The sequence below is a fragment of the Carex rostrata genome, chromosome 7 (genome assembly GCF_964058835.1).
Source record: "Carex rostrata chromosome 7, lpCarRost1.2, whole genome shotgun sequence".
Lineage (NCBI taxonomy): Eukaryota > Viridiplantae > Streptophyta > Magnoliopsida > Poales > Cyperaceae > Carex > Carex rostrata.
In genome coordinates, this window is record NC_135924.1 from 4589509 (window position 1) to 4733687 (window position 144179).

At 34.7% G+C, this 144179-nt stretch overlaps 10 protein-coding genes, 1 non-coding gene and 3 pseudogenes across 18 annotated transcripts in view; 5 read left to right on the top strand and 9 right to left on the bottom strand.

Moving 5' to 3' along the window:
- The window catches only part of LOC144557527 (prohibitin-2, mitochondrial-like), a 3718-nt gene extending 1352 nt beyond the window's left edge, over nucleotides 1-2366 (bottom strand). For both annotated transcript variants that reach the window (XR_013512690.1, XM_078306106.1), the window contains exons 1-4: nucleotides 2146-2366; nucleotides 1662-1778; nucleotides 786-956; nucleotides 82-294 (exon numbers count right to left, since the gene is read on the bottom strand). Coding sequence is in view for 1 of the 2 variants with exons in the window: in XM_078306106.1 (XP_078162232.1) it covers nucleotides 82-294; nucleotides 786-956; nucleotides 1662-1778; nucleotides 2146-2319 (675 nt within the window). In the remaining variant the exon portion in view is untranslated. The remainder of the gene's footprint in view (nucleotides 1-81; nucleotides 295-785; nucleotides 957-1661; nucleotides 1779-2145) is intronic.
- Nucleotides 2367-7618: 5252 nt separating this feature from the next.
- LOC144557355 (uncharacterized) lies at nucleotides 7619-9579 on the bottom strand. Its single transcript, XM_078305924.1, has one exon. It carries the CDS (start codon nucleotides 9520-9522, stop codon nucleotides 7981-7983), a length of 1542 nt encoding a protein of 513 aa, XP_078162050.1. The 5' UTR covers nucleotides 9523-9579; the 3' UTR covers nucleotides 7619-7980.
- A 193-nt stretch (nucleotides 9580-9772) lies between these two features.
- LOC144557070 (uncharacterized) lies at nucleotides 9773-10563 on the bottom strand. Its single transcript, XM_078305622.1, has 2 exons — nucleotides 10211-10563; nucleotides 9773-10091 (listed from the first exon to the last, which is right to left on the bottom strand). Exons 1-2 carry the CDS (start codon nucleotides 10561-10563, stop codon nucleotides 9773-9775), a joined length of 672 nt encoding a protein of 223 aa, XP_078161748.1.
- On the top strand, nucleotides 10014-10120 carry LOC144557672 (small nucleolar RNA R71). Its single transcript, XR_013512751.1, has one exon. It is a non-coding gene; the product is annotated as a small nucleolar RNA R71 (small nucleolar RNA).
- A 14603-nt stretch (nucleotides 10564-25166) lies between the features above and the next one.
- On the bottom strand, nucleotides 25167-34507 carry LOC144557629 (aquaporin NIP3-1-like). Its single transcript, XM_078306226.1, has 4 exons — nucleotides 33653-34507; nucleotides 26192-26611; nucleotides 25660-25721; nucleotides 25167-25545 (listed from the first exon to the last, which is right to left on the bottom strand). Exons 1-4 carry the CDS (start codon nucleotides 33872-33874, stop codon nucleotides 25350-25352), a joined length of 900 nt encoding a protein of 299 aa, XP_078162352.1. The 5' UTR covers nucleotides 33875-34507; the 3' UTR covers nucleotides 25167-25349.
- A 1631-nt stretch (nucleotides 34508-36138) lies between these two features.
- On the top strand, nucleotides 36139-42299 carry LOC144556489 (transmembrane and coiled-coil domain-containing protein STS1-like). 6 transcript variants are annotated; one of them, XR_013512466.1, is made up of 15 exons: nucleotides 36139-36494; nucleotides 36563-36644; nucleotides 37301-37804; nucleotides 38435-38600; nucleotides 38817-38969; nucleotides 39609-39706; nucleotides 39921-40012; nucleotides 40267-40337; nucleotides 40438-40573; nucleotides 40877-40969; nucleotides 41057-41161; nucleotides 41348-41424; nucleotides 41592-41662; nucleotides 41737-41794; nucleotides 41984-42299. XR_013512466.1 is itself a non-coding variant. In XM_078304850.1 (15 exons), exons 1-15 carry the CDS (start codon nucleotides 36253-36255, stop codon nucleotides 42134-42136), a joined length of 2046 nt encoding a protein of 681 aa, XP_078160976.1. In that variant the 5' UTR covers nucleotides 36189-36252; the 3' UTR covers nucleotides 42137-42299. The 6 variants fall into 6 exon arrangements, 5 of the variants coding, with proteins under 5 accessions (XP_078160979.1, XP_078160976.1, XP_078160975.1 ...); XM_078304850.1 differs by having other exon boundaries at nucleotides 36189-36494; nucleotides 40910-40969; nucleotides 41057-41139; XM_078304849.1 differs by having other exon boundaries at nucleotides 36196-36494; nucleotides 41057-41139.
- Nucleotides 42300-43216: 917 nt separating this feature from the next.
- On the bottom strand, nucleotides 43217-52058 carry LOC144556491 (uncharacterized). 2 transcript variants are annotated; one of them, XM_078304855.1, is made up of 11 exons: nucleotides 51425-52058; nucleotides 51131-51210; nucleotides 50435-50616; nucleotides 49368-50331; nucleotides 49075-49202; nucleotides 48020-48079; nucleotides 47880-47930; nucleotides 46657-46727; nucleotides 46388-46539; nucleotides 44602-46299; nucleotides 43217-44307 (listed from the first exon to the last, which is right to left on the bottom strand). In XM_078304855.1, the coding sequence occupies exons 1-11, from the start codon at nucleotides 51820-51822 to the stop codon at nucleotides 43463-43465; spliced, it is 4629 nt and encodes a 1542-aa protein (XP_078160981.1). In that variant the 5' UTR covers nucleotides 51823-52058; the 3' UTR covers nucleotides 43217-43462. The 2 variants fall into 2 exon arrangements, with proteins under 2 accessions (XP_078160981.1, XP_078160980.1); XM_078304854.1 differs by having other exon boundaries at nucleotides 43217-44316.
- A 13798-nt stretch (nucleotides 52059-65856) lies between these two features.
- Nucleotides 65857-67764, top strand: LOC144557509 (uncharacterized). The gene is made up of 2 exons (XM_078306095.1): nucleotides 65857-65953; nucleotides 66426-67764. Exon 2 carries the CDS (start codon nucleotides 66500-66502, stop codon nucleotides 67586-67588), a length of 1089 nt encoding a protein of 362 aa, XP_078162221.1. The 5' UTR covers nucleotides 65857-65953; nucleotides 66426-66499; the 3' UTR covers nucleotides 67589-67764.
- A 3856-nt stretch (nucleotides 67765-71620) lies between these two features.
- LOC144556493 (fructose-bisphosphate aldolase 1, chloroplastic-like) lies at nucleotides 71621-74846 on the top strand. The gene is made up of 6 exons (XM_078304858.1): nucleotides 71621-71880; nucleotides 72393-72662; nucleotides 72748-72857; nucleotides 72948-73038; nucleotides 73457-73726; nucleotides 74329-74846. The coding sequence occupies exons 1-6, from the start codon at nucleotides 71749-71751 to the stop codon at nucleotides 74605-74607; spliced, it is 1152 nt and encodes a 383-aa protein (XP_078160984.1). The 5' UTR covers nucleotides 71621-71748; the 3' UTR covers nucleotides 74608-74846.
- A 350-nt stretch (nucleotides 74847-75196) lies between these two features.
- On the bottom strand, nucleotides 75197-80780 carry LOC144556492 (putative serine protease EDA2). Its single transcript, XM_078304856.1, has 14 exons — nucleotides 80400-80780; nucleotides 80187-80309; nucleotides 79869-80024; nucleotides 79307-79489; nucleotides 78897-79013; nucleotides 78485-78538; nucleotides 78325-78396; nucleotides 77730-77835; nucleotides 77535-77631; nucleotides 77321-77415; nucleotides 77156-77230; nucleotides 76600-76683; nucleotides 76412-76510; nucleotides 75197-75388 (listed from the first exon to the last, which is right to left on the bottom strand). The coding sequence occupies exons 1-14, from the start codon at nucleotides 80568-80570 to the stop codon at nucleotides 75327-75329; spliced, it is 1494 nt and encodes a 497-aa protein (XP_078160982.1). The 5' UTR covers nucleotides 80571-80780; the 3' UTR covers nucleotides 75197-75326.
- Nucleotides 80781-98004: 17224 nt separating this feature from the next.
- On the bottom strand, nucleotides 98005-99140 carry LOC144557071 (putative cysteine protease RD21C pseudogene; annotated as a pseudogene).
- Nucleotides 99141-102833: 3693 nt separating this feature from the next.
- On the top strand, nucleotides 102834-104403 carry LOC144557297 (uncharacterized). The gene is made up of 2 exons (XM_078305857.1): nucleotides 102834-103968; nucleotides 104286-104403. Exons 1-2 carry the CDS (start codon nucleotides 102834-102836, stop codon nucleotides 104321-104323), a joined length of 1173 nt encoding a protein of 390 aa, XP_078161983.1. The 3' UTR covers nucleotides 104324-104403.
- A 9380-nt stretch (nucleotides 104404-113783) lies between these two features.
- On the bottom strand, nucleotides 113784-114919 carry LOC144557072 (putative cysteine protease RD21C pseudogene; annotated as a pseudogene).
- A 13199-nt stretch (nucleotides 114920-128118) lies between these two features.
- Nucleotides 128119-131632, bottom strand: LOC144557073 (putative cysteine protease RD21C; annotated as a pseudogene).
- Nucleotides 131633-144179: the final 12547 nt, after the last annotated feature.

Below are 144179 nucleotides of genomic sequence, written 5' to 3' on the forward strand. Positions count from 1 at the left end.
ATCAATCTGTGCTATGCATAGTACCATAGACTCATCAACAACAAAAACAATAAATAAGAATAAAGGAAAAAGAAATCGCACCTGAGCTCTAATAATAGCACTCTTCTTGTCCTGCTCAGCCTTTTCAACTATGAACTTAGCACGCTCCACCTCCTGTGCAGCTACCTGCTTGGCCTCAATGGCATGAGTGAACTCCTTGCCAAAACTCAGGCTGGTGATTGACACGTCATCAAGGGCCATGTTGAAGTTGCGGGCCCGCTCTGTCAGAATCTTTCGTATCTCCCTGCTCACTGTCTATTTATAAAATAATAACATAAAACTTAGACCCCACTTGATCCGTGGAATATACAACAACAACAACAACCAAGCCTTTAGTCCCAAACGAGTTGGGGTAGGCTAGAAATGAAACCCAATCACAATCATACAAAGATCCGTGGAATATAAAAAAAAAAAAAAAAAAAATTTGTAGTATGTAATTTATCAAATACTGAGAATTGTGAATCCCCTAGAGAGGAACAACTCTCAATCATTTAATCTGATACAAGTTCAATAACAATTTGAGCCCAAAATCATTTACCAGCTCCATTTCAGATCATGTTACAAAAGGCAAATTGTCCCCAAGTTTTAACTTGCAAGCAGAGATGAATTCATGTTTACAGATATGCAATATTTTATAGGAATGAATAAACATTTTTCTGTTTATTATAAAATTAGGTGTCTCCAGAAGCTAAACATTGAAAAAGTTCAAAACAATGTTAAAAATGGAAAAAGGGAACAAAGGCAACCTCTCTTTGAGTGATGAGCTGGCTAGCATTGTACTGAGCAACGACAGCCTTGAGAGTCTCATGAATAATAGAAGGAAGCACTCTCTCATTGAAGTTCTCTCCTAGGGTTCTATATATTGTTGGCAGTTTCTCTGGCAATGGTCTCGTCAAAACCCTCAGCCCAATTTTCACCTTTCAAAATTCAAAGAAATGCACACAATTAAATGCATTGCAGAAAATTTTCACCTATTGCCTTTTGCATTTGAAAACAAAAATGAACAATAACTTTTAAATAAATTGGTTTAGATTGTACAATGGCAAAACAAAGTCACTTGTTCATTCTAATGTCAAGCTTAATTTACTTACTGTTCATTATTAGAAACCACATAGGAAAAGTGATTTGAGTAAACTGTTTCTGAAAAGAGAGCTTGATAAAAATTATAGCCAAAAAAGTAAATTGTAAGCAACAGTTTGCAACTACTATTAATTAATCCAATTTGACACTTGTATTGTATTGCAAAAGGGCTGGCCAAATAAAACATTTCTCAGAAAGAGCCTAATTGACAAACAATTATAACTAAATAGACCCTTCTATACAGAGTCTCCATAATAGTATGCAATGGATTGACAACAAATTTAGTGTAACAAGGCACTTGAGACTATAAATATGAAGATCGCTTCATAAAAAGAAAATTAAGTAAATTAGAAAGAGTAAATACAGGTCCATAACTGCTGTCATTCTTGACTCAAACCCTGTTTTCCCAGACTAATCTGTCTGATATAAAACAAATGGATCAGATTCACGCCACTAGTGGGTTATTGGGGCTTTTTTTAATTTAAGATCCACTATAAATTGCTTTTGCTAAAATAACCGAAGAAATAAATTTGAGAAAATACCATCTGCAGATCACGGCTACCAGAAGTGCTCTCAACAAGATGGGGTCGGGCCCGTACGTCATAGATTATTGGTCTCTCAAACCATGGGATCATAAAGTGGGTTCCTTCAGGGTATACCTGCATACACAAACTTCAACTTTTAGTATTAAACTAAAAATGTAGTTTCCAATTTTTAGGTTTCCACTTCAACTCAAATTCCTTAAGAGACGCGCCTCACAATCCTTAGAAAAAATTTGCAACTACAAAACTCAACATGAAAAGGCACAAATTAAAAAGAAAAAAACTGAACAATCACAGGTTCTGACACCATCTCCCTTCTACAACCAGGATTACAAAATCAAATCAATGAATAACAAGAACAAATAACAACATTTTGAGGTTGATTAATCAAAAACCTAACACCTCTTAAGGGTTCATTCGCTATTTTGACTCTACCCAGACCAATTCCGTAACAAAAATTGAAGCAAGAGAAGAGATAAGAGACCTTGTCTTTAATACCGTCGATCCGATTGAAGACAATGGCACGATGACCACCATCGACGTTGTAGAGGCTGTTCGAGGCGGCGTAGACGGCGGCGCCGCCAAACAACGCCACCTTAAGCATCGTGGTAGCTCCTCTTGTCGGCACATTAGGTATTTTAGGGTTTTTGAAATTCATTCTCGCTAGTGAAGAGAGAGAATTTAGAGAGATGTAGATGTGGTGGCGTTTGGATAAAGAGGCGACTTAGGGTTTTTAATTGAAAAAGAGAGCATGAGAATTTTGTGGAAATGAGAATTTTTAATATGAAAAAGAAAATTTTAATTTGTCAAAATCAAAGTTATTTAATTAACGGGAAATTTTAGAATATAGGTGTTCGGCAAATGTACAGGAAATTTGTTAGGATGTTGGTTTGTTTTTCTTTTATAGAAGATGTAATACTACAATTAAACTATATTAAGCGTATTAATACTAATCACTGATTATGATCAATATAATTGTACATATCAAATTCTAAAAAAGAGATGAAATTGCTAAGTTTATGTGAGATGATTATGTTAGACGTCAGAATAGAAACTTAACTTAAAATTAGCTTAATATATTAAAATTAAGTGTTGTTAGTTAATTATGCTTGTTTAATAATTTCTTTGTATTATTAATTATGCTTGTTAATAATTTCTTGTATTATCAAATGTAATTTGAATTATTGCTAGTCTTGTATTTCAACTTTTGTATCTATGTATTTTAAACTATTTTAGCTTAATCACAATTTAAATACTTATTATTTTCTTCTTTTCATTAGTGTTTTTTTTTATCGTTCAAATTAAATATAAAAAAGGAACACTGGACCACACTATTCTTTTTTTTTCCATTTAATAGATTACACATGATAAAATAGAGAGCTAGTAGTATATGTCAAAAATTTATAAAAAATCATTGAAGCATTTGCCAAAATATTATTTTGGAGCGATCTGTCAAAATTATTGAAGCATCTCTCTAACCAAGATGCAGCTCCGCCAAATGGGAAAAAAAACGGAGCTCTGATCAAATTTTTTTTTACCATGCATACATACAGTCAAAACAGTAAAGGGTCTGATCAAATTGTTGATGTTATTTTCTTGTAATTTTGTAGTTCTTGGGGGTGTTTTTATAATTGTTGCACTTCTAATTTTGAGGCTGTATAGGTACTGGTAAAGGCGGACTGGTATGGTACCGGTACCAGTTGTCAGTTGTATATACCCTGATAGCTTCTGTCGGGTTTTCAAAAAAAAACAAAACAGTAAAGGGTAGCAATTTGGGAATTTAATTGGGTAGAATATCCTTGTGCCGAACGCTTCCAAAGTAAAAATACCAATATATTACTTTTACCTTAAAAAACCCATGGGAAGCGTTCTACCGAACATGCCCTTAGGGTTTTAATAATGGAACCAAATCGTCTGCCCCCTGTGGGCAGGATTTTCTTGCCCCCAAGTGTAAGATAGAATATGAGCTGTTGGATTTTATCAAAATTCGTGTTGAGAGATGTCCTGATCAGCGACTCCGTTAATTAATCAATAAGGGACTCCGTTAATTTTCCTCCTCTTTGCTTTCTCCGTCTCTCTTCGCTTGAGTCTCTCCTGATTCTCAGAAAACCCAAGCATTTCAACAGTTTCGCTTTTCTCCCGGCAACCCATGGATAAGCTCCATGTCTGGATCGATTTTCACCAAGACGAAAAGGTATCTCTCCTCTCTCTCTTTTATCCTACTCCCCTCTCTCTCTTTGGTACATGATTTGTATATCAATGTTTCTGTAATAAAACAGGCGCAAAGCCTTTTATCCAAAACATAAGCTATAGTAGGTCAAAAATTTTGAACCCCCACTGGTATTCATTTATTACCAAAAGGTACATGTAAGTAACTGTACCAGTATACAATATATTTTCTGTACCAGTAACTGGTATGCATTGAATTTAACTTTATTGATCTCAAAAAATGACAGTATATCATTTTCGATAGAAGATTTATCAAGTTCATTGCTTGAGATTAGTTCATCAGATGTGGAGGTACCACAACTTCGTAGGCGAAACTCAGAATTCAACTTTCTTATGCAAAATATGGATTAAATAAGAGTTTGCTCGATTGAAGACCTAGTTTATGCAAAATTGAAGCAAAATGTATGTAAATTTGAAATTGTTAATTTTGTTATTATTTTTTGTGAAGACATGGCCGCATAGGCCAAGTGTGCTTGAAAGGTTCAAAGGTCTTGTGATATGTTGCCCAATTATGATGATATAGTTAAAAGCTTGATCATTTTGTTCGATAATTATATGGGTTTGATGTGAATCAAATATTATCTAGACCATCTGATATGCTATGATCAGCCTCAGTCAAACACAATTAACAGAGAGAGAGAAAACGAATAGGAGAAAAATTAACGGAGTCACTAATTAACAGAGTTGTTGATCCAGAGGATCTCTCAGCACGAATTTTGATAGAATTCAACAGATCAGATTCCATCTTACACTTAGGGGCAGGAAAATCCTGCCCACTGGGGGGCAGAGGATTTGGTTCCTTTAATAATAGACCGTAAGTGTAAGAGAGAAGATAACTTCTTCCACCAGGTAGACTCGTTGTATAATAGACCGGAAAGATATCTATTTCGGGCCCATGAATCTGTATGATATAGCATTTAAAGTAGGTCCAGACTTCATTTCTTCTCCCAAGCCGATTAAAGACAATTCATATCACCTTAACAAAATGTTTCTGTTTAGATCCGGACGGTCCATCAGAATCCGCACGAATATTAATCTAAACAGAAATACTATGTTACTTCAGAGAAAATGGACACGTTAAAGGGTTCGAGTCTTAACACTTAACATAGGGATGTGACTTGAGTTTTTAATTAAAAGTTTTGGGTGAATTTCACCTATACCCCTCAAAAACTTCAAAATTACATAGAAATTATGTATTTTCCCCTCTAAATTTCAAAATCTCACATATTTACCTATTTTATTGTCTTTTATATTAAAAAACATTCTAAATTCATAAAATATCAATTTTAGCCATTTATTAAAAAGCATAAAACATCCCTCCGACTCCAATTTAAATCCGAAAGGTTCCTCTACCGTCCGAATTGTTTTAAGATCTGTGTGCTAGGTCAGCACGAATCTTGAAGTGAACACGCACATATATTGAAGCAACATGCACATATCTTAATGCAATGCACACAACTCAAAATTGCTTTAAGATCCGTGCATCTTAGATCAACATGAATCTTGAAGCGAACATGCACAGATCTTATTGCGATGCGCGCGAATCGGACAGTAGAGGAACCTTTCATATTCAAATTTGAGTTCGATGGGGGGTGTTTTATACTTTTAATAAAGGGTAAAATGAGTATTTTATAAATTTAGAATGAGTTTTAATACAAAAGACGCTAAAATAGATCAATGTGAGTTTTCAAGTTTAGATATGTAATTTTAAAATTTAGACGGAGAAATACGTAATTTTGAAGTTTTTGAGGGTATACGTGAAATTCCCCGAATGTTTTAATATAAGACACATAATTCGTCTCGCTAGAAAAAAAAACTGAAAAATATTTTGACAAATGCGATTTGAAGTGTCAAAGACATATAGCAATTGCTTGCTAAATCAGCCGTATTTTATAAAAATAACACATCACACTTTGTAATTGTCTTCAAGAGTCAATTTAAGATATATAAAATAATAAATTGTAAAGGTTTAAAAAATATCAACGTGTCACAAAAAAAAAAAGATTAGACTTCATTACAAGAATGAGATAATTTAAAATATTTTTTTATTATTTAAAAATTTAAATAATTAAAAAAAGTTATGCAAAATTTAGAAAATGTTTAATGATTTTAGTATAAAAAATCAAGCGGTGAAAATTTATAAGTTCATTTTAATACATCTATTTTTTATTAATTTTTGATCAATTAACTTAGGAAAATTTGTGAGATTGCCACTACAAAACCTTGAAATTGTGAGATTGCCACTACAAACTTCAAAATTGTGAAAATGCCACTATAAAACTTCATTAATTGTGAAAATACCATTTATGCTGTATTCTTATACTATTAATCTGGTTAAAAAATAAAAATAAAAGTATTGACTAAAATACCCTTACTCGAGCAACATGAACCATCGAAAATCCATCTGCCTCCTCTGTTCGCTTTCACACGAGAAAGGGGTCTTACAATCGCACCTTACACAAGTTTACTGATTCGACGAATAACCAACTCACTCCACCGTATCGATTAGATCAGTATTTCATTCTATGAATAAGCGCCTAAGACGAATCAATAACGGAGGAGCCCAGATTCTTTTACAATACAACGAAAACGCAAGCAATAGAAGTATAAAACTCTATAACAAAAAAAAATTAATTAGGGGAAAAAGAACCACCTGTATCTCCGATAATGATATATTTGAACAGATAAGCGTACTACATATCTTCGTATGAAATCTAATCAAACTTCTCCGATTCAATTTTTCCCAAATTCAAAAAGAACAGAGCGCTTCGCTTGGATTTGGATCTTTCGAGAAAGAGAGAGATATATAGCTGTTAATTTGATTAATTAATTGAGATCTTAGATTTCAATAGCTGTCCGCAGAAGTAAAACGGAACGTGGATGGCGAGTCAGTGACGAAATCGAATATTAGAGAGGTAAGAGATGGATTGGCGAGTCGGTGACGAAATCGGAAGTAAAAGGGAAGAGATGGATTAAGAGGCAGAGAGGAAAGAGATGGATTGGCGAGAGAGGCAACAGAGATTTTCGATGGAAGACCCTTTTCTCGCGTGAAAAAGATGGATTGGCGAGGAGGCAGATGGATTTCGAATGGTTCGTGTTGCTTGAGTAAGGGTATTTTAGTCAATACTTTTATTTTTATTTTTTAATCAGATTAATAGTATAAGAATACAGTATAAATGATATTTTCACAATTAATGAAGTTTTATAGTGGCATTCTCACAATTTTGAAGTTTGTAGTGGCAATCTCACAATTTCAATGTTTTGTAGTAGCAATCTCACAATTTTCCCATTAACTTAATACTAATTAGTTTGAGAATTTATAAATTTTGTATGTAAACATATAAAGTAGCAATTTCAACACTAAATTATTACTTTAAAACTAATTTCTAGAAGTATGAGATTAATGGAGTTAACGTTCTAGAGCAAATGTTATTTGCTAGTTTTGTTCATATATTGGTTGATTTATTAATCAAGCGGAAAGATACATGATTAATAATTGCCACATGTCGTTTAGTTTTTATATTTCTTTTCCATAATTCTATATTGATACATTGAGCAGGCATGGTAGTGTCCTAGTTACTAACCATGTCTGCCATGATCGTTTGTGAAAACTCTTTTGCTTATGAAATAAATGTGGTTTTATTTATATTGTTATTGATAATGTATGTGATGTGAGTACGCCTTACGTAGAAATACGTGGCGGGTTGTCTCGGGGTGTGACACTTGTCAACTTCGATGCCTTTGGAGGTCACAACATGTCCCAGAACAACACCTTCTTGGACCATGAAGTGACACTTCTCCCAATTTAAAATCAGATTAACTTCTTCACACTTCTGCAAAATCTTACAAAGGTTAGTCAAACAAGAATCAAAACAAGCACCATATACAGAAAAATCATCCATAAAGATCTCAACCTCATTCTTGATAAAATCAGAAAAGATAGATATCATGGCTCTCTGAAAGGTTGCTGATGCATTACAAAGACCAAAGGGCATCCTACGATATGCATATGTACCATATGGACAAGTAAAAGTGGTCTTTTCTTGGTCTTGTGGGTGAATGAGTATTTGGAAGAAACCAGAATAACCATCTAGATAACAAAAATAAGAGTGATTAACAAGTTTTTCGAGGAGTTGGTCAACAAATGCAATAAAAAGTGATCCTTGTGTGTGGCTGCATTGAGCTTCCTGTAGTCAATGCACATCCTATAGCCATTCACCACACGTGTTTGGATCAGCTCTTTCTTCTCATTCTTTACCATTGTTGCTCCTCCCTTCTTTGGCACCACATGGACAGGGCTCACCCATTTGCTGTCAGAAATCGAGTAGTTAATACATGCATCAAGAAGTTTTAAGATTTCCTTTTTTACTACCTCTTTCAGATTTGGGTTGAGCCGTCGCTGGTGTTCAACAGATGGCTTGTGATCATCTTCCAGTAAGATCCTGTGTGAGCAGATAGATGGGTTGATCCCTTTCAGGTCCTTGATTGAATACCCGATTGCGCCTTTGTGAATTTTCAGCTTCTCCAAGAGTTTCGCAGTCTGATCGGGGTTTAAACCTGCATTTACAATCACGGGAAAAGAATTATCTGGACCTAGGAACTCATACCTGAGGTTGGCTGGAAGAGGCTTGAGCTCAGGAGTTGGCGGCTCTATTTGGTCTTTTACGCGGTCCGCGTCAGGTCCACTCGGCCAGAGTCCAAGTTCTTCCAGGTTGTTAGTTTTTGCATCTGCTGCACAAATTGATTTCAACTCGCTTGTTTCAACCTGCAACTCAGATAAATAATTAGAATGATACCTTAGCGTGCTGTTGACTTGCTCAAGAAAGTAATCATCGCCCAAATTTGTTAGGCATTCTTTGATCACATCGATTCTAAAGCAAGATTTGGCTGGTGAAGGGTACTTCATGGCACGGTCAATCTGGAATCGCACTTTCTCCTCTCCAATGTTCAAGGTCAATGTTCCGTTAAACACATCAATTATTGCACCTGCAGTTCTTAGAAAAGGTCGTCCCAAAATAATGGGGACTTCCTTATCTTCTTCCATTTCCATTACAACAAAATCAGCAGGTACATAGAATTTACCAACCTGAACCGGTACATCCTCCACTATGCCAAGTGGTAGTCTTACCGAAGAGTCTGCTAGCTGTAAGGTCATTTGCGTAGGGCTGAGCTCACCTACTCCCATTCGATCAAAGATAGTGCATGGCATGAGACTCACGCTAGCTCCCAAGTCGCACAGAGCTTTCTTGATCGTGGTTTTCCCTATTGTGTATGGAATAGAAAACTTACCAGGGTCTTCCAGTTTAGGTGGTAGCTCACTTCTCAGAATGGCACTGCACTGTTCCGTCAGTTTCACCATCTCGTGCCCCTCAAGCTTTTTCTTGTTGGATAGGATGTCCTTCAATAACTTGGCATAGGTGGGCATTTGGGTCAAGGCTTCGGTGAATGGAATGGTGATGTGTAGTTGCTTGAGAACTTCAATGAACTTGGAGAATTGTTCATTGATCCTAGACTCAGCTAGTCTCTGAGGAAAAGGAACAGGTGGCCTGTAGGGTGGTGGCTTTTGGGCCACCTTTCTGCCCTGGCTGTTATGCTCTTTTGAAGGAGTTGTTGAAGGAGGGGTTGGGAGCATTAATGAATGGCGCAGGGTTGTTTTGTTTCCACCTCCAGTTTTGTTGCTCAACCGGGTCTTTGGAGTAGGATCGGTTGAAATGAGGTTTCAGAAAATAGGATGGTTCATTGTTGAGAGAGTTGACTTGTTCGATCTCTCCATCAACTTGCGCCAGTGGGCATTGCTCATAAACATGCCCCTCATCTCCGCACATGACACAAGTTTGTGGCTGCTGGTTGACTACCTTCACACTCATCTTATCAAAAGCCTTCTACATAGCGTCCAGCTTGGCGGTTAGAGCAGTGATTTGATCAACCTCGAATCGGCCACCTCCACCAGCTCGGGTGTTGTCGCGGCCAGACCACTGTTGGTTCTGCACCATGTTGTCGATCAAATTCATAGCTTCGTGAGGTTCTCTTTCCATCAAAGCCCCACCTGCAACAACATCAATAGATGTGCGAGTGCTTTCAGTTAAACCATCATAGAAAGTTTGAATCAATAACCAGTCAGGAATACCATGGTGGGGACAAGAGTACTGCAATTTCCTAAACCTTTCCCATGCCTCATTTAGGGGTTCATCAGACCTTTGCCTAAAACTGGTTAGTTGGATTCTTACCTTGGTAGTTTTTTATGAGGTAAAAATCTGGTCAGAAACATTTTGGACAACTCTCTCCAGTTTGTAATAAAATCCCTTGGTAGTGACCCTAACCATTTCTTGGCCTTATCCCTAAGTGTGAAAGGAAACAAAGCAAGTCTAATGTAATCAACTGTTGCCCCATTGGTCTTAATGGTGGTACAACACTCTAGAAAAGTTTGGAGATGGGCATGCGGATCCTCATGATCCAACCTATGGAAAGTGTTTTGCTGCACAATGTTAACAACACCCGGATTTAAGTTCGGTTGTTGTCCCACAATTCTTGGCAGCCTGATTGCGCCTCTCACATCTCCTTCTCTTGGCACATTAAACTCGCGCAAGGTCCTTGGCACGAAGTCGCCCATGTCATCATCAGAATGGTCGGTCAGGTTCTCTTCTGCCTTCTCTTCATCCCCGTCGTTGTTCATCCTTGCTCTACTCGGGTGTTCTGAGTGTTCGGACTCTGTCTCTTCTACGCGGGCCGAGTCAGTTGTGACGCGGGGCGTGTCGAGAGGTGGTTGTGCAGGAACAGTGGCGTCTGGAGGAGTTTTTGTGTCAGAAAGTGGTCATTTGCTCCTCAGTTAGTAGTCACCTGTGGGAGGCGGTACGAATGCCAGCTTTCCTAAGAGAGAGAGAAAAATAAAGAAAAGATACAAGTTAAAATCTAGATTAAATAATGTAAGAAAAAATCTAAAAAATATATGATGCCGTCCCCGGTAATGGCGCCAAAAACTTGTTCACTCAAAAGTATAGAACAAATTTCAGTATAGCAAGCTATACCTTTTAACTTGGACCACACGGTTCAAGCATTAACTAGATTTTACCTAAATTAATTAAAAACTAGAAGTTTGAAAAGGTTGGTTTTGGTGTTTCTATTTCCTAACTAATTCAATAACAGAGATTAAAAAATAAGAGAGTAAATAAATTTGGTTTAATTCAAAAATAAAAAGTTGTTTCCATGGTTTCTGATTTCATCTTCAATTCTACCTCTCGGTACCTAACGCGGTCCGTGTGGCCCTTGAGTTAATACAGTAGCTGTATGTTTCTGTGTCGAAAGTTATGTGTAGGGTTCTATTGACCTTACCTGATGTTCCTAAACCTCAACTCTCGTTTGTTGGCTTAATAAACTCGATATCGGAATTGCAATTTTTGCCCTCTTAGGTTTCTAAACCTCAACTCTCGTTTATTGATATTCTACCTAAGTTACTTGTCTGGTTTACTAAAGGCATCCACCATCTCTCGACGCATGGAAAGTTCACCTCTCGACTACTAATTGGTTTCGCCTCTCAGCTCACAAACCTACCTCATTGTCACACCCCAGATTTTTATCATCCGGAGCGTGATTATATAAGCATCTTCACATCTTTCCTTGGCCTATCAACCTACGTCGCCAACAAAAATGAAAACAAAATAACAAAACTAAGTCAGCTACAAAGCTCATTAACCGGTTATTTAACGATGCGCTTCTCTATAATTAGCTTAATTTAACAATCATTCAAATAGGCCGGATTAATCCACACAAATTCACATCAAATTATGCACGCATATTTAATCAGCAATAGCACATCAGTCTAGGTTATCCATAAAACAAGTCACATCATATTCACACATGTGTAATCCCTGTCACAGGCGATTCCCACATTCTCATAACACAATTCCTTAAACCGCCAATCCAATGAGAAATCCATCCAACATTGGAAGGCCGCCAACCCACTGGGAAATCCATCCGACAGTGAGAGGCTACAATCACATATCAAATTCCAACCTCAGATCCGCTATCCCGTTAAATATGCCATCATAATTCAATATGCAATACCAATATTCAAAACAACCGCACAAAACGAAAACACAGTTATAGAGAAGTCTGATTACCTGATAGCGAGATATTCAGAAATTCATATCGGTTTGCAACAACAATTCAAAATCACTGCGACGTAGTCAGGATTCAAATCAGATATTGATAATTGATGGCCAAACTTGAATAAAATATATCTTCTATTTTTTTTCTTTTCTAGGATATCAAACTGAGAGAAGGGAAATATCTCGGATATAAAACAGAGAGAGAAACTAGGGAAGTCTATCAATTCTATTGCTTTAATATGTATATATAATGAAAGTGTAAATCGAAATGGTGCGTTAGTAGAAGAGGTGCATTTATCAGGACTTCAAATGACAAATACAAAACTGATCTGAAAACCGTAACTTATAATTATTAAATAAAAATTGTTATGCGATAAAAACTTCTTTGAAACCGTGCCTTTCTGGCGCCTCTTCAATTTTTATGTTTTTTTTTTATGAACGGTTATACTAAGTAATTTGCTCAAATGATTTAATTAGATATTAAATTTTCATATTATTATTTTTTTACTTCATAAAATATTAAAAAGAATTAAATGTCTAATTCGGTTTAATATATTTAAATACTTTATATATATATATATATAGAGAGAGAGAGAGAGAGAGAGATGGGCTACGGTGAGTTGCGAAGTAAAGCGACTATTTTACTTCACGCTCATATTTTGCAATTTTTAAGTTCAAAACGTCGATCCGAACCGTTCATATTGTTCTCCATATTGAAATATGCTTGGAGACCAAATTTTACATTTTTTGGAATTTTTTTACTATTTATTAAGCAATTTTGAAAGTCGCTGATCTGATGGTCCAGAAAATTTTACTGTTTTTTACTGTTCACAGCAAAACAGCAATTTTCAAAAATAATTAATAAATAGTAAAAAAATTCCAAAAAATATCAAATTTGGTCTCCAAGCACATTTCAATATGGATTAAACATCTAACGGTTCGGATCGGTCGTTTGGACTTTCAAAATAAAAATACGGCGTGAAGTAGAAACGCGTTTTACTTCGCAACTCACCGTAGCCCACCTCTATATATATTTATGAAATGTTACCAAAGATTTATAATTTTTATTATCTTATGAAACAGTTTTGTAAGTATAAATAATGTAATAATGACTCAAATTTTCAGAATATTATATTCTTCCCTTTTTCAAAAAGAATTTTGTCCTCAAAATTCAAATTAATAAATGATACTCGAATTGAATAAGACAAAATTAACAATAATCAAACCGAATTTATCTGATACAAATTAATCGGAGGAGCGGATAATCACTTAATAACCAAATCATTTTACAGGAAAATCGAATTATTTAAATTAATGATTTTATAAAATCAAATCAGATAAATAAATAAAATAATAAGCAAATGATATGACTAATTATATAAGTATTATTGGATAGATTTTTCGTATGAAATTCGAAATTGATATAATCACATATCAGACAATCATAACTTCCTATGTCAAATTGATATAATCAGATAGATATATTTCTTTTTCGCATATCAAATTTCAACTTGGAATCTACAGATCCATTTAGATTTGTTCAAAATAGTCAAGACGCTTAATCAAATTAATTACAACGAATCAGATTTCAAATAGAACACTCATAGCAAACGAAACAAGGACCCAAACACAGTCCGAGAAACGAATGCTCTGATACCATATGTCACACTCCAGATTTTTATCATCTGGAGCGTGATTATATAAGCATATTCACATCTTTCCTTGGCCTATCAACCTACGTCGCCAACAAAAATGAAAACAAAATAACAAAACTAAGTCAGCTACAAAGCTCAGTAACCGGTTATTTAACGACGCGCTTCTCTATAATTGGCTTAATTTAACAACCATTCAAATAGGCCGGATTAATCCACACAAATTCACATCAAATTATGCACGCATATTTAATCAGCAATAGCACATCAGTCTAGGTTATCCATAAAATAAGTCACATCATATTCACACATGTGTAATGTTGGGTTTTGACGGTTCAAACTCATTGATTAAGTCTGTTGGGGTTTTGACGGTTCAAACCCATTTATTTGCTTAAGCTGCGGAAAGAGTAAAACAAAATTTTTTACAGATCCATTTAATCCTATTTACAGATCTACTCCATAATTGATTTCTAAAACATTAAATCTATTTACCAATTAAATAGATTAATATAACATGTTTATACCTCGTTTCCAAATTCAAATTGGAAAGCAGACCGAGCGAGTAGAACGATCAGGAATGGTTGCCTCGGAGTATCAAACGAAGGATACCTCTATCGGTTATCCACCAGGACTAACCGGAGAGCGGTTTATTTCTTTTGCCAGAAATACCGTAAACTGCGGTTTTCTGCAAAAACACTATTCACTGATCTCATGAAAACTGAAACCGTAAAATAGAGAAAATAGAAACTCGAATCGATCAGACAGATCAGATACAATATATGTGAATTAGTGAATTTCTATCTCCATGTACCCCTCTATTTATAGACTTTTGAGGAGGTTCGCAAAAAACCGAAATACCCCTCAAGTTCGGCTTATTTACCAAAATGCCATGCCACCTTGCATGACACCTTAGGGTGTAGAAGCATGGAGAAGAGTGTGGAAGGTGGTGTGTCATGATTAGTAAAAGGCTTTATAAATTGGGCTTTGACTTTGGACTTTTAATTTTAATTAAGGCTTTGATTATTTTTGGACTTTAAACCCATAATTCAAATCCATAATTAACAATTAAAATCCAAATCAAATATATATATAATTGTCATGTACAATTATATTTCTTTTCGGTTGTTGTTCGGTAACTTTTATACAACGTAACGTGTACGTTTATAAATTAACCGTTGTTTCTGCTTGTCATTTTTATATGACATTTATAATTTAATTATAACACGTATAATTAATTATAACCATCTTAATATTAATTATAATCAATTTATAATTAATCAGTAAGATTCTCCGAATAGCTCCTATATGGTGTGACCCAATAGGATCTATGTTATGTTGGTAAATAGAATTAAAACTGTTTTAACTTCTATAATCATAGGAGGCATCTGGCAGTATACACTATGACCATCCAATTACACAGATAATGCTGTACTATGCAATATCACAATCCAGTAAATAATTTACTTGTGTCAGTTCTTTTGTCGCATAGCTATCAGATCAGTTTCAAGGTAGATGTGTGTCATCCTTGCTAACTTAATATTTTCTTGATCTTGAGTAGATTATCAAATATAATTACTCTTGTAATTATACCGCATGCAGATAATCTAACTCTACCAAGGGGCCCAGTGATGCTATTGCTCGTACAAAAATACGACGGACAATAGTACTTTTGGTAAACCATCACTTCCTTAGCTAAGCTATACATATGGAAGTGCTACCGTTATGACTGTTTTTTACGGACAGCGTTAGATAACACTCACACATACACATCTCTTAGCTAGAACGATGAATACCTCATACTGTAGAACTTTACACTGAATGAAAACATTAATGACACAAACACAATTCTATTCAATGTTTCATTCGAGGTCTGTCAAATATCATGTTCCTAGAACATGTATCTATGTGATTAAAATGACATCTCGTGTCAATGGTTTGTAAAACTTAACCATCTTTTAATCCACATACTAACCTAGTAACGGTTAATTAGTGTTCCTGCTAATTACCTCTGTTAGTGACTTCTTAAGAATATATATCATCTTTATTATGGAGTTTCACAATTCCAATTATGAACTCGAAATGATCCATAATACAATAATATTCAAGGCAACAAAATGATATATAATTAAACATTCAATTTATGAACAAAGCTTTATATGATAATTTATCTCATTATTGACTTCTAGATTATTACTAACTAACAATCTCCCACTTTAGCTAGGAGCCAATCATCGTAGGCCCTACTTTATACAAGTCTCTTTATTCTCAAAGATCTCGTAGATCCTGAGAAAATCTCACAGCCAATCTTCTATGTGTTCTAGACCCATAGAAGCCGTATGCAACTGGTGCTTGGCTTGAGGAAGAGGTTTTGTGAGTGGATTAGCTGTGTTGCTGACTGTGTCAACTCTACATATCTTTACATCACCTCTATATTAATTATATCTTTTATAATTAACTATAAACATCTTAATATGTTGACGATCTTAGGTGATAATGTCGTAAACAAGAAACATATCCTTAGTTCTCCTCAAGAACTTAAGGATATTCTTTGCAGCATTCCAGGGCTTCATGCCTGGATTAGCCTAATATCTATTTGTCACACTGAAAGCGTACGAGACATCAGGGCGAGTGCACAACATGACGTACATGATAGAGCTAATAGCCGAAGCGTATGGTACTCTACTCATATTGCTTTACTCATCAGTTGTCGAAGGACACTGAGTCTTGCTAAGCTGTGCACCATGATTCATTGGCAGAAATCCTTTCTTAGAATCCTGCATGCTGAACTGATTCAGCACTTTGTCAATGTACGTGCTTTGACTTAATCCTATAAGTCTCTTTGATCTACCTCGGTAGATCTTTATACCTAGTATATAGACATCCTCGCCCAAGTCCTTCATCGATAAAACTTTTCTTTAATGAAGACTTGGCTAATTGCAATAGAGGAATATCGTTTCCTATTAAGAGTATGTCATCTACATATAAGATTAAGAAAGGCGACGGCACTCCCACTAGTTTTTCTGTACACATAAGATTTTCTTCGCATATGACGAAGTCAAGCTTTTTGACTTCCTCGTCAAATCGAAGATTCCAACTCCGTGATGCTTGCTTCAGTCCATAAATAGACTTAAGAAGTTTGCATACCTTCCCAGCTTCTTTTGGATCCTCAAAACTCGCAGGCTGTGTCATGTACACATCCTCTTCTAAATTTCCATTTAAGAAGGCGGTTTTGATATCCATTTGCCATATTTCATAATCATGAAACGCAGCAATTGCTAGGAGTATCCGAATTGACTTAAACATAGCCACGGGCGAAAAAGTTTCATCATAATCTACACCGAGAATCGGTTTGAAACCTTTCGCTACTAGCCGTGCTTTGTATATAGTCATCTTACCATCCATGTCTGTTTTTATTTTGAAAACCCACTTGTTAGCTATGGGTTTTACCCCATCAGGTGGTACAACTAGGTTCCAGACCGTGTTGTCATACATGGACTGTATTTCGGATCTCATGACCTCTAGCCATTTATCAGAGTCGGGTCTATCCATTGCTTCCGCATAGGTCAAAGGATCTTCAGTATCATAGACTGAGATCTCGTGTAGTCCCAAGTACCTCTCGGGTGCATGGACTGTTCTTGTTGACCTACGTAACACTTGTTCTTCGGACTGTTGAACTTGATCCACAGCTGTCTGCGGATCCAGTTCCACTTCAACTTGCGTCGAAGTACTTGAGCTCGAGACTAGAACCTCATCCACAGCTACTTGTGGATTTGGTACTTCCAGATGCTCATCAGCCGAAGTATCAAGAGGTGGGTTAATTTGATCTGGTTCAGATATTGTATTGTGTGATGTATCTTGAATTTCTTCAAGTATTACATTACTCCCACTATTTCCTTTTGCGAGAAACTCGTTCTCCAAAAATATACCATGACGTGCAACAACTATTTTGTCCTCGGATTGGTAATAGAAGTAATATCCTTTCATTTCCTTAGGATATCCTACGAAAAAGCATTTGTCAGCTTTGAGATCAAGTTTGCCAGATGTCGGGCGTTTGACAAATACTTCGCAATCCCATATTTTAAGATAAGACATATTTGGGAGTTTCCCAAACCATAACTCGTATGGAGTCTTTTCTACTTACTTGGATGAAACCATATTTATTGTTCGTGCAGCAGTTTCTAGTGCGTGCCCCCATAAGGATTTCGGAAGAGTGGCTTCACTCATCATGGAACGAACCATGTCCAGCAAAGTTCGATTCCGTCTCTCAGAAACACCATTCCATTGTGGTGTCCCCGGAGGTGTGAGCTGTGAGACTATCCCACATTCCCTTAAGTATTCTTTAAACTCAAAACTCAAGTATTCGCCTCCATGGTCAGAACGTAGAGCCTTAATACTTTTGTTCAATTGATTTTCTACTTCAGTCTTGAATTCTTTGAATTTGTCAAAGGATTCAGACTTATGTCTCATCAAGTAGACATAACCGTATCTACTGTAATCATCAGTAAACGTGATAAAGTAAGAAAAACCATTTCTTGTACAAGTACTCATAGGCCCACATACATCCGTGTGTATAAGACTTAACAAGTCACTTGCCCTTTCGCCCTTTTTGGAGAAAGGCGCTTTGGTCATTTTACCTCGTAAACAAGATTCGCACGTGTTAATTGATTCCAGATCAAATTTACCAAGAAGTCCATTTTTTATGTAACTTCTTGATGCGTTTCTCGTTTATATGACCAAGGCGACAATGCCACATGTAAGTCGTGCTTTCATGTGATGCTTTGAGTCGTTTGTTATTTATGTTAAATACGGGTTTATTCATTACTAGAAGAAAGAAGTAAAACCAATAAAAGGTTAATCGAACCATTGTATGAGATTTAAAATTATTGTCACTTCACCCATGGGAACAGCTCAGGTTCCTTTTTTTTGGGGGGGGGGGTTATCATCGTGACATGACCCGTGTAGGTGTCTTGCACCGATTATAGGTCGAATAAAATTAAACGACAAGAAAACAATAAAAAGGAGATAAAATAAGAAATCAAAATCAAACCAAGCCGTATAGATGTCATGCATCGTTTATGCGTTGGATTTTCCTTTTTGTGTGAAGATGAATAAAATAAAATAAATGATAAAGTGAATAGCGTTACTGGTTATTGATCTAACTAGTATAACTAAAAAAAAAGAATAATAAAGTGAATAATAATATCACAGAGGCGTTACTGGTTATTGATATAACTAGTATAAATAATAAAAAGGAGAGTTCGGTACTGTACCTTGGTACGTAGCGGGAAAATAAAGAAAAAGAGATGGCTGTCGGCTGGGGGGGTGATGGGGGTTTAAATAATGGTTAATTAGGTTTAGTAATTTAATTTGGGTGTTGGGCTTTGATTCGTGGACTAGGTTAATTTATTTTTGTTTGGGCCTCTAAATTAATTTAATTATATTTTGATTAGTCTAATGGATTAAATTATGTTTGGATTTCTTAACTAATTAAAAATTTTAATTAAATGAGTCTATTACCTAAATATCGTGGCATTACATCGCCCCTCTCGTCGGTACATTAGGAATCTTGCGATTTTTAAAGTTCATCTTCGCTACGGTGTTCGACGGAGAGAGATGTGGTGGGTTTAATGAAAGAAAGGTGCGACTAGGGATTTAGCTGTTAGTGCAAGGTCAGTGACAGAGAAGAGAACACTAGATAGACTTGTTCTATGAAAGACCAGCAAGAAATGCCTACTTCAGGCCCATGAATCAGCGTCTTGTTGGTGTTTAATGTTATCCGGTTCAGGAAATTGGCATCTCTGAAGAAGAGAGGTGATGAATTATGACCATTTCTATATTTCTTCCTCCTCAAGCAGGTTAAATGCCGAGTTTTTTTAAAAATAACTAAATTAATAAATATTTTATTAGAAAGAACCACGCTTTGGCCAAATTTTTAAAAATACCCAGCCCGTGGAATTTTTTCACGCTCCGGAATTTTTAATCTCGGCCGTGGAAAAATTTCACGCCCCGATATTTTTTTTTGCTAACTGAATATAAAAAACCAATCTGAATATAAATGTAAAAGCTTGTGTGAAATTTTAATTAATGAAAGGTTCACTGAATAGTGAATATACAGTTTCAATGTGTTGAGAACTCAATTTTTAATCGAAGCAATTTGTGCGAACTATTTCAATGTGTTGATAACTTATCTAACTAGATGAACTTTATTTTGAATAATTTTTAATCCGACACCAACTCCCTTCTACAACCAGGATTATGAAATCAAATCAATGAATAAAAATAATAGATAACAACATTTCGAGGTTGATCAATAAAAAACCTAACACCTCATAAGGGTTGAATCGCTAATTTGATTCTACCGACACTAATTTCGTAACAAAAATTGAAGGAAAAGAAGAGACCAGAGACCCTGTCTTTAATACCGTTGATCCGAGTGAAGACAATGGCGCAATGAACCACCATCGACGTTGTAGAGGCTGTTCAAGGCGGTGAAGATGGCGGTGTCGCCGAACAACGCCACCTTTAACATAGTAGTCGCCACTCTCGTCGGTAGATTAGGAATCTTGCGATTTTTAAAGTTCATCTTCGCTACGATGTTCGACGGAGAGAAATGTGGTGGGTTTAATGAAAGAAAGGGGCGATTAGGGTTTTAGCTGTTAGTGCAAGGTCAGTGACAGAGAAGGGAACACTAGATAGACTTGTTCTATGAAAGACCAGCAAGAAATGCCTACTTCGGGCCCATAAATCAGCGTCTTGTTGGCATTTAATGTTATCTGGTTCAGGAAATTGGCATCTCTGAAGAAGAGAGGTGATGAATTATGACCATTTTAATATTTCTTCCTCCCCAAGTAGGTTAAAGGCCGAGTATTTTTTTAAAATAATCAAATTAATAAATATTTTATTAAAAATAACCATACTTTGGCCGAATTTTTGAAAATACCCAGCCCGTGGAATTTTTTGACGCTCCATAATTTTTAATCCGGGCCGTGAAAAAATTTCAAGCCACGTTTTTTTTTTGCTACTCAAATAACAGGTGCGGGTTTCCTGGACTTTTTGTAAAATTATTTATTTATTCCTTTGTGTGCATTATATTTTTACTTATGAAATTGTGCATGTTGATTCGAACAACCCTTTTGGCTTTGTTTAAAGAATAAAGAATAAGATTATTTCATTTGAAACATATGACATGAATAGAATATATCGATTGAGATTAACATTAGCATAAGAAAACGAACGATCGCTGTGAGATGAATGAATGGAAAGGCCGATACGCGGGGGTTGCTAGTCGCGGTCGGAACCGATATGCGGGGAATGCTAGTCGCAGTCGGGTTCGATTTTGGAAAGGCCGATACACGGGGATTGCTAGTCGTGGTCGGGACCGATATGCAGAGAATGCTAGTAGCAGTCGGGTTCGATATTTGGAAGGCCGATACGTGGGGATTGCTAGTCACGGTCGAGACCGATATGCGGGGATTGCTAGTCGCAGTCTGTTCGATATTTGAAAGGACGATACGCGGGGATTGCTAGTCATGATCGGGGTCGATATGTGGAGAATCCTAATCAAGGTCGGGTTTGAGATATAACGTCACAAGCAAAGTAATGGCCAGTGATGAATAAGATTTTAAAGTAACAAGTGCTTAAATGAATGATAGTCATTGCATGATAGGTTAATATAGATTACATTTTGGTTATTGATTAAATAAAGTTGTTTAGTATATTAAAAAGGAAGATTTTACAAATATCTGGGCTGGAACTAAATCTCGCACTGAGATAATGTCCGATCTCTCACCCATTCCATTTTTATGTGGGTTCCAGGTAAGAAGGAAGATGCGCCATAACAAGGATGTGAGTAAAGGCAAGCGGAAGGATCCATGTTTAACTTAAATGTCACTTATGTTTTATTTTGTTTCGTGTGTTTATTTTCCAATAAAACAGTACGCTTAAACAAGCATGGTTTTTGCCGTACTCCTAACCATGTCGGTCGTGACTGTTGTTGAACCACTTTATTTATTATTTTAAGACTATTATTTGTAAAATTAATGTGGCAATTGTGTATGTTATTGATAATGTATGTGATGTGTTTACGCCTTACGTATAAATACGTTGCGGGTTGTCTTGGGGAGTGACACAAAAATTGAAGGAAAAGAAGAGATTAGAGACCTTGTCTATAATACCATTGATCCGATTGAAGACAATGGCGCGATGACCACCAACGACGTTGTAGAGGCTGTTCAAGGTGGCGAAAACGGCGGCACCGCCGAACAACGCCACCTTTAACATAGTAGTCGCCCCTCTTGTCGGTACATTAGGAATCTTGCGGTTTTTAAAGTTCATCTTCGCTATGGTGTTCAACGAAGAGAGATTTGGTGGGCTCAATTTAAGAAAGGGGCAACTAGGGTTTCAGCTGTTAGTGTAAGGTAAGTTAGAGAGAAAAGAACACTAGATAGACTTGTTCTATGAAAGACCGGCAAGAAATACCAACTTCGGGCCCATGAATCAGCGTCTTGTTGGCATTTAATGTTATCCGGTTCAGGAAATTGGCATCTATTGAGAAGAGAGGTGATGAATTATGACTATTTTTATATTTCTTCCTCCCCAAGCAGGTTAAAGGCCGAGTTTTTTAAAAATAATCAAATTAATAAATATTTTATTAAAAATAATCATACTTTGGCCGGATTTTTAAAAATACACAGCCCGTGGAATTTTTCACGCTCCGGAATTTTTAATCCGGGCCGTGGAAAAATATCACGCCCCGGTTTTTTTTTTGCTAACTGAATATAAAAAACCAATCTGAATATAAATGTAAATAGTGAATATACAGTTTCAATGTGTTGAGAGCTCAATTTTTAATCGAAGCAATTTGTGTGAACTATTTCAATGTGTTGATAACTTATCTAATTAGATGAACTTTATTTTGTGAATAATTTTTAATCTGACACCAACTCCCTTCTACAACCAGGATTATGAAATCAAATCAATGAATAAAAATAATAAATAACAACATTTCGAGGTTGATCAATAAAAAACCTAACACCTCTTAAGGGTTCATTCGCTAATTCGATTCTACCGACACTAATTCTGTAACAAAAATTGAAGGAAAAGAAGAGATCAGAGACCTTGTCTTTAATACCGTTGATCCAATTGAAGACAATGGCGCGATGACCACCAACGACGTTGTAGAGGCTGTTCAAGGCGATGAAGACGGCGGTGCCGCCGAACAACGCCATCTTTAATATAGTAGTCGCCCCTCTCGTCGGTACATTAGGAATCTTGCGGTTTTTAAAGTTCATCTTCGCTACGGTGTTCGACGGAGAGAGATGTGGTGGGTTCAATGAAAGAAAGGGGCGACTAGGGTTTTAGCTGTTAGTGCAAGGCAAGTGAGAGAGAAGAGAAAACTAGATTGACTTGTTCTATGAAAGACCGGCAAGAAATGCCTATTTCAGGCCCATGAATCAGCGTCTTGTTGGTGTTTAATGTTATCCGGTTCAGGAAATTGGCATCACTGGAGAAGAGAGGTGATGAATTATGACCATTTCTATATTTCTTCCTTCGCAAGCAGGTTAAATGCCGAGTTTTTTAAAAATAACCAAATTAATAAAAATTTTATTAAAAATAACCATGCTTTGGCTGAATTTTTAAAAATACCCAGCCCGTGAAATTTTTAATCCGGGTCGTGGAAAAATTTCACGCCCCTGTTTTTTTTTTTTTTTACTAACTGAATATAAAAAACCTAACTGAATATAAAAGGAAAAGCTTGAGTGAAATTTTAATTAAGGAAAGTTTCACTGATAGTGAAGATAAAGTTTCACTGAATAGTGAAAATACAGTTTCAATGTGTTGAGAACTCAATTTTTAATCGAAGCCATTTGTGTGAACTATTTCAATGTGTTGAGAACTTATTTAATTAGATGAACATTATTTTGTGAATAATTTTTAATCTGACACCAACTCCCTTCTACACGCAGGATTATGAAATCAAATCAATGAATAAAAAGAAAAAATAACAACATTTCGAGGTGGATCAATCAAAAACCTAACACCTTTTAAGGGTTCATTCGCTAATTTGATTCTACCAACACTAATTCCGTATCAAAAATTAAAGGAAGAGAAGAGATCAGACACCTTATCTTTAATACTGTCGATCCGATTGAAGAAAATGGCGCGATGACCACCATTGACGTTGTAGAGTCTGTTCAAGGCGGCGTAGACGACGGCGCCGCCAAACAACGCCACCTTTAACATAGTAGTCGGCTCTCTCGTCGGTACATTAGGAATCTTGCTGTTTTCAAAGTTCATCTTCGCTACGGTGTTCGACGGAGAGAGATGTGGTGGGATTAATGAAAGAAAGGGGTGACTAGGATTTTAGCTGTTAATGCAAGGTAAGTGACAGAGAAGAGAACACTAGATAGACTTGTTCTATAAAAGACTGACAAGAAATGCCTACTTCGGGCCCATGAATCAGCGTCTTGTTGGCATTTAATGTTATCCGGTTCAAGAAATTGGAATCTCTGGATAAGAGAGGTGATGAATTATGACCATTTTTATATTTCTTCCTCCCCAAGCAGGTTAAAGGCTGACTTTTTTAAAAATAATCAAATTAATCTCTTTCTATATTTGTCACGCGTGTGCATATCATGCACATCTAGTTTGATTTCGAGTTGCACAATACTTAACTGATCCTAAACTTTGTTTTTGTTTCTAGGAATGGCGAGGACTCTAGCCAATCAAAGGATGACACGTGTGAGGAAAGGAACTCAAAAGTCAAGTGAATATTTGTTAGAGGACCTAGCAGATTTTTTTGAGCACCCGCCTGATGACCTTGTCGATTTTTTGGATTGCTCACCTGATATGGATCTTCCTTTTTATTTAAAGGAGAGAAGGATTGTTTAAGAGCAGGCGGCCCGCGCACAAAAGAAGAAAAGGAAGATGTTGAATAAATGGTTGGGTATGAGACTATGAGTATATGAAATATTAGTAGGTTTTAGGGGCAGTGATGGGATCTTTTTGTTTAGAAAGCTTACAAATAGTATGACAGTATTTTGTGCAGTAAAGTTAGCTCTTAGAACTGATCATGTCAGTCAACACAATAGTATTGTGTTTTTAAGGTAGCCAAGGCAAACTATCTGACCTAACTTGATTACTTGGCTATAGATGAAAAGCAGTATGATGTTTTACATTTTTGTTATGAAATGTTATATACTGGTATGTGGCTTGTGGTGTTAGTGCTTCCTGTGATCAAGTCCATCAGGTCGATACAAAGTTTAGCGGGACAAAATATATTTCATCTTTTGTTGATAAACATTTTTTTTCATAATAAAAGATGCATCCTAAATTTAGGGTAAGATGAAGTTTCAATTGCATGCATATGTTTGTATTTCTCTATCGATGAATATTTTAAGTTGTAAATATCAGGTACTGGTACCTACCCCAGGGACTCCTGCTGCAATGGCAATATCTTCATGTTGTACCTAACCCATTGGTACCATACCATAATAAAAAAAATGAAAGAGATAAACACTTAATAAAATTCACTTAACAAGTCACTGCTTATTGTTCGAACATATGCAATACAAACATAAACAAATAACAACTGATCTCTGTTTTTGCACACACAGATTGCAAAGCAAAGCAGGTATTATTACACACATAATTATTACTTGAAACCCTGAACAGGGCATATCATAAATAATGAGGTATTCCGTCTACCTGCGAAAGGTTCGGACTTGACGAGGCGTCTCTCCATTTACATCCGTAAGCTTCACAGTTGTGTAAATAGCTGCTCCAAACAGTGCACCTAGAGTAGGCGCCACGAGATATATCCATATTTGCCGGTAATTTCCTGCTGCAACAGCAGGACCAAGTGTACGCACTGGATTCATCGATCCTCCTGTTGATGGCCTGTATTAATGTAAAAAAAGTTTACCAGAAAAACCTTGTTATTATGTTAACCTAAAAGTTAAAACCAACATGTAAATTGGAAAAAGATTTAATTTATTTTTCTTTAGTACATACCCTGCTACCAGAATGTTAAGCATGACAGCAGCCCCAACTGCTATTCCAGCTAACTCTCCCACCTGTTTCAATGAAAACCATAATTTAAAAAAAAAAAAAAGGTATTGAGAAAAAAATGAAAAGGAAGTTATACATAAATTAGAGTGAACTACGGTACTATGCGTAGCGCATATTGGTCCGTACTATGGATCAATATTTCTATCTTTACTATTTTATACATGAAAAGGAAGTTATACATCAATCTGAACCGTTCAGCATGATTTTACATTTTATAGATTATTTTTTACTATTTTTTTAGATAGGTAACAAAGCACTTGATCTAAAGATTTAAACCAATCAAATGTAGTGATTTTCTATCTATCTAAAAAAAAATTCCTAAAAAAAGTAAAATATGTTGAATAAGTCAGATCGACTGTTTGAACTTTCAAAAACAAAAATATTAATCTGTAGTACGAACCAATGTGCCGTATGCATAGTACCATATATAGCCTCACTCCAGAAATCATCTTATCATAGGAGTATTAATACATACAGCTCTGGAATCAGTGGCAACAGCTGTAACAACAAATAGGAGGTTGAAGGTAATAATGAACTCGATGAAAAATGCTTGCACTGTGGTGACTGATGGCACGGTCACTCCGCCGGAGAGAAACGGGTGAAATACACCCTTCAGAGCAAATGATGCACAGATAGATGCTGACACCTGGGCAATGATATAGGCTGGCACGTGGGCCCACGGGAAATGTCGGAATGCAGCAAAGGCTAGGGTGAGAGATGGGTTGAGATGTGCACCAGAAATGTGGCCAGTGGAGAGGATTACAATCATCACTGCCAAACCGGCACAGCCGGCATTTCCAAGCAGGGTTTCGGCACCGTTGTACTTTTGATTCACAATTGGTGCAGCTGTTGCAAAGAAGATGAGGATAAATGTGCCGACGAACTCAGCTCCAAGCTGGTATTATTTTAAATTTGGAGATTATTAGCATTAATTTGTTAGGAGAATTTGTTAAATACAATCAAAGTTTTGTGCAATGAAGTAATCAATCAATTAAATTTTCTACCATTTGTTGCTATCAATTAAGTTTTGTTGCTATGGATTACATTTTTCTGGTTTTTCTATTTACATTTTTTTGGTTCACATTCCATTCCAAATTTTCTCTAAAGTTTTGTGCTGCAAGTTGAATAGAGTGGCAAATTCAGGATCTAAACTAAATAAGATTATTTTCTCAAATGAGAATATAGATTGCAGAAACTAATACATCTCAATTTACCCAAAAAAAAAGATTCAATTACTATATGCACTGAACTTCTTTCCTTTCCCCCTTTTTGTAGGTTTGGTTTTATATAGAAAGAGAGCTACTTATAACCAGACCAACAAGAAATTGCAAAAAAGCCACAACCAAACCATCCATTTGAAAAAGAGTATATTACTGCTAATAAATGAATTGTTTTTTAGTAAATAAAAAAATTGATTCTTCAGGAAAATAGTTGATGTTTTATTTTATTTATAAATTTAGCAAGTACCGAATTAAATTTTCAGTACACCCTGAGGTACCGAAAATTAAATTTTGTACACCCCTGTCACAACACGGATCCGTATCCTCCCAGGTACCTGACTCAACACAATTGAAACGGACGGCTCTGATTTACTCTCCGCCGGTCAGGATTCAGGATGACAGAGGGAGCAGGATTATTTGTGCTTTGAGATGCGTGCCAATTCATTTTTGGACCGTCCGATTCAATTCTACTCAGTCAGGTAACCTGAGGGGATACAAATTTGTCACAACACTACACCAATGGTTGCATAGCATGTGCGCTCCCACCCTGTACCGAATCAAATTTCCGGTACAGGAAAATAGACCCAGAAAAAAAAGAGTGTACCGGATATTATTTCGGTACACTCCTTTTTTTTCTCTTTTTTTGATCTCCGGTACTTGCTAAAATTGAAAGAAAAAAAAAATATCATCTTCTTTCATTAAAAAATCTATTTTGTATTTGCTAAATTGTTTTCCAAATGAATGCAGTGCAACTAAGTAAAAAGGCTACATCATTTAAAGATTGACTTGACTTGGTTTTGGATGCATTCTAACACCTTTCTTTCTCTGTTCAAGCATTCATTCATTTCTCTCATTTCACAGTACTATATCTAGGTTAGCACATAGCCATGCAGCCCTTTGTCCCCCTCCCCCTTTTACCTTTTTTTTTTTTTTTTTCTTCTAAAGATAATACCCGATTTAAGCGCTATCTGAGGCCAGTGGAAAAAAACGTTGTCGGATTTTGATCTCGTGTTGTATCGTGATGAAATCAATTTTTCACATGCTTTGTTATGTTGTGACCAAAATATTGAGGGGTGGACATGACACACAAATAGTCACATGTCACAATGTGCCCAAACGTGACTATTTGATTATAATTTATGTCAGTTCATTCAAAATTCACAATTTAATTAAGATCTAACAATCATAATTACACGTAACTCGCGTAACCACGTGCCGTGCTATGACCAGATCTTTTATGTGACATGCAGTGTCAAATTTTCAAAAGATAATCATACCATGCAAATAGTCACGGTACAAGATACGCGAGTCACAATACGTAACCAACACATGTGCCGTGATTCCATACTGTAACTGTATCGTTCCGTGACGAAGCTAGCTCCGTTGTGCCAATTTTCACACTCTATTTGAGAGGCTAATCAGACTAGAGCTATTACATATATGAATTCTTTTTTCATTTTTCATTGTCTATCACAATTCTAAAAATCTTCAATGTAAAATTGTTGATTAAATTTTTTTTTTTGAAATTATACATGTCATGCATTCATTTAGGTCTCCTATAAAACTAAGGCAACCATCAAAAGTGATCTTAATAAAAGATATGAAAGATGCTTTTTATTATACATGACAATTAATTGTAGAGATAATTCGTATAAAATCTATGCAAGAGAAAAATTGTACAATTAGGGTTTAGAGCATTTTTTTTAATGTTAACACAATTACGAATATTTATGCAGAAAACACAAGTAAACCTATAAATATTATACAGAAGGATCTAAAAAGATACTCTTTTATTTCGGCAACAGAAGTTCAATTAAAATTATGGTATTATCGATCGCATAGCAAAGTTCAAAAAGAAAAGTGAAATAAAAGAGTGATCTGAAACAAGTTTGATTAAATAAAAGTTTATAATATATGGAAGATTGAAGATAGATTGTTTGTTATACTCAAAGAATTGTAGTCCTTTTGGAGTACAATAGGTGAGATGTCCTTGTAATTCATGATTTTATAAGGTATTACAAATCCAAAAATGGTACTTAAATAATACTTATTTTTTGGTACCATGAGCAAGCATCTTGATCAATCAAGAAGCTATGATTAAAAAAATAAAAAAGCCATACCACATTGTTTGACTTTATATAATAAAAAAAACATATATACATTGCAATAATGATCGATGCATGCATTAATATTTATTCTTAGAAGCTTGTGAATACAAATATATATATGTCATTATTGGAAGAAGAAACAGATAGCTAGATACAAAAATATTAGAAACTTACCTGTAGGTGCAGAATGAGCCAAGACCTATAAGCTTTGAGATAATATATATGATAAGATAGGATATTATATCTTTTAATTGCCTAACAAAACAAAGCATGTTCCGATCGGTTTAGCCACCATAATTTTTTATTTGATTTCTTTAAACATACATAAGGTTCCTTGAGAGTTTTTTTTTTTTAAGAAATATCAAATTCCACCTTTCAAATTTTAATAATTATAAAAAAAATTTATTGAATTGCAAACGGTTTGCAATCTTTCACGTTGTCACATTTTGCTACTAAATCAAAGACTGATTGAATATTTTCTGTGACAAAAAAAAATGAAATTTACATAAAAATTTTAAGAAAAAAAGCGAAGCATCTATAACATGATTTTTTTGTCCATCTTTGGCATTTCCAACAAAAAATTTAACATATTTTGACAAAATAAAATCTGCTTAGCCGCTACTTTCATATACAAAATATTTAAAAATGAGCATGACATAGAGCCGAAATTTTTAAATATACCATGGTTCAAAAAAAGATAAACCCAAACATCTTTTTTTTGAAAAATTTTGAATTTTGACACGGCCGCATCCCGAGGGAGTGGCCACCTTATTTCGGGCCGCTTCTAGGCGATGCGGCCACCCTGTTTTCAGTTCAAAGTCACATGAAAAAAAAAAAAAAAATGGGCTGCTGCCCCTAGATGCGGCCCACAGAAAAGTGGCCGCATCTAGGCAATGCGGTCATGTCAAAATTCGAAAATTTTCAAAACCGGAGTGTTTGGATTTATCTTTTTTGGGATGATGGTATATTTAAAAATTTCGGGACAGAGAGAGAGAGTTGAAGAAGGATGAAAAAGATATTTGTGATGTCTAAGTTTGAGTAGGTTTCGATTATCAACGGGGTCCACATTTGCCGACCTAATCTCCCTATGCGCTCATTTTTTATTCTACTATTCTACTACTGACTATCAACTGGCCAACGTATGTGGGTCCCATTTATCAGGAAATTTCAGAAAAGAGAAGGTGATTAATTAATTAATTAGGTGGGTTAAAAATAATGTATCATAACTAATAGTTTAATTGTACACTCTTCTGCATTTTAATTATACAAGGGGAAACTAATGCCATGTGGTGTAGATAAACAGAATAAGGTTCTAACAAATATCTAATTACTAAGACTCCAATTTGGAATTCACCTCATAAATAAAAATACCTATCTAAAATAAAATAAAAAATAATTGAGAAAAATATTATCAAATAGAATGTAAATAGACATATAATATTTTTATGGATAATTTGTAATCATACAATTAAATTTGACATATGTTAAAAATTGATCTAATGATTAAAAATATTTGATGACTTAATTTTGTTTTAAGAATTTTTGAAAGTTTAACCACTTTATAAATATGAAATTGATCTAAATTATTGTATTGGGTAATTAATTAAGCAAGAAGCATCCATCTCTTATATCAATTGATTATTAAACACTAAACATACAAGTCTATTTGGAAATTCTTTAAAGAATAGTATTTAAAAAAAAATAACAAGCTTCTATCCAGTTTTTAATAACACAATATATGTATTTAGAATATGAAAAAAAATTATTCTATGTACTAAATAAGAATTATATATCTGCAGCCTGTCTAAACTCATGTATTCAGATCAAAAGTTTAAATAGCGTTTATCGCATCATAGCGGAACGGTTGAAAAAACGACGCTATTGCCATATTGCACCGTTATAGTGCCGATAGTACCATAGTTTTTATGGTCCGAAAATACTATGACTCGCTAGTTAGAACCATGACTTAGAACAATTGAATTCATGTTTTTAAAAACTGCACTATTTTTTTTAATCAAAATTTTAATAATAAAAAAACCTAGAAGAAAATATTAAATAGTAGGTAGGAGCAAAAAACGAAAGACCATTTAATAGAAACCGAATCGTCTGCCTCCGGGGGCAGGAAATTCCTGCCCCCAGAGTCTCTGCAGGGTGGGACCGGAGTGGGACCGGTTACTGTTTAAGAGTTTAAATATTGTTACTGTTTTTAAATGGGCCCCACCCGCAGAGACTCTGGGGGCAGGAATTTCCTGCCCCCGGAGGACAAACGATTCGGTCTCCATTTAATAACCCTTTCAGTTTGACTATCTTCGAGTTTAGCGATCTAATAACGAGATGATACTTTTATTAAGGAATTGTGCAATCAAGCCACAAAAAAAGAATAGTATTAAGTTTTGACTTTATTTCTTGGAGCAATCATTTTTATGATAAGATCATGTGCCCAAAATTCTTTGTTTCAATTGTTTTTATTTCTCTTATACAAGTAAACTTCTATTAATTAGTTAAATGATGAGAAGATTGCATACCAAGTGATGCTTAAGATCTCGGTGAAATTAATTAGAATTTGAGGGTGCATAATGCTATTAAAAATTAATAAAGAATATGTAACATGCGGTAATGAATAGCAGATATCATTTTTTAACACATAATATACCTCGTATTTTTTTCCCAAGAAAATATATTGTAGGATGATATTATTTAAAATGTACATATCAATATACAAAATCATATCACTATCAACTATCAAGTATGACAAATTTGCTATTCCAAAATGAATATTAAATTAACACAACCTGATAGTAATTATCTCATAGAATTTAAAAATCTTAAATCACCAATTTAAATGCATCACATTTTTTTTAACAAAGTTTTTTTTTTTAATTTATCATATTAAACTGGTTCTATGTCGTTAAGAATTAAAAAAAAATATATATTCCGCTAAATTAGGACTAGTCTGCTAATTCATAGACCGCTATAAAGAAAATAATAAATTTGTACAAATTTAATTAGGTTATTAGAATGTGAAAGTGCGATCTTTCAGTTTATGCTCAATGCAGGGCTTATTATATAGAGGGAATTCAGAGCGATCTGCTGTCAGGTTATAGGTATAGGTGTTCAATTTGTATCAAAATTCAAAAGGGTTATATAAATATTAATTTTATGGTCGTCATTAAATTAGGATAGCTTTTAAGTAAATTTTATGAGATCTTTTATATTTACAATCAAATATGTGTATTCAAAATGAATGTAAGCATATGGTTTACATCCATTTGAATGCCAAAAAAAAAAAAAAATCTTATGGATGTTTATAAAGTCCATTTGAATACAGTTATCGATTTATGAGATTAATTATTATAATTTAATAATATAAGTTCCACTGCAATGCGTAGGCACTTGACTAGTATATATATAGAAAAAGAAAAACAGTTTAGTTTCTGCGCAATGTAGGGCTTATTATACAGAGGGACTTCGGAGCGTCAGATTAGAGCTGTTTAATTCGTATTAAAATTCCTATAGACCGCTATAAAAAAAAAAGGTTCCGCTAAATTAGGACTAGTCTGCTATAAAGAAGAATAATAATTTGTATAAAATAAATTAGCTTTATATATAAAGGTTTCAAAAAAATTACTCTAAAACGGTCCCCAGAGCTGCAATTTTAAATATCTGATGAAACCTAGGCAAACCATCAAAGTTTGAAGCTAAATTCTAAAATAGTGTACCTGTTCCAAAAGTTAATATTTCATATTTCTTTACGAGAAAAGGTTAAATTTAATAACTGAATTTTGCTTAAAGGGCTAGATAGGGACAGACTGCAATCATGCTGACATATATGACTCAGCCACCGCATGAAAAGCTGCACCACACGCCGCACATAAAATCAATACTTAACTAAAGCATTGATTGAAAAATAGGAAAGCGTACCTAGCTTATAGCTATCTTGAATTTATAAAACAATAGTCTATAGGTAATATAATTAAACAAGAGCAATATATATATATATATGAGGAGGGTTCAAATGCCTCCATTATGTCTTCATTTATCTCCATCATTTTTAAAGTTCAAACAATCGATCCGAACCGCTCAACCTAACCTCCATACTAAAATATGTTTAGAGACCAAATTTTATATTTTTAGAAATTTTTTTACTATTTTTTTAGATAGATACAAAAATATTGTTTTTAGATGGTTCAGATTTACTGATTTTGTACCTATCTAAAAAAATAGTAAAAGAATTCCTAAAAATATAAAATTTGGTCTCCAAACATATTTTAGTATGGAGGTTAGGTTGAGCGGTTCGGATCGACTGTTTGAACTTTGAAAATAATGGAGAAAGATGGAGGCATGATGGAGGCACAAAAACATGAAGGCATTCTATATATATATATATAGTATAGTATTTGTTAACTTGTAAATTTCCTAGTGAGTGATAAAAAAAAATAGTAAATGAGCTGATGATGATTTTGCAATCCCAAAACATGTACACACCTCAAGTGGTGTGTTACAACTTGCAATTAACAAATTAAAGGGGGAAAAAAACACAAAACAAAAATTAGAAGCAGCAAATGAATACAAAAATGGGTGTGTGTGTGTGTGTGTATAAGATGTTACCTTGCGTGTGAGAGAGACATCAGGTAATTTGGGCATATGATCTCCAAAGCACTGAGGAGGAGATGCCCATGAATCCAACGGTATACATTTGTTGCACCTTGGCATTGATTTTCTATCATACGACAACGAGTCGACACGTGCCGCTGAATTGAACAGCGGTGCTCCGGGTGTGCCAGGTGTTGCCGGAGCCGACACATTCGGTGTAGCGCCACCTGTTTCCATGAGTGGTTTTTTATGGGTCTTTTTTTGGGGTTTTTTTTTTTTTGGAGGGAGGCAACTAGGGATTAAAGAAGGGAGACAATTACATGAATTTTTTGGTTTTTTTATAAAGGTATTGCTAGAAGAATTTATCCAGGACTAATAGGTATCTAGCTTTGAAGCTTTTAAAAGTTCAGATTTTGATTCAATTTACCTTCTTCTTTTTTTGTTTTTTTTGTTTTAAGTTGGGGATTGAATGGGCTAATGGGCTGAGATTACATAATTTGAAGATTTTTATAAATGTATTTTTAAGGAATAATGGTTGGAGAGAAATCCAGACTAACCAAACAAGAAGAGCACACTATATAAGAACCTTTTTCTTTAATCAAATTTTTTTTTGGGAATTTTTTGATTTAGATTTGGACAGAGAATGAGACTAACTTACATACTTGGTTGATTTTTTTGAAGGTTTTGTTAAGGAATAAGAAGAGAAGAGAGAAAATCCAGATTCAACAAAACTAAATTAAGTCTCAAAATATAAAAGAAAGAGGAGAGATAGGTATCATAAATAAGGAAATGGAAAACTAGAAATGAAGGAGAGAAATGCACATGAAACTATGAAAGAGAGAGAGAGAGAGAGATGCAAGGGGTTGGAGCAAGTAGAGAAGGAGAGTGTCTATTTATGGAGGAATTTTAAAAAGGTCAAAGAAAAAATATTGCTGGTTACCATGTGTACTAGGCTACTAGCCTTAAAAAAATATATTTATACAAATTGACAAATCAAATTAAGCGGTCCCTTATGTATATTTTTTTATCAAGCATTAATTATGTATATATTCCAAAAAGTTCACCAAAACAACACCTTTACAACAAATAGATGCTTAAATTTACTTGTAAAGTATTAAATTTATTTGTTGTAAAGGTGTTGTGTTGGAATTAAAAAAATGCTTAATTAGTGAATTTTTTTTTTGTGGATATTGAAAATTGAAATGCTTAATTAGTTATTTTTCTTAATCTAAAAATGTACAATAAATGCTTCTATCATGTCCAACTGCACTAATTTTCAAAAATTAATGAGAAGTTGGCATCAAATTTAATGCTTCCTTTTGTCATGGATAGTAAGAATGTGGGTTGTATGCGTCGTAATTCAACAAATTTAAGCTTGATGAATAAATAAATAGGTGCATGGGGAAACAAAGTCGACAGAGACTGATACATCTCCATTAAAACTCAAAATCTAGAGGGTACGGTTGCCCCCCCCCTCCCCCCCCCCCCCCGACCATGTGAGTCCGCCCCTATAATACATGTGTTTAGCAATTCAGAAACAAAATTTATTTATGCCAAAAATTTGTTGAATATTATTTTTTTAAGAGTTATTTTATTTAAAAAAAACCTATTTTTTCAATCATAAATTATAATCCCCAAGTGAGTGTTCAACAACTCCTCCTTAAGTCTCCTTAGACTTCCTTTAGACTCAGAAGCTTAATCCGTCCGAACAATCTCTCCTTAGTGAGGATTAATTTTTGCTCCTTTTGCCCAACTTTCCAAGTTTAAGCCCCACTTGTTCCAATTCTTAAGGCACCATTACTCTTTGATTAAGATTCCTTAGCACTTTTTTTTGTCTACTTATCACATTTTTCTTAATCCGATTTTACCGAACAAGTGCTCCTTAGCTCCACTTAAAATTTAATCCCTTGTGTGATGTCAAACACCTCCTAAATTCTAAGCTCTAATCTCACTTGAACTTGACCAAGTGAGATGACTGTAGACGCACGCTTCAGAGTTGAGATGCCTTCGCAACTAACTGCTTCATTCCTACTTCAAGTATTACCTTTTTTTCAACCTCATTTTAGCATCCATCCACTATCTCTAGAGGTGTCAATGACACTTTTTTAATCGTTTATATATATATATATATTTCCTATCTATGTTGTATCCGATCTGTATTGAACTAGGTCTGGTTCGGTTCAAAATTGGTTTAACTCGGTCTGAAACCTCCAACTTTTTTTTATTCTTCTCCGATTCGTCTTTTCCAAGTTCAAACTTGATTAAACCAGATACAACAATTGGACCGTTCAATTGCCGCCTGCGTTCCAAGAAGCATTCAGCGTTTTGAGTTCTCCGATTTCGGTTCATCCGGTTTGGGGTTACAAGTGAATCTGGTTCCTCTGAAGTAACTCAAATTTTGAGTTTAGATCTAAACCGTCCGACCAGAATTTGAGAATGCCCGTTTTCTTTAATATTCGTGCCAAAGAAGATCAACGGTCCATATCTAAAATCAAAATTTCAGTTAACTCAGGTGATATGAATTCATCACAAGTTACGCGCGTATTTTGCTCCAATTTCAATTCTTCTCCCAAGACTGAGAAAGGAATCGTTCGAACCCTCGCCCTCTTCTTACCATGGCGATAGCAACACTGAATTCGACTCAGCGGTACGCGGCGGCGGCTCTACTAGCGCTGGCGCTGCGCCAGGCGCAGATCCACCAGACCCGGCCGCTAGGATCCGAACCCCCGGAGCCCGATTCTCCCTCCCAGGAGCGGTCCAGCAACGCCAGCGGGTGTAGCGCCGAGGAGGAAGGTGGGGAATCATCGCCTCATCTCTGGACGCACGAATCTCAAGGCCTCCTCCGCCCCATTTTCAGGTCATATTACCATTGGGTGATTTATTCATTATGGTGAGAAATGGTTTAACCGATTTGTATGGAATTAGATTTTTAGATGTTGATCAGAAGGCATGGGTTGGATTAGAAGAGACTGCAGCCTCATCTGAAGCTAAGTTTCATGTCGGAGCTGTAAGTTCCCTTTTCTTGCTCAATCAATTGACCTGATTTAATTCTTATGTTGGTTTTAAGTTACACGTGCATTTATGATACAATTTGTTGAGATAGAGAAGTGTTGAAATTTGTGTCTAATTAGACTGAGTTCAGAAATTAGGGTACAAATGCTAATTTTTTATCAAATTTGATGCATTCAAGCTGGTGACAGTGTTCATGAAGATAGCTAAAAACAAACAACCACAAACTAATCTTGAATTTGTGACCCTAATCTTGAATTTGTGATAGTGTTCATGAAGATAGCTAAAAACAAACCACCACAAACTAATCTTGAATTTGTGACCTCATATTTTGAATACTTGTTTAGTTCGCTGTCAGTCTGAATGAGCAGATAATACAAAATCTTTTTTGAATTTTTAACCTAGGATTTTAATGCCTATTTGATCTTTTATGCCACATTATTTTTACTTTTTCCTTTGTAATTTTTTTTTAATATTGTTGTTTCTTGTGCTTCTCGCTATATGGTTGCGTAATTGAGGCTATTTGAGTGCTCAAATAAAGCTCCAGTGGCAAAATATTCAAAAAAATAAATCAATTGTTGGATGAAAGAAACAATAAACAAACTATCTTGGGGTCGATGCAAAAGTAACAACCTATATTGCAACTTATTATAGTGTTCCTCTTCTCGCTTTTGTTCTCGAGCTGCTTTGCAGTATCTAAGAATGATTTTTGAAGAAGACGGTGAAGAATCACAAGAAAGAGTGGATCTGGAGCTTGCTCTTGCAAAGGCAGTCGATGCAATGGAAATGAGTCTACAATCTGCCACAAACTCAAATGAAAACCAAAATCAACTCCCGGAGGCAAATCCAAATGCCGAATTAACAGTTGATGCACTAAAGTTGGATGAACCCACCACAAACTCAAACGACAACCAAAATAAACTCCTGGAGGCAAATCCAAATGCAGAATTAACAGTTGATGCACTAAAGTTGGCTGATTCTCCAGCCAATTATCAAAGGAAAATCTCTCTATTGTATGAATTGCTTTCTGCTTGTGTGGCTGATATTCCACCTGAGGATGAGGGTAAATCGACTCGGTTTAGAAAGGGGTATGATGCACGGCACCGTGCAGCTTTGCGGCTATTATCCACGTGGCTCAATGTGAAGTGGGTCAAAATGGTTTGTCTTTTCTTTCTCTTCTGTTATATTTTGCTCAGGTTTACTTGCCATCTTTAGGAATGCATGGACAAAGGTACCCAAATGTAAGCAGGCTTGCACTCATGAACCCTTTTTTTTTGGAAAAAGAAAGAACCAACATTTAGAGTGAGTCTATGGTACTATGCATAGCACGGATTGGTCTGTAATACGGATCAATATTTTCGTTTTCAAAATCCTAACGGTCAATCCGAACCGTTCAACATGATCGCACAGTATCCTGTCTTAATGGTTTAGAAAGCACATTGATGTTATTGATTTAAGATGACAGTGACCATGTTCTGTATGTTTGCTGATTCTCAGTCATGTTGTCATGTTAGCTATGGATGATTTTCAGATTAAACTATAAATTTGTTGGTTGATTATTTGTCTTAAAAAAAAGTAGTGGATTGTATTTTGGCAAAAGCTCCAAACATAGGGAAGACTTTTTTTTTATCTTGAAAAAAATATCGGAGCCTTTAAAGGTCATTACTTATTATTATTGACCAATACCTGTTGATGTTCATTATTTTTTGCCAATACCAAATATTTAGTAGTCCTTCAATTCTATTGGAGGCTGAGTTTTTTAAGCAGTTAATTTTTGTGGATTTGTAGGAGGCAATTGAGATAATAGTAGCTTCCTCTGCAATGGCTGCAGCAAAGGAGTTAAAGGAATCTCAAGGAAATGAATCGCCAAAAACCAAATGGCAGAAATGGAGGAAGGGTGGAATAATTGGCGCAGCTGCATTGACTGGAGGGGCCTTATTGGCTATCACTGGCGGTAGGTACCACTCAGTACCGTTTTATACTAACATTATGTTACAGTACCAGTTCATATTGGATTAGGATTACTTTATATTATGATAATGTACCAAGCAACACTACCAGTGATGCTAAATAGTACCTACTGGTACTGGTCAGGAGCTACTTTTACTTTTTAGAATACTTAATATTCACCAATTGGCAGTTATTATTTCTTTTTTTTATTGCATAACAGGATTGGCTGCCCCAGCAATTGCTGCTGGGTTTAGCGCTTTAGCTCCAACACTAGGGACCCTTGTGCCTGTTATTGGGGCAAGCGGCTTTGCTGCTTTTGCCAGTGCTGCTGGATCTGTGGCCGGATCTGTGGCTGTTGCTGCTTCATTTGGAGGTTTATCTTCTCTTATTTTTTTTTAGCAGGGTTGAAATGCATGTATTTCATGCCTCAATCGTACATAACATTTTTATCTCCGTTTTCAAAGTTCAAATAGTCAATCCGAACCGCTCAACATGATCTGCATATTAAAATGTGATTGGAGACCAAATTTTATATTTTTTGGAAAAATTTTACTATATTTTAGATAGGTACAAAATCAGAAGATTTTGGACCATCCTATAACAGTGATTTTGTACCTATCTAAAAAAATAGTAAAAATTATTAAAAATATAAAATTTGGTATCCAAGCATATTTTAATATAGAGATCATGTTGAACAGTTCGGATCGACTGCTTAAACTTTGAAAACGGAGATAGAAATGTGAGGCATGAAAGACATGAGGTATTTAAACCCTACTCTTTTTTTTTTGTGCTTTTGCTTAAATATTGACCTTTAAAGGATTTTCAGTGCAATCTATGACTTGAAAGTTATTTCCATTTATTGAAGTTTAGAATGTTGGATGATCTCCAGAAACATGGAAAATGAAAATATGAATTATTGTGAAGAAATCTTTTTGTTTTAAATTAAAATCTGAATCTCTTTTTTAAAATCAGTAACTAATTAGTAATTATCCACTTGTCATTTTTTTTACAGCTGCTGGAGCTGGACTTTCAGGAACTAAGATGGCCCGAAGAATTGGAGATGTGAAGGAATTTGAGTTTAAGCCGATTGGAGAAAATCATAATCAGGGTGTGAGTTTCTTTTTGTTCCATTCAATTTCTGGGAAAAATATATTTATGCAAATAATCTAAACACAGGTTCTGTGAACTCATAAACAATAGTAAAACTGTGTTTCTTTCTTCTTTTTTGAATCTATGGCTAAGTTGTGTTTTTCGGGAGTGAGTTGCTTACTAAGAGAATATATCTGAAAAATGAAAATAAATGTTTTTAAAATATTATGTACAGCGTCTTGCTGTTGGCATCTTGATTTCGGGCTTTGTTTTCGAGGAGGAAGATTTTTTGAGGCCTTGGGATGGGTACAAAGATAACCTGGAAAGGTGCCTTCTATTTTTATTTTTATGTTCTTTTGCTTTATTATTTGGTGCTACCTAGTCCAGATAAGTAATGGTTAGCACCATCACCAGCTGCATCAGAAGTGCCATTGTTATCTTTTTTTATTTTTCTTTGTTTATCTACAGAAGCTTCCTGAAATATAATATAGTACCACTCATGGTTCCTGAATGGTACAGTATATACAACTGGTACAGGTTTCTTTATATGTCTGTCTATTCTAATAGACTTTAAAATGCAGATATGCCCTCCAGTGGGAGTCGAAGAATCTAATTGCAGTAAGCACTGCTATTCAGGACTGGATCACATCAAGTAATTCTATTTCTTACTCACAATTATACATGTAGTTTTATTTTGTGATCTATGTGACGTAAATCTCGATGGTGTTAAAAGCTATAATCCCTTATGATAGGTCTGACACTTGAGCTGATGAAGAGAGGTGCAATGCTTACTGTGCTGAGTTCTCTTGTGACAGCTTTTGCATTCCCAGCTGCACTGCTCACTGCTACCAATTGGATTGATAGTAAATGGGCTATTGCTATTGACAGGTACAGTTTACTCTCTGCAGTTTTCTCTCTCTTGAACTTGGGAAATAATATGAGCTAGGCTGTGATGCTACATGTGGCATAGGACCCTCTGTGCTGTGGTCCATATATATTACAAATGAGACAATTCTTTATTATTAAAGGATATAAGTTGGCTATGCGTATGTGAGTCTTGGTTTTTCTTTTAGTAAATATTTTATATTCTATTCTATTTTTCTTCTTTTCCTTTTTGTTATTTTCATCGGAAATCTGAAAATCAAACTTGAGGATAATTAATATAAGAGATAATTAATGCAATTACTTCAGACTCCCTTGTAAAGTAATAGTCACACTTGACAGGTCAGATAAAGCAGGGAAACTACTTGCTGAAGTTCTGCTAAAGGGACTGCAAGGAAACAGGTCTTTTTTATGATTTTTAATGATTTGGTTGTTTTTCCTGTCAGAAGCTATGTCCTATTCAAGTAACTTCTTTGTTTCTTTTTGCAGGCCAGTGACGCTAGTTGGTTCTTCACTTGGAGCCCGAGTTATTTTCAAGTGTCTCCAGGAATTAGCTGTATCTGGACATAATGGTACCAATCTTGTGCCACCAATGTATTACCAGTATACATCAGTTATTATTTTACTTGATAGAAGTTCATGTTGGTGCTTTATGATATGGTACCTGTTGGATGCCATGCATGACCTGTACTGCTGGACCATACCAGTACCCCGGTGTACAACATCTTTACTATATTTTGAATTCTATTGCATGAGTTGAGTATAAATTTGGATTTCTAGAGGGATTGGTTGAGAGGGTCGTTCTGCTGGGTGCACCTGTTTCAGTACAAGGAGAACACTGGGAAGCTGCCCGAAAGGTAATTGAAACAATTACTCCTTGAAAACTTGGATTTAGAAATATTTTGGTTTGAAATGTGACTTGAGTTTTCTGTGAGAATCATATGACATGTTCAAGCTCAATTTAATTTTTTTTTTTTAATGAGGTCAACATTTCACTTATGACACTTTTTTCTTTTTACTGAAGATGGTAGCAGGGAGATTTATTAATGCATATTCGACCAATGATTGGATACTTGGTATCACATTCCGTGCAAGGTTGGTCTCTGCAAATATTTCCTTTTTACTGTTGATATGTAGGCTTTGTTATTTAATTTTTTTTTACTGTGCAGTCTCCTCACACAAGGTTTGGCTGGAATTCAGGCAGTTGACATTCCTGGAGTTGAAAATGTACTATTTCTAAATCCTTTTAATTGTTTAACCCAATTGTCTCCTGAAAATCTTATAATACATGTACACCACGGGTCCCGATTCCCTAAAGTACCCAAATTTTGAGTTTAGATCCGGACCGTCCAAGGTAGAATACATATCAAATGAGTTAGATTGCATGGGGCCCTAAAACTGACTTTGTATGAACAGGTTGATGTGACTGATCTCATCGAAGGCCACTCATCTTATCTAACTGCTGTTCAAGGTATTCTGCAACGGCTTGAGCTGGAGACGTACTATCCTGTCTTTGCAACTCCTACTGTCGATTCTAGTGAACTTATTGTGCAGCTTAAGGCAACATGAGCAAGTGCAAGATTTAGCTTTTAGATGTGTTGTGAAAACTAGTTCAAAATTTTCATTTCTTTTTGTAAATAACAAGAGCTGACCTTGGGACTTCGAAACTTTTAGTTCTTTTTTGTAAATGACAAGAGGTTACCCTCCCGAAAATAAAAATCGTATTGTAATAGATCGTTTTAATTTAATTACACAATAAATGTTTTCTTAAATTACACTATAACAAAGTAAACAAATCTATTATACAATTGCTACTTGTATTATTAGATCATTTTAATTTAATTAAATATTTATGTACTTGTAGTTGTAGCCAATGGGCCAAAACAGAAATAATATTTTCAAATGCATACATAAATTTTTTTTCATTTGTTTTGAAGTCAAAATATCTATAAAGGGTAGAAAAATGAAATATAATACAACTAACGAAATTTTTAGCATCCGATTCATTCCACGCACTAACGAATTAACAACAACACCCAGTCAGTCAGTCTGTCAGAATTAATGGGATCGATTCCATCAAAGGTAGAATAAATCTAAAACCTACATTCTTGTGCCTCCATTCCTTAAACTTTTTTATTTTAAAAGCTATAAAAGAATGGCCGAAATGCGAATTCCAAATTGCATAAACCTAAAACCCAAATAATAAACCAAAGCTGTGAAATACAATTTATAGCACTTATTTCAAGCTGTCTTCATGTCATGGAGAGGTCTGTAAGCATCAACATACATGTAAAGAAACTGATATAGAGGTATCATGCATGAAAAAATAGTAGAGAACTAAATCCTCATTTTGATATTAGGAACACTTTTTTATTTTAGTTTTCACAAGTTGCTCAAATTTTTTTAAAAAAATAGATCAATGGTGTTTTAAGCTGAGGGGACAATACATCAATTCGGTACCTATTTAGAATATAGGAGGGTTTGTTTTGAGATTCATGCAAAATTGAAATGGACGACTCAGATCTCATTGTTACACTGGATCTGATTTCTCCACCGCATGTACAATAATACTATTTTCTAAAGTACATGTTGCAACATATCTACCCAGCAAAAAGATTAACTATTCCTAAAAGATGAACAAAAAAAAAAAGAGAGATGCCACTACTAAATTACTAAATTGAATGCTCATATCCTACAATTGCCATAGCTACCAAATTAATACAAGGATTTAGCACCTGCATCCTACACAAACCTAATTTCCAAGAAAACCAGATGTTAGTCCCACCAGGCTGATAATATACATTGTTCTATACAAGAGAGGCAAAATGGGGGGTTTTCACCAAGTGGGGAAAACAAAAAATCACCACAACTTCTCCCACTGGTAAAACTAAAATCTCATGGATGCATGTAATTACAGCTGGCACCCTTCTTACAATGCCCACTCTCATAGAATTTACATATTACCCTCTGATACCCCTGGCCTCTAGAAGGCTGCAGTTGTGGCCTTGATTGGGACCCACCTCCATGCCAGTTAGACCTGTTCCATTGACTAGCCCAGTCAACACCACCACCAGTTTCCCAGTTTGACTGTGTTGTATTCCCGAGAGCAAGTGTTGTGCCCCAACTAGCATTTGGATCAGTAGCCACCTCCTTTCGTGCTTCAGGTATGGTAGTTGAATTTGGATTCGGATGAGCATGAGCATGCGGTGCTGGTGTAACTGGTGTTGGTGCAGGTGCAGGTGCAGGTGGGACCCAGCCTGACCTGATGTTCGCTGCCCATCCGATGTTATTTGAGTTGGCATGAAAGGCCTCTGCCCAACTATTGTATGGTTTCGGTTTAGACTGGGATGAAGATGGACTAGTGACTGAGCCTGAGAGTGTGCTCCATGTGACTCCAGTGTTTGCCTGAGTTGATTTAGGACTCATACTCCCATGCATTGTTATGCTGCTCCTAGTGATACCAGTACTAGGCAAAGCTGATGTGGCCTGACTTGTGTCAACAGGACCCACATTCCAGGAAATGCCAGTACTTGCAGCAGTAGTGTCAATGCCTCCTTTGAGTGTAGCATTACTCCAAGGAACCCCAGCATTGACTGACGATGGGGCCATATCACCGGTGCCTAAGCTTCCCTGTAATGTTGTGTTTAAGTCCATGTAGGTTGTTCTCTCCAGTACTACACTTGACTCAGGGTTTGTGGCAACTGCTCTTTGGTGAGCACCTGACATGAATATAGATTCAGCTACATGACCTGACAAAAAGTGTAGAATTTAGATGCATGTTTAACATATACATAGACACTTGTGTGTAGTATGAGACCCTGTATAGATCTCAAGATTAGCACAGTTTAATGCATTATGCATGTGGAATGCTATTGACCCGTCATATGAGTAAATAATAGAGTACCATACCGAAGTTCAATACAACATTTGTGGTAAAGCTTGAACTGTACCACAACATATTATAAGAGATTTTTTTAGGGTATGATGACATACCAAATATGAAAAAAGGCATTTTTAATAGATTCTAATGGTACCTGATGTGGAGATGACATCAACGCCCAGTCCGGAAGTTTTGGTGGCAAGTGGGGTAGGAGATGGGAGTGACCAATCTACCCCAATTGGGTCCCCCAATTTGTCCCAGCTGTTGGTTCGCATCGGATCAGTTTGTAGAAACAGCACTTCCCCTCCAGTGGTGGTTGGCTTTGTTTCTTTCTGAACTGCTAGAGCTGATTTTCTTTCCAGGGAACAGTCTGCTCTTTCCTGTAAAGCGACTCCATCAACAGGCGTAACACTCAAATCAAGTACCCCATGCTCAACCATGGGCCTCTCTTCTCTATCACTTAATCGGGATTTCTTTTTTACAGCTTCCATGCGTGCTATGAAATCACCATCTTCTAGATCTTCATCAGCTACTCTAGAGAGAGAAAGTAGGATGTCAGCAGGAGAGAGACAGTCTGATGGGTAGGATGTGCCTGTATCGAGGGAGGTTGTGGTAGGATCAGGTACCCAGGTCTCAACACCAGTACTCTCGTGCACTTGCACTTCTGGCCAAGACTCATCAGGTGCATCATCAGGTTCAGCCACCGGGCTGTCAGAGTTTGGTGGGGTAGGGCTGGGGTACTCATTCTCCGACTGTTGGTTTTTCTCCTTTTCTGGGCTATCATTATCTACCAAAGTTGGGGTCGTGGTTGTGGTTGCAGCTGTGATTGTGGCTGTGACCGGGGCTGTGGAGGTGGAGGTGGAGGTGGGCGTGGGAGTGTGTGTGGGTGTGAGTGTGGATGTGGGTGTTGAAATGGGATTGGCAGCAGGAGGAGTGGGAGTGGAGGTTGGAGCGGTGCTGGGAGCAATTGAATCAGCATTGTTCAAGGAAGCGACAACCTGATCAATTTGTTTTTCATCTACCTTTGGTTTCACTGTTTCTTCTACTTTATTGGTATTGGGACCTGATTCTGGTGCTGGTACAGATGCGGTAGAGGGACTAGGGCTGCTTTTTAACTCAGTCTTTCCAGCAGAGGAAGCTGGTGCACTACTATTTTGAGAACCATGGGTTGTAACAGAGCTGGGAGCGGGAACACTGACAGATGGGACCACTGGTTTGTCTTTCAAATTGTTTCGGGACTGTTGGCTTGAACTGCCCAAATTAGACTTTGTTGGGCTCCATATACTTCCATATTCCTTTATACTATTGGAGATATTGCTTGTTTGAGCCGCCTTACTAGAATCATGAACATTTGCACCACCCGAAGAGGTACAGACTTGGGCCTGTGCTTGGTTATTGCTCGACAATTTGGCACTATTTGCAGTTGAAGACCCTGCATTGCTTGCATTTGCACTACTACCACCAGGTACTGTTACAGGGTTGGTTGGATCAGTTTCAGCCGAGACCTTGAGGTTTTTCGGTAGAATGTCTGTTAATAGTAAAGAGTTTTCTTCACTATCTATCATTAACCAAACCTTCAGTGCAGGAGGGAAGTAACTTGACCACTTGCCTAACTGTTGTAAAGAAAACGGGCCCTGAATGTTTCCCGTGGGGTCCCTATAATGCCACACCTTTTCACCACCCACAGCTTCCGATGATGCTGCAGCTTCAGGTGGTACACCGAATTGTGGTCCAGAATTTGAACCTGTACCTATTTCACCGTTATTTTTAGATTGCTTGGCACTTGTTGACCCAGAGGAATCCTTTGCCTCCCGTCCCCTTCTTCTAGAACCAACCTTGTTTCTTCCCCCGTCTGTTCATGTATATTTTTATGGAGCATTGGTTAGAAAAATAATATAGATAGATAACAAGGGAAAAAGTGAAAAATTACAGATGTTTACCAGGCTTGTGCATCTCGGCAGTTGGTACATCTCCAGATTTATAGGCGGGGTCCATCTGTGGGTCACTGTGCACAATGGGGACTTCATTCAATCGACGTTCTTTTTCCTCAGGAGTGTTTAATGCCTGAAGTTTTTCAACACACTCCCTGAGCGTATATTTTGGTTAAGGGCCACAAATTTATCAATACATCAATGATTGATAAAACAGATTAGAAAATATATATACATATAAATTGGGAATAAAATAAAATGGCAATAAAAGAGGATATTCTTTTCTGCGGCCAGTTTCACTGGCACGGTCCCGCAGGTGGCTTAATCGCCGCTTCTCAATCTCTATCAGCTAGCAGAAATAAAAAAAAGGAAATGTTAGATATTAACTTAAATGACAAAACCTCTAAAATGGGCAAAACGATTATCGAAAGACTACTTTAGAAATAATTTATTTTATTTCTTATTGAGGATTGCTTTATGTAAATTGAGTAAACCTTGGTACTTCAACCCCTACTTATATTATATCAAAGAATGGCGCCATAATTGATTGTTTCAAGTTTTCAACCATGCCTACATTTAGTCCAGTGCTTATGCAAGACACAATACACCCTGCTGGTCAGCACAGAACCAATACCAGCATGGCAACATCCAGATCCAGAATTATAGTTGCAATATACCAAAATACTAGGGTTTCGTATGTCTGTTGCTTTTTGGAAGGACAAAGGAAAGTTGGATGGTGTTCATAAGCTCACCAAGCTTGGTAAGCTTAACCCCAACACTATAGGATTGACTTCAAATGACGAATCTAAACTGTTTACATGCAACATTTATAAATTTTCGAATTAATTTAGTATAAAGTCAAATGGTAAAAAAAAAAAGGGGGGGGGGAGGGTTTATGAATTAATTTTGATACATTCATTTTTCATCATATTTTGACTACTTGACTTAATAATAAATTAATTAAAAATATTTTGTATGTAAACATCACTTGTAAAGTAGATCGGTTTCAACAGTTTGAATTTGTCGTTTGAAGTCAATCCGTTAGGTTTTGGGGCTAAGCTCACCAAAGGGCTTGGTGACTTAAGAACACCCTAGTTCTACTCCAGGTACTAGGGTGTGTCTTAACCCAAATTATATATTTTACTGGTAATTTAGATTGTTCTGATCAGCCAGTCAAAGCAACAGGCCAGCTAGCCCTGAAAGCTAATGTAAACAACTAAAAAAACCTATACCAAGAACACTAATATGGACAGTAAAATCAATTAATCGAATTCCAAACCCAAAGCATCTCAACAGCATTCAAAGTAGAATCACCATCTCAACAGCTAGGGAAAACCTATAAAAATAACTATACTACCTGATGACTCATACAATACACCAAACACAGTAAAACAAGCAACCAAAAATACTAAAGGAGACCGTAGCAGGCCAGCTAATCTAAACCTCTCTGAAATGAACCAAGATTTTTTTTCACTAATATTATCATAAAGATAAAACATACCTCGTTAATTCTCAAAAATTTTAAGCTCCTTGCTTTTTCCTGTACTTCTCCCTAAAATTGGATACTCAGCATTAGGAAAGAAACTAAACAATATGAACCAACAGTAGGATAGCCGGGGAAAAAATAACAAGAAATAGTACCACTTTTAATGGAGCCATAAGGCCGCATATGACGCTCTGTCTTAACCTCTTGCATTCCTCCTAGGAACATCAAGGGCAAGCAAGTATTAGTAGAAAACAGAGAGCAACACGGGAGGTTCCAAAACTTGGATTATGCAAATTTAGCAAGCACAAATATTGCCTACAAAGTTGCATGTGTCCAGAATGCGTGCAGCAATTTTGCTTTGATAGTGATGTTCTAACAGCTGCTATTAATTTATCAGCATTATTTCTTATCTTAATAATACTTACAATGCCGTAACTATCCTAAACTTCATTAATTTGACAGAAACAGCTCTTCGCCGTCAATGAAACAGATAAAATTAACATGAAATATCACTTGGAAGGAAATTATACACAGTTGCATGTTTCCAGAATGCATGCATGCAGTTCACTTTCGTAGTGATGTTCTCAGCAGCTCCTATTAATTTGACAGGCGTCATTTCTAATCTTGTAATAAATTTATAATGACAAAATTTTCGTAAAATGTTAATAGTTCATTTAATATGACAACAGTTCCTCTCAATGGAACCCGATAAAAAATAGCAGCAAGGATATATATATATATAGAGAGAGGTTAATATCAAATTGATTGTTCATGAGGAACCGTGCAACTAAGTCGTTTTTCAATTTTCAAAGTTCAAAAAGTCGATCCAAACCGTTAGATGTGATCTCTATATTAAAATGTGCTTGGAGACCAAATTTTACATTTTTTTGAATTTTTTTACTATTTCTCAAGCCACATTGAAAATCGCTGATCCAATGGTCCAGTCTGGTTTTACTATTTGGTTAAAGCCACCATTGAATCAGCGATTTTCAAAGTGGCTTAATAAATAGTAAAAAAAATTCAAAAAAATGTAAAATTTGGTCTCCAAGCACTTTTAATATAGAGATCATATCTAATGGTTTGGATCGACTTTTTGGACTTTGAAAATTGGAAAACGACTTAGTTGCATGGGACCTCAGGAACAATCGATTTGATATTAGCCAACCTCTATATATATATATCTTACTTGGAAGGAAATTAAAATTCCAACCTCACTAAATTCCTGGTTCGAGATAGCATCAGCAGTGATGATCTCTTTCTTGTCTAAATTGAATATCTCTAACATAAGGTCTGTCATCTTCTTCCCAACTTTATACTTCTCTCCAGCTTTGCTTGTCCCTTCACAAAAAAAAAAAAATTCCAAACATTTTGGGCTCAAGTAAATAAATATCTAGCATAAAAGACGTAAATAGGCAACATGTCAGGTTCGCAAAGTAATATCCCGAAAGAAGATGAATTCTCTTAATTTAGTCATTTTGTGGGTTCAGGTCACATAGATCTTACCAACAACTTTAACAAGTCGATACATGTCTTGTTTCTGAACCACACCAGGGATACGTATCCGCACAAACGCACCCACAACATTCTCCTTGAATTTCTCAACATCATCAAGCAACTCCTCCATTAAGCCACGACGCAAGTAAACCAAACCAATGTTATGCATGTCAATTGCTGCATAGTCCCCAATATTGACATTTATGGAATTCTCTGGAATTTTTGGCTTCTTCCTCCTCCGGCCTGACACTGATTTTGGCATCACAACACCGGATTCACCATTCTCTACCTGACCCAAATTGAGGTTGTTTCCACCATTCGTAATAGCTTGTGAGGTCTCTTTCACAAGAAAATGCAACTCTATCAGTTTCAGCATCTCAAAATGGGCAACACGTGGTTTGCCAAAAAGGCGCAGGAGCCTGGGGTCACAGATGATCTGGCTCTTCTTGCGAGGGTCCCGCAGATTATTCTTTTTTATATAATCAAGAACAAGAGCTTGCACGTCGTATTGGGACACATATGACCTGTTTCCATCTCTCATGTGCCCAACAAAATCTAGCATGTCGGGAGTTGCCCACTCAGTGCCATCAGGAAATGGCATCACTTTTATTTCTATTTCCTTGGAAGGTGTCAGATCCTGCGCTCTCTGGGCTTTCTGGGTTTTTTGAGCCTTTTGGGCAGGCCTTCCATTGCCCGGTGCAGAGCTTTTAGTGCTCTTTCGACCCCGTTTCTTTCCCCTGTTGCCCTTCTTATGCCGCACCGATGAACCATCAGAACTAGCGTCCAAATCACTATTGGCATCATATGAGTCGTCAGTAGAATCAGTTTTGGAGGTCGAAACGACATTCGGGTCCCACCGCTCCTTGGCAATTTTGAGCTCTTCTATCGTTAGAGACAAGCTGTCTTTAAGCTCAACCCAGTAAAGCTTGAACAAGTACTCCCAGCTATTCTTGTCATCAAAATCCACTGCAACCTGCGCAATAAATTAAGTAGACAGATAGGCATCTTAATTTAGGTTTTGACAAAAATAGTTTCCTTATTATGTACACAAAAAAAGAAAAATAAATAAGTACCACCTTCTTCTCTATGTTAGTATCCTCTATCAAAACAATAGTGCCAAAGCATGTGTCACAGAACCCCTTGCTCCCTCTGACACGGAAAAACTTGGCACCTTTAAGGCATCTTCTGCATGACGAGTATGTGCATGTGTAGCACATAAATTGTGAATTCTTTTGGCACATGCTACAAATATGCCAACCTGGCATGAGAAAAAAAATTACTTTATTAGGTACAAGATGTACGTTTTCAACATTAAAATGCTGTCTTAAAAACCAATGGAGTAACAATCTAGATATAATTTTATTCACAGACATAAATAGATAGTGTTTGTGTGCAGAGCTACAATCTTTTAGCAGCTTACCAAAGTTTCAAGCATTTAGTGTTTTCTCAGCATTCTAAAACTCCCTTGCTTATTCATCTAGAAGCACATTTCGTTCATTTTTGTTACCAAAATACCCTTGCTTTCAGTTAAATCTACTGCTCTCGCATGAGATCGGTAGCCAAATAACTACCCACTCAAACTTTTCACATTGCACCAATAAAGTGACAAAACATGAGTGTTATAAAGCTCTAGATTGTTACAGCTTTTGTAATAACAGGCACGGCATGTGCGAGTTGGCTGCAATATACAAATATGATTTCTCTTCAAAGTGATCAACCCCAAAATTGTTGAACAGATTAAATGTACAAAAAATAGACAATAAAAAACTTACCACAGTTCCACTTGCCCCTTGTTTTGAAAAATGCCTCGTCCCGATGAATGCAAGAAGGATGGTATACCTTTGGACAACCCCTACACCAGAGAAAAGTAATTCCCTTCAGCTAGAAAAAGTTGCAATAAACTAAGAAAAGGCAGTGATGCCTCCTCTTTGCAATGGAATTAAGGGAAGAACACACAGAACATAGAATCTATATAGTTCATTTCTGATTTCAATTCCATTATCACTTCTCTCTTCACTAATATTCAAACCCTAAAAGTGTAAACAGTGGCAGAATCAATCATGTACCTCTTATCACAAACTACCAAATTACCCCCGTCAAAACATATAAAGCAAACCACCTCCTCCTCCTCCTCGTCTCTCTTTCTCTTCCTTGAAGAACCCATCTTAGCTTCCACGGCGCTCTTAGATGCAGCAGCGCCACTCTTAGGCGCGCCTCCATTCTTAGGCGGTCTCCCTCGCCGCTTTTTCACCGGTTCAGTCACCTCAGCAACTGCCGCGTCACCTACGCCGACCCCAACTAAAGTGGTATCCAACTTGTCACTCTCCTCCATGATCGATCCAAGAAACTGCGAATTGTCCACTGCGAGCTGTGAAATGGTCGACTCAGTTACAGGTACAGGTACAGTAGCTGATACGGTCTCTGGGGGTGGAGGTGGTACCGGAGGTTCGATCGGAGGTTCCATTGATGCAAAGGAGAGATGGATCTAGGGTTTGGTGGAAGGAAAAAAAAAAAAAAAAAAACCCTAGAAAGCCAAAAGCTTTCGTCTAGGTTTGTTCTTCTTTGCCTGACTAGTATATTTTATTTTCTTTCATTTTTGGGGTTTATTTTAAATTTTTTATTTTTCGAGGGGTGTGGATGAGCTCTGAGGTGTCAGGTCAGACGTGGATGGGTTCCGTAAATGGGAAAGCACTTTATTTAATTTAGTGGAGCTTTTCTTTCGTTTTTTCAGTTGCGAGCTCGAGCGCGTTCACTGAGGGCTCGTGGGGAGAAAGAATCCATATCCTCTGAGGTAACAGAATATTTCTGTTTATATTTTGACCGTCCGATCGGAACTCGGACCAATCTGGACCGAGATGAAATGCACGGGCCCTTCAATATTCGTGTAGATTCAGATTGAACGGTCTGAATCCGAACAGAAATATTATGTTACCTTAGGTGAACGAATTCTGGGGAGAAAGGCGTGACTGCGTAAGCCACACTCGTCGGAATTCGATCGTCTAAAGTAACTCAAATTTTGAGTTTATATTCAAACCGTCAGATCTGTTTTGGCACGAATATTAAAGGATTCCAGTACATACCACCTTGGGCCGGATTCTAATCGAACGGTTACGATATAAACTCAAAATTTGAGTTACTTCAGAGGATTGACTGGTTGTTCGACAAGACGACTAGGTAAGGACAATGTTGGTTGATCCAGGTGCACCGCATTAAAAAGATTCTTAAAAGGATGAAAAGTGGGTCCCAAAATTTTTATGAATTATTTTATTGAGGCTGTGAGCTGATTTCTGATCTCATGTCCAGTCCGTGCTGTACTGCTGTCCAGTGAAGGCGAAAGGACACGTCCATTGTCATTTTTAGTGACGTTGATACGTACGCAAGCAAAACAGACACGTTGTGCGAAAGAGAAGATTATACTAGGAAGTAGGAATTTTCATATATAGCCCTCAAAAACTTCAAAATTTCTTATACCTCTCGAGAATTCATAATATCATATTTATCCTTCTAATTGATATTTTTTTAAGGACAAATATTTTTTTTTTTACTTGAAGGCTAAATATTTCTCTTAAATATTCTATGTATTCTTCATTATTTTAATAATGACAAAATGGCCCTTTATAAATTTAAAATGCTTTAACAAAAAAATCAATAAATTGAGTCAATTTATGAGTTTATGAAATTTAGCGAGTTAAGATTGTTAATTTAATATTGAATTTGTATGTAAAATAATTGTGTATTGTATATTGTCAATTTCATATCTTACTAAAGCAAATTTTATGTTAAATTTATTAAGAGATTTTGCTTTAAATGATGTTGATGGAGGCGATTTCTGTTATTTTCTTAGATATAAAAAATTATCATATTTCAATTTGTTTGAATTATAATTTTTCATACTTATTATTTTCAAACAAGGAGAAATAATGGAATAAAAAGAATAAGGAACATTTAATCACACTTACTGATAACAGTATTCACGCTACAGTACCCACACTGTGCCCGCAGGAGGGACCACCGAAAATTAATGTGAAAAAATATTTTTTTGTGAGAATCGCAAAAACTCTACAATTCAAATTTTTTTTCCTAAAGTATTAATATCTAGGCACGGAAATATTTATAGCTATGAGGTGAACAATTATTTATTGTGTGGGTATTGTAGCGCGAAAATAATAGTACCTGCAGCACTGTACCCGCACTGTACAGGGGGGACCACCAAAAATTAAATGTAAAAAGATAACTTCCTAGAAGGACTGCAAAATCTCCAGAATTTTAATTTTTTTTCCATATTATTAATACCTACATAATTTTTTTTTCAAATGAGATCCATGATGACGTACTTTCAAACTCGTCATCGCGCAAGTATTTATACCTTGCCGTACAAGTATTTTGTACATATGACACTGAAAGTATTAATATCTAAGTATTGAAAGTATTTATATTTATACATTGAAGTATTTATACGTATGAGGTCAACTATTTTTGTTAGAGGAAGGCTGACGCGGGGATGGTTGGGAAACTCGAAAAGGGATAATCATAACAAGTCACACGTCAAAGTATTAATATTTTTTTAAGTGTTAATATCTTATCTTCTAATTATTTATAACTATGAAGGTATATATACATATCTAAGTATTTTTTACTTATGACACTGACAGTATTAACATCTAAGTACTGAAAGTATTTATATCTATGCATTGAAGTATTTATTCATATTAAGTCAACTATTTTTGTTAGAGAAAGATTGACACGAGAACGAGTGCGGGGATTGTAAAAGGAAAAGTATATAATTAGTGGGGACCATAGAGAAATGATGCTGCTGGGATTTTAGAATAATAATTAGCTGAGACTATACTCATAATGAGTCCGGCTAGTATGACATTGGTGTTATATGAAACTAACTTCAAAATTGATTAAATAGACTTTAAACGACTAATTCAAACCGTTCAAACCGATTTACTTTATGAGTGATGCATCTACATGCATTTTTTTTTTAATATTTTCGAGTTATTTTAGTATCAAATCAAGTGGTAAAATTATTGAAAAATGAATGCATTAAAATTAACTTAAAAACTCATACATTTGACCGCTTGACTTGATACTAAATAAATTCATAAAATTATAAATTTTGCATGTAACGCACAACTAATGAAGTAGATCGGTTTGAACCGTTTGGATTCACCATTTGAAGTTGATTCGATAGGTTTTAGAGTTAGTGTTATATAGATTGAAATGACACTGATGTTATACTAGTCAGACTCCTATTATATAGTGAGGACCATAATATATTATTTTTCTAAGTACGGATACTGTAGCGCGGGTACTAAAATAATTATTCTAAAAACTATTCCTAGTCTTTGAGCACTGCCCGCTAATCATAAAAGTTAACAAATATAAAATATGCAAAAAAACAAGAAGAAAATAATTATGAAAAAGGTGAAAAAATTATAGCAAATCCACATATAATCGAAACAAACTTCCAAACTCAAATGCAAAAAAAAAAATTACATTCAAACATATGTCATTTACTAGAAGTATAAAAACAAGAAAAATACATTTGGCAAGAAAAATAAAAGTTCACACTAAATCAAGTAATTAAGTAAGAAATTTATTTATAGAGGTGGAAACTATATCACACACTCTCTTTCCCTTCTTTTTTTTTTTCTTTCTTTTTTCACCTTCCCTATTGCTCTATTTCTTTTCTTTTTTGGTAGCTCCGATTTTTTTATTTATATCCATTTTTTTTTAGATAACCAGTTTGGCACTGGATTTCGAAAAGTACCCAAACCGCAAAATACCATATTTTTTGTGGTTGTAAGAAAAATTAATATAGTCTTTATGTATTATTGGAAAATAAATCAAAATGCTTAGATTCTCAATTATTGATCTCAGTTCAAAAGTCACTTCTAAGTAAATACATAAAATATTGTATTTAATTTATAAAAAGTTGTTTCTATTTTTGAAAAAAATAATTTAAGTTATTTAATGATTGTTATTAAAAAGAAAATAGATACAACTTTTTATAAATTAAATGTTCTAGAAGGATCACAATATTTTATGTATTACCTAGAAGTGTCTTTTAAACCGGGATCAATAACTCAAGACTCCAAGCATTTTTATTTTTTTCCAATAACTCATAAAGAAATATATTAATTTTTCTTACAACCGCAAAAAATCCGGCATGAAAAATATTGATCCGGGTTATTTGTAGCAGTCTTTCTAATAAATCAAAATATATAATATTTCATCTATTTTTCAAAGAAATATATTAAATATTTCTAATATTTTAATAGAAAAAATAAATAAATTATAAATATTTCTATTCAAATAAAAAAAATTGAATCTGCAAAATTTTTTTGTGGTGTTTGTTTTTTTTTTCTTTAGAACCGTTGTTTTTGAATTTTTAAAACCGCAAAAAAAATTTGCGGTTTTTGTTTTTTTTTATAAAAAAAAATGTGGTTTTGGAATTGTAAAACTGCATTTTTTTGCGGATTTAGGCCTTGAAACCGCAAAATAAAATTTGCGGTTTGGGTACTTTTCAAAATCCAGTGCCAAACTGGTTATTTTTAAAAAAAATTTGGATATAAATAAAAAAATCGGTGGTAGTTTTATAAACCAATCACCGATTTTTTTATTTATATCCAAAATAAAATATAAATTTAAAAAACTAACCAACTAGCTAATGAAATTGCAAAACTACCCAAACCGGTTAACTATTAACCGGACTCAAATCAAATTTCCGGTTAATGGTTAACCGGACTATTTCAATGGATCCGGGAAACCAATAACCGGAAATTTGATTTGAGTCCGGTTAATGGTTAACCGGTTTGGGTAGTTTTGCAATTTCATTAGCTAGTTGGTTAGTTTTTTAAATTTATATTTTATTTTGGATATAAATAAAAAAATCGGACCAATCAACTCACTTATGAATTCTAAATTTTGAACTAACAATATTTTTACAGTTTAATACTAAATGATAATAATAATAATAATAATAATAATAATAATAATAATAATAATAATAATAAATTGAATATAACTATGAGCTTACGAAATTTTTAGCAATAAATCTTCCATTGGATAGTTTTTTTTTTCAATCAATAAATATTTATTTGCAAATAAACTTTATGAAATTATTCTATTTTAATAAGGTCAATCAGAGCTGCATTGTTGAAGGTAAAGAATGTTGGGACAACTAGAAAGATAAAAAAAATTAACATGTAACAACGATTTAAATTTGAAAATTTTACCTTTTTTATAATATTTGTTTTTTTGTATTAATAGTAATCAATTGGATTAGATACTTAATAAATGATTTGAAAGATAATATTATAAAAATGTTCTTAACGACTAATTTAAATCATGTAACTGTAACCTATAAATACACACTGTACTGCACTTAAAAAAATACTAATCAAGATTCTCTCAAATAATTCTCTATCCTTTTAAATTCTAACATGCATTAGGGGGAATTTTATGTATACCTCTAAAAAATATTAGAATTACATATTTCCCCTATAAAATCCATAATATCGTATTTACCCTTCTAAATTTCAAAAACTTACAAATTTATCTAATTTATTGACTTTTCTATTAAAACTTATTTTTAAATTTATAAAGTATCCTTTTTATCCTTTATAAAAAAAATACGAAGGACATGTAAGAAAAATGTTATGTCTTCTAATTGATAAGTTTTCAAGGATACAATTCATTTCTGTACTTGTGACATAGACACAATGACATTTACGCATATATATTTGTGTGCATCACAAGAACATTAATCATTTGTTCTCACAACAGACCAGTTAGAAGACTAAATATTTGTCTTAAACATGTTATATATTTTTAATTATTTTAATAAAGGATAAATTGAAAGTGAGCTTTATTATAAAAGTCAATAAATAGAGTAAATTTGTGTGTTTATGAAATTTAGAAGGGTGAAAAAGAAACTATGAATTTTAGAGGGTAAATAAGTAGTAATTTTAAGGTTTTTTTAGGGTTATACTTGAAATTCCTCCAAAATTTTATGGAATTTAGGAAGAGGAGGTATCACCGTATCAGTATCACAAATCTGAACGAAATTCCCTGAACACCGTTGACTGTGGATTGCTTTCCGACGTCGTGGTCCTGGTCCAGGCACAATAAATAATTCTTCCCAAGTGGGCGGTGCCTCCTAATTAATCCTCAATAGTTGATTCAGTGGATCTACTAAACAGAGAAATAAATAACAGTAATAAATTAAATAAAGAGGGATTAAAGTGGAAAGTGGTAGTTTAAGGAAGAAAAGTATTATTGCATTGAGTTAGTGGGCCTGTCAATCATTCTCCACCAGGCCTGTCTGTCTAAAAAGCTGAGAGCACTTTTCAAAGAGATAACTGAAAATAATAAAAATTATTATTTGCTAATGGGCAGGGGACCTGTAATTTTCCTGAAAAAGTTTTGCTCCTAGTGTGTGTATTGCATATAATTTATTTTGTTACATTATCACTTTATTGTTGTACTCCATTTGAATTTGAATTGTGATGTTTATAATTTTTTATTGTAGAGGTTTTCTGTTGATTAGATATAAGCAGTGTAGCAAAAAAAAACCGTTTAGGTCGATTAGTCGTTGGCGGCGATCAAATTGTCACAAATTTTTCTGACTAATAAGTTAATTATTTCCGATTATGACTGATTATTCTAAATTAATCGCTTGGTGGTACCATGTCAGTTCGACGAGCACACACTGTTATTTATAACACGGGATATAAGAGCATCTCCATCTAAAAAATTCACTAAAAATTATTTACAGCTGTATAGAAATTCCGAACCTTAAAATTTTTTAATCTTCTATTTCATAAATTATGTTTTAATTTCTTCTAAACTTCAATTTATAATTTTTTATTAATAAGAAAATTTTATGATTTAAGAAGCTATGTACATCTCTGCAATTAAATTAGTAATTATCATGTCAAATTAACAATACATATAATTTCTGAAATAGAGATGCTTTAATACAACTAGGTCCAACAATCTTTTCTTTTTCAAATTGGCTCTCTTACCATTTTTGTAAATATATATATATATATATATTCTTTACAAGTGAACAGTATATTTGATGTCCGCCGTCCATCACTTCCAAAATATATAAAAAGATAAACTATTTCCCCTTAACCGTAAATAGTAAAAATTTGGCTTTGTAGAACTGACCTCGCATATATTACAACTTTTGGTAATTTACGAATTTCTAATTACTGTTCCATCCAAACATGCATGTAAAAAAAGTTGGGTAAAGATTTTAACAGAGTAGTTTTGACTTCATGCAGCGCATAAACTATATAATCAAAACCGCATTTTATGTGGTTAGTAAGCTGCATGTAGTCAAAACTCCTCTGTTAAAATCTTTACCCAAAAAGTTGCCAAATTTTGCTGGGACCCTTGAAATTGTTTATAAAAGCTGAAAGCTCTTCTTTCTTTCTTTTCTAGAAAGGCAAAGTATAAGGAAAATAATTATATCCAGATTAAGTTGCTTCTTTGGTCAAAAGGCGAATCAACGCACCATGTTCTAGTTCTTAATTAGGTTGCAGTTGCTCTAATTAAGCTTAATTAATAGCATCAAATTAATTAATTAATTAATTAATACTACAGTCTACAGTGCGTTGAACAAAAAATTGATCCATTAAATGAGTTTGGTGGAAGCGTGTGAATTGGAGCGTTGATTTCAAGCCGCCAGTAAAAGGCACGTTTATCACATTTTCACATGACAACGATCACATTAAATGCGGCCATTTTTATTAATATCCCTAAAAAAAATTGAAATTTTAAAAATGCCCCTGCTCACAATTTTTTTAAAAAAATGCCCTGACCGCTTGGGCTCAGGGCGGCCCAAAATACCCTGTGAGGCGCCACCCCCTGGGGCGCCCCATGGTATTTTTTTTTTTTTTGAGATGTTAGTATTTTGATTTGAATAATTTTGTAAAAAAAAAGTTTTCTTATTTAGAGTGTGCCAAAAAATAAAATATTTGATATATTTACGAAGTGATGTCGTAAATTTTTATAACTTTAAATTTTTTATTTTTATTTTTTTGGTGAACTTTGATTTTATTTGTCAGTTGGATATCACAAGTCTAAATATAACACTAATAAGGACTTGGCCTTTATTATGGTTTTTATAATATATGTATAATATACACATATACACATATACACATATACATATACATATACATAAGCAAAATAGCAAGTTTATCTGCCACTACGTCTGAATAAACCTAACAAACGACTAGTTCTTCTGGTACCAGTGGCAGGTGCGGCATTACTTGTAGAGTCTTGGCTACTAGATGATTGGCTTACAGGAGGAGGGGGTTGTGTTCTACCGGTTGCTTCAGCAACAACTCTGGCATTTTCTCTTTCGTTGTGTTCGTTTATTGCATCTGAATATAACAATGCAATTCAGTTAGTAATATAATTAAAGCATAAATAAATTTTGTACAATTCTACGTACCTGCCCTGCGCCTGTTGGAAACAGAACGGCGAGCCCGATTTCTCGACGGTCGCCTACCACCCATCTCGTCCATGGTCATTACAATACGCTTGTGTCTCCTCCTGCCCTTTCTTATCCATCCTTCTGAAGGGAGTATTCTATCACCGACATATGCAGGCCACTCATGCTGATCGGGATAAGAATGGAAAGATCCACCCCAAGTGGAAGCAAGGTAATCGGTACGGTACATGTCAGCAACATAGTGATCCTCACTCGGCATACCGCCATCACGTGACTGCAGGGTATGTGACTTAGCTGGGGTCCTTGGCATGTACAGGTTACCGCCCTGGCATCTCCGAATTTAATCACGTACTTGCAAGCCCTCTTGACAAACGCCATAGTGCCGTCTGGTTTACAGCTGGTAGGAACGTACTCATTTGGATTTCTTAAAGTACAATAATATATGTAAGTAAACAATTGTAGTAAAAAAAAATTGTTTTCTTAAAGTACAATAATATATGTAAACAATTGAAATACATGTACCTTTGCAAAACTGCTAGTCATCTCTACCACCCTTCTCTGCTTTTTCTTTCTGCAATTCCATCTAAATGTATCAGTAACCCACGTGTCGCCCCCGGTTGCCTTGGAAAGGTTCTCCGCAACGTGTTGCATACACAACCTGTGCACACACTGGCCAGTACGTGTTGACCAACCGTAATCTTCACGATCAAAAACATATTTTATTCCTTTGTGCTGGTCTGATATCACACAGAAAAACTTCCCTTCCCCAATCACCCGTCTTCTTAAAAACTGCATAAAGAATCCCCAGTTCTCGCCGTCCTCTTTATGAACAATTGCAAACGCCAAAGGCAACAGCTGGTTCTCAGCATCATATGCGCATGCTATGAGTAGCCTCCCCTCGTAACGGCCAGACATGAAGCATGCATCAATGCTGATAACGGGTCTGATGTATGGCACAGCTTGGATACAAGCACCAAAAGCCCATGCTATGCCCTTGAATTGTTTAGCTCCCTCTATAATACTCCGTCTTTATCAAAAAAAGGGCCATGCCATCACTCATGTACGGTGCCGACATTTGTACTTGCCATGGCCTGGAGCAATGGTGCCAGATAGCCATATGAGTCCTTCCAACTACCGAATATTATGCAAACCGCAAGTTCACGACCTCTCCACAGCCTGTTGTATTTTGGGATTATATATTTGTATTTGTGTCTGACGGTCATAGCCACCGCCTTGATGCTCATCGATGGATCTAACTTAATGTTCTCCTCAATTGCATCGGCAATTAATGATGCCGTCAGCTGCGCATGGTCTGTCCTTGTGGACGCAGACTTGCATGTATGAGGTGGTTCACACTTCTTAATCATCCATGCTTCCCCTGAACCCGCAGGGGTTGCAAAAAGGCGGAACTCGCAGCGCGGGTGAGTTGTACAAAGCACAACTAACCTTGTTCGGTCCCTTTTGTGTATTATACATTCCCAGTTGCCGTGAACATGAGTCTCATTTATTTTCTTTACAAGTTCGTCTATGTTGGTATAAACTTGCCCTGCGGCAAGTTCTTTGTTGTATTCAACACGAGGACCAAAGAAACTAATGTCTGCCTCTTCGAAAGCTGTGGTGTCGTTGAATGTGGCAACCGGATGCTTATTCCCCCAACCTCTAATCGGGAATTTTTCTGCCCTGGACAACCCTGGTACATTTGCATCACCATCTGATAAGTCATCAGCTTCCCAAACCCCTTGGTATTCATCCCCCGTTTCTATTTCCCTTTCTGATACGGCATCAATAGCATCAACATCAATATCAATATCATTTCGATTAACGGGTACCGGTCCTGACTCTGGCATAGTTATAAATCTAGGGATTATGGGTGTCTGTCTGGGTGGTAGTGGTAACTCTTCAGTATTTTCTGGGGAGTTGTGGTACCCCTGGTTGTCATAACCGGGGCTGTGATACCTCTGGTTGTCATAAGGGGAGTGCTGGTGATATCCCTAGTTGTCATAAGGGGATTGCTGGTGGTACTCCTGGTGGTCATAAGGGGAGTGCTGATGGTACCCCTGGTTATCATAACCCGAATTGTCATAACCTGAAGGTCCAGCCCCAGCCGAACTTGAAGGTCCAGCCCTCGTTCGGGGAACCCTCTTCGAATATATGTCCATTACCGGGACCCCACAAGCTACAAATTGAGTATACACAACTCTCCACAAATTGGCATCTGTTATTGGAAACTTAACAAAGTAAGGTCTACCCCCCCACGTGAGTTGTCAATCCGTGTAGCTAATTCTATTTCATACCTGTTGGGGTTTACAGATGTCTTTTCGTATATTAGCTGCTTCAGTTCCTCAAATGTGGTATTTTCATTAATCTCGAAGCCAAATGCGACTTCTTTCGTGTAATGCACGCCATCTTCATCCCTTTCTAGCTTGCCGCCGACATACAGTGCAACTAACATCTCTTCTTTAACAAACTACATTAAAAAAAAAAATTACAAGTATTACATGACATAATAATGGGTACAGTAATAAATGACTAATTGAAAAATAAATAAAAAAAAGTTAAAAAAAATTACAATTTTTATACAGTGCGTGCAACAGTAAATTTCTACAGTAAATGTATGGTACGCTACAGTGCGTGCAACAGTAAATGTACGGTACGCTACAGTGCGTGCAACAGTAAATGTACGGTACGCTACAGTGCGTGCAACAGTAAATGTACAGTACGCTACAGTACTTGCAACAGTAAATTTGCAACAGTAATGACTAATTATTATAATTAAAAAGTAATGACTAATTATTATAATTAAAACATACCTATTCGTTCAGCTTCTCGCCTCGAGAGAAGTTCTCAAATCGGGAAGTGACAGAGGCAGAAAACGGGCTTAAATCATACTCCATATGGGGCGCCTGGGGGGGTGGCGCCTCACAGGCCTAATGGGGCGCCCCAGGGGGTGGCGCCTCACTTGTGGTATGGGCCGCCCGGCCCTGTGGCGCCTCACTGGGTATTTTGGGCCGCCCTGGGCCCAGGCGGTCAGGGCATTTTTAAAAAAAAATTGTGAGCAGGGGCATTTTTAAAATTTCAATTTTTTTTAGGGATATTAATAAAAATGGCCGCATTAAATGAGTTAGATGCTATTAATTTTATATTGGCAATTATAAAACTAAAATTCTTTAATTTATTCTTTGTCAACAGGAGTTCATGAGTCTAATAATAAAGTTGCATAAGAAAATAAAAAACGAATGAAATAATCATTGATTTTAGCAAGATAATTTTAGCTGGACATCAAATAGAAAGAAGTATATATATATAATGGTGATTAGTAAAATCTATAATTTAATGGGTGATTTATGCAAATAGGTATTAATTATTTGACATTGTTTTTGCAACTTCTTAGTATCAGTGTTGTAAAAAACGGTTGTTTAAGTCAATTAATTAGCCGATTAGTCATTGGCGGCGATCAAACTATTACGATTTTTTTTTGACTAATCGGCTGATTATTTTTAATTATAGACAATTAATTAATTAACGATACCCTTACCGTCATATATCACTGCTTAGTGCATCCAGCATCTGGTTAAAATTCACCTGAGCCATATAGATCTGGAAAGATGAATCCAATTCCAGAAAAAAAAAAAAAAAAAAATTAATCAGGTTGTTGCATTAGCAGATCCATTAGGAAATTTAACGGGCTCATTTGAACAAGGCCTAAATCTTTAAATCTTTGTAATTTTGGGCTTTCTGATGGGCGTCATAACAAAGCAGTGGGCCTAAACGGAATATCTATCTTATAACTTAATTTTGGATCCATGGATGAACAGTCGGATACAGTAACACAGACAGGTGGTCCTTTATTAGCTCAACATTCACATACAATTGGTTCTTGTATCAGTGGTGAAATCTTTTCTATTGCGTCTGCCCTCTGGAAAGTGAATTCACATCCTCTCCAATACCTGATAAGGGAATCTTTTACAATTACTAGATCTGAACCGTACTTTTTAACTTGGCACGAATCTCAAAGTCCAAAAATACAGCCCCCTACAGTGACCCGAATCCCAAGCTGGTTGAGATTTAATCTCAAACCGTAAAGTAAGTGATCCTCTGCAATATCTGTGCAATACCTGAGAGGATACGGATTCCTGGAAAGTTCCCCTCTCGCTTTCTCCAACCTCGTATATATATATATGAAGAGGAAGCGCATAATTTCCCCCTCGTGTTGCACGAAATGCAGCACACGTGACTTCTGTTGATTTAGTTGATTTTTTTTACAAAAAAAATAAAAATAAAAGTTAATTTTTATTTTTTAAATACCAATTCATACATTATTATTCAATTTTATATTTAATCAATTATAATAAATATTCTATTTCGAAATTTAAACATGCAGATATTACTGATTCTTAATTTAATCGACATTTCGTTACAAAACAAATTAAAAATATTTATTTTGATTACTTTATAGTTTATACGAGTAATATTTTTTTGAGTTTGATTTGATTACTATACTATGCAGGAGAGGAGATTGGGTTCCTTGATTTGAATGGATTTTTCAGTCCTAATCAATATTGTAAATAACAGTATGCGCTCATCATAAGAATAGAGTATTGCTAAGCGATTAATAAAAAATAATAAAAAATAATTAGTTATAATAAGAAAAAATTAAGCCGTAGCATAGATGCCACTATGCTATCCATAGCTAATCAATATTGTAAATAACAGTATGCGGATCGACCGTTTGGATTTTGAAAACTCAAATATTGAGCCGTAGCATAGAGGCCACTATGCTATCCATAGCACCCCAGCCTAACTCTATATATATATATATATATATATATATATATATATATATATATATATATATTTTTCCTTTGACAGCTTAAGTTTTCCATGATTGGTTGAAAAGTTGCCAGATTGGATCCTTCTTCTCTTGGCTGATATACATTAATTACTGTGGTAGAGCTATCATCAAGCAACCGTAAAAGAACAGGAATTAGGAGAGGACAACATACAAACATGGATTTATTTTCAAGCTCATAAACACCTCAAAATTTAATTTTCCTGAATTTTATAATGCTTAAGAAAATTTCGACCTTAAAACTTAAAAGGCATGGATGGAATTTGTGTTTGCTTGCGACAACTGGGGTTTGAAATCATGTTTTTCTATGAATAGACAATCTCCTTAACTAGGGCCATCACAATTTATTTCTCTTTCAAGGAGCAACAAAGCAAATATCTTGAACGAGGCTACGATAATTAATAATAGACATAAATAAATAAATGCAATTAGGTGGCAACAAGTTGGCTCGTCATGAACTAGGTCCAGCTTGAACTTGTCATGAGTTGGCTTGTTTGAGTCACGAGCGAGCTGATTTTAGAGGTCCGAGTTGATATCTCAGCTTGAAATCATCACGAGCTAGCTCGCGAGCTGACGAGATGACTCATTGGATCTGACTGGATCTTGTTTTAAGAAAAAAAAAATTATAAAATTTTTTTGGATCGAGCTGGACAATATAAAATGCACACACATTCATACAAATTCACAAATTAATGTCTAGCCGAGCTAGCTGGCGAGCTGGTGAGCAAGCTAGACTCCAGCTTGAACTCGTTAATTCTGAATTGAGTTAGTGGCGAACTGGCTTGTTAACAGCTCGGTCCAGTAACAAAAAAAACTATTAGAGAGTGCGAGTCACGAGCTACAATTTTTTTTTGTCACCCCCCAACTGCAACAACCTAAATATGCAGCGGTGACATACATATATATAGAATATAGATAGATAAAGATTTTCAAAGAAAAGAGGCGCCCATACAACACAAGTACAACAACCTAAATATGGATTGCCTCTCTGCACTTCTCCAATTAATGGCATATATATATATATATACACATTTTCTATTCTAAGTTTTTCTCGTGTACTGGTGCACTTATAAGAATGGGAATCATCCATTGTTTTCAATATATAGATTTGTTGTTGTCGGTATGATTTCCAAACAATTCATCAAAAACTAGCTTGATTGATGTGTATTAGGGCTATTTGGGTGTGATTTCACTTGATCCAATTTGCAACTTTTTCATGCAGGATAGCAATTGCTCTTTTGGTTGGATTCAGAAAATGCTAGAAGAGGAGTACGCAATTTTCTCTTCTCTTAATTACTCTTTCATTTTATCTTTCATTTCAAAGGAGTATGCACTGCACATTATAAGAGCATCTGCATCCCAACAACTCAAATATCTGTTAACTATTTTTTAGAAATTAAGTTCTCTAAAATTTCTAACTCTCACATCTTTAAAGTTGATTTTATTGTTTCTATTAAGTCATGTCAGCAACAATTTAAAAAGAAAAAATAATTTGAATCAATCATTTGATCAACATAGATTTATAAACAATTTCTTAATAAAAAAAATATTATTGCATAGTTTTTAAATAAGAAATGCTTTCACATCTCTAAAACTGAATTAGAAACTCTAATAATACCAATAATATCAGGGATGTAGATGCTCTAAATTTCAAAAGAACTCACCCTTTGGATATGGTGCTGAGACATGCTATAATGTGTATGTTTCTTAATTTAATTATCATATTTATATATGTGTTCAGGTATCTTTTAATTTCCAGCCGGTTGTCACAAGTTGTAGAATCCATTTCCTGAAGCAGAAAAAAGAAAGTTAGTGATGGATTGGGCAGAACTAAATTCAGATCTTCTCCACCTCATAGTCAAAAAGTTAGGTGATATCTCCAATTTCATTCGTTTTCGTGTCGTGTGTAAGAAGTGGCGCTTGGCAGCACCCACCTCTGACCCTCCTCCACAACTTCCATGGTTTCTCGGATGCCATCATGATCCTAAGATAAAACCTTATCGCTTGTTCTACTCTCTTTACTCAAACAAAACTCAATATCTTCATCTTCCTCAAGTACAAGCTGGTAATGTACTTATTGGGTCGGCATCTAAGTATGTGCATATATCTGATCATCAACTATGCGAATATGACGATCCATATAGGCACTTAAAATTGCTTGACCCGTTGACGGGATCTCAAATCCCTATACCATTTACGGGATCTAAAGTGCCTATTCCCTCGGAGGAGGAAAAAACAGCGTTCTGGCGACAATACATAGGTCTTAGTCATAGTTGTAATCCCAATTCAACTTTAAATGCCCCTAAAACTAAAGCAGTAATAGCTGCGTTTGCTGGACGACATCCATCTAGATATTATTATAATGTCACTTTGATGTTATTAGATGATAGAAAGGAGAAAACATTTCGTCTGACAAAACACATTTTGTATAGGTCAATCGTCATCTATGAAATTGTCAAAGAGGTAACAAAGCTTTTAGATGTCACCACTAGAGATGGTGTACAAGTCTTTTCTAAGCCAGGATTTAGTTTCAGTCACTTGCTTGAGGCGTGCGGTGATGTGCTCGGTGTTGTAACTCTATTTAAATCATTTGTTGATACATCAATGGATGAGGCTCTATTTGAGGTGTATCGACTTGAAGATGATGGTGGGAAACCTTGTTGGGCAAAGATGAACGATGGTATCGGGGACCGAATGTTGTTTTTGGATTGGAGTGGAAGTGGCTTCGGTTTGAGTGCTAGTCATTTTGCAGGGTTTAAAGGAAATTGCATTTACTTTCAGGAGTCAAATAATAAATTTGGCTCTGACAGTAGAATTTTTCTTGCACGATTTGACATTGAGAAGAGCACAACACAATTGTTACCTGGAGAATTTTACGGTGTATGGTTTGTACCCCATCTGTAGTATATGGTTTCATGGGTTGTATTTGTACCAGTATATTATAAAATTAACTCTTCAAATAGACCCAAGTCAGCTGGTGAATTTTTTTTATAGATCTTTTATTGTTAATTTGTCACTGCTTTTGTTAAGTATATTTTAGAACACTTCAGGTGTGTTCCACAAACTCAAATAGAAAGGGAAGAGAAAAGAAAAGGTAAGGGGTGGAAGAGAAAGGGAGGTTGAGAAAGGGAATTTTTTTAATAGAGTTACTTGCTCCTCAAGTGCATAGAGAAGAAAGGAAACCTGAGATGTAAATTTAGATTTTAAAATATATTTTATTTAACTATGACTATTTTGTCTTTATTGAGAGGAAAGAAAGACTTGTGATATAAATCTCTCTGTCAATATACAAAGCATCTAAACAAACTTGATGATATATTTCCAACAAGTTTGGAACCAATAATTTGTGGGTATCTTCCCAAATTAAGTGCTAAGTTGTCACTGACAAATACAATATAAACCTTATTGTTGGACTACCATATTTGTGTCTATATATGTATGAGACTAACAATAAAAGTAATTAAACTTAAGTGCTGAGGAAATGACAACAATATCAACTTTTAACAGGATTCTGATCAGATGGTCCGGATACATAACTGGATTGTCCTTTATAACACCTCGTACCAACTTCTTCTTCTTTTTTCAAAGTCTTTATTTCCAAACAAATTGAAATATGTTAAAAATAAAATTCAATCAGAATCAACAACACAATGACTTTCCAAGAAGTCATCCATTCTAGTACTATTTTTGTTCAATTCGTGAGAATTCTATTTCCATAAAAGACTATTTTTTAATCTGTCCTCTTTCTTTTCCTGTCTTGAGACAAGTTGCATAGAAACTACATAGACTCGAGGTACTCTGTACCAACATGCATGGTACCAAAAAATTAGTAAATACCAAAAGTACATAACTGGACCAGTACCGACTAATATGCTTATTGCAAGTATAAAACAATACTAAAAGTAAGATATTTTTTTTTTCTCAATATGCAATTAATTCAGTGTCATCAACATAAAAGTAGAGAACCAACTGGCCTTGAGCTTGACAATAAAAAATTGCCCTTTATGGTTACATAACTGAACCAGTACCGACTAATATGCTTATTGCAAGTTTAAAACAATACAAAAATAAGATGTTTTTTTTTTCTCAATATGCAATTAATTCAGTGTCATCAACATAAAAGTAGAGAACGAACTAGGCCTTGAGCTTGACATTATTTTTGTAGCTGTTATACCAAACATTGATTTTTAATTTAATTGATATTTCATTACAAAAAAATAAAAAAAATATTTTAATTACTTAATATGAGTAATGTATTTTTTAGTTGAACTTGAACAATTTTTCTAATTCTTTGTCACTGGAAAGTTTGACGCTCGAGCATCCTCGTGTCACTGGGGGGACGCAGCTAAGATTTTTATCATGGTTAGTAAAAAGCTTTTACTGGTATAAGTAGTGGATTGCGGACTGTTATGATTTAACCAATTTAATTAAGTATATAAAAAAAAATCTCTAAATATAAAGCAACAATCTAATTATACATGAATCTATATTTAGAAAAGGTTTAAATATTGTTTATTGCATCATAACATAACAACTAAAAGAACAACGTTATTGTCATATTACGCTGCTATAGTGCCAATAACATCATAGCTTTTATAGTCCAAAAACACTATAGCAGCACTATAGCGCACTATTTAACATTGATATTTAGTTTTTTAAATCCACAAATTAATAAATACCTCCTCATAATTCAATGTGGCTCTGCCACTACGTGTCACTCACCATTAATTTAAGGCGTGTCATGTGTCAACTTTGTTTTTGTTAAGCTCAAATATTCTGAATGTCCATTCTGTATAAATTGTTATTAAATGCGACTTGTACATAAACTTAAATTTGTGCTGTGGATGCAAAAAAAGAAAAAGAAAATTGTGCTGTGTTAATATCTGAAACGGTAGCACGCATTGATTGGACGATTTGGAGTGACTATTTGCAGAATGCGTATTATTTTTGCTTTGAGATTTGTGCAAAACTTATTTGAATAGTTGAGGTTTTTCAAGAAAACACGCAAAAATTGAGATATCTAAGAGGGTGCGAATTCCTATTTGCATCCCCTCTAAATATATTAATTACCATTTAATGTAGGAATTTCATGATTGGTTAATTGCTCAAGAATCTATCAAATTAGAAAAAAAAAGATGCATATACAAAACTACTATAAATTATTTACAGCAAATTAGTATGAATAAACCTAATGCAAACTCAATTTGGCGAGCTCAAGTCCACTAATACTTTTGTCCTAAACAGTTGAAGTTCGGATAAAGATTTTAACAGAGCAGTTTTGGCTTTGTGCAGCGCACAAACCATATGCAGTGTTATTTGAATTCTATAACTCGTGCTCTGCACGAAGTCAAAACTACTCTGTTAAAATGTTTATCCTAATTAAGTTTCCCATGATTGGTTGAAAAGTTGCCAGATTGGATTCTTCTCTTTGGCTGATTATTTGAAGTTACAATTGGTAAATCCTCCAACGATGCTTTTGTATTTAATGGTCATTTATTTGTTTTTGATGTTATCTTGTCTCCGTTCAGTCTCGATCGTACAAGAATAAATGTGAAGTAGATCAAAATCAATTGTTTAAAACGATCTGACAATTTTCAGGTGAAACATACCAACCAGTGTTGGTAAAAATGACTGTTTAAATCGATTAATCGAACTCTATTTTTTCAATTAATTTTTTGATTATTCTCAATTATTCTCGATTAATCGTTTAATTTTTTGATTATTCTCAATTATTCTCGATTAATCGTTTGATGATATCTAACGAGCGCATACCGTTATTTACAACATTAATACCAACTTCGAGGTACTCACTTATTTGGTTTTTCGCAGTTAGTTGACCATATATATGACGTAGAGGGCTCAAATGCCCCAACAATTGATACCCCAATTCTATCCAAAATTTGGTTTTAACGTTAGAATCGTAACCGGACTCTAGAGTGGAAAAAATGGTACGACGGAGCTGGCTCTGTCACGGAACGACACAGTTATGGCACGGAACGGTACGGCACATATTACTGTTCCGTGCCGTGACCACATCTTGACATTTTGATCACGGCACACGAAAGATCCGGTCACGACACGGCACAGCACATGTAATTAGGATCGTTAGGTCTTAATCAAATGGTGAATCTTAAATAAACTAACTTAAATTATGAAAAAAATAGTTAAACATGAAAAACGTACGTGACCAGTTACATTTGGACACGGCACGCGAGTTACAGCGTGACTCGCATGCCGTGACCATCCCTTGACATTTTAGTCACGGCACGACACGGCACAAGTCACTGTTCACTTGGCCACGGCACGGCACGAGACCAAAGTCACGGCATGTTAATAACTGACATGACACGTTTTTTCCACTCTACCGGACTCATTAAAAAGAAGATTAATTATACTTCCAAATTTTCTTTATTACAATGGCATGAAAATTTGAACCAATGGCATGACATGTTAATACAATGGCATGAAAATTTGAACCAATGGCATGACATGTTAATACAATGGCATGAAAATTTGAACCAATGGTCTATGTGGACCCCATCAGAAGAAAAACAGAGAAACCATGGCCGTTGCTTGGATTGCAGCCCCAAATCAGTTCTGGCCCACATATATTACTTGGGCTCTTTCACCTTCACCTTACGCACCATAACCGAACTAGAGCCTCAAAAGGGACTTAAAAAAATCTCTCAACCAAGACAGAAGAGACACATCCAAGACCACAGATCTCGATGGATCACACACGTGGCAAGGATCTAGTGGCAATGCCATCTTAGCCTCAACTGTCCCATCTTCAGCAATCCACCCATAACAACTCGACACCAACACCAGCAATTTTTTCCTCATTGCAGCAAAATACAATTTCTTTATTTTAACAGCAAACTTGTAAATTGCTAGATGTTACAATTATCAGAATTGCAGAGGAGATGAAGCCGAAACACACTATAAGTAGACCACCAGACTTCGGCTAACGACCATGCCTTGAAGCTCTTCAATCAAGAAAGCGAGATAGAGAGAGAATTAATACTACCACTACTAACCAATTCTCTAGCTATCTCCTACACGAAATGGCATCAGCATCTTCCCTTTTCAAATCATCTCTAGTGGTAGGGAAATCGGGTCGGGTTAAGCCCCAAACCCGCCGGGCAGCTACTCTGACAGTTCGCGCTTCATATGCCGATGAGCTCGTCAAGACCGCGGTATGAATCCTTTTACGTTATATTCAATAAATATTATTTCATCAAGGAAATCCTTGCTTCCATCGGATCCGGTTTAATCGGTTTTAAACCAAACTGAGAGAGTTTGGATTAAACAGTTTGGTTCATTTCTAGAAACTGGTTTTAAAACCGGTTAGACCGAACCGACCAAAATTTAAATCTGTCCTGTCCGAATCAAGCATTTAAAAAAAAATATATATGATATAATATATTGCTTAGTTCTGTTTAAAACCGGTTATACCGAACCAAACCAAATTTTAGTTCGGTTTTAACCAAACCGAACCGATGAACACCTACTTGCTCTTGGTATTGTTTGTTTATTATATCTTATAGGCAGACATTTTATTGAAAAATTCAAAATCTCTTTGTTCTGTCAGTAACTGGCCTTTAAGAATAGACACAGACAGTGTTTGTCAGATCATAAGATAAAGAATCATTTCGATTCCAATTATGATATTTTATAATTTTAATTAACTTATATCTTATTGTAACAGAAAACTATTGCATCTCCTGGCCGTGGTATCTTGGCCATGGACGAGTCAAACGCAACATGCGGGAAGCGTTTGGCCTCGATCGGGCTAGAGAACACCGAGGCCAACCGCCAGGCATACCGCACTTTGCTCGTGAGTGCACCTGGTCTTGGAAACTACATCTCCGGTGCCATTCTCTTCGAGGAAACCCTCTACCAATCTACCACCGATGGTAAAAAGATGGTTGATGTGCTTACGTCTCAGAACATTGTTCCCGGTATCAAAGTCGACAAGGTACGCTGCAATTTATCATCTTTTCTGAAAAGTCGAGTAAAAAATGTTCATTTTGTAAAAGACACGTGATAATTTTTTGTAACAGGGTTTGGTTCCTCTTGCCAGTTCAAATGACGAGTCATGGTGCCAAGGTCTTGACGGGCTTGCCTCCCGCAGTGCTGCATACTACCAGCAAGGTGCTCGCTTCGCCAAATGGTAATAAAATAATAAAATAAATGATGTCAATCTTTATCCTACCATTTCTTCCTTCTTATTGTAGCTAACTAAATTTTTTTAACCCAAAAGGCGCACAGTTGTGAGCATTCCCAATGGCCCATCAGCCCTCGCCGTGAAAGAAGCTGCTTGGGGTCTTGCCCGCTATGCAGCCATTTCTCAGGTTCAAATTTAAGATTAATTCCATAATCATAACATTTTTCATCTCTGTAGTCAGAATAATCTGGTAAAGTACACAGTGAAATTGAAAACAGCTTGGTGACACAAACTGTGCCCCAAAAAACAAAAGCTTCAGGTACACTGATGTATCTAAACTAGTGAGTAATAGCATTAGCATGAACTGGTATAACCTTTTTCTACCCATAACTTGAGAGGACAATAGTACCAGTGCAAAATAGTGAATTATTGCATGTATCACCGCACATAGTCAGGGGCAAAGCCAGACTTTCAAGTTATGGGAATCAAATCATATAAAATTTTTATACTGAGTATGTGATTAATTTTACAATATTCATAACATTTTACTCTAAAATATATTAGAAAATCATAATGTTTTAAATTAACTCCTTTGCGGGTCTTAGGATAACGGCCTGGTACCGATTGTGGAGCCAGAGATCCTCCTAGACGGCGAACATGGTATTGAGCGCACCTTCGAGGTGGCACAAAAGGTGTGGGCCGAGGTTTTCTTCTACTTGGCAGAGAACAATGTTATGTTTGAGGGCATCCTTCTCAAACCCAGCATGGTTACTCCCGGTGCCGAGTGCAAGGACAGGGCAACACCTGAGCAGGTTGCCGATTACACTCTCAAGCTTCTTAAAAGACGAATTCCCCCTGCCGTCCCTGGCATCATGGCAAGTTTTCTCATCCTTAAACAATATTTATTGATAGTCTTTAGTCATGTTTTCTCATTCTTTAATGTTTGATTGCAACCAAACTACTCACTTGGGATTCTTTTGGTTCCTCAAAAGATCAAATTAATTTGGCTGAAATTAACATTCAATTTACCAAAAAAGGAGAGAAGACTTATCCATGCAAGAGAAAAATAAAATATATAAGTCTGAAAACAAAGCTAATTGGCTAGAGTTAGCTTTCCTCTATTGAGAACTGTAATTAGCCATAAGGTGAGTCCAGTTTTCAGGGTGAAAATTTTGACAGAGCAGTTTCTAATTCATGTAGCACACTTACTATAGAGTCAAAACAGCACTGCATATGACTCATGCGCTGCATGAATCAAAATCTGCTCTCTCAAAATATTTACCCCAAATTTCACTACCAGAGCATGAAACATACGACATTCGGGGTACAATCAAATGAGATTCCTTTTTCACATACCCAACTTCAATCAATCGTTTGGTTAATTGAGTTTCCTTTTTCACACACAAGCCACAATTTCTATTTGTTTTTGTTCATAATAGCAGGCTAAACAATTATCTAACTACGGTATGAAATGCAGTTCTTGTCAGGTGGTCAATCCGAAGTTGAGGCGACACTGAACCTGAACGCCATGAACCAGGGTTCAAACCCATGGCATGTGTCCTTCTCCTATGCCCGTGCGCTGCAAAACACCTGCCTAAAGACATGGGGTGGTCGGCCAGAAAATGTGAAGGCTGCACAGGACGCACTTCTGAAACGTGCCAAGGCTAACTCTCTTGCTCAGCTCGGGAAATACACTGGCGAAGGCGAGGCTGATGAGGCCAAAGAAGGCATGTATGTCAAGAACTACTCCTACTGAGCTCATATTTAGAGGAGGATTTTGTTGAAATTGCGGGTTGTCTGTGTTGTTGTTTGAAAGTCCTAGCTGTTAGATGGTGTTATGGTGATGCTTAATTTGAATAATGTTGTTATCATGTATAGTTTTACTTCTAAGGGATGTTAAGTCCGCCTACTTTTTTTGGTTGAGTATTTAATAATTACATATTACGAAACTTGTGAATTTGAATCAACATATGAATAGAGGATCCTTTTCTTTTTCTTTGAGTAAATGAATTGAAAATTTCACCGAATAATTTTTCACTGTGCTAATTGACACTTTCAACACTTGTGTAAGATTCGGCTTTTTGTCGAATGTGATTTTTTTTATCTTCATAAATTGATTTAAGTGATATAAATCCACAAATTTCTTTCAGCACACAAATACACTGCATAGTTTATTTAATTATCTCAATTTATATCTCATTGTACAGAAAAATAGATCGTATCTTAAGATACATAATTTTGGCTGATATTTGAATGGGATTGTGCAATTGATTAGAAGAAATCACCCTCTTCTAGCTGTTCGCGCATTACGATTTTTTGCGGCTCCAAATAAAAAATTTGATAGATAATAAACAAGGACACTGGTTTTATTAGATGAACAATCGCCATGCTAAAAAGGGCAGAAGTTGTCAGATACAAACGAGCGAAACAACAACAGTGCCGTGTTATTTGCAAAATTAGTTCAACAGATAGTGATCAAGCACTGTAAGCTAATCTCTGTCCCGCATGAAGCCAATTAGATTCATCGCCCTCAGTAGCTGCAAAACAAAAACAAAAAACAGGGATTATATTATAGAATAATCATTTCTGTACCCGTATAGTACCTGCGCTACAGTAACTTCATTTAGAGGAATAATGTATTATGGTCCCCACTAATTATATTGTGTCAACTAATTATTATTCTAAAATCTCAGCAGTACCCTTTCAAAGCCTCGACACTAATTCCGCGTCAATATTTCTCTAACAAAAATAATTAACCTCATAAAAATAAATACTTCAGTGCATAGATATAAATACTTTCAATACTTAGATATTAATACTTTCAGTGTCATATGTAAAAAGAGGAGGGATCCAATTACAACATTATGACAGTTTAGGTCCCCACAAGCAGTTATGTAAAAATTACAACATTGTTTACTATATAGATATAAATACTTGTGTTCTTTGAACTATATATTTCAAGATTTGACTATTAATATTTTAAAAAAAGTTATAGATCTGCAACGATTGCGGTCCCCACAAGCAATTATGGCAGTTTAGGTGCGGATACGACGTCAGAAATTTCAAAAAAAAGTGCGGATACGATTATTTAAAAATAATTAATTTATCATTTACATTGTTTACTATATAGATATAAATACTTGTGTTATTTGAACTATATACTTCAAGATTTGACTATTAATATTTTAAAATAAAGTTACAGATCTGGAACAGTTGCGGTCCCTACAAGCAATAATGGCAGTTTAGGTGCGGGTACGACATCAGAAATTTCAAAAAAAAGTGCGGGTACGATTATTTAAAAATAATTAATTTATCATTTACATTGTTTACTATATAGATATAAATACTTGTGTTCTTTGGACTATACACTTCAAGATTTGACTATTAATATTAAAAAAAAAAGTTACAAATCTGAAGTGCAGTTATGATAGTTTGGTCCCCACAAACAGTTATAACAGTTTACGTGCGGGTACTGTAGCGCAGGTACTCATATCAGCTTCCTATATTATATGATGTCAAATGACAGTATAGCTTTGATTCAACAGGTCATGACTTGTTACCTGCGCTTTTACATTCAGATAGCCACAAATCAATGTTGTCTACAATCTGTTGTCTCACTTTTTTCACGGCATCTGGTGAAGTGCAATTACTCGCGTTGCCTTGGTATATTCAAATAGTATAGAATTCAGTAATCTGGTTTTGTTTTTAGATTCAAAATATAAACCGCATCTGTGAAAATTTCAATTACCTTCAATATTTAATGGCACCTGGGGACATCCTCTAAGATCGGTACCATGGCCACAGTTATGGCACTTTACCAGGTATGATGGCACTGGAACAATTCAACAAGTTAATAAAGAAAAGAACAAAAAAAGGAGAAGCAAGCATTTTGAAGTTATTTTGCACACAAGTAGAACTAGGGTGCTCTTAAGCTCATCAAGAGCTTAACTTCAAAACCTATTGGAATGACTTCAAACAACGAATCCAAACCGTTAAAACCGATTTACTTACATGAGTGATGTGTTTACATGTCAAATTTATAATTTTTTTACTTAATTTAGTATAAAGTCGAGCGGTAAAAAAAAGGGAAGGTTTATAATACATTTTTTTACCGCTTAACTTTATGATAAATTAATTTGAAAAATTATAAATTTGACATGCAAACACATCACTAGTGAAGTAGATCGGTTTCAACGGTTTAGATTCGTCTTTTGAAGTCAAGCCAATAGGTTTTGGAGTTAAGCTCAATAAGGACCTTGTGAGCTTAATATGCACACTACTAAAACTAATAAGAGAAAACACACTTGTTTCTGACGATGTCTGTTTGGATGCATGGCGCCATGGGTCTTGTGAGCCATTGGTAAATATTATTCTTGAACCTATGCACATAAATGACATATGGTATTACAATGCTTCAATTTACTATGGAAAGAGAAGTTCAAGCGAAAGTAATATATATATATATCTACCCGAAATTTTTGCGCCGCCATAATAGATATTGGTCATGTCTACTTCAGGATAGACACCTTCTCCAAAAACGTTTTTACAAAGGTCCAAATGGTACCTGATGAAATAAATAAAGGACAAAAAGATACAAAAGCAAAGCAAAAAATAATCTGTAAATGAATTCAGCGTGGTAAATGTATACAAAAGCACATAACGGACAAGAAAATTCATATATACCTGGAATCTATCAGCTCAGAACGAACACTGTCATTTTTGGGGGCTACTTGAAAATACGCCACCTCAGTGCAAACTTGGTACCACCACAACCGAGAAGCTATCAATAATATAATAAAAAATACAAATAAGTTCACTTTTGGAAGTAGAAACTTTCTCTAATTTTTAATAAAGAGCATTAATAAGAAGCTCAATTACCAGTCTCGTCAGGAGTTGTGTTCTTCAAATATTGCTGATCATAAGTTGAAACTGTAGCTCCAAAAGTGCCAATGTAATATTCTTTCACATAACGAGCATATGTTTCCTGCACATTCATGCAGAAGCAATTTAAGCTGATTATTAGTAGGGTAAATCGAAGTAAAGAAAAAAAAAACATGGCATAGGCATGAAAGCATGAAGAATTTCATGAACTTGCTGAAACTGAAACATGTCAATACAACATGATCTTCATATGAAAATGTACATGTCGACTAAATTTTACATTTGTTAGAAATTTTTTACTATTTTTTAGATGAGTAGAAAATCATTACTTTTGTATGGTCTAGAATTTTCAGACCAAGTAATTTTCTACCTATCTAAAAAATGGTAGAAAAAAAATCTAAAAAATGAAAAATTTGATCTACCAGTATATTTTTCATATGGAGATTATGTTGAACGGTTCAGATCGACATTTGGATTTTGAAATTGGAGATACTGATTCCAAGTAAGGACCATTCTGCGCTATGCATAGTACCATAGCCTCACTCAAAATAGTTTGTGAACTTCAAAGAAAATAAGTAAAGAAGGAACGTACCACCAAATCTTGGCCGTTCTTTTTGGCATCAACAATTGGGTTACATAATACATCAGGATTCCCATATTGAAACTGCAAACTCACATAAAATTAGTAATTCTCCTAACATCTGTTAAAAATTTACATCCCATGATTAAACAGGTTGCATGCATTGCATTACCGCTATTGCAGCAGCATCCGCTAGCAGATAAAGGAAGTCACCATTATTCTTTAGCTGAACATCCAAAAATACAATAACAAAACCAAAAAAAATGCAAGTTAATTTATGTGCCAGACTTACATTATATTATAAGATAGGTGCAATAGAACTAGTACAGCTAGAAAATCTCAAAATACCAGATAACCTCTCCCTTCCCCATTTCATTTGAATTTTTTTAAAATTAACCCTACATCCCTATTTCTCTCTAATTAAAACATGTTTACTTGGGAAATTTCTTAAGAATCTGAAAAAAGTTTGTGTTCTAGCAGACTGCGTGAAATTTCTTGTTTTGTTTTGCAGGGACAAGGTGATACTTTGAGGTTTTGATAGGCACACAATAAAATTTTTCTACAAAAAAAATTATCAGAAATACCGTAGCTGCACCAAATAAGCTTTTAGTATTATATGCGTCAGATTGAAGTTGTTTATCAACAAGTTTTGTTATTTCTTGAAGAACGGCTTTGCATTCTGGCCCAGCTGACTCCCCAATCTGCACAAAAGAAGAAACAACAACACAACTGAGTAATCTCAGCTGACTTATTTTGCAGAAAAACCCAAAATTAATCCCTATTAAGAAATGCACATTAGCACAAAACTAACTTGAGCATGATCTTAATGTTAGGAAAAATAAAACAAAAACCAAGATACCAATAACTCCATAGAATCTGATAGAACTCCAATGTACTTGGGTTGTGGAGTAAGGGGTTTACTCCACAACCAATCATGACCTTAAACACAAGGAGCATTTTACAAACCCTCTCTTTATAAACAAAGACACGATACCTGTTTGTCAAAGTCAGTGAAGTTATAAACGGCTTGAACAACTGCTGAGCTAGCAAGACTACCACAAGTCAGGTGAGGAAACTTCAACCGGTACCAGGCACTAAGTGCACCAGGATAGGAAACGCCAAAAGCGAACCACAAGCTGTCACCACTTGAGATGTTGTACTTCTCATTTAAGATTCCCTTCCAAGGAATAAAAAGAGGTTTAATTCTACTTTTCAACTTAAAAAAAGCATTCATCGTAGTAATGTAACAATAGAAATGCAATAATTTAGCACTCCAAAACTTTCGGATAAGGTTTACAAGTACAGTAAACGGAACATGCAGAAATTCGGTGTCATCTAATCATATGAATATACTGGTATTAGAATTATTATGATAAAAAAAATTATATAAAAAAATGGATAAGATGAATATAATGATGAATGTAAGTAAAAAATGGAAAGGCACTACAGGAATTGTATACTTAGAAAATGTAGAATCTCAAGGAAGTATGAAACATGCAATTTACCACAACAATTTACTTACAATTTTGTAAAATTCTTATTTCGGAAATACTGACCTGATAATAGTGCCGAAAAACAGCCAAATCAAAGAGAGCTTGTTTTGAAGACAAAAATCTTAGATTTTCTGTTGTTAGATCCTCAAAAGGCGAACTCTTCCCATAATATCTATGCTCAAGAGAGACTAAAGCCGCTCCGAATTTTTTAGCCAACACCTTCAATTTTAACAAACAATCTTAACTTTTAGTTCCAATAAAACACCAGCGATTCAATACATATATTGAATCAGAAAAGTATGATAATCAGATAATAAATTATATTGATAATCAATTTGCTTAATTGGGCTTAAATTGCAGCAATTCCATAAAAGGACTTACAGCACTATAGTCATTTGTGATGCCATTGCAAGCAGATTCACCACAAATTCGCAAGAAAATTGGTCCATCAGCTCTGTAGTAATCGAAAAATTCGAAGTACCGTTGCTTAAATTGCCTATGATCCTGCACATAAATCACAAAAATTCAAGCAAAAACATTATTTCTATAAAAACTCAGCATAACCAATGAATTCAATATACAAAAGGTACGAACTGTGGGGGAGAAATGATCGAGGTTTTGATTGAACCAATGCTCATCTTTTGTCAGGTAAGAGCTAGAGCTCTCAATCCTTGCATGGTGGAAACCCAACGAATCGACCCGAGAAAACGAAACAACCAAACAAATCAAGAAAACTAGAGAGACGAACGAGATCAACCTCGTCATCGTTTCGAAAGAGCAATTTCGACCCGATAATTTTCGAGAGATGGTTGTAGCGTCTGGTGTGCTCAGTTTGCTGACTTATCATCCTCTGAGGTAACAGAATATTTGAGTTTAGATAATTACCGTCAGATTAGAATCCGTTCCTACAGTTGAATGTTAATATTCGTGCCATAGAAGATCAAACGGTGATGATATAAACTCAAATTTTCTGTTACGTGAGGTGATATAAATTCCAGTTTGCTTCAATGACGCTCCAACTTCGAGCCGATAATATGACCACGAACTTATTTTACGGTATTTTACATTTCAGTCGTGGCGACATTTAACTGGTGAAGAGGAATCAATGATCGGTGACGCACTCATTCTGCAAAAAAAATCTCACGACCATTGATTTGTTTAATCTCCTGAATGATGTAAGGTTAACTCAGATTAATTTCATTAATTCCACATGGGCCATACAAATAATTCGAAAAATTAAAATGATACTGAATAACTGAAATAAAATAACCACTGTTTTTTACTATTTTTTGTAAAATGTTACTGAAAAATTGAACCTTCATTCGCCAAAAAGTTTAACTAGTTTTTTTAATATGTACAAAATAATTGTTTTCAAATGGTCCATACTCTTTTAAAAAGCATGTAACTTTTTACCTGTTTAATAGTAAAAAGTTAAAAAAATATATAAAATTTAATTTTCAAATATATTTTTAATATAGAGATCATATTAAGCGTTTATTAATTATTTGAACTTTAAAAATAGAGACATGAGTAATTTCAACCCTACTCTTACGGGCCATGTTTGGTTGTGGCGTAAGAAGTGGAGTAATAAACTCTTTACTCCACACTAGAGTAGTTAAATGAGAATTAAAAGAAGAGGAATATATAAGGTAGAGTAAGAGATGAGTTAATTCAGAACAAGTTGTTTCATCTCTCGAGGTGAATTAGCTTACTCCACACTTATTCCATCTGTAGAGCCCACTATCATAAGCAAAGATTCATTTTCTAACACCTTATTCCTCAAGTTAAATTAATTTAAACTATGAATTAAACTAATCCTCATTAAAGATAAGGCAAGGCATTTAATCCTCATTAACTTAACTCCACGACCAAACATAACCATACAGTTTCAGGAAACTAAACTAGCTATTTTTGCAACTAATCCTTATTCTACTAGCTACTTTCAAACCAAGATCAAGTATCATAATTGCAACTATGCAGACAAATCAATAAAAGGCAATATTGTAAAACTAAACTAAACTACGCCATACAAACTAGCTAGTGGAATGGAATGATGGCTACAAGCTTCTTTTAAAAAATAAAATAGATAAAACTATATATATAACACTATAATTAATAAAACCAATTTTAGCAGTTTTAAATTCTGTGTTTTTTGTATATATGTTCCTAAATCACAGAGGCGGATAGCCATATATCAAATTGAAGTCAATTTGACCTCATTTAATTTCAAAAACTATAATAGTTTTATTATATAGTTTATAGGTAAATATTATTACTTTAAAAATGATCCTATAAATTTGTGAAAATTTTATATGATTGAGTCTCATTTATTTTCAAGAAAAAAGTAGAACTATTATATAATGTGCACCACTTGAAAACTTGTAGCATTTTATATTTTTTTTTTTCTAAAAGTTGAGAAGCTAACCACGATTTACATGTCTCTCTGACTTTCTCTCTCTCTCTCATCCAACATTAACTCCCACAAAAAATCTACCTCCAAAGTCACCACTTGAGAAAAAAAATTTATATGTTTTTGACACCATCACTCAAAGTTCTGCCTCCGCCCTACAAATCATATCAAATATCTCTAAGTCCTTGGAAGGAAATTGATGGTGAGAAACTGTCTTAAAAAGGATTAACTATTTTTAAAAAGAAACTCTTCATATTATCATATAGTTTCCTTTAGATGAATAACAAAAATGACCAATTTAAATATTAATAGAAGGTCAATAATAGGTTAAATAAAAAAAAGGAAGCTAAAATATAGAATATATATAGTTAGTTTAAAATAAGTAAATAGCTAGGATATTTTCACACTTTTTACCAAGATATATATAAGAAAGTTTACAAGTATTAATTAATAGCTGTATTTCGACCTTATTATGTACAAATTCTCTGAATATTATCCAAAATAAATTTTTTCCATATATATATAGATACTCATGGTTAGTTATATATAACTCATAATCTCTTCTCTCTCTGTCTCTCTCTCAACACCATTTTTGTACATGCATATATGGCACCTCCCTCTTCTTTCAGAAGGCACAAAGATCTTCCTGACCATCTACTTCACAAAAAGATCCTGCCTTGTCTCCCTTTTAAATACCTTAACAGATTGAAATGTATTTCCAAAGAATTGAAAAAACTAATAAGCACTGATGCAAAATTTGCCACTGATCAGTCTCGCTCAGCGGACACTTCATCAAGTGGCTTTCTATACATGTCGCTAGCTAGATGGCGTCTTATCATTCTTCCCCGACCCAACATTGATAGGTGTCCCTGATCCGTCCCTAAATTTCCTCAACCCAACCTCTTCTGATGATGAGATCTATCTAGTCTCCTGCACAAATGGCCTCCTCCTCTTTGATGGTGAATTCAGTCACAAGGCATCCCTCTGTGTTTGTAATCCTGCTACCAAAGAGATGGTATTTGTACCAAAAAGTGTTGGTTGGATTAAACCTCTGGTCTATAAAACGGGTCTTGTTTATTAAACTTGCGAGTTGCCAGATCGGTTCACCATTGTTCACCCTCACTACAATATAGATGGTTACGTGTACCAGTTTAATGTCTTTTGTTTAGACACTAGCAAATGAACCCGTTCAAGCACGAGTGTATGTGTAGGCCGATATTCGCCATCACTTAAAGCAGTGTGTGCGAAGGGGGTGATATATTGGGATTGTGGAGAGTACCTTTTATGGTATGATACAAAGAGAGATTTAGCAGGGTCTCTAATGTGGCCTTTAATGAAGCCATTGATGGAAGAAAGGTTTCATCTAGGAGTCTGTGACGGTGAAATCACGTGTTGCCTTACTTGGATTGGCGGAATCAAGGTGTGGAGACTGACTGGAGGGTCCCGTTGGGATATAATGCATGCGATTAGTTGGGACGGCATGATAAATGCATTTAACTTTTGTGAAGGCATGCTGTTGTGTCGCAAAAGCCAGTCTGAAATGTTCTTTGGGCAACGCATCATATTCCCAGTAGGGTTTGATGGGCAGTTTGTTTACATCACGGTGCGGCTGAGGAAAGATAAAATGGACAAATCGAGGTTGTTTCGTTGGGAAACTGGGACAGGATGAGTTGAAGAGAGAAGTCCAATCACTATATGGGAACCATGGTACAGCAATAAAATCTTCAAATATGCCAACAGCATGGCTAGAGTGCCGCAAATTTTGAAAGAGATTTCTTAGGAAATTGACATGTGATTTTATGTATCGAGTTGTAATGAATTTTTTTTTTTGTATTTTGGTCTGGCTTGCCAGAGTTGTTTACTTATTTATTTATTTATTTATTTATTTATTTATTTATTTTGTTTTGTTAGGATTCTAAAATATAGTAAGTGTACGTAGAGTGGGTAAATAATTTTGGAAATTCAAGAGCAGAGGTCTTCTTACGGAGTTGATTATGTTGTGATCTCTACTGAATTTCAATGAAATGGGAAGTGCATAATGATATTTATTGATTGTGAGAATATTTCTTAGTTTTTTGTTTCTTTTTTAGTTTTAGAGAGCCTGTTGTTACTTGGTTATTCTTCAATAGTTGTATGTTTTATATAGTTGTGTGGCACATTTTTATTTCGTTTACTTTCTAGAATGAATATTCAGCCAAGCAACATATATATATATATCCTCCACTATGCTTAATACGTCAATGTTAATGTACATCCAAAACATATAAAAAAAAAACCCTATAATTTTACTAACAGAGAAGCAAACTCGGAAGGGAGATGCCCATAGGGTTTAGGGTTAATGTACATCCAAAACGTATCAAAAAAGTCCTATGGGGTGTAGGGGTGTCAATGGGTACGGTACAGGTCGGGTGGAGACATTTTCATACCCATACTCATTAAAATTGATCTTACCCATACTCTACCCATACTCATTAAAAATTGATTTTATCCTACCCTACCCTTACCCGTTAATATTATCGGGTAACGAAACGGTAGCGGGTTAATAACGGATAATACTAGCTAGTATAATAATTAGTTTTATTATATTTTACAAATTAAACATCAAAAACTCATTCATTTTAACACATATATAATTGCATTTCTAATAAAAAAAATAAAATAAATGTGCAATCAATTCCAACTAAATTATTTTTTATAAAGAATAAAAATTCAAAATCACAAATATACATTTAAGTGGGTTGAAAATTGAATTGAATATATATTTGGATTTTATAATTACCCTATAGGGTAACGGGTACGAAATAGTCATTACCCATATCCTTACCCATTTATTTTACGAAAAAAAACTTCTACCCATATACCCATACCCAATAAGCTAACGAAAAAAAAACCTTACCCATATCCGCCTTATCAAATACGATACGGGTTGGGTAAACGGCTAAAAAGGTACCATTGACACCCCTAATGGGGTGTCTGATGCCCATAGGACTAAATTCCGTTCGATGGGCAGTCTAAGCCATTTGTTTCTAAATTGTAATTGCTTCCCTTGATTAACGGATCCGATTGAATTCAAATAAAACCCGTTTTGCCTGGCCAAATCAAATCCGAATTTCAATTCAAATAAATGAGCGTTCAGTTTAGAAATAAAAAAGCGAGAAAATAAAAGATACGGAAGCTTGCAGTCTAGATGTGACGACCTTGGATGATGAGGCATTCAGTCTAGATGTAAATCTCGATTGATGTATCTTAAAACTCATTGTAGCAGTAAATATCAATTAAGTGTATTGTTCCAAATGTCAATTTTTTTTTTTTTTTATGCTTGCAAATTGGATTTAACATGTGTCATTTCCTGAGAATAATCAACATAACTTCTCTGTTAATTATTCAGAAAATATGAAAGTGCAATAACAATTATAACAATATCTAAGCCGCCCATATTGAAATTCTGTGCCATTCTTGAGGTTAGTTAATTATTTTTTAGAAGCTCCTAAAGAGAATCAGAGAATCATGAATATCATGCAAAAGAAAGTATCTAACTACCCAAAGAAAAAATTAACAAGAAAAAGCAAAACAAAACCAGCAGATACGCAGTTTGTTCCTACTTTGGTTCTATCAGGAAAAAGCAAAACCAAACCAGCATATACACAGTTTGTACCTTAAACAAATCTTTACAAAATATGGGAGGCTGATTATCAAGAGAACACAATGTAACAACAATGACATCGATAACCTCCTGATACTAAATTGAATACCAAAAAAACTCATCATACGGACCCTTTTCGAGCCACCAGCTGAAGAGTCTTTCTCACTAGGAGACTGGTGTTACAGCAAACAGAAACAAAAAATTCAAATGTCATTTACACAATCACATGAAAAAGTTCCAGAAAAAAAAGACAACTTATTAGATTACCAGCTTAGAAGTACGTAGACTTATTGCTCTCGCTACTCTCTAATTTGTTAGATTTTTCACAACTTGGTGAATTGTTTGCAAGCCATCAAACTTGCCAAATAGCTTCATCCTTTTTTTGGGAAACACACAAATTAATATAATATAGCCAAATTTTCATTATAGCTTAATAGACCTATTACCTAGAATTTGTGTCCAGTTGGCCCCCCATGTACAAAATGCATCGAGCCATTTATCACTCTTCTTTGCAACAAACAGTTGCCACTTCTTTTTATATAAGATATCTCTGTTGAGATTATTCTCTAACATTGGTTTGGGAATCTGTGGTGGAAGCTTATCGTAGGCCTCACATCCCACGTCTTATCGAGCAGTCCAAATAAACATAATGGCTCCTCTGAATAGTATTTAAACAATAAGAGATAATCATACAACTCGCTCAACATTTATTAAAATCCAAATATTCTCATACAAAAGTATTTTTGAGATAACAACACTTACTAGCAGAATCACAACGGTAGTACAAACTTTCAAATCCTACAAAAACAAATTAATATGGAAATAAAAGGTAATTAGCAAAGTAAACAAAAAAGACAGTAAATTAAAATTATAATGGATAGCAATGTGTAATATACAGAAGTTTCATACCCTAGCTGGGAGAGCTTTCATACCATAGCTGATCTAGGAAACCAATGTGAAACCGTACCAGAAAACTGGTACTTAACCGGTACCAGAAAACTGGTACTTAACCGGTACCAGAAAACTGGTACTTAACCGGTACCAGAAAACTGGTACTTAACCGGTACCACTTACAAATTACAATTCAACATCAATATAGGCGCATTGGTACAAACAATAAAAAAGAAGGGTTGTTACGAAGATCAAATTCAAACAGAAAATAGATGAGCAAAAGGAATTTATACCACTATTTCTCTCTCTTTTTTTTTAACATTTTCTACCCGTTTTGCCTAGCCGAACCAAATCCGAATTTCAATTTACACAATCATATGAAAACGTTCCAGAAAAAAATAAGACAGCTGATTAGATTACCGGCTTAGAAGTAGAATTGTTGCTCGCGCTACTCTTTTTGTGGGTGTTCTGATTTGTTAGATTCTTCACTGGCCAGAGCCCAAATATGGCCCGACCTGTTATCTCAAACCAGATTTTAGCAAAAAGTTTGTATCTAAAGTACTCAAATATTGTGCTTCGGACTCAAATTAAAATATACTAGTGTTTTAAAAAGAAAATACTTACTTTTTATTTTATCAGTTTTCTCCATCATCTTATTCATTAATTTAATAATGTAACATTATACTTTTTTTTCATTTTCATAAAAAAATAATTATTATTATGAATAAGTATTATTTGAATTATTATTATTCGATCATTTCTACAAATTTTGAAGAATTGGCTTGATGCATATACCAAGCCCCAATATATAAAGTATGAAGCATTTGATCAAATGACTTCTGTTATTATTATTTAGGTTAGGTTGTGGCAAATGCATGCTCATATCACTCAAATTGTATTTTTTAGTCATATAAAAGTCATGATCAAAACTACACAAATTAATAATTACATATAGATATATCGAGTCCAATTAATCCGATCAAAATATATTGGACCATTTCCGTTTAAAATGGCAGTGATTTAATCTTTATTAGAATTAAAATGTTTCTCAAAATTCGTAATCCGAGCGCAATTTAACCTACGAAATGTATCTCATTCGTATTATTTCTAAATTAACCGGTGTTTCAAAATCATTCTTATGAAAAAGTGTTTACTCGAAAGTGATCTGATTGACCAGAAATACAAACCAGTTTCGGTAAAAATTTGAATTGCATCAATTGAAACAATATTTTTTTGTAGTAAATTTTAAAAAATATATTGAACAATTAGTGAATTGAATTGTTGCATCAATTCTCTACCCAATTTTCCAAAAGTCAGGGCTCTTTAATAAATATATATTAAAATAACAATCAAATTAGTAAGTTGCATGCCATCATAATAAACTAATTAACAATAATAACTACATATATCTTACTACAAATTCACTATAAATTGATGCAAATGTTGATCTTCATCTAGTTTTTCTGACTAGTGATAATAGCAGAACAATTTGTCACAAATTAAAAAAAAAAATTAAGAATCAAAATGGAAAAAATATATTAAAGGATTAAAATGATATATTTAAAATTTAAAGAGTAAAATGATGAAGTGATATTTTAAATATTTTTAAATTGAAAAATCAAAATATTATTTAAATGATAATTGTAAATGTTGAGTTCTGAGCAGAACACATGCTGCAAGAAGTAGTGATTTCATCTCACCGGATTAAGAAAAGAGCGTGCAACACATAGACCATTCTATCACGGTAGTAGCAGAGATCTGGAGAAAAATAAGCGCACTCAAGATAATTTTTGTCATTAGAAAATATTAAAAAAGAAGAGAGAGAAATAGAAAAACCACTTTTTCATGAGTAGAAAAATTGATAGGAAAGACAGGATTTTTTTTTTTAATAGAATTCATTTAAATTATTTCGTTGAAACAAGCCTTTTCGGAGCGGATTTTCGAAAATTAGCCACTACCGATCCCTATCCCTAGGATCGGTGCAGCAAAAAAAATGCAACCTACACCGGTTCTAGGGACCGGTGGAGCAAATTTTTTCCCATTTTCGCATCCGATAGAGCATTGTCACATAAAATCAAAAATTTTTCTGCACCGATCCTACGGATCGATGGAGAGTTCTTTTCAGAAAAAAGCCCGATGGGTCCTGCCTCCTCCCTCTTCTTCCTTCCAGCACGGTTTGAGATCCTTTTTTTTTTATCCCTGGGATACCAATGAATTTATCTGAATATAATTAGAACTCTGCTCTTTATATTAGAGCAGTTTGCTGGTTAAGATTCTAAATATCGGAAACTGAAAATAGTCCTACTGAATCAGAGACGAACTGCAACCGCAACATAAGGGCACCATTGTGGGTAGCATTAGCTGTTGTCCAATCTTATAGTTCTAGGCGTAAAGTACCTAGAAGCCCGATCTCTATACCTGATCTTGAGGTTTGCTTATCTAAGGCTTCCTTCTCAGCTGCCCAAAAGTCAGGTGTGCTACTAGTTCGATTCCTCTGAATGGTTTACAATTCCTTGCCCCAATGATGAAATTTCTTCTCCTTTTTTTTGGGCAGTACTCAGTTTGAACGAATCTAAAAAATAATAGAAGGGCCAAAATCAGTCAAAATGATAATGGCAACAAAGCAGAAGTATATGCTTTGTACCAGTTGGGAAGAGAAGAAGACAGAAGACAGAAGACAGAAGACAGAAGAAGAAATGGTGTTGCGTGCAAACTTGATAAATCCTAAACCTACACCAGTCCACAGGAACGGTGGAGAGGTTTTTTCAAGCTACACCGAACCTGTGGATCGGTGGAGGTTTTGGTGTAACCTTTGGTGCAGCATATCTGTGGCAGAGTAAAAATTTACTCCACCGGTCTCTAGGACCGGTGTAGGTTACATTTTTTTTGCTCCACCGATCCTAGGGATCGGTGGAGGCTAGTTTTCGAGAATCCACCTCGAGAAGGCTTGTTTCAACGAAATAGTTTAAAGAAATTCTATTTAAAAAAAAAAATCGGAAAGACACTTATTCTTACCCGGTTTGTTTTGTTTTTAATATTCTCTATTTTTAAATAGATAAAATTTCTTACAATTTAGATATAATAGAAAAACTCTATTTAGTTTCTTAAAAAAATATTTTAATGGATAATCAGTTTTGAACAAGTCATTGCTTATATGGCAAGTTTAAACAGAAGACAGAAAAATCGGGGACAACATTAAAATGGATGAGAAAGGGGAGGTAGCACAATTGGCTAGAAATTCTTTTTAGAATTGTTATACCCAAAGATCGAGAGTTCGATTCCCCCTCACGAACCTTAGTAGCTACTACTAAGTTTAAAAAAAAAAAAAAATTAAAATGGACGATGATATGATGCTCCTGTTATACGTTTCAATTAAAAGTTTGAAATTAATTATTAATTTGCGGAAGTATGAGACAGGGTTCACAGGGGAGTATGAGTAGAGAGTTATGAATTGTTGTATTGATATTGATTTATTTTGTTATCTGTTAAATAAATAGTTTTTCTGGTATATATACTATTGAATGCTTATTGTACCATTGGACCCAATATTGGTACCAACGGTAATTTTCTATTTTTCTAAATTATAATTTTACCCTTTTCCCATTTTACACATTTAACCCTCTATATTTATTATTCTATTCTCAACACTCACTGTATGTTATAGTATAACCTGATTCTTTTAATGCCCTCAATTAAAATAAAAATAAAAATATGTTCTCGATTTTCTAGAAACTTGGAAACTTCCCCAATCACGATTAATATCAAATTGATAATTAAAATCCTGACTAAATGACATAACAAAACATAAATATTGTATTAATTCAATTAAAAATTGAGAAACATCTTTCTTTCATACAATTTTATTGTATGATCCGTGTGTGATAAAAGAAATATAACATTTTAGCATGTTATATCAATCTGTTTCTGTACATGCATATATGGCGCCTATTCCTTCTTCTAGAAGGCACAAAGATCTTCCTGACCATCTACTTCACAAAAAGATCCTGCCTTGTCTCCCTTTTAAATATCTTAACAAATTGAAATGCATTTCCAAGGAATTGCATTCACTAATAAGCATTGATGCAAAATTTTGCCGCCGATCAATCTCGCTCAGCAGACACTTCATCAAGTGGCTTTGTATACATGTCACTAGATGGCGTCTTATCATTCTTCCCCGACCCAACATTGATAGGTGTCCCCGATCCGTCTCTAAATTTCCTCAACCCAACCTCTTTTTGACGATGAGATCAATCTAGTCCCTCTGCGTTTGTAATCCTGCTACCAAAGAGATGGTATTTTGTACTAGAAAGTGTTGGTTGCACTACTACAAAAATAGTCATTGTACACTACACATTATACACGGATTTGACAATTTTATATAAAAACCGTGTACAAAATAGGTTTTTTTGAAAGTCCGAAATAACTGTGGGATTTCTACACGGATATTTATTAAAGAATCGGTGTAGAAAGCCTTGAGAGAGCTACACGGACGTTTATTAGGAATTGTACACGGATTATTGTTTAAATAACAGTGTAGAAAGCCTTGAGAGAGCTACACAGACGTTTAATAAAGAGCCGTGTAGAAAGGTACACGATTTTTTGTTTAAATAACAGCGTAGAAAGCCTTGAGAGAGCTACACTGATTTATACTTAAAAATCCGTGTAGAAATGTTATTGTAGGGTTTTGGTTATATAAAAAACATTCTCCTTCCAGCACCGTTTTCATCAATTAATTAATACTCCCTCTCTTTGTTGGTCTGATTTATGCGCACAAAGAGGCCGGATTTGAGATCTCTTTCTCTGTTGGTCTGATTTATGCGCACAAGGAGGCCGGATTTGAGATCTCTTTCTCTGTTGGTCTGATTTATGCGCACAAGGAGGCCGGATCTGAGATCTTTGAAGTTAATTTGTATTTCTTCTCTCTATGTTGCTAAGTTAGTCATGTATATATATATATTTCTCTTTTCTTCCTCTAATTTTCTGTTTGTAGTTTTTAGTTTTTATGTGCACCAGTACCTTGTAGTTTTTTTTCTTCCTTTTTCATCTCGGCACAAGGTAATTCTATTTAAATAATTCTAGTTAGCCTGATATTTAAATAATTCTAGTTTTTTTTCCTTCCTTTTTCATCTCGACACAAGCTGACAAAAAAACAAACCTGATGTGCTGACGAATTTTTCATCTCGGCACAAGCTTCCTTTTTCATCTCACATGCACTTGATACAGGTAAAATTCTAGTTAGCCTATTTAAATAATTTTAGTTAGCCTAATAAATGAACAGGTAAAATCACAAGAAAATGAAGAAGAAGGGTAGGCTGACGAATTCTCATCTCGGCACAAGGACGAGTTGAAGAGAGAAGTCAGTATGAAATGTTCTTCGGGCAACGCATCATATTCCCAGTAGGGTTTGATGGACAGTTTGTTTACATCACGTTCGTTGGAAAACTGAGACAGGACGAGTTGAAGAGAGAAGTCCGATCACTATATGGGAACCATGGTACAGCAATAAAATCTTCAAATATGCCAACAGCATGGCTAGAGTGCCGCAAATTTTGAAAAAGATTTCTTAGGAAATTGACATATGATTTTATGTATCGAGTTGTAATTAATGAAAAATAATATGTATTTTGGTCTGGCTTGCCAGAGTTGTTTACTTATTTATTTATTTATTTTGTTTTGTTTAAGATTCTAAAATATATTATGTGTAGAGTGGGTAAATAATTTTGGAAGTTCAAGAGCAGAGGTCTTCTTACGAAATTGGTTATGTTGTGATCTCTCTGAATTTCAATGAAATTAGTTGTGCATAATGATCTTGACTGTGAGAGTTTTTCTTAATTTTTTTTTTGTTTCTTTTCAGTTTTAGAGAGCCTGTTTTTACTTGGTTATCTTCAATAGTTGTATGTTGTATATAGGTAATAGGTGTGTGGCACATTTTTATTTCTTTTAAATTCTAGAATGAAGATTACCAAGGAACATATAACATATCCTCGACTATGTTTAGTACGTCAATGTTAATGTACATCCAAATTGTATCAAGAAAAAGATAGAATAATTTTACTAAGAGAGAAACAAACTCAAAATTAATGAAACAGTCAGAAAACTTGAATGACAACTGACAAGTAGTACATTAATAGTCTTTTCTCTAAGAAAACCTAGATGACTAGCATGTAGGGGTGAAAACGGGTCGGATATTATCCGCTCGTATATGAATTCGTATCCAAAATTAGATACGGATATTCGATATCCGAGTATCCGTACGGATACAGATACAGATATGGTTTTTAATTTTTATTATCCGTATTTGAATAATAGATATATACTATATATAGTTTAATATATATTATGAAAAAAATATTATTAATATTATAAAAAGCAAATATCTGTATCCGTTTAATATCCGATCCATATTTGTATCCAAAAAATAAAAGCGGATACAAATATGATTTTATCACTATCCGATCCGTGTTGTTTGTAACCTACTAGCATGATTAATTAATAAATGGACCGGAATATATATAAAATAAGAGGAAATAATCAAGGATCCTCATTCCTCACAAAGCAGAGCCCATCTCCTCATCGTCTCTCAGGCCCATACATGGCCTTATGGGAGAAATTGCATAATAAAATGATGCTGGAATGAAAAATATAAATGCTATGAATTTAAATGCCCTCCTAAAAATTTGACACGCCATAGTTAGGAACACTATAAAATTGTGTCATATCTTCAATTAATGATTGCATACTTTATGTCATTTTTGGCACCGCGTTTGCCAATCTATATAAAGGAAAAAAAGAAGAAGGGAAAACACAAATACAATTATTATTGTTGTTTTGAAAGTTATATTCATAATAAGGTGATTATAATAATATAGTAAATTACATATATTTTTATCTATGAGTTATAATTTTTTTTTTTTTGAAAGAAATGGCTTAGCCACCGGTTTTCATATAATAAAAAATCATACAATATCCAACTGGTACCAATCAGCTGATACTGATACATCAACAAAACAAGACAATACGTATACACCTATACTACATCATAGCATAACAAAAACAAGTAATCAACAAATAAAAACAAAACAAGCTAAAATAACACCAAAAACATCGAGTTATAATTAATTTCATAAAATGAATGAAATTTAAACATCGAGTGAATGAGATCAAATTGACTTTCATATTTTTTTTTCTTTCTTTTCATAACCGAGAAGTGCGGATTTTTTATTGTTAATTTAATGACTCATAAGTTGATTAAAAATACATATATAAATATATGCAATAAACTCTAAAATGAGTTCAGCATTATATATTTGCAGCAAATTTAACCAATCTGTTAATAGATTGTCTGGAATTATATTTAATCATGTTAATATTCACTATAACCATTAATAAACTATATATGCGACATCACTTTTCTAATTTTATCTCACAGGAAACTAAACTACGCAATACAAACTAGCTAGTGGAATGGAAAGCTACAAGCTTTTTTTAAAAATTTGATAAAACTATAAATTAATAAAACCAAAATATATGAAAACGATGCAAAAATATAGAATATACTTGGTTTAAAATAAGTACATATGATATTTTTGATACATTTTACGAAGACATAAGAAAGTTTAAAAATATTGATAGCTCTATTCGACGTACTAATTTCCTGAAAATTAATTGTCCAAATTTTTTCCCCCCCATATATAGATACTCATGGTTCGTTATGAATAACTCATAATCTCCTCTCTCTCTCTCTCTCTTGGAAACCTCTCTTCTTATACATGCATGGCACCTCTCCCATCTAGACATCTTCCTGACCACCTACTTCACAAAAAAATCCTGCCTCATCTTCCTTTTAAATACCTCAACAGATTGAAATGTATTTCCAAAGAATTGAATTCACTAATAAGCAATGATGCAAAATTTGCCGCCGATCAGTCTCGCTCAGCGGACACTTCATCAAGTGGCTTTGTATACATGACAGATGGCATCTTATCATTCTTTCCCGACCCAACATTGATAGGTGTCCCCGATCCGTCCCTCAATTTCCTCAACCCAACCTCTTCTAACGGTGAGATCAAACTAATCACTTGCACAAATGGCCTCCTCCTCCTTTATGGTGAATTCAGTCACAAAGAATCCCTCTGCGTTTGTAATCCTGCTACAAAAGAGATGGTGTTTGTAGATGTAATTTGGGAGAACAAATATTCCGTACATAAAATGGGTCTTGCTTATGATCCTTGCGAGTTGCCAGATCGGTTCACTATTGTTTCACCTCAGTGCTTTACAAATAGAGATGGTCCCTTGTACCAATTTAATGTCTTTTGTTCAGACACTGGCAAATGGACCTGTTCGAGCACAAACGTATGTATACCCTCAATTTCAATAATAATTAAAGCTGTGTGTGCGAAGGGGGTGATATATTGGGATTGTAGAGAGTACCTTGTGTGGTTTGATACAAAGAGGGATTTAGCAGGGTCTCTAATGTGGCCTTTAATGAAGCCATTGTTAGAAGAAAGGTTTTATATAGGAGTATATGCCGGTGAAATCACGTGTTGCCTTACTTGGGTTGGAGGGATCAAGGTGTGGAGACTGACTGAAGGGTCCCGCTGGGATATATTGCATGCGACTAGTTGTGATGGTATGTTGGATGCATTTAACTCTTGTGGTGGCATGCAGTTGTTTCGCAAAAGCCAATCTGAAGTGTTCTTCAGGCAACACTTCATATTCCCAGTAGGGTTTGATGGACAGTTTGTTTACATCACGGTGCGGCTGAGGAAGGATAAAATGAAAAAATCGAGGTTCTTTCGTTGGCAAATTAAGACAGGACTAGCTGAAGAGATAGGCCATATCACTGTATGGGAACCACGGCACATCAATAAAATCTTCAAATATGCTAACAGTATGGCTAGAGTGCCGCAAATTTTGAATGAGACTTCTTAGGAAATTGGCATGTGGTTTTCTGTACCAGGTTTGTAATGAAAAAAAATATGTATTTTGGTTTGGTTTTCCATGGTTGTTTACTTAATTTTAGTATTGTGTTGTTTAGGATTTAAGAATTATGTGTAGAATGGGTATATAATTTTGCAATTTCAAGAGCAGAGGTCTTCTTACGAAGTTAGTTATGTTGTGGTCTCTATTGAATTTCAATAAAATGGGATGTGCATAATGCTCTTGATTGTGAGATTTGTCTTTCTTTTATTTTTTCTATTAGTTTTAAAGAGTTTGTTTTTACTTGGTTATAATCTTCAATAGTTTTATGTTGTATATAGGTTTGTGGTACATTGTTATTTCTTTTAGGGTACGTTTGGATGACACATGAATAGCGCTGATTCAGGAATAACTCGGGTTATTTCTTTTAGTGAGTTATTCTCAATATTTCACGTTTGGGTGGAAAAACACTATTCTCAATACAAGGAATAGCTCGGGTTAGCTGCTATTCCGCTATTCCTATGAAATGTTGGGTTAACATATATATCATAGACTATGCTTAATATGACAATGTTAATGTACATCCAAATCGTATTAAAAAAAAAAATTACAATTTTACTAAGAGAGAAGCAAACTCAAAATTGATGAAGTAATGGCGAAACAATAGGAAAACTTAGATACAAGTAATTCAATTAATAGTTTTATATCTTCGAAAACTTGGATAAAAAACATGATTAACTTGCTTTATTTAAGGTTGAAACATAAGTGTTAACTTTTTATTAACATCTTTTAATTAATGAAGTATATGTACAGTTAGAACAAATCTGAGTAAAATAAATGCTAGTGATAATAAATCTAATCTTCACTCTGAACATAGTTCTATATATATTCTTTCATTTTTGATCCAACACATGGCTAGAGAGCTCAATGACCTAAACAATTTCACAAAGGCCAAACAAAAGTACAAATAATCCATACATAAGAAAACACTTAAAAGATCGATAAAAAAAAAACCTCGTGTCAAAAATGCAAATAAAGCTTTTAAATCTTCTCTTTCACATTTTTCATTACACTTGTGTCAATCAATTATGGATCTCAATGCTATCTAGATACAAAGTTTAATCGTTCTTCTTGTTTACACGCTATTTGGCGTATAAAATATTTCAAGTTTAGTTCATACAAACAAATGTGGGTTGAGTGATAACATTATCACTCTTGTATATTTCAAGTTTAGTCAATACAAACGTTGTAACTAACTACTACGATCTCTCTAATATTAATTATCGGATCGAAATTGCTCTTTCGAATCCTCCCTCGATAATTCATAATAGATGACGAGGTTGATCTCGTCATACAATTTGAGCTACCTTAGGTGGTTAAATTGATCTCTTACTTCTGTTGCATAAATATGAAAGGATGGATATTTTCAAGATATAACAACTATTATAATAACTGTTTGTTTCTTTTCTAATTTATAGAACGAGGTCAAGCATAAATTCTGTTAGCTAGTCAAACACTACTTTGGAAATCTTTTATGATAATTCCACGCGTTAAATTAATTGGCCCTTGCGTACATCGACTTTTACGAGGGACAATATATATATTAATTTATACAATGCTCATCGAATGAGAAGAATTCAATGTTTATTCAAATGGGGTACGTCCGTACGCGGAACGCGTGACTACATCACCAGGAGAGTTGAAGTTGTCTTTTTCTGAAAGAATCTAAGTTGTGGAATTACTATTATAATAGTTGTAACTAATAATTAAATAAAAAATCTTTCTTCCAGAAATATTCTCGTGCTTATCGGTACAAGCAACATCTGAACTCAATCAACTCTATCTATCGTGTCCTAGCGGAGCAATCTGGAGATGGCAACCAATGGAGAATTTCCATGCAAATCTACATACAAGTTTGTTTCTCAAAGGAGATTCATGTGTACTTAATTATAAAACATGCATGACTCGGTTGTAGATCAAATAGGTTTGTTAATTTATTTTGAGTGCATGACTCAGGTTGTAGAAGGTACTGTTGCATACTTACAAATTAAACATTGATAGTTTTCACAATATATTTTGAGGGATAACTAATTAAAAGTAGCTTAATTATTTGATAGTTTTCACAATATATATTTAAACAATCAATTCAAATGCATATTTGTTATTATTTAAAATACATATTTCTAGCCAATGGGTAGTGGGAAATTAAAGCAAGCCATTAATAATAAGATGATACAAAAGAAATACAAAATATCAATCAAACAAGCCAAATCCACAATATTAATCGATCATATCTTCAAAAGCACACCATGGCATAATGATTCTTATTTTTAAAACTATTTTGTAGGATAGGAGGCATAGCTGGCGAGCCCACACAGGCCAGCAGAGCTAGAAATATCCTTTTTGATACGCATGTAACCAGATTCACCCCAGGATGTGCCCCAAGAGTTTTTTACTATCCAATACTTGGTTCTACCAATTTTGTTATAACCAACCATAGTAACTGCATGATTTAGACTTGTTCCACATGGACCTGTGAAAATCCCGCCCGAGTATAACATAAAGGCTTTGCTGTTTGCATCAAGCGCTACAGACACTGGCTGGTGAGAGACAGCATTTGCAAGAGCCAACTCATTATTTGCCGGGACACGTTGGTAACCTGTGATGGTGGCCGCATGATGTCTTGTTTTGGAAGAAGAACATATACCATTGATGCCTGTGGCACCACTGGTGTAACGGTAGTCGTTCTCTGTTGTAATGCCTCTGTTTTTAACCACCCAACCAAAAGCAGACTGCATATTTCCTCCACCACAATTAGAACCGGTGACGCAATCAACTAATTCTTGTTCCGATAGACTTGTCAGGCGGCCTGTCTTGATTTTATTTATTCCTTCAATTGAAGCCACAGCCGAGAATGCCCAACAAGAACCTATATATATTTATCTAGTTAGATTCAATATACATTCAGCTACCTCTTTCTTATGTAGTATTTTTAGAGTTCATTGTGAAAGATTCAAAATATATATGATTCTATTAAAGTTTTATTTTTAAGTTCTAACTCACCACAGTTGCCTTGATTTTTAATGGGCGTCACAGCACCGTGAGTGCGCCAATCGATAGAAGGAGTTGATGTCACACTTGCATACATGAAATCAGTTGTTTCGGATGAATTGCTTGTTTTGTATGTTGCGTATTTTTGCAGAAACTCCGGTACTGTGAAATCTGCAAAATTGTTAAGGTCTACAGTGTATGTCAGTCCAGGTTGTTTTTTCATTGATTGGACGAACTGAAAGTTGTCCGTGAATATTTGAAAGCGTCGTAGTTTTTCGGTAGCAGATCCATAAACTCGGCCATTGTCGCTAATCCATTTTTCAAAAACTGACAACAAAGAATCATCAGCTACTGTTATGGAGAAGGGACTAAAGGCAAGCAAAACAAGAAGAGTGGCAGTGCAACGATAAGAAAATGCCATAAGAGGTTTGATGTATTGAATTCTGAAATTCAATTCAATTAGAGAAAGAAGTTGAGCTTGTAATGAGATGTATTTGTTAGTTAGTGGTATTTATAGGAATGCTTGGCCTCTTTGAGTTTTGCAGATTTGGGCAAAGCAATAGAAAATATATATATATATAATATGCACATTATCCTTTCCGTTAGATTTTTCAAACCCGCGGTTTCATATTATATTAGGTAGAATCATTTTATCCTATATTTGAATATACAACGTTAGTCTGTTCTAACAAGTAAAGAAATTAATATTCTGTTAATATTGAACGGGTATTTACGGTAATAAAATAGAGTAAATTTATATTGTGAGTGGGATAAAGCTCAAGCCTCCATTTTCATAAACTCCGGTGGGAGTTGAATCTTAAACCACGTCTACACCAAATAATTTTACTTTTGAATGATTGCATCATTTTGGAACCCTAAATGGGGCTAAACTTTCATTCCTGAATTAACTTCCTTGTCCTCTTCTAGTATGCCTCAAAAGACATATATATATAATAGGTTGAAGCAGAAATAAGATGTTAATTTTTAAGCTCAGTAAGTTTCTTTGTATGAGCTTTGTTTCAAAATATATCATAGATTGGTTTGAAAACGACGAACCTAAACCGTTGAAACTGATTTACCTCACGAGTGATGTGTTTACATGGAAAATTTAAAAATAAGGAAGCAACTAACAGTCCCCCAACTCCAGTCCTCCAAAAATTCCCGGATATTTTTAACTAATTATGTAAACATCAATACTAAATCATGTAAACGTCAATACTAAATTCTGTAAACTAATTCAACAAATCCCGTCAACATAAAAATGCGTGACAGCTGTTAAAAACGCGTGAAAGCTGTTTAAAACGCGTGACAGTTGTTGGAGACCACCTTTTGTGAACATACACATAGTATCCTGTAAACATACACATATTATCCTGTAAACATACACATATTATCCTGTAAACATACATATTGTACTTGAAATTATGGCAGTTGTGGCAGTTGAAAGTGCGTCAGAACTAAGCTAAAAAGGGAAGGCTTTTATACACGCGGATTTTTGGGGGATTTGACTTGGGGGGGCGTTACCTTTTCTCTAAAAATAATTTAGTAGAAAATTAAGTGGTAAAAGCTGATGAAAATTGAATGAATTAAAATTAACTAAATTACAAAAAAAAATTACTATTGAATTTTATATTAAATTAATTCAAAATTTTAGAATTTTTTTGCATGCAAATGCATCACTCATGAAGTAAATCGATTTCAACAATGCATAATTTGAAGTCAATACGAATATACGATAAGTGTTGATCACTAGTGAGCTCAAGAACACTCTAATTCTACTCTCTCTCTCTCTCTCTCATTTTATAGCCCGTAGGCAACACACACTTCCTGTTTCAAACAGAAATCGAATACACGTTCTCCCGTAGGAGAATGAGATGTCATAACCAGCGGCACTAGGCAGCGTTGGCCAAACTTTAACAAAGCAGTCCAAATTCCAAGGATAACTTGAGAACATGGAAATAATTGCTTCATTCAGACATAAGGTAGCAATTATTTTTTTATCTTTTCTATACTATATGTAACTCCAAATTATTACAAAACAGGGAAATAATTTATGATTCTGAAAGACAGAAATCTCTTCTGTCAAACTTAGGATTCAAGAATTTAATATTCAATTGCCTGAGTGGTAGAAGACTGGAAGCAATTTCATGCAGGGAAATTATCTATTACTTATTATTTATTTTTTTATATATAATATCTCTGTTGTTTAAGAAACATTTAATTTTCGAACAAATACCTAATCAATCATATTTGATTTTTCAGGTGATTAATTAATTTCAAGTTTTCTTATTCATTTACGCATACAAAAAAAAGAGTAAAAGCTTTATTAATAACATAATAAACTCTATATCATAGGTATTCTATATATAGCTAAAGAAGAGGAATGGTTGAATAACTGAATTTAAAAGTACAATTTGTTTTTCATTTTTCACTAAAATGATTCTAATTTTCTGAACTTAATTTACTGCTTCCAATACAAATAAACACCTAATAAGTAATAGATAATTGTTCACCGTCAAGATTTAAAAAAAAAAGTAATAGATAATTGTGCAATTTAATAGCCTAATTTATTTGCTAATATTAAGGGAATCATTTTACTTTTAGCAATATTTAATTATAAACCCTGAAAGATTGTCAAAATTACCTACGAAAATTTCCTTTAAAACCCCTACACAGACTCATCAGCTTGATACTCCTGTCAGTAATGGTACCGTCGCGGATACTCATGCCCTGTCGGTAATACCGATACACTCATAAATAACACATTTTTGTCAGTGTATTTTGGCAATAGTATTTTTTTACCCTCGCGAATATTGTTCTATTCTGGTAGTATAGTAGAGTATCATCATCAAAATATAAATTTAACACACTAGCTATCAGCTGAATAATGGCCTTGCTTAAGATTTTATTAATAACATCTGCAACCGAATCAATAAGAAATGAGAGAGGATTTCCTTGCTTAATTATAAAAGATAGATACAAAATTATTGTTTTTATATGGCTCAGAAACTTTTAAAAACAATAATTTTGTATCTTTTTCAAAAATAGTACAAATTTTTCAAAAAATATAAAATATGGTCTCGAAATGCATATTAATATGAAAATCATGTTGAGTTGTTCGGATGGACTATTTTAACTTTGAAAATAAAGATAACAATATGGGGAACATATATATAAGATATAAAAGATATGAATCCTGTGATGCATATCAACCCTCTTTAAATACAAATACTAATATTTCTTATTACAACCTGTTGACTGGTTGTGCCAGGTCAACGCGCAACTAATGACTTGATCTTGGTTGACCAAATTTTTTAATCTATATGTGTCGTTGAATTGCTTTTTGTATTATTTTTATAACAACCTGTTGGCTGTTTGTGCCACCTCAACGCAACTAATGACTTTTGCTTTTAGACACACTCTGCCCAAATTGCCTCAGTGATCCGAGGGCTTGAGACCTCAAATCTGTTATTGTAGAAATTCAAACAAGGGGCTACAATTAGTTTTGATCATGACATAAATTTTTAATGCCCTTCAAAATATATATACCAGAGAGGACGCCATCTCCACCCCGCTTTCGAGACTCCGTGAATATCGCCCACTGTTGCCTCATCACAACCTGGGTCTGCACCCTCGTCCAGGAGAACCCTCGCGTTTTTATTGTCCTCATTTTCACCTTTTATTTCCTGTTAAGCATGAAAGCTAATTTGAAATTTATATTCACAAACTGATATAATGATCAGCTGCCTTCCCTAGGCCCATTTAGGCCCAACAAAAGACATGACCAAAAGCCCACCATTTAATCCTAGCAAAATAGCTCGTAATATATTCATATGAGAGGCTGCTGCCCATCTCAATAGATCATCCAAAAAAAAAAATATAATTCTGTAATTTTTCCTCTTGAATGAAATAAAAATGGGAGGGAAGGGAGTTTCTTGGGAGTGTTGTGTTTATAATTTTTGATAAGTTGACATGGTATCAGAGCCTTGTCTGTGGTTCTGTGGAAGTAGCTTAAATCAATTCCCTGTGCAGTCAGATATTTAGATTGCATAGTCGCTGTTTTTTTCCCCTCCTTCTCTTCTTCTTTCCCTCAATTTCTTTTATTTTCGCTGCTATGGCTGAGAAATCAGTGGATGATAAAACTGATAAACCGGATAACACCTTTCTATTGGAAAACTTAACTAATGCTCTATCTCAAATTCTCCTTCAGCAGAAACCTAATAATGCAAGTCATGATGGGTTCGCTTCCGCCATGACGATTAAACTTGATGGCAATAATTTTTATCTATGGTCACAGATGTTGAAGATGAAACTTGCCGGAAGAGACAAACTCGGTTATATTGATGGGACAAACTCTCAACCTCCTCCGACAAATGAGAACTACAGAAGATGGTTAGTAGATGATTCTATTGTCAAAGATTTCCTGATCAATTCAATGGACTCGTCACTAATAGGTAACTTTCTTTCGTACTCTACCGCCAAAGAGGTGTGGGATGCCGTGTGTACAACCTATTTTGATGGTAATGACTTGTCCCAAATTCTTGATCTGAAAAGAAATATTAATCAGATAAAACAAGTGGGCGGGTCGATTGAGAATTATTATACTCAATTGCAAGGGTTGTGGAAAGAATTAGATATCCGTAGACCAAATCCTATGGAACACCCAGGTGATATTGAAAAATATAAAAAATTAGTGCAAGAAGATCGGGTTTTAGTTTTTCTAGATGGTTTAGACAATCGGTTGGACCATGTTCGGGCAAGGGTGCTCCAGGTACAACCTTTTCCAACAGTAGAGGAAGCATTTGCACTAGTTCGAAAGGAAGAAATACGTCAAAAGGTTATGTTGAACCAAGAAGAAACAAATAACTCAATGGTCATGTTAGCAAGAGAGTTAACCATGAACAAACCTAGTTATTACCCAAAACCAAATTACAACCAGAATATGAAACCAAATAAACTAGAAGGTTGTACTTACTGCCATAACCCGAAACATACCAAAGATAAATGTTACAAGTTGATTGGGTATCCTGAGTGGTGGAAAGACCCTAGAAAAAAGAAGCAAGGGGAGCATCAGTCGCAAAGTGGAGAAGCAAGGGCGGTCACAGCCGAACCGGCCACTAACAGCTCAGCGGGTCTGACTGCAAGAGCAGCAGGTCCGGCCACTACAGCAGCTGTAGCCGGGTCATCCTCTTCCTCAGAAATTGGGTCTGCAAAGCTCTCCATTCTACCACCAGTTGAGAACAAAAAAGGTAATAGTAATTATGTATTACAAGAACATAATACTAACAATATTGATTGGGTTATAGATTCAGGTGCTACAGATCATATGACTCATTCTAAGAAGGACATGGTGAGATATTCCGAACCAAGAAGAACATAAATTACTAACGCGAATGGAGAGATATACCCGGTAACAGGAGCTGGGGATGTTCAAGTGTCATCATCTCTAACTCTCTCAAATACGTTATTGGTTCCATCTTTGTCGACAAGATTACTATCTGTCGGCCAAATATGTGAGGAATTAAATTGTGCTGTGCTTATGTATCCTCAGTTTTGTATATTTCAGGATCTTTTGACGAAGGAGATTATTGGCCGTGGTACTAAAAGAGGGAGACTGTATCATTTGGACGACATGGTTGCTGGGAGAACTAATATGACCACAAGTACATTTCTTAATCGAAAATCTCATATTTGGATGTGGCATAAGCGTTTAGGACATCCATCTTTTGGGTATTTGAGAAAACTTTATCCGAGTTTATTTTCTAGTTGTGAAATTGAAAATTTTGTTTGTGATGTTTGTATTAAAGCAAAAAGTCATCGTACTCATTTTGCTAATAGCTTGAATAAGAAAACCAATCCTTTTGATTTGATACATTCAGATGTTTGGGGCCCTTCACCAGTTAATTCATCTCTTGGAAATAGGTGGTTTGTCTTATTTGTTGACAATTGTACGAGGATGACATGGTTATATGTGCTTAAAACCAAAGATGAAGTACCACAAGTGTTTAAATCATTTTTTAATATGGTAAAAAACCAATTTGATAAGAATATTAAATATTTGAGAAGTGATAATGGGGGAGAATTTGTTAATAAAACACTTCGAGAATTTTTTAATGCTCAAGGAATAATCCATGAAACAAGTTGTGTAGGAACTCCACAACAAAATGGAGTAGCAGAACGAAAAAATAGACATGTTTTAGAAACAGCCCGGTCAATGTTACTTGAGTATGATGTTCCACAAGTATATTGGGATCATGCAGTTGCAGCTGCCATTTATCTAATTAACCGAATGCCATCGGTTGTTTTGAATTTCCAAACACCTCTCCAAGTTCTTTCCTCATATGTCGAAATTCCATCAGTTCTTGATATATATTCCGCCCAAAGTGTTTGGTTGTGTAGCTTATGTCCATATACAGAAACATCACCGATAGAAACTAGACTCTTGTGCAGAAAAATGTGTTTTTTTGGGGTATGGCCCGAATAAAAAGGGTTATAAATGTTTAAATCCTACTTCAAAAAAATTATACATTACAATGGATGTAACATTTCTTGAAAATGAAGGTTTTTTTTCAAAAGAAAAGATTCCTCCTCAGGGGGAGAATTTATTAGAGGATGAATCTTGGTTTAAAATGAACACTGGTTCCCCATCGAATTATGTAAACCCCTCAATATCGTCGAACCTGACATCCGAACCCAGTTCGGGTTCATCATCCGAATCCAGTTCGGGTCCAGCATCACAACCCAGCCCGAGTCCAGCATCTGAACCCAGTTCGGGTCCAGCATTCGAAACCAGTCCAAGTCCAGCATCCGAACCCAATTCGGGTTCAACATCCGAACCAACGAGTCCGAGTCCAGTTCGGGTTCCTTTGGAATCGACTAATATACAATCAGAACATGGATTAAATATATGGATTGACCTGAATACAGAGAACAACGGCAGTGAGCAAATGATACAGTCCCCTCAACCACAACGAGGTCAATCTCCTGAAAGAGAGGTACTTGTTCAAAACTCTGAAATTACAAATTCTAATTATAAATTTCAGTTACCATATAGGCACAACCGAGGTAAGGCACCAAAAAGGTACCGATCAGATGAAAGCAGTGAGGGAAACTATGCAATTGCAAACTTTGTCTCAACAAATCATCTTTCCAGCCATCTGAAAGATTTCGACAAAACTCTAGCATCAGCTAATATTCCTAGAAACCTAGAAGAAGCCATGAGTGATCCAAGATGGATAGAAGCCATGCAGGTCGAAATGAAGGCACTAGAGGAAAGTTGTACTTGGCAGTTGGTCAGTTTGCCTAAAGGCAGAAAGACAGTGGGATGTAAGTGGGTTTTTACCATTAAATATGGTCCAACCGGTTTGATAGATCGGTATAAAGCTAGGTTGGTTGCTAAAGGGTTTACCCAAAAGTATGGTATTGATTTTCAAGAAACTTTCTCACCAGTGGCTAAATTAAATACTGTTAGAATTTTATTGTCTCTTGCAGCAAATCTTAATTGGCCTTTGCATCAGTTTGATGTGAAGAATGCTTTCCTTCATGGTGATCTTGAGGAGGAAATATATATGGATATTCCACCTGGATATGGTTACTCAGGTTCTCAATCTCTGGTGTGTAAATTAAAGAAGGCACTGTATGGATTGAAACAGTCTCCCAGAGCATGGTTTGGGAGATTTTGTAATGCAATGAGAGGATATGGATATTCTCAAAGCGACTCTGACCATACTTTGTTTTACAGGAAAAGACAAGAGAAGATAACAGTTCTGATTATTTATGTTGACGACATGATAATCACAGGTGATGATAATGATGGGATCAAGGGTCTAGAAGAAAGACTATCTAGAGAATTTGAAATGAAGAATCTAGGAGGACTGAAATATTTTCTTGGAATTGAAGTTGCCCGAATTCAGGAAGGTATTTCCTTATCTCAACGCAAGTATGTATTAGACTTACTTGCTGAAACTGGGATGCTTGATTGCAAACCAGTAGACACTCCAGTGGTACAGAATGTCAAGATGGGTGAGTTTCCCGACCAAGTACCAGCAGATAAAGAAATGTACCAAAGATTAGTAGGTAAACTCATTTATTTGTCACACACAAGACCAGATATTGCGTATGCAGTAAGTGTAGTGAGTCAGTTCATGCATGCTCCAAGTGAACAACACATGGAAGCTGTGTTTCGAATTCTAAAATATCTTAAAGGATCACCTGGAAGAGGTATTTACTTTGAGAAAAATGGACATTTAAGAATTGAGGGATATACAGACTCAGATTAGGCCGGAGACATAACTGATCGAAAATCCACATCTGGATATTTTACATTTGTTGGAGGAAACTTGGTGACATGGAGGAGTAAGAAACAAAAGGTGGTAGCATTGTCTAGTGCTGAAGCATAATTTAGAGGAATTGCTAAAGGGTTACAAGAACTGATATGGCTTAAGAAGATTGTAAGTGAGCTCAGATTCAAGCCCAAAGAAGAAATGAAACTTTTTTGTGACAATAAGGCAGCAATTGCTATATCTCAAAATCCTGTTCAACACAACCGTACCAAACACATAGAAATTGACAGATATTTCATTAAGCAAAACTTAGATGAAAAGGTCATATCTATTCCATTTGTAAGGACCGAAAACCAACTTGCAGATATGTTAACAAAAGGAGTCTCCAGCACCATCTTTCATGATTCACTTGACAAGTTGGGTATGAAGAACATCTACATACCAACTTGAGGGGGAGTGTTAGCATGAGCTAAAGAAGATCATAGAAGATTAGAAGGGAATCAATGAAAAAAGGCAGCAGAGGATTTAGTTTCCAATAAATGTAATATCTTTACAATTAATGTAATATTTAGACAATCCTTGATTAAGGAAGGAAATAACTAGAAAGGTTATATGAGAGGCTGCTGCCCATCTCAATAGATCATCCAAAAAAAAATATAATTCTGTAATTTTTCCTCTTGAATGAAATAAAAATGGGAGGGAAGGGAGTTTCTTGGGAGTGTTGTGTTTATAATTTTTGATAAGTTGACAGCTATGCATGGCCCTCTCATTTGCACATTAATTTATATGTGCATGTTATTGTACATGAAGAGAAAACACCCCTTCTGGGAATCTCGATCAATTTCTTTTTCCATGATTGGGTGCAATTTTGAGAATATTTTTGGCATATTTATTGGCTGCCACTGTCTGTGCAGAGATGAAATTCTTCAATTGAGATGTAAATTTATGCAAAGTTAGACATACTAAAAGATCATTCTGCTTTTGTCAATTAGAATTTAAGAACTCAGCCTAACAAATATTCCAGGGACCTTAATTTTATATCACCAAGGCCATTTCAGACTGTACTCAAATTCAATCCGTGCACTTTGCAATGCCAACACTTTCGAGGGGTATCCAGAGTAAGGACATTTCCATCCCCTGGATACATCTTCGTGATGGAAGCATGGCTGCGCAACTGACCGCAGGTCCGCTCCCTGGTCTGGGGAATCGCATGCTCCTTGCATTTTTCGCCGGAGGCCAGCATGGACCGGTGAGACCAATTCAATCTTTTTGAGCACTGGAAAGATAAGGATCGATCTTCAACTCTTCCCTGTGTACGAGTATTTGCCAAAGGACTTGATTATTATGCGTTCATGCTATTGCTACGGGCTCGATCGATTTTGCCTCTGCCCCAGCAGATAATCTCTGCTAGCTGTGTTTCTTCTTCACTTGTTGCTTAAATCAAGGATAGCATAATACCCAAAATTTTAGTTAATGTACCTGATAGCAACGGTTTAATATCATGATATGATATTTGGTATTGATATATATATAATTGCAGAAATACAAAACTTCTTCATTAAAAAGTTTGTGTCCATTAATCTCTCCGATATATATGCATGCGCATACATATTGGAGACCAAGAGAGCAAATGGCCAAACGCGCCCAAAAGCGCAGGGGCAGATCCACATGAAGGTCAATCATCTCTCCATGGATTTTTGAGTTTTTGAGAGCAAATGGCCAAACGCGCAGGGGCAGATCCACATGAAGACCAAGAGAGCAAGTACCGAAAAAAGTCTTTGACCCGGCTTTTAAATTTTGCATTCCTAATAAGTACCGAAAGATAGTCTGACGCTGCTTTTGATTTACACAAAATTTAAGATATCTCGGAAGATATGTAACAAAAAATTTAACAGAACGATTTAGGTGTCATGTTGAGAAAGGGGAGGTAGCACAATTGGCTAGGAAAATATCCTAGAGTTATTATACCCAAAGATCGAGAGTTCGATTCCCCCTCACGAACCTTGGTAGCTACTACCAAGTTTTCAAAAAAAAGATTTAGGCGTCATGCAGTGCACGATCCATGCAACTCTCTTTTGATTCTATAATTAATCTGTGAGCTGCATAAAGCCTAAACTGCCCTGTTCCATAAATTTGGTGAGATTTGTTTGGAAACATTAAAGAAATTTTAATTTGTGTTTCCCAGTATAACTTAGGTGTCAGTTGCGGGTGTTTTTTGATATATACACAATTAAAAAAATAAAAATAAAAACAGTACGCATTTGTATTAACTCATTCATTTATTTATTTGATATGGTCAATAGGATTAATTTGTACTTGAATTAAGCTTCATAAAGAACCGATTTGTTACATAGAAGCTTTAACTTCATGTAATTAGTTATTCTTTTCAATTACAGAAAAAGGGAGGAATGATAAAATCACACGAAACCCTAGTTGACTCAAGTAAGTATTTTTTCAGTAGAATATTATTCCGTCTAAACATAATCATCTAATAATCAATCTTATTTAATTTTATTCATTTTAGTTTCTCATATATTTTGAAATATGGTTGTAATCTACAAAATATAAGTATTACGTATTAATTACAGTAAAGAAAAATAAAGATTTTTATTTAGTTTTATCATTCTTCGAATTATTGAGAATTTTGTAAGTGCATAGAGGCGAAACAGTCCTTGAAAATTTTATTTTTTACAAAACAAATTATACTGTTGGTCTTCCTCACAAAAATAAAATTATATGATACTAATTAATTCAGCACCGTGTCTCAATTTGTCGATTATCCGACCGAATCCGGATCCGCATTTGAAAATTAAATATGGATATCTGATATATGAAAATCCGTACTGATAATTAATGATACGGACATGGTTTTCAATTTTAATTATCTGTATTCGGTAGTAAATGCCATATAGTTTAATATATATATATCAGTGTTGTAAAAAACGTCCGTTTAGGACGATTAATCGGCCGATTAGTCGTTGGCGGTGACCAAACCGTCATGGATTTTTCCGACTAATTGACCGATTATTTTCAATTATGGCTGATTATTCCCGATTATTCCCAATTAATTGCTTGGCGGTACTATGTCTGTCCAACGACCACATACCGTTATTTACAACACTGATATATATCAAGGTTATAAATAGCGATTATCACGTAATAGCATAAAGGCTAAAAAAAAATTATCGCGAATAGCGTTGCTATCCTACAAAGTGTTTTTTGTTTTAAAAATATATTTTATATTTCTACAAATTATCAATATTATCTAAAGACTCATAGAACAATAAGTAACACAAAATTAATTAAGGAATTAGAATATTCATATTGAATCAATACAAAGTTCAAATTGCTATTCAAAATATCTCTAATAATATCATAAACTATCTATTTTTTTTTTCTATTAAAAAAACCAAAGCATCATAGAATAAACTAACTATCTTTTTCTATTTAAAAGCAAAATCAATTTGAACCTTGAAAAAATTGATCTTTAAAATTAATTTTCAGTTGGACATTTATATAAAAGCCTATGTAGTATAGCTTGCACTATAGCGTGTAGCGTGTAGCGCAGATAGCAGACCATTATTACTGCTATAGTAGTCGCAGCTGAAATAGCGCACTTTTATTCCATAACTTAGCGTTCAATGTCTGAATATGCTATAGCGCCACTATTGCGTCGCTATAGCACGCTATTTAGAACACTAATATATATTATAAAAATATTTATGTATTATCTACCAATATCTGATATCTGATTAAAATTCATAAACAAAAAAACACATACGCATATCGTTTCAGTGGCTTTTCACACCTACCTGTAAGTGCAAACATACATTGAATAGTTTGTTTTTGTTAGAATATTAAGTAATTCTCACATTGCCGAAAAATTAGGACCTAAATCTATAAATTTATTATATCTATGGCTCATTTATTAGATTGGATCTGGATGGTTACAAGACCCAACATCGGAGTAACAGAAATAAGGCCGAAAATTTTAATACATGCCATCAGAGACAAAATAAGTTTCAAGATATTTAAATTTCTTATTTTATCTTTCTTAGCAGCAACCGCCTTCCATTACTCCTTCATTTTATCTTTCTTATATTCTTCTAGATCTCAATCCAACACAATAGTATACTCTCCTCTCGTCTCTATCTCCTTGAACGTAGAAGAAAATGAGAGAGGGGAGTCGAGCCAAGCAGAGCTGATCGGAGTCGATAGTGCGGTATCGTCGGAGCTTGGAGTGAGGCGGTGAGTTGATCCGGCCGTCAAAGCACCGCGATGAGGAGATCCGACTGTTAGAGCATGGTGGTGAGTAGATTCGGCCGTCCAAGCGTCGTGATGAGTAGATCGAACCGTCAGAGTGCGGCAGTGATAGATCCGACCGTCGGAGCGTGGCGGTGAATAGATCCGGCCATTGGAGTGCGACGGTGAGTAGATTCGGCCGTCGGAGCGCCGTGGTGAGTAGATCGGACCGTTGAATGTGACGACAATTGTCAAAGCGCGGTGGTGAGTACATAGGACCGTCGGAGTGCGACGGTTATTGGCCAAAAACAAATCCAATTGTAGAGAGAATTAGAGAATAATATATTAGGGTGTTTAGGAGTGTAAATAATTAGAATTAGATGGTGAGAGTAGTTTAGATAAATTAATGAGAATAAAAAGTTTAGATTTAGAAATTAGAGTCATTTGACTCGTTGTAAATACGTTTTTTATCAATGAAATTATTACTTGACATTTAAAGCCACTAACCTTTAAATTTCACATTTTTGTAAAATTAAAACTCATAGATAAAAAAAAAGGTACGTAATTTACATGATTATTATATTCACCTTATTATGAAATTAGAACTTTAAAACAATAATAAAAATTAATAGGAATAATCTATGTATTTTCCTTTTTTTATATATAAGTCCTCAAATGTCGAACTAATATTACATAAAGTAGGCAATCATTTAAGATATGACAAAAAAATTTAAATATATTAACTTTAAACACATAGTACAACTTTTCTTAAAATATATATTACATAGGAAATTTTGGCAGCTGCCTCCCCTAATCATACCCAATTAGGGTAGTACAAAATAGCTCAAATTCGTAACTCGCTCATAACTTGCTCGCTAATTGCTCATTTTAACTTGCTCATCCACAACTCGAGTTGGCTGACTCGTTTAATAAAGAAGCTGAGTTTGAGCATATCCCAACTCGAGTTACACAAAAGTTGTCACAATAAATCTCATGCCCTTCTAAATAACTCTTAAGCTATTGTTTGGATTTATTTTATTAATTGTCTTATTAATTATGTTTGAATTGTTTGTATTTAGATAAACTCTTACTAAATCATTTGAATTATTTTTGTTCATATAAACTCTTACTAGTATATAATTATAATTAAGAAAATTGACTTGTCGAACGAGATATAAAGAAGTTGCGAGTCAACTGGAGTTGATAATGAGCTAAACTCGAAGACATAGAGAAATGCAAATAAAGCTTTTAAATCTTCTCTTTCACATTTTTCATTACACTTGTGTCAATCAATTATGGATCTCAATGCTATCTAGATACAAAGTTTAATCGTTCTTCTTGTTTACACGCTATTTGGCGTATAAAATATTTCAAGTTTAGTTCATACAAACAAATGTGGGTTGAGTGATAACATTATCACTCTTGTATATTTCAAGTTTAGTCAATACAAACGTTGTAACTAACTACTACGATCTCTCTAATATTAATTATCGGATCGAAATTGCTCTTTCGAATCCTCCCTCGATAATTCATAATAGAAGACGAGGTTGATCTCGTCATACAATTTGAGCTACCTTAGGTGGTTAAATTGATCTCTTACTTCTGTTGCATAAATATGAAAGGATGGATATTTTCAAGATATAACAACTATTATAATAACTGTTTGTTTCTTTTCTAATTTATAGAACGAGGTCAAGCATAAATTCTGTTAGCTAGTCAAACACTATTTTGGAAATCTTTTATGATAATTCCACGCGTTAAATTAATTGGCCCTTGCGTACATCGACTTTTACGAGGGACAATATATATATTAATTTATACAATGCTCATCGAATGAGAAGAATTCAATGTTTATTCAAATGGGGTACGTCCGTACGCGGAACGCGTGACTACATCACCAGGAGAGTTGAAGTTGTCTTTTTCTGAAAGAATCTAAGTTGTGGAATTACTATTATAATAGTTGTAACTAATAATTAAATAAAAAATCTTTCTTCCAGAAATATTCTCGTGCTTATCGGTACAAGCAACATCTGAACTCAATCAACTCTATCTATCGTGTCCTAGCGGAGCAATCTGGAGATGGCAACCAATGGAGAATTTCCATGCAAATCTACATACAAGTTTGTTTCTCAAAGGAGATTGTGTACTTAATTATAAAACATGCATGACTCGGTTGTAGATCAAATAGGTTTGTTAATTTATTTTGAGTGCATGACTCAGGTTGTAGAAGGTACTGTTGCATACTTACAAATTAAACATTGATAGTTTTCACAATATATTTTGAGGGATAACTAATTAAAAGTAGCTTAATTATTTGATAGTTTTCACAATATATATTTAAACAATCAATTCAAATGCATATTTGTTATTATTTAAAATACATATTTCTAGCCAATGGGTAGTGGGAAATTAAAGCAAGCCATTAATAATAAGATGATACAAAAGAAATACAAAATATCAATCAAACAAGCCAAATCCACAATATTAATCGATCATATCTTCAAAAGCACACCATGGCATAATGATTCTTATTTTTAAAACTATTTTGTAGGATAGGAGGCATAGCTGGCGAGCCCACACAGGCCAGCAGAGCTAGAAATATCCTTTTTGATACGCATGTAACCAGATTCACCCCAGGATGTGCCCCAAGAGTTTTTTACTATCCAATACTTGGTTCTACCAATTTTGTTATAACCAACCATAGTAACTGCATGATTTAGACTTGTTCCACATGGACCTGTGAAAATCCCGCCCGAGTATAACATAAAGGCTTTGCTGTTTGCATCAAGCGCTACAGACACTGGCTGGTGAGAGACAGCATTTGCAAGAGCCAACTCATTATTTGCCGGGACACGTTGGTAACCTGTGATGGTGGCCGCATGATGTCTTGTTTTGGAAGAAGAACATATACCATTGATGCCTGTGGCACCACTGGTGTAACGGTAGTCGTTCTCTGTTGTAATGCCTCTGTTTTTAACCACCCAACCAAAAGCAGACTGCATATTTCCTCCACCACAATTAGAACCGGTGACGCAATCAACTAATTCTTGTTCCGATAGACTTGTCAGGCGGCCTGTCTTGATTTTATTTATTCCTTCAATTGAAGCCACAGCCGAGAATGCCCAACAAGAACCTATATATATTTATCTAGTTAGATTCAATATACATTCAGCTACCTCTTTCTTATGTAGTATTTTTAGAGTTCATTGTGAAAGATTCAAAATATATATGATTCTATTAAAGTTTTATTTTTAAGTTCTAACTCACCACAGTTGCCTTGATTTTTAATGGGCGTCACAGCACCGTGAGTGCGCCAATCGATAGAAGGAGTTGATGTCACACTTGCATACATGAAATCAGTTGTTTCGGATGAATTGCTTGTTTTGTATGTTGCGTATTTTTGCAGAAACTCCGGTACTGTGAAATCTGCAAAATTGTTAAGGTCTACAGTGTATGTCAGTCCAGGTTGTTTTTTCATTGATTGGACGAACTGAAAGTTGTCCGTGAATATTTGAAAGCGTCGTAGTTTTTCGGTAGCAGATCCATAAACTCGGCCATTGTCGCTAATCCATTTTTCAAAAACTGACAACAAAGAATCATCAGCTACTGTTATGGAGAAGGGACTAAAGGCAAGCAAAACAAGAAGAGTGGCAGTGCAACGATAAGAAAATGCCATAAGAGGTTTGATGTATTGAATTCTGAAATTCAATTCAATTAGAGAAAGAAGTTGAGCTTGTAATGAGATGTATTTGTTAGTTAGTGGTATTTATAGGAATGCTTGGCCTCTTTGAGTTTTGCAGATTTGGGCAAAGCAATAGAAAATATATATATATATAATATGCACATTATCCTTTCCGTTAGATTTTTCAAACCCGCGGTTTCATATTATATTAGGTAGAATCATTTTATCCTATATTTGAATATACAACGTTAGTCTGTTCTAACAAGTAAAGAAATTAATATTCTGTTAATATTGAACGGGTATTTACGGTAATAAAATAGAGTAAATTTATATTGTGAGTGGGATAAAGCTCAAGCCTCCATTTTCATAAACTCCGGTGGGAGTTGAATCTTAAACCACGTCTACACCAAATAATTTTACTTTTGAATGATTGCATCATTTTGGAACCCTAAATGGGGCTAAACTTTCATTCCTGAATTAACTTCCTTGTCCTCTTCTAGTATGCCTCAAAAGACATATATATATAATAGGTTGAAGCAGAAATAAGATGTTAATTTTTAAGCTCAGTAAGTTTCTTTGTATGAGCTTTGTTTCAAAATATATCATAGATTGGTTTGAAAACGACGAACCTAAACCGTTGAAACTGATTTACCTCACGAGTGATGTGTTTACATGGAAAATTTAAAAATAAGGAAGCAACTAACAGTCCCCCAACTCCAGTCCTCTAAAAATCCCCGGATATTTTTAACTAATTATGTAAACATCAATACTAAATCATGTAAACGTCAATACTAAATTCTGTAAACTAATTCAACAAATCCCGTCAACATAAAAATGCGTGACAGCTGTTAAAAACGCGTGAAAGCTGTTTAAAACGCGTGACAGTTGTTGGAGACCACCTTTTGTGAACATACACATAGTATCCTGTAAACATACACATATTATCCTGTAAACATACACATATTATCCTGTAAACATACATATTGTACTTGAAATTATGGCAGTTGTGGCAGTTGAAAGTGCGTCAGAACTAAGCTAAAAAGGGAAGGCTTTTATACACGCGGATTTTTGGGGGATTTGACTTGGGGGGGCGTTACCTTTTCTCTAAAAATAATTTAGTAGAAAATTAAGTGGTAAAAGCTGATGAAAATTGAATGAATTAAAATTAACTAAATTACAAAAAAAAATTACTATTGAATTTTATATTAAATTAATTCAAAATTTTAGAATTTTTTTGCATGCAAATGCATCACTCATGAAGTAAATCGATTTCAACAATGCATAATTTGAAGTCAATACGAATATACGATAAGTGTTGATCACTAGTGAGCTCAAGAACACTCTAATTCTACTCTCTCTCTCTCTCTCTCATTTTATAGCCCGTAGGCAACACACACTTCCTGTTTCAAACAGAAATCGAATACACGTTCTCCCGTAGGAGAATGAGATGTCATAACCAGCGGCACTAGGCAGCGTTGGCCAAACTTTAACAAAGCAGTCCAAATTCCAAGGATAACTTGAGAACATGGAAATAATTGCTTCATTCAGACATAAGGTAGCAATTATTTTTTTATCTTTTCTATACTATATGTAACTCCAAATTATTACAAAACAGGGAAATAATTTATGATTCTGAAAGACAGAAATCTCTTCTGTCAAACTTAGGATTCAAGAATTTAATATTCAATTGCCTGAGTGGTAGAAGACTGGAAGCAATTTCATGCAGGGAAATTATCTATTACTTATTATTTATTTTTTTATATATAATATCTCTGTTGTTTAAGAAACATTTAATTTTCGAACAAATACCTAATCAATCATATTTGATTTTTCAGGTGATTAATTAATTTCAAGTTTTCTTATTCATTTACGCATACAAAAAAAAGAGTAAAAGCTTTATTAATAACATAATAAACTCTATATCATAGGTATTCTATATATAGCTAAAGAAGAGGAATGGTTGAATAACTGAATTTAAAAGTACAATTTGTTTTTCATTTTTCACTAAAATGATTCTAATTTTCTGAACTTAATTTACTGCTTCCAATACAAATAAACACCTAATAAGTAATTGTAACAACCCGAAAAATTTAGTAATCATTATTTGTGTTGAAAATATATTAATTATAATATATACTTCATTGTTTAAAAAAAAAAAAAATTAATTAAGTGAAAAAAAAAATACATATTAGTATATTATATTTCGGTTATTCATTTTAAAGTGAAAAGCGGTAACCACTGGGAATATATAATAACCGGTTTTATATTCTTTATTTATATTTATAATTATTTATAAAATAAATATTTAGAATAAAGGAAAAGACGCCTTTAAGCGGTTATTCTTAAAATTTAACCCCTGTAAATGCTCCCTGTTTGAACCGAACCGCTTTGTTTCATTTTATTAATGCCGCATGCCTTTTTGTCGTATAACCGTTCTCCATTTTGATTTTTCCTTTATAAACTCTCATACCCAAATTTGACTCAAATAGATACTGTCTCTCTTTTCTTTTTCTTTTTTATCCGTAGCCACAAGAAGAAAGAAATTAAAATAAAAGAAGTGTTTTGCAAATAAAATGAGTGATATCAATGATTATTCCATTAAATGTCCGATCGAATTCTGACTACGTCGCAGTGATTATGAACCATTGATGCAATTCGATTTGAAATTCTGGAGATCTCGCTATTAGGTAACCGGACTTCTCTATAACTGTGTTTTCGTTTTGTATGGTTGATTTGAATATTGGTATTGCATATTGAATTATGATGGCATATTTAATGGAATGGCGAGTCTGAGGTTGGAATTTGATATGTGATTGTAGCCTCTCATTGTTGGATGGATTTCCCAGTGGGTTGGCGGCCTTCCAATGTTGGATGGATTTCCCATTGGATTGGCGGATTAAAGGAATTGTGTTATGAGAATGTGGGAATCGCCTGTGAAAGGGATTACACATGTGTGAATATGATGTGACTGGTTTTATGGATAACCTAGACCGATGTGCTATTGCTAGTTAAATATGCGTGCATAATTTGATATGAATTTGTGTGGATTAATCCGGTCTAATTGAATAGTTGTTAAATTAAGCCAATTGTAGAGAAGCGCGTCGTTAAATAACCGGTTACTGAGATTTGTAGCTGACTCCATTTTGTTATTTTGTTTTCCTTTTTTTGTTGGCGACGTAGGTTGACGGGCCAAGGAAAAGTGTGAAGATGCTTATATAATCACGCTCCGGATGATAAAAAAATCTGGGGTGTGACAGTAATAGATAATTGTTCACTGTCAAGATTTAAAAAAAAAAGTAATAGATAATTGTGCAATTTAATAGCCTAATTTATTTGCTAATATTAAGGGAATCATTTTACTTTTAGCAATATTTAATTATAAACCCTGAAAGATTGTCAAAATTACCTACGAAAATTTCCTTTAAAACCCCTACACAGACTCATCAGCTTGATACTCCTGTCAGTAATGGTACCGTCGCGGATACTCATGCCCTGTCGGTAATACCGATACACTCATAAATAACACATTTTTGTCAGTGTATTTTGGCAATAGTATTTTTTTACCCTCGCGAATATTGTTCTACTCTGGTAGTATAGTAGAGTATCATCATCAAAATATAAATTTAACACACTAGCTATCAGCTGAATAATGGCCTTGCTTAAGATTTTATTAATAACATCTGCAACCGAATCAATAAGAAATGAGAGAGGATTTCCTTGCTTAATTATAAAAGATAGATACAAAATTATTGTTTTTATATGGCTCAGAAACTTTTAAAAACAATAATTTTGTATCTTTTTCAAAAATAGTACAAATTTTTCAAAAAATATAAAATATGGTCTCGAAATGCATATTAATATGAAAATCATGTTGAGTTGTTCGGATGGACTATTTTAACTTTGAAAATAAAGATAACAATATGGGGAACATATATATAAGATATAAAAGACATGAATCCTGTGATGCATATCAACCCTCTTTAAATACAAATACTAATATTTCTTATTACAACCTGTTGACTGGTTGTGCCAGGTCAACGCGCAACTAATGACTTGATCTTGGTTGACCAAATTTTTTAATCTATATGTGTCGTTGAATTGCTTTTTGTATTATTTTTATAACAACCTGTTGGCTGTTTGTGCCACCTCAACGCAACTAATGACTTTTGCTTTTAGACACACTCTGCCCAAATTGCCTCAGTGATCCGAGGGCTTGAGACCTCAAATCTGTTATTGTAGAAATTCAAACAAGGGGCTACAATTAGTTTTGATCATGACATAAATTTTTAATGCCCTTCAAAATATATATACCAGAGAGGACGCCATCTCCACCCCGCTTTCGAGACTCCGTGAATATCGCCCACTGTTGCCTCATCACAACCTGGGTCTGCACCCTCGTCCAGGAGAACCCTCGCGTTTTTATTGTCCTCATTTTCACCTTTTATTTCCTGTTAAGCATGAAAGCTAATTTGAAATTTATATTCACAAACTGATATAATGATCAGCTGCCTTCCCTAGGCCCATTTAGGCCCAACAAAAGACATGACCAAAAGCCCACCATTTAATCCTAGCAAAATAGCTCGTAATATATTCATAAACAGGGCTTTAATTAGTACATAGACAGGATAATTATGACGCCTAAAGAAATTTAATTGGCCCGCCCTTGTTTAAGATGCATATATCTATATGATTTTTTATTTATTTATTATTTGTTAAGCATTTGCATGATCAATTATACAAATATTTACGACTTGATGCACGTAATGCTCTGCATTTCTTAAAAAAAAAAATCTTCCATATTTTATATGCAGAAATATGAAGCCAGCCGTTGAACTGTTTTGAGATGTGTGCACGAAAAAACCAACTGTTTCGAGATGGATTCTCAAAAGTTCAATGGATGGATTCAGATTACAGGGATTTCAGAATCATTATTCACTGGATTGCAGCAGATTTATTTTCACAAGAAATAAGTGGAAGCCATATAATGATGTTTGACATCACTGTAACAAATTTGACCTCTTACATTTACTAATTACTCGCACTCTGCATGTATATTGTTGGCCACTGGAATTTTGATTCTAATCATTATTATCCTGCATAATGCATATTATGTGATTTAGCCCTTTCTTTGTGTGTTTAACAACCCAAAACAATGCTGTATTTGGGCTTGTAGGAGCTATAAAAAAATGGAGAAAAGATTCAAGCTTTATGTGTACGAGGAAGGAGAACCCCTGCAAGAACATCTACAGTATTGAAGGTCGGTTCATTGAAAAGCTCGAGATGTTGCAGCCCCACCAAGCAGGGGTTCGTTTGTGGGACCCGAATCCTGCCCATGCATACTTCTTGCCCGTCAGTGACGTTGATTTGCGTAAATAAGTTTATGAGCCACACCCTCATAGCTATGCATGGCCCTCTCATTTGCACATTTATATATGCATGTTATTGTACATGAAGAGAAAACACCCCTTCTGGGAATCTCGATCAATTTCTTTTTCCATGATTGGGTGCAATTTTGAGAATATTTTTGGCATATTTATTGGCTGCCACTGTCTGTGCAGAGATGAAATTCTTCAATTGAGATGTAAATTTATGCAAAGTTAGACATACTAAAAGATCATTCTGCTTTTGTCAATTAGAATTTAAGAACTCAGCCTAACAAATATTCCAGGGACCTTAATTTTATATCACCAAGGCCATTTCAGAACTGTACTCAAATTCAATCCGTGCACTTTGCAATGCCAACACTTTCGAGGGGTATCCAGAGAAAGGACATTTCCATCCCCTGGATACATCTTCGTGATGGAAGCATGGCTGCGCAACTGACCGCAGGTCCGCTCCCTGGTCTGGGGAATCGCATGCTCCTTGCATTTTTCGCCGGAGGCCATCATGGACCGGTGAGACCAATTCAATCTTTTTGAGCACTGGAAAGATAAGGATCGATCTTCAACTCTTCCCTGTGTACGAGTATTTGCCAAAGGACTTGATTATTATGCGTTCATGCTATTGCTACGGGCTCGATCGATTTTGCCTCTGCCCCAGCAGGTAATCTCTGCTAGCTGTGTTTCTTCTTCACTTGTTGCTTAAATCAAGGATAGCATAATACCCAAAATTTTAGTTAATGTACCTGATAGCAACGGTTTAATATCATGATATGATATTTGGTATTGATATATATAAAATTGCAGAAATACAAAACTTCTTCATTAAAAAGTTTGTGTCCATTAATCTCTCCGATATATATGCATGCGCATACATATTGGAGACCAAGAGAGCAAATGGCCAACTAATTTTCCTCTCCTTGGATTACTAATTTTCCTCTCCTCGGATTTTTGAATTTTAATTAAGATCCACATGAAGGTCAATCATCTCTCCATGGATTTTTGAGTTTTTGAGAGCAAATGGCCAAACGCGCAGGGGCAGATCCACATGAAGACCAAATCCACATGAAGACCAAGAGAGCAAGTACCGAAAAAAGTCTTTGACCCGGCTTTTAAATTTTGCATTCCGAATAAGTACCGAAAGATAGTCTGACGCTGCTTTTGATTTACACAAAATTTAAGATTATTAGCTAAATGGTGGTTTAGATTTAAAGACCCAACTGTTGATGGGAAGTGGAAATCAATTTTTATTGCCAAATATAATATCAATGGTTTATATTCTAATAGTTTTTCATCTTTTTGGTCTAGTATTTTAGATATTACTCAAATATTTGATATAGGTATTAGTAGGGTTGTAGGCGATGGTTCCAATACTTCTTTTTGGTTCGATAGATGGCATGGCAATGGCAGTTGTGCTTTATATTGTTCTTTCCCTAATCTTTTTAGAATTATTTCTAACCCTAATATCACTGTAGCAGATGTGTTCACTAATTTCCCCTCCTCATTTCAATTTAATAGACAATTAACTGGTATTATATTTTCTGAATGGTTACAACTTTTAGGGCTTTTCTCTTTTTATTCATTAAATTCATCTTGTCCTGACAGATTATTATGGAGATGGAATTTGTCTGGTCTTTTTACTGTAAATTCTCTCTATAAATGGTTATCCTTTAGAGGTGTTCCAACTAGTATTTACAATACTCTTTGGAAGGCAAAGATTCCACTTAAGATTAAGGTTTTTGTTTGGTTACTTAGGCACGATAAAATACTTACTAAATGCAATTTACAATCACGGGCTTGGCATGGTACTGTTGATTGTGTTTTCTGTGGTGCCCCAGAAACTGTAGATCACCTCTTTGTTACTTGTCCTTTTATTTCTTCTTTATGGTCTTGGATTGGTAACCATAACAACTTTCTTTTTAATTGTACTAAGGTGTGTGATCTTTGGTATTTCGATTATTGGATTCCATTAAAGGATTCACTACTAGTGGAACAGATTAGGGCTGCAACTCTTTGGATTGTATGGTTAACACGAAATAAGATTTGTTTTCAAAATTTTCCTATAACTTCTATTAGGTCTGTAGCTGCTTCTATTATTGCTTTAACTTAATTTTGGTGTAAGTCGCGCTTAGATAATTCTTATTTCAAGTTATCTATGATTATGCCTTTTGATGTTTCTTCTTTGCCTCAGATAGGGCCTCAGATAGGGCCTCTGATAGTATTATCCGCCACGGATGCACAGGACCAGGACAGCTCCCCGCTGGATTTAGACGAGGACCCTGGTCTTGGTTTAGAAGGGTTGGACCTAGCTGATTATTTGAGTGACAGAGCCGTTATTGATGCTATTGATTGTGCGTTGGCCTTCTGCCCAGTATTTCATCTTCATCAGCTAGTGCCTCCTCTTCTACTGATATAGTCATTTCTGATTCCATTTAGTATTACTATTTCATGTTATGCTAGCATGCTTTTGTTATTAGTTTGTTTTTTTAAAACTTTTTTGGTTATTAGGTGTCGATAGATTGTATGCTAGCGCTTTATTTTGGACATGTTGTATAAACTTTTTGTTTCGTAATGAAACCGGTGGTAAAATACCACTTTTGTCAAAAAAAAAAAACACAAAATTTAAGATATCTCGGAGGATATGTAACACAAATTAAATTTAACAGAACGATTTAGGCGTCATGCAGTGCACGATCCATGCAACGCTCTTTTGATTCTATAATCTGTGAGCTGCATAAAGCCTAAACTGCCCTGTTCCATAAATTTGGTGAGATTTGTTTGGAAACATTAAAGAAATTTTAATTTGTGTTTCCCAGTATAACTTAGGTGTCAGTTGCGGGTGTTTTTTGATATATACACAATTAAAAAAATAAAAATAAAAACAGTACGCATTTGTATTAACTCATTCATTTATTTATTTGATATGGTCAATAGGATTAATTTGTAGTTGAATTAAGCTTCATAAAGAACCGATTTGTTACATAGAAGCTTTAACTTCATGTAATTAGTTATTCTTTTCAATTACAGAAAAAGGGAGGAATGATAAAATCACACGAAACCCTAGTTGACTCAAGTAAGTATTTTTTCAGTAGAATATTATTCCGTCTAAACATAATCATCTAATAATCAATCTTATTTAATTTTATTCATTTTAGTTTCTCATATATTTTGAAATATGGTTGTAATCTACAAAATATAAGTATTACGTATTAATTATAGTAAAGAAAAATAAAGATTTTTATTTAGTTTTATCATTCTTCAAATTATTGAGAATTTTGTAAGTGCATAGAGGCGAAACAGTCCTTGAAAATTTTATTTTTTACAAAACAAATTATACTGTTGGTCTTCCTCACAAAAATAAAATTATATGATACTAATTTATTCAGCACCGTGTCTCAATTTGTCGATTATCCGACCGAATCCGGATACGCATTTGAAAATTAAATATGGATATCTGATATATGAAAATCCGTACTGATAATTAATGATACAGACATGGTTTTCAATTTTAATTATCTGTATTCGGTAGTAAATGCCATATAGTTTAATATATATATCAGTGTTGTAAAAAACGTTTGTTTAGGACGATTAATAGGCCGATTAGTCGTTGGCGGTGACCAAACCGGCATGGATTTTTCCGACTAATTGACCGATTATTTTCAATTATGGCTAATTATTCCTGATTATTCCCAATTAATTGCTTGGCGGTACTATGTCCGTCCAACGACCGCATACCGTTATTTACAACACTGATATATATCAAGGTTATAAATAGCGATTATCACATCATAGCAGAAAGGCTAAAAAAAAAATTATCGCGAATAGCGTTGCTATAGTAAAAGCTATCCTACATAGTGTTTTTTTATTTTAAAAATATATTTTATATTTCTACAAATTATCAATATTATCTAAAGACTCATAGAACAATAAGTAACACAAAATTAATTAAGGAATTAGAATATTCATATTGAACCAATACAAAGTTCAAATTGCTATTCAAAATATCTCTAATAATATCATAAACTATCTATTTTTTTTTAATTCAAAATAACCTAAGCATCATAGCATAAACTATATATTATTTTTCTATTCAAAAAACCAAAGCATCATAGAATAAACTAACTATCTTTTTCTATTTAAAAGCAAAATCAATTTGGACCTTGAAAAAATTGATCTTTAAAATTAATTTTCAATTGGACATTTATATAAAAGCCTGTGTAGCATAGCGTGCACTATAGCGTGTTGCGTGTAACGCAGATAGCAGACCATTATTATCGCTATAGTAGTCGTAGCTGAAATAGCGCACTTTTATTCCATAACTTAGCGTTCAATATCTGAAAATGCTATAGCGTCGCTATTGCGTCGCTATAACGCGCTATTTAGAACACTGATATATATTATAAAAATATTTATGTATTATCTAATAATATCTAATATCTGATTAAATTAAAATTCATAACCAACAAAACACATACGGATATCGTTTTAGTGGCTTTTCACTACACCTACTAGTAAGTGCAAACATACATTGAATAGTTTGTTTTTGTTAGAATATTAAGTAATTCTCACATTGAACGGAGAAGAAAATGAGAGAGGGGAGTAAAGCCAAGCGGAGTCAATCGGAGCCGATAGTGCGGCATTGTCGGAGCTTAGAGTGAGGCGGTGAGTTGATCCGGCCGTCAAAGCACCGCGATGAGGAGATCCGACTGTTAGAGCATGGTGGTGAGTAGATTCGGCCGTCCAAGCGTCGTGATGAGTAGATCGAACCGTCAGAGTGCGGCAGTGATAGATCCGACCGTCGGAGCGTGGCGGTGAATAGATCCGGCCATTGGAGTGCGACGGTGAGTAGATTCGGCCGTCGGAGCGCCGTGGTGAGTAGATCGGACCGTTGAATGTGACGACAATTGTCAAAGCGCGGTGGTGAGTACATAGGACCGTCGGAGTGCGACGGTTATTGGCCAAAAACAAATCCAATTGTAGAGAGAATTAGAGAATAATATATTAGGGTGTTTAGGAGTGTAAATAATTAGAATTAGATGGTGAGAGTAGTTTAGATAAATTAATGAGAATAAAAAGTTTAGATTTAGAAATTAGAGTCATTTGACTCGTTGTAAATACGTTTTTTATCAATGAAATTATTACTTGGCATTTAAAACCACTAACCTTTAAATTTCACATTTTTGTAAAATTAAAACTCATAGATAAAAAAAAAGGTACGTAATTTACATGATTATTATATTCACCTTATTATGAAATTAGAACTTTAAAACAATAATAAAAATTAATAGGAATAATCTATGTATTTTCCTTTTTTTATATATAAGTCCTCAAATGTAGAACTAATATTACATCAAGGCAATCATTTAAGATATGACAAAAAACTTTAAATATTTTAACTTTAAACACATAGTACAACTTTTCTTAAAATATATATTACATAGGAAATTTTGGCAGCTGCCTCCCCTAATCATACCCAATTAGGGTAGTACAAAATAGCTCAAATTCGTAACTCGCTCATAACTTGCTCGCTAACTGCTCATTTTAACTTGTTCATCCACAACTTGAGTTGGCTGACTCGTTTAATAAAGAAACTGAGTTTAAGCATATCCCAACTCGCTCATTAACAACTCGAGTTACACAAAATTTGTCACAATAAATCTCATGCCCTTCTAAATAACTCTTAAGCTATTGTTTGGATTTATTTTATTAATTGTCTTATTAATTATGTTTGAATTGTTTGTATTTAGATAAACTCTTACTAAATCATTTGAATTATTTTTTGTTTATATTAACTCTTACTAGTATATAATTATAATTAAGAAAATTGACTTGTCGAACGAGATATAAACAAGTTGTGAGCCAACTCGAGTTGATAATGAGCTGAACTCGAAGACATAGAGAAATGCAAATAAAGCTTTTAAATCTTCTCTTTCACATTTTTCATTACACTTGTGTCAATCAATTATGGATCTCAATGCTATCTAGATACAAAGTTTAATCGTTCTTCTTGTTTACACGCTATTTGGCGTATAAAATATTTCAAGTTTAGTTCATACAAACAAATGTGGGTTGAGTGATAACATTATCACTCTTGTATATTTCAAGTTTAGTCAATACGAACGTTGTAACTAACTACTACGATCTCTCTAATATTAATTATCGGATCGAAATTGCTCTTTCGAATCCTCCCTCGATAATTCATAATAGATGACGAGGTTGATCTCGTCATACAATTTGAGCTACCTTAGGTGGTTAAATTGATCTCTTACTTCTGTTGCATAAATATGAAAGGATGGATATTTTCAAGATATAACAACTATTATAATAACTGTTTGTTTCTTTTCTAATTTATAGAACGAGGTCAAGCATAAATTCTGTTAGCTAGTCAAACACTATTTTGGAAATCTTTTATGATAATTCCACGCGTTAAATTAATTGGCCCTTGCGTACATCGACTTTTACGAGGGACAATATATATATTAATTTATACAATGCTTATCGAATGAGAAGAATTCAATGTTTATTCAAATGGGGTACGTCCGTACGCGGAACGCGTGACTACATCACCAGGAGAGTTGAAGTTGTCTTTTTCTGAAAGAATCTAAGTTGTGGAATTACTATATCAAAAGCTATATATCGATCTAATTAATAGTTGTAACTAATAATTAAATAAAAAATCTTTCTTCCAGAAATATTCTCGTGCTTATCGGTACAAGCAACATCTGAACTCAATCAACTCTATCTATCGTGTCCTAGCGGAGCAATCTGGAGATGGCAGCCAATGGAGAATTTCCATGCAAATCTACATACAAGTTTGTTTCTCAAAGGAGATTGTGTACTTAATTATAAAACATGCATGACTCGGTTGTAGATCAAATAGGTTTGTTAATTTATTTTGAGTGCATGACTCAGGTTGTAGAAGGTACTGTTGCATACTTACAAATTAAACATTGATAGTTTTCACAATATATTTTGAGGGATAACTAATTAAAAGTAGCTTAATTATTTGATAGTTTTCACAATATATATTTAAACAATCAATTCAAATGCATATTTGTTATTATTTAAAATACATATTTCTAGCCAACGGGTAGCGGGAAAGCAAGCCATTAATAATAAGATGATACAAAAGAAATAAAAAATATCAATCAAACAATCCAAATCCACAATATTAATCGATCATATCTTCAAAAGCACACCATGGCATAATGATTCTCATTTTTTGACGCAAAGCGGTCCCGATACGATCTTGCCCGTTAAGCTCACGTAGTCGGTTTAATGGTAGTAGAGAAGAGTTTTACCAATTGACACAAAATGATCCCAAATCTATCTTGCCCTATAAGCTCAAGAACTCGGTTTATTAGTAATAAAAAAAAATCACAGAGCTCAAACAAAACAAACACAATTTCATATATAACTTCACTACTTTAAAACCAAGATACCCGAACCTTTTTATAATCAAACATTACTTAATTCCTAAGAAACAATATTAAAAGCTATTTAATTAAAAACCCAAAACCCAATATGACCTTGCCGTCCAAGGCAAATATTACCTAGTCCCTATATAAGAATAATTATTGAATGCTTAATTGCCATGCAAAGCAAATTCCAATATTGCCGGTCAAAAACAAATACAAAGAAAATTATTAATTTGGCCTAGAAGATTGTTCATGGAATTAAAATTTCAAGTTGAATGTATAAATCCTTGATTTCTTTGGATCTAATGTGGCCATCGTTTATGTCCGAATTTGAATCGGATATATGTCCGAATTTGAATCGGATATTTCTTTGATACGCACCGCGTCATTTTTAAAACTATTTTGTAGGATAGGAGGCATAGCTGGCGATCCCACACAGGCCAGCAGAGCTAGAAATATCCTTTTTGATACGCATGAAACCAGATTCACCCCAGGATGTGCCCCAAGAGTTTTTTCACTATCCAATACTTGGTTCCACCAATTTTGTTATAACCAACCATAGTAACTGCATGATTTAGTTTTATTCCACATGGACCTGTGAAAATCCCGCCCGAGTATAACATAAAGGCTTTGCTGTTTGCATCAAGCGCTACAGACATTGGCTGGTGAGCGACAGCTTTTGCAAGAGCCGACTCATTATTTGCCGGGACACGTTGGTAACCTGTGATGGTGGCCGCATGATGTCTTGTTTTGGAAGAAGAACATATACCATTGATTGCTGTGTAAGGGTAGTTGTCACACCCCGGGACAACCCGCCACGTAATGATACGTAAGGCGTGTGCACATCACATACATTATCAATAATAAATACTCATGCAATATTTAAAAATCAAACGAAATCTTTTAACACCATAAGTAGTTCAAGTACATAACATAAATTCAACATGAGATCAAGACAAACATGGCAAACAAATCGATAAGTGCCATGTCAGTCAATATATCCACTTTCAAAGAGAATATTAAAAAGTCTATAACTAAAACTAAAATTAAAAAGATACTTGAGTCATCTCCTTGTTGTCCTGTTGATCCATATTCCTTCTATTCGTACTCGCCCTCGGCTTCATCATTTCCTGGAACCCACATAAGTGGAAACGGGTGAGAGATCGAACAGTCTCTCAGTACGGGATTTAGTTCCAGTCCCGGATTTTGTAAAATTGACTTATTCACACAAATATGACATTTAAAAACATATCCTCACATGCAGTCTGACTAATGCATATTTTAAACACACACACGCACACCCCTTTTTAAATATCTTTCAAGTTTTCTGTTAATCCATTTATTTGTCAATCCAGTGGGAAATCCATCCAACACTGGAAGACCGCCACTCCGCTGGGAAATCCATCCAACAACGGAAGACTTCTCACTAGACGGGGAATCCACCCTACGCTAGATATTGGCTGTCTCACTAGACGGGGAATCCACCCTACGCTAGGTCTTGACCCGTGACGGGAAATCCAACCAACGCCACGTTGACGAGGGATCTAGTCGAACCTAGACCCAATGTATACATTCCAACATGAGTTCAACCCATGTTGGCCCCTTTCCTTTAACGTATCCGTTACAATTCATGTTTGTTTTATTTAACACTACACAATGACATGCTCAACACATCCTACTTATAAGTCTCATGATCGATATGAATAATTCTATTGTATCTCTAAACAATTCAAAAGGGATCGTTCGATTCAACATGCACAATTCCAAAACTAAATAAATAAAATGCACACAAAATGGTAAGTAACAATTTGACAATATCCAGGAAACCCGTACCTGTTGTCGTGTGGTTGTTCACTCTTGCCTCTACGTTACTTCTTACTTCATAATTCGGACCTAGACCATGTAACACAGTTTCTAAATTAATATTTTATACATATTTTTATTTGTCAGTTACCAGGCCGACTGTTGTTGAGTAAGTACAATCCGAAATGTAAATCCAAAAATAAACAGTATAATTTTATCATACTATCACACATGTACTAAAATTTATTTGACCGAATACCTTGCCTAATATTTAAATAAGAACATAATTGTTACTGTGGGGTGATATACATAAAGACTTTGTTTCTCATGAAGAAAGATATATATTATTGATATGTTTTAAAATATAGTTCCTTGTAATATAAATAGTTTTAGGGTTATCGCTAAAAAAATTACAATCTAAATAAAATAATAAATGCAAATCAAAGATTTTGATAAAATTCGGTCTCTGTCCAAGAACAATCTAAACAAATTAAAACTTCTGACAATTGTAATTATGACCATAATATATCATTTTAAAAATAACTATTCATTCAAAAACAAGTCAAAACTCTACACTTCATGAAATTTCAAAAATTAATGACTATTGAAAATCATTGCTAATTTCCAGCGGTTATCAAGAGATTTTATCAAATAATATTAATACATCCCTATAAATAAAATAATTTCAGAAATTATTAAAATCTTTATCAAATAAATAAGTATAACATAAAGAAGAATATATAATAGGATACAATTCTGATATAATAAATAAGTATAATAATTGAAAATCATCAACTACTGAGATATAATCAGCGGAGAAAATCATCACTACAGATATCTAACCTTTTTCTTTCTTAATCTTTTCTATGAATAACGAGCGGAGAGAGACAGAAATATAAAGACAATGGCCGGTTTTAATCATATATATAAATAAGAACGGTTTTTTAAATTGATCACTTAGGGACTAGAGAGAGGCGTCAGTTATTTTGAGAAGTTTTAAATTTAATTTACATGTTTATGTCGCAACCTTTGACAGAATACAATTTTTGGCTGATGAACCAATTGGGTTGTATTGGACTTTCAATGTTTGAAATGATCTACTATATGTGATATCGGAACTTGTTTCTTTTCACGGTGGTTTAATTTGAATAATTTGTTAAGTAGTTCAATTAAATAAATGAACGAAGAAAATTGACATATATGGATAAACAAATATATATACATTATTTATATTGTACCTTATATAGTATTTTGATTTAACGTGGTGTTACATTCTTTCCCTCTTTAAAAAGAATTTTGTCATCAAAATTCAAACACTAAATTATAATTACTTTTATACATTAAAATATAACTAATTGCTGAAGTGTTACAGTAGTCTTTCTCCGTTGTAATGCCTCCATTTTTAACCACCCAACCAAAAGCAGACTCCATATTTCCTCCATTACAATTAGAACCGGTAACGCAATCAACTAATTCTTGTTCCGATAGACTTGTCAGGCGGCCTGTCTTGATTTTATTTATTCCTTCAATTGAAGCCACAGCCGAGAATGCCCAACAAGAACCTATATATATTTATGTAGTTAGATTCAATATACATTCAGCTACCTCTTTCTTATGTAGTATTTTTAGAGTTCATTGTGAAAGATTCAAAATATATATGATTCTATTAAAGTTTTATTTTTAAGTTCTAACTCACCACAGTTGCGTTGATCTTTAATGGGCGTCACAGCACCGTGAGTGCGCCAATCGATAGAAGGAGGAGTTGATGTCACACTTGCATACATGAAATCAGTTGTTTCGGATGAACTGCTTGTTTTGTATGTTGCGTATTTTTGCAGAAACTCCGGTACTGTGAAATCTGCAAAATTGTTAAGGTCTACAGTGTATGTCAGTCCAGGTTGTTTTTTCATTGATTGGATGAACTGAAAGTTGTCCGTGAATATTTGAAAGCGTCGTAGTTTTTCGGTAGCAGATCCATAAATTCGGCCATTGTCGCTAATCCATTTTTCAAAAATTGACAACAAAGAATCATCAGCTACTGTTATGGAGAAGGGACTAAAGGCAAGCAAAACAAGAAGAGTGACAGTGCAACGATAAGAAAATGCCATATATAAGAGGTTTGATGTATTGAATTCTCAAATTCAATTCAATTAGAGAAAGAAGTTGAGCTTGTAATGAGATGTATTTGTTGGTTAGTGGTATTTATAGAAATGCTTGGCCTCTTTGAGTTTTGCAGATTTGGGCAAAGCAATAGAAAAAATATATATAATATGCACATCATCCTTTCCGTTAGATTTTTCAAACCCGCGGTTTCATATAATATTAGGTAGAATCATTTTATCCTATATTTGAATATACAAACGTTAGTCTGTTCTAACAAGTAAAGAAATTGATATTCTGTTAATATTGAACGGGTATTTAATTACGGTAATAAAAAAGTGTAAATTTATTGTGATTGGGATAAAGCTCAAGCCTCCTTTTTCATAAATTCCTTGAAACTTAAACCACGTCTACACCAAATAATTTTACATTTGAATGATTGGATCATTTTGGAACGACCCTAAATGGGGCTAAACTTTCATTCCTAAATTAACTTCCTTGTCCTCTTCTAGTATGCCTCAAAAAGACATATATAATAGGTTGAAGCAGAAAAAAGATGTTAATTTTTAAGCTCACTAAGTTTCTTTGTGTGAGCTTTGTTTCAAAATATATCACAAATTGGTTTTAAAACGATGAACCTAAATCAATTGATGTGTTTACATGGAAAATTTAAAAATAATTTAGTAGAAAGTTAAGTGGTAAAAGCTGATGAAAAATGAATGAATTAAAATTAACTTAATTACAATTTTTTTTACTATTGAATTTTATATTAAATTAATTCAAAATTTTAGAATTTTTTGGATGCAAATGCATCACTCATGAAGTAAATCGACTTCAAAAATTTGAATGCATAATTTGAAGTCGATACGAATATACGATAAGTGTTGATCACTAGTGAACTCAAGAACACTCTAATTCTACTCTCTCTCTTTTTTTATAGCCCGTAGGCAACACACACATCCTGCTTCAAGCAGAAATGGAACCCACATTCTCCCGTAGGAGAATGAGATGTCATAACCAACGGCGCTAGGCAGCATTGGCCAAACTTTAACAAAGTAGTCCAAATTCCTAGGATAACTTGACAACATGGAAATATAATTGCTTCATTCAGATATAAGGTAGCAATTAATTTATTATCTTTTCTATATTATATGTAACTCCAAATTATTACGAAACAGGGAAATAATTTATGATTATGAAAGACTGAAATCTCTTCTGTCAAACTTAGGATTCAAGAATTTAATGTTGAATTGCATGAACGCGCGGTAGAAGACTGAAAGCAATTTCATGCAAATGTAGCGATGTACTTAATTATTATTATTTTTATATAGAATATCTCTGTTGTTTAAGAAACATTTAATTTTCGAACAAATACCTAAATTCAATCATATTTGATTTTTCAGGTGATTAATTAATTTCAGGTTTTCTTATTCATTTACGCATACAAAAAAAGAGTAAAAGCTTTATTAATAACATAATAAACTCTATATCATAGGTATTCTATATATAGCTAAAGAAGAGGAATGGTTGAATAACTGAATTTAAAAGTACAATTTGTTTTTCATTTTTCACTAAAATGATTCTAATTTTCTGAACTTAATTTACTGCTTCCAATACAAATAAACATCTAATAAGTAATAGATAATTGTTCACTGTCAAGATTTAAAAAAAAAAGTAATAGATAATTGTGCAATTTAATAGCCTAATTTATTTGCTAATATTAAGGGAATCATTTTAATTTTAGCAATATTTAATTATAAGCCCTGAAAGATTGTCAAACTTACCTACGAAAATTCCCTTTAAAACCCCTACACGGATTCATCAGCTTGATACTCCTGTAGGTAATGGTACCGTCGCGGATACTCATACTCTATCGGTAATACTGATACACTTAGACATAACACGTTTTTGTCAGTGTATTTTGGCAATAATATTTTTTTACCCTCGCGAATATTGTTCTATTCTTGTAGTATAGTAGAGTATCATCATCAAAATATAAATTTAACACACTAGCTATCACCTGAATAATGACCTTGCTTAAGATTTTATTAATAACATCTTCAACCTAATCAATAAGAAATGAGAGAGGATTTCCTTGCTTAATCATAAAAGATAGATACAAAATTATTGTTTTTATATGGCTCATAAACTTTTAAAAACAATAATTTTGTATCTTTTTCAAAAATAGTACAAATTTTTCAAAAAAAATATAAAATCTGGTCTCTAAATGCATATTAATATGAAAATCATGTTGAGTTGTTCGGATGGACTATTTTAACTTTGAAAATAAAGATAATGACGCGGTGCGTATCAAAGAAATATCCGATTCAGATTCGGACATAAACGATGGCCACATTAGATCCAAAGAAATCAAGGATTTATACATTCAACTTGAAATTTAATTCCATGAACAATCTTCTAGGCCAAATTAATAATTTTCTTTGTATTTGTTTTTGACCGGCAGTATTGGAATTTGCTTTGCATGGCAATTAAGCATTCAATAATTATTCTTATATAGGGACTAGGTAATATTTGCCTTGGACGGCAAGGTCATATTGGGTTTTCGGTTTCTAATTAAATAGCTTTTAATATTGTTTCTTAGGGATTAAGTAATGTTTGATTATAAAAAGGTTCGGGTATCTTGGTTGTAAGGCAGTGAAGATTAATAGAAAGGTTGAGTTTGTGTGTTTTCTTGAGTGTTTTTTTTTAATTCTCTTCTCTATTACTACTAAACCGGTACTTGAGCTTAACAGGCAAGATCGTATCAGGACCGCTTTGCGTCAAGTGGTATCAGAGCGAGGTTCGACAACCACCTTTACGCTTGCGTGAAGTTGTATCACCACCAACCGCCAAATTCAACAACCACCTTCATGCTTGCGTGAAGTTATATCATCACCAACTGCCAAATTCGACAACCACCTCCATCAACAAAACCTCACGTTATTCCCACCTATCGCCAACACCATGGCCGATCCTAACCTTCTCGCTATTCTCGATCGTATGCAACAAAACCATGCCAAAACCATGCAACTAATCATTAATCTTGTTGAACGCCTTGCTCCCACCAACAATCAAAACAACCACCAACATTTCTCCTCACCACTGAGCTACTACAACATTTCTCCTCAACACCGATACAATATCTCCACTAATATTATTTCTCCTTCTCCTCACCTCCAACAGAGAGATAACTATTCCAAAATCCTCAATCATTTGCCTTATGGTTCAAAAGAAGAAAATTTCAACGGAGTAGATGAAGAGATCAACCCCTTTCATGGCAGCAAATCATTTGTCTCATGTGATGAAGACACTCGACACCAACACCACACCCCACAGAGCACATGTTCCCAGCAGGTCACTAACCAAAGGGCAACCACTCCAGTGGAAGAGCTCCTAGAACAGTCGGATGAGCTTGTTGAAAGGCTTGTCGCGGTTGAGGAAATTCAAGAGCTTGATAATGAAGATAATGCCAATACCTTAACCAATGATCCCAAGACAAAAATGGATTTCTTTGAGAACACTTCTAACTTTGATGAAAACTTTGCTCGTGATTTGCCGGTGCTTTCAAGTAATGTTGGAAATGCTTCGTCTATAGAGGTCTTGAGGTACAACTATAATGATCCATTCTTACAACCAATTTTCAAACCAGAAAATGTAAGATTTTTTGTCAACAACACTCTTGAGTATACCTTGAATTTTGAGAAAGCCTTACTCAACAATGAATCAAATCAAAACAATTAAAGATTGAAGCCGACTCTAGTTCGTTGATTTCAAGAGTGGTGAAGCGGAAACAAATCGAACAAAACACGTGTGCAGAAAACCCAATTCGGAGATCAACATAGATTTAATAGTACTTCATCTAAATTTGTATTGTTTTAAAGAGTTCTACAAAGAAAAGAAGTTTGGAGCGAATGCCTATCACGTGAAATTACCCGATGATTTGCATATCTCCAATAAGTTCAATGTTAATCATATTCACAAGTACTACGAAAAGATGCAAGCTTGAGGACAAGCTTCAACCAACCCGGCCGGGGAGCTTGACGCGGTGCGTATCAAAGAAATATCCCATTCAGATTCGGACATAAACGATGGCCACATTAGATCCAAAGAAATCAAGGATTTATACATTCAACTTGAAATTTAATTCCATGAACAATCTTCTAGGCCAAATTAATAATTTTCTTTGTATTTGTTTTTGACCGGCAGTATTGGAATTTGCTTTGCATGGCAATTAAGCATTCAATAATTATTCTTATATAGGGACTAGGTAATATTTGCCTTGGACGGCAAGGTCATATTGGGTTTCGGGTTTCTAATTAAATAGCTTTTAATATTGTTTCTTAAGGATTAAGTAATGTTTGATTATAAAAAGGTTCGGGTATCTTGGTTGTAAGGCAGTGAAGATTAATAGAAAGGTTGAGTTTGTGTGTTTTCTTGAGTGTTTTTTTTTAATTCTCTTCTCTATTACTACTAAACCGGTACTTGAGCTTAACAGGCAAGATCGTATCGGGACCGCTTTGCGTCAGATAACAATATGAGGAACATATATATAAGATATAAAAGATATGAATCATATGATGCATATCAACCCTCTCTAAATACAAATACTAATATTTCTTATTACAACCTGTTGGCTGGTTGTGCCAGGTCAACGCGTAACTAATGACTTGATCTTGATTGACCAAATTTTTTAATCTATATGTGTCGTTGAATTGCTTTTTGTATTATTTTTATAACAACCTGTTGGCTGGTACTTGTGCCACCTCAACGCAACTAATGACTTTTGCTTTTAGACACACTCTGCCCAAATTGCCTCAGTGATCCGAGGGCTTGAGACCTCAAATCTGTTATTGTAGAAATTCAAACAAGGGGCTACAATTAGTTTTGATCATGACATAAATTTTTAATGCCCTTCAAAATATATATACCAGCATTTTAGATTGGAAATTTCAAACTTTTTCCAAGTTAGTTTATGAACTGAGATTAATAATAATCCCAGGACATTCAACTTACAACTTAATAGTATGTTACTAATCTATTTTTATTCAACTAAATATTGTCTATGCTTTTGGCTTTTATTTTGTTTGACCAGGGGCGGATTCAGAATCTTTATCAAAGAGGGTCAAAAAATAGATAGTCAGGTTTAAATTGCTAATTGGGTTTAAACCCATTAACTAATAGGATACTTGATAAAAAAATATATATTTTAATTAACTTATTTATTTTTCGATGCCCTGACTTATAATTTTTGAAATTCTAACAAATAATTATAATTATCAATCATAATTCAAGAAATTTATTTTAATTTTAACCTTAAATTAATATGAATTACAAATCAGAAATCCAGAGTGGGGCAAAAAAGTTCCAGGAGAGAGCAAAATCAGTCGGAACAAATAGATCTTCATTAAAACTCAAAATCCAAGGAGAGATGACTGACCTTCCTGGTTACATGTGGGTCCGCCCCTGCGTTTGGCCATTTGCTCTCTTGGTCTCCAATATGTATGCGCATGCATATATATCCTAGAGATTAATAGACACAAAATTTTTAATGAAGTTTTGTATTTCTGCAATTATATATCAATACAAAATATCATATGATATTAAACCGTTGCCGGGTTTTTTTCGTTATATCAGGTACAATAACTAAAATTTTGGCTTGATTTAAGCAACAAGTGAAGAAGAAACACAGCTAGCAGAGATTACCCGCTGGGGAAGAGGCAAAATCGATCGAGCCCGTAGCAATAGCATGAACGAATAATAATCAAGTCCTTTGGTAAATACTCGTACACAGGGAAGAGTTGAAGATCGATCCTTATCTTTCCAGTGCTCAAAGAGATCGAATTGGTCTCACCGGCCCATGACAGCCTCCGGCGAAAAATGCAAGGAGCATGCGATTCCCCAGACCAGGGAGCAGACCTGCGGTCAGTTGCGCAGCCATGCTTCCATCACGAAGATGTATCCGGGGGATGGAAATGTCCTTTCTCTGGATGAACCCCTCGAAAGTGTTGGCATTGCAAAGTGCACGGATTGAATTTGAGTACAGTTCTGAAATGGCCTTGGTGATATAAAATTAAGGTCCCTGGAAGTATTTGTTAGGCAATGAATAATAAGTAAATGGTCTTAAATTCTAATTGACAAAAACAGAATGATCTTTTAGTCTGTCTAACTTTGCATAAATTTACATCTCAATTGAAGAATTTCATCTCTGCAAAGACAGTGGCATGCAGCCAATAAAAATGCCAAAAATATTCTCAAAGTTGCAACTACAAAACTTTTGTAACCGCAATTATCAATCAAATACGGGCTAGACCCCTATTTTTCCTCAAAAATAAATAAAAAATATTCTCAAAGTTGCACCCAATCATGGAAAAAGAAATTGATCGAGATTCTCAAATTATACATACCCAATCATGTGCAACAAGAATGAAATGGTCAGCGCCTTCAGTTCGATTCTGGAAGGGGTGTTTTCTCTTCACAACTAACACATAATCTTCAAATGTGCGAATGAGAGGGCCATAGCTATGAGGGTGTGGCTCATAAACATATTTACGCAAATCAAGGACACTGATGGGCAAGAAGTATGCATGGGCTAGATTCGGGTCCCACGTCCGAACCCCTGCTTGGCGGGGCTACAACATCTCGAGCTGTTCAATGAACCGACCTTCAATACTGTAGATGTTCTTGCAGGGGTTCTCCTTCCTCGTACACATAAAGCTTGAATCTTTTCTCCATTTGTTTATAGCTCCTACAAGCCCAAATGCAGCATTGTTTTGGGTTGTTAAACACACAAAGAAAGGGCTAAATAAAATAATATGCATTATGCAGGTTAATAATGATTAGAATCAAAATTCCAGTGGCCAACAATATACATTCAGAGTGCGAGTAATTAGTAAATGTAAGAAGTCAAATTTATTACAGTGATGTCAAACATCATTATATGGCTTCCACTTATTTCTTGTGAAAATAAATCTGCTGCAATTAATCCGAAATTGCAAAACCAGTGAATAATGACTCTCAAATCCCTGTAATCTGAATCCAACTATTGAACTTTTGAGAATGCATCTCGAAACAGCTGGTTTTTCTGTGCATGCATCTCGAAACAGTTCAACGGCTGGCTTCGGATTTTAGCATATAAAATATAGCTTTCCCACGTATAATGCTTGTTCTGTTAAAAAATTTAAAAACAGATCTATTTATATAAAAAAAAATATCTATGGAGCGACTTCTTGTCTATTTTTTTCGCCCAGTTTTTTCTTTTATTCACCGAAAACCTCTCTGTCGAAGAGAGGACGCCATCTCCACCCCGCTTTCGAGACTCCGTGAATATCGCCCACTGTTGCCTCATCACAACCTGGGTCTGCACCCTCGTCCAGGAGAACCCTCGCGTTTTTATTGTCCTCATTTTCACCTTTTATTTCCTGTTAAGCATGAAAGCTAATTTGAAATTTATATTCACAAACTGATATAATGATCAGCTGCCTTCCCTAGGCCCATTTAGGCCCAACAAAAGACATGACCAAAAGCCCACCATTTAATCCTAGCAAAATAGCTCGTAATATATTCATAAACAGGGCTTTAATTAGTACATAGACAGGATAATTATGATGCCTAAAGAAATTTAATTGGCCCGCCCTTGTTTAAGATGCATATCTATATGATTTTTTATTTATTTATTATTTGTTAAGCATTTGCATGATCAATTATAAAAATATTTACGACTTGATGCACGCAATGCTCTGCATTTCTTAAAAAAAAAAAACACCAGCTGTTTTGAGATGTGTGCACGAAAACACCAGCTGTTTCGAGATGCATTCTCAAAAGTTCAATGGTTGGATTCAGATTGGTTTCGGATTGCAGCAGATTTATTTTCACAAGAAATAAGTGGAAGCCATATAATGATGTTTGACATCACTGTAATAAATTTGACCTCTTACATTTACTAATTACTCGCACTCTGAATGTATATTGTTGGCCACTGGAATTTTGATTCTAATCATTATTATCCTGCATAATGCATATTATGTGATTTAGCCCTTTCTTTGTGTGTTTAACAACCGAAAAAAATGCTGCATTTGGGCTTGTAGGAGTTATAAACAAACGGAGAAAAGATTCAAGCTTTATGTGTACGAGGAAGGAGAACCCCTGCAAGAACATCTACAGTATTGAAGGTCGGTTCATTGAACAGCTTGAGATGTTGCAGCCCCACCAAGCAGGGGTTCGGATGTGGGACCCGAATCTTGCCCGTGCATACTTCTTGCCCGTCAGTGACGTTGATTTGCATAAATATGTTTATGAGCCACACCCTCATAGCAATGCATGGCCCTCTCATTTGCACATTTATATGTGCATGTTATTGTACATGAAGAGAAAACACCCCTTCTGGGAATCTCGATCAATTTCTTTTTCCATGATTGGGTGCAATTTTGAGAATATTTTTGGCATATTTATTGGCTGCCACTGTCTGTGCAGAGATGAAATTCTTCAATTGAGATGTAAATTTATGCAAAGTTAGACATACTAAAAGATCATTCTGCTTTTGTCAATTAGAATTTAAGAACTCAGCCTAACAAATATCCCAGGGACCTTAATTTTATATCACCAAGGCCATTTCAGAACTGTACTCAAATTCAATCCGTGCACTTTGCAATGCCAACACTTTCGAGGGGTATCCAGAGAAAGGACATTTCCATCCCCTGGATACATCTTCGTGATGGAAGCATGGCTGCGCAACTGACCGCAGGTCCGCTCCCTGGTCTGGGGAATCGCATGCTCCTTGCATTTTTCGCCGGAGGCCATCATGGACCGGTGAGACCAATTCAATCTTTTTGAGCACTGGAAAGATAAGGATCGATCTTCAACTCTTCCCTGTGTACGAGTATTTGCCAAAGGACTTGATTATTATGCGTTCATGCTATTGCTACGGGCTCGATCGATTTTGACTCTGCCCCAGCAGATAATCTCTGCTAGCTGTGTTTCTTCTTCACTTGTTGCTTAAATCAAGGATAGCATAATACCCAAAATTTTAGTTAATGTACCTGATAGCAACGGTTTAATATCATGATATGATATTTGGTATTGATATATATATAATTGCAGAAATACAAAACTTCTTCATTAAAAAGTTTGTGTCCATTAATCTCTCCGATATATATGCATGCGCATACATATTGGAGACCAAGAGAGCAAATGGCCAAACGCGCCCAAAAGCGCAGGGGCAGATCCACATGAAGGTCAATCATCTCTCCTTGGATTTTTGAGTTTTTGAGAGCAAATGGCCAAACGCGCAGGGGCAGATCCACATGAAGACCAAGAGAGCAAGTACCGAAAAAAGTCTTTGACCCGGCTTTTAAATTTTGCATTCCGAATAAGTACCGAAAGATAGTCTGACGCTGCTTTTGATTTACACAAAATTTAAGATATCTCGGAGGATATGTAACACAAAATTTAACAGAACGATTTAGGCGTCATGTTGAGAAAGGGGAGGTAGCACAATTGGCTAGGAAAATATCCTAGAGTTATTATACCCAAAGGTCGAGAGTTCGATTCCCCCTCACGAACCTTGGTAGCTACTACCAAGTTTTCAAAAAAAAGATTTAGGCGTCATGCAGTGCACGATCCATGCAACTCTCTTTTGATTCTATAATTAATCTGTGAGCTGCATAAAGCCTAAACTGCCCTGTTCCATAAATTTGGTGAGATTTGTTTGGAAACATTAAAGAAATTTTAATTTGTGTTTCCCAGTATAACTTAGGTGTCAGTTGCGGGTGTTTTTTGATATATACACAATTAAAAAAATAAAAATAAAAACAGTACGCATTTGTATTAACTCATTCATTTATTTATTTGATATGGTCAATAGGATTAATTTGTACTTGAATTAAGCTTCATAAAGAACCGATTTGTTACATAGAAGCTTTAACTTCATGTAATTAGTTATTCTTTTCAATTACAGAAAAAGGGAGGAATGATAAAATCACACGAAACCCTAGTTGACTCAAGTAAGTATTTTTTCAGTAGAATATTATTCCGTCTAAACATAATCATCTAATAATCAATCTTATTTAATTTTATTCATTTTAGTTTCTCATATATTTTGAAATATGGTTGTAATCTACAAAATATAAGTATTACGTATTAATTATAGTAAAGAAAAATAAAGATTTTTATTTAGTTTTATCATTCTTCGAATTATTGAGAATTTTGTAAGTGCATAGAGGCGAAACAGTCCTTGAAAATTTTATTTTTTACAAAACGAATTATACTGTTGGTCTTCCTCACAAAAATAAAATTATATGATACTAATTTATTCAGCACCGTGTCTCAATTTGTCGATTATCCGACCGAATCCGGATCCGCATTTGAAAATTAAATATGGATATCTGATATATGAAAATCCGTACTGATAATTAATGATACGGACATGGTTTTCAATTTTAATTATCTGTATTCGGTAGTAAATGCCATATAGTTTAATATATATATATCAGTGTTGTAAAAAACGTCCGTTTAGGACGATTAATTGGCCGATTAGTCGTTGGCGGTGATCAAACCGTCATGGATTTTTCCGACTAATTGACCGATTATTTTCAATTATGGCTGATTATTCCCGATTATTCTCAATTAATTGCTTGGCGGTACTATGTCCGTCCAACGACCACATACCGTTATTTACAACACTGATATATATCAAGGTTATAAATAGCGATTATCACGTCATAGCAGAAAGGCTAAAAAAAAATTATCGCGAATAGCGTTGCTATCCTACAAAGTGTTTTTTGTTTTAAAAATATATTTTATATTTCTACAAATTATCAATATTATCTAAAGACTCATAGAACAATAAGTAACACAAAATTAATTAAGGAATTAGAATATTCATATTGAATCAATACAAAGTTCAAATTGCTATTCAAAATATCTCTAATAATATCATAAACTATCTATTTTTTTTTCTATTAAAAAAACCAAAGCATCATAGAATAAACTAACTATCTTTTTCTATTTAAAAGCAAAATCAATTTGAACCTTGAAAAAATTGATCTTTAAAATTAATTTTCAGTTGGACATTTATATAAAAGCCTATGTAGTATAGCTTGCACTATAGCGTGTAGCGTGTAGCGCAGATAGCAGACCATTATTACTGCTATAGTAGTCGCAGCTGAAATAGCGCACTTTTATTCCATAACTTAGCGTTCAATGTCTGAATATGCTATAGCGCCACTATTGCGTCGCTATAGCACGCTATTTAGAACACTAATATATATTATAAAAATATTTATGTATTATCTACCAATATCTGATATCTGATTAAAATTCATAAACAGAAAAACACATACGCATATCGTTTTAGTGGCTTTTCACACCTACCTGTAAGTGCAAACATACATTGAATAGTTTGTTTTTGTTAGAATATTAAGTAATTCTCACATTGCCGAAAAATTAGGACCTAAATCTATAAATTTATTATATCTATGGCTCATTTATTAGATTGGATCTGGATGGTTACAAGACCCAACATCGGAGTAACAGAAATAAGGCCGAAAATTTTAATACATGCCAACAGAGACAAAATAAGTTTCAAGATATTTAAATTTCTTATTTTATCTTTCTTAGCAGCAACCGCCTTCCATTACTCCTTCATTTTATCTTTCTTATATTCTTCTAGATCTCAATCCAACACAATAGTATACTCTCCTCTCGTCTCTATCTCCTTGAACGTAGAAGAAAATGAGAGAGGGGAATCGAGCCAAGCGGAGCTGATCGGAGTCGATAGTGCGGTATCGTCAGAGCTTGGAGTGAGGCGGTGAGTTGATCCGGCCGTCAAAGCACCGCGATGAGGAGATCCGACTGTTAGAGCATGGTGGTGAGTAGATTCGGCCGTCCAAGCGTCGTGATGAGTAGATCGAACCGTCAGAGTGCGGCAGTGATAGATCCGACCGTCGGAGCGTGGCGGTGAATAGATCCGGCCATTGGAGTGCGACGGTGAGTAGATTCGGCCGTCGGAGCGCCGTGGTGAGTAGATCGGACCGTTGAATGTGACGACAATTGTCAAAGCGCGGTGGTGAGTACATAGGACCGTCGGAGTGCGACGGTTATTGGCCAAAAACAAATCCAATTGTAGAGAGAATTAGAGAATAATATATTAGGGTGTTTAGGAGTGTAAATAATTAGAATTAGATGGTGAGAGTAGTTTAGATAAATTAATGAGAATAAAAAGTTTAGATTTAGAAATTAGAGTCATTTGACTCGTTGTAAATACGTTTTTTATCAATGAAATTATTACTTGACATTTAAAGCCACTAACCTTTAAATTTCACATTTTTGTAAAATTAAAACTCATAGATAAAAAAAAAGGTACGTAATTTACATGATTATTATATTCACCTTATTATGAAATTAGAACTTTAAAACAATAATAAAAATTAATAGGAATAATCTATGTATTTTCCTTTTTTTATATATAAGTCCTCAAATGTCGAACTAATATTACATAAAGTAGGCAATCATTTAAGATATGACAAAAAAATTTAAATATTTTAACTTTAAACACATAGT

Coding starts and splice junctions, on each gene's coding strand:
- LOC144557629 (XM_078306226.1), bottom strand. CDS start 33,874: ATGGAAACAGGTGGCGCTACACCGAATGTGTCGGCTCCGGCAACACCT. Junction 25,722..26,191: donor TTGCCACTGATTCCAGAGCT/GTATGTATTAAT, acceptor TCATTGAAACAG/GTGGGAGAGTTAGCTGGAAT. Junction 25,546..25,659: donor CTTAACATTCTGGTAGCAGG/GTATGTACTAAA, acceptor ACATTAATACAG/GCCATCAACAGGAGGATCGA.
- LOC144556493 (XM_078304858.1), top strand. CDS start 71,749: ATGGCATCAGCATCTTCCCTTTTCAAATCATCTCTAGTGGTAGGGAAA. Junction 72,663..72,747: donor CCGGTATCAAAGTCGACAAG/GTACGCTGCAAT, acceptor TTTTTGTAACAG/GGTTTGGTTCCTCTTGCCAG. Junction 73,727..74,328: donor CTGCCGTCCCTGGCATCATG/GCAAGTTTTCTC, acceptor TATGAAATGCAG/TTCTTGTCAGGTGGTCAATC.
- LOC144556489 (XM_078304849.1), top strand. CDS start 36,253: ATGGCGATAGCAACACTGAATTCGACTCAGCGGTACGCGGCGGCGGCT. Junction 39,707..39,920: donor GAGAAAATCATAATCAGGGT/GTGAGTTTCTTT, acceptor TATTATGTACAG/CGTCTTGCTGTTGGCATCTT. Junction 40,970..41,056: donor AAGGGACTGCAAGGAAACAG/GTCTTTTTTATG, acceptor TTCTTTTTGCAG/GCCAGTGACGCTAGTTGGTT.
- LOC144557070 (XM_078305622.1), bottom strand. CDS start 10,563: ATGAACAACGACGGGGATGAAGAGAAGGCAGAAGAGAACCTGACCGAC. Junction 10,092..10,210: donor AGGGATAAGGCCAAGAAATG/GTTAGGGTCACT, acceptor AACCAGTTTTAG/GCAAAGGTCTGATGAACCCC.
- LOC144556491 (XM_078304854.1), bottom strand. CDS start 51,822: ATGGAACCTCCGATCGAACCTCCGGTACCACCTCCACCCCCAGAGACC. Junction 50,332..50,434: donor ATACTAACATAGAGAAGAAG/GTGGTACTTATT, acceptor TTTATTGCGCAG/GTTGCAGTGGATTTTGATGA. Junction 44,317..44,601: donor TGATGTCATCTCCACATCAG/GTACCATTAGAA, acceptor ACTTTTTGTCAG/GTCATGTAGCTGAATCTATA.
- LOC144557355 (XM_078305924.1), bottom strand. CDS start 9,522: ATGCTCCCAACCCCTCCTTCAACAACTCCTTCAAAAGAGCATAACAGC.
- LOC144557509 (XM_078306095.1), top strand. CDS start 66,500: ATGGATTGGGCAGAACTAAATTCAGATCTTCTCCACCTCATAGTCAAA.
- LOC144556492 (XM_078304856.1), bottom strand. CDS start 80,570: ATGACGAGGTTGATCTCGTTCGTCTCTCTAGTTTTCTTGATTTGTTTG. Junction 78,397..78,484: donor CGGATGCTGCTGCAATAGCG/GTAATGCAATGC, acceptor GTGAGTTTGCAG/TTTCAATATGGGAATCCTGA. Junction 76,684..77,155: donor ACAGACATCGTCAGAAACAA/GTGTGTTTTCTC, acceptor GAATTGTTCCAG/TGCCATCATACCTGGTAAAG.
- LOC144557297 (XM_078305857.1), top strand. CDS start 102,834: ATGGCTGAGAAATCAGTGGATGATAAAACTGATAAACCGGATAACACC. Junction 103,969..104,285: donor ACCAGTTGAGAACAAAAAAG/GTAATAGTAATT, acceptor TGTATATTTCAG/GATCTTTTGACGAAGGAGAT.